At 44.0% G+C, this 140,768-nt stretch overlaps 6 protein-coding genes and 1 long non-coding RNA gene across 11 annotated transcripts; 5 read left to right on the forward strand and 2 right to left on the reverse strand.

Moving 5' to 3' along the window:
• The first annotated feature begins 2,259 nt into the window (after nt 1–2,259).
• Nucleotides 2,260–44,259, forward strand: LOC112952154 (rab GTPase-activating protein 1-like). Of its 3 annotated transcripts, XM_026044964.1 has the most exons (9): nt 2,260–2,722; nt 8,042–8,170; nt 31,370–31,462; nt 38,195–38,305; nt 40,233–40,337; nt 41,412–41,495; nt 41,985–42,056; nt 42,873–43,070; nt 43,392–44,259. In XM_026044964.1, exons 1-9 carry the CDS (start codon nt 2,555–2,557, stop codon nt 43,545–43,547), a joined length of 1,116 nt encoding a protein of 371 aa, XP_025900749.1. In that variant the 5' UTR covers nt 2,260–2,554; the 3' UTR covers nt 43,548–44,259. The 3 variants fall into 3 exon arrangements, with proteins under 3 accessions (XP_025900749.1, XP_025900750.1, XP_025900751.1); XM_026044965.1 differs by lacking the exons at nt 2,260–2,722; nt 8,042–8,170 and adding an exon at nt 25,297–25,407; XM_026044966.1 differs by lacking the exons at nt 2,260–2,722; nt 8,042–8,170; nt 31,370–31,462 and adding an exon at nt 35,080–35,257.
• A 6,562-nt stretch (nt 44,260–50,821) lies between these two features.
• On the forward strand, nt 50,822–57,925 carry CACYBP (calcyclin binding protein). Its single transcript, XM_026044974.1, has 6 exons — nt 50,822–50,894; nt 51,860–52,055; nt 52,815–52,911; nt 53,459–53,558; nt 54,726–54,820; nt 56,634–57,925. Exons 1-6 carry the CDS (start codon nt 50,874–50,876, stop codon nt 56,791–56,793), a joined length of 669 nt encoding a protein of 222 aa, XP_025900759.1. The 5' UTR covers nt 50,822–50,873; the 3' UTR covers nt 56,794–57,925.
• A 176-nt stretch (nt 57,926–58,101) lies between these two features.
• MRPS14 (mitochondrial ribosomal protein S14) lies at nt 58,102–60,772 on the reverse strand. Its single transcript, XM_026044975.1, has 3 exons — nt 60,725–60,772; nt 60,232–60,390; nt 58,102–58,608 (listed from the first exon to the last, which is right to left on the reverse strand). Exons 1-3 carry the CDS (start codon nt 60,767–60,769, stop codon nt 58,426–58,428), a joined length of 387 nt encoding a protein of 128 aa, XP_025900760.1. The 5' UTR covers nt 60,770–60,772; the 3' UTR covers nt 58,102–58,425.
• LOC112952164 lies at nt 59,129–59,519 on the forward strand. Its single transcript, XR_003250340.1, has 2 exons — nt 59,129–59,186; nt 59,348–59,519. It is a non-coding gene; the product is annotated as an uncharacterized LOC112952164 (long non-coding RNA).
• A 124-nt stretch (nt 60,773–60,896) lies between the features above and the next one.
• On the forward strand, nt 60,897–82,621 carry TNN (tenascin N). 3 transcript variants are annotated; one of them, XM_026044970.1, is made up of 19 exons: nt 60,897–61,024; nt 62,603–62,796; nt 66,439–66,498; nt 67,931–68,385; nt 69,281–69,658; nt 70,304–70,567; nt 71,466–71,651; nt 72,617–72,706; nt 73,522–73,785; nt 74,527–74,790; nt 74,964–75,227; nt 75,839–76,102; nt 77,161–77,291; nt 77,797–77,929; nt 78,739–78,890; nt 80,044–80,140; nt 80,822–80,986; nt 81,555–81,718; nt 82,261–82,621. In XM_026044970.1, exons 4-19 carry the CDS (start codon nt 67,974–67,976, stop codon nt 82,405–82,407), a joined length of 3,375 nt encoding a protein of 1,124 aa, XP_025900755.1. In that variant the 5' UTR covers nt 60,897–61,024; nt 62,603–62,796; nt 66,439–66,498; nt 67,931–67,973; the 3' UTR covers nt 82,408–82,621. The 3 variants fall into 3 exon arrangements, with proteins under 3 accessions (XP_025900755.1, XP_025900758.1, XP_025900756.1); XM_026044971.1 differs by lacking the exon at nt 60,897–61,024 and adding an exon at nt 62,243–62,286; XM_026044973.1 differs by lacking the exon at nt 66,439–66,498.
• A 1,690-nt stretch (nt 82,622–84,311) lies between these two features.
• Nucleotides 84,312–85,982, reverse strand: LOC112952151 (inositol 1,4,5-trisphosphate receptor-interacting protein-like 1). The gene has a single exon (XM_026044960.1). It carries the CDS (start codon nt 85,980–85,982, stop codon nt 84,312–84,314), a length of 1,671 nt encoding a protein of 556 aa, XP_025900745.1.
• Nucleotides 85,983–87,731: 1,749 nt separating this feature from the next.
• NUF2 (NUF2, NDC80 kinetochore complex component) lies at nt 87,732–100,083 on the forward strand. The gene is made up of 13 exons (XM_026044963.1): nt 87,732–87,854; nt 88,242–88,316; nt 88,588–88,664; nt 89,317–89,378; nt 90,191–90,288; nt 90,935–91,008; nt 92,343–92,439; nt 93,391–93,453; nt 94,177–94,314; nt 95,228–95,368; nt 96,147–96,322; nt 98,861–98,996; nt 99,201–100,083. The coding sequence occupies exons 1-13, from the start codon at nt 87,732–87,734 to the stop codon at nt 99,348–99,350; spliced, it is 1,410 nt and encodes a 469-aa protein (XP_025900748.1). The 3' UTR covers nt 99,351–100,083.
• Nucleotides 100,084–140,768: the final 40,685 nt, after the last annotated feature.

Below are 140,768 nucleotides of genomic sequence, written 5' to 3' on the forward strand. Positions count from 1 at the left end.
ACTTTATTAAATAATCAGTTCATTTCATTTTTTTGTAAGACTAGTCCTTATTCCAAAGTGAAAGAAACTGCATTTCTGTAAGTACAAGTTAGCTATTAGCATATTAAGAGTTAATTTGTATAAGAAAAAGTCTTTTTAGATGGGCAGAATTTTTGCCTGTCTTCTGTTGTTCTTGCTTTTACCTATGAGCTGTGGTTGTATTGAAACCACCAGCGACTCTGTTCATCTCTATGCTTCCGGTTAGTCCTAGGACTTTCTTGCTTCACAAAATGCATAATATAAGGCTCTTATTTCTTTCTCTTCAATGTTTTGAGGAATATTTTTGTTTGCGTTTTGACAAGAGCTTGTAATGTTTTCAAGATCGTGAGATCTGTGAGCTTAGTGAGATCTGTGCTATATGTAAGCACTATAAAAATCCAGGAAAAAAAAAAATGACTCTCTGCAGTGCAGTTATAATGTAGCTTATCTGAAACCATGTGTCRGGGCACCCATGGCACTGCGGAGTTCCAGAAGTGCAGGAGTGTTGCCATAGTCATCTTCACTATACCTTAATCCAAAATGAGGAGTGGTTGCTGTGGCCGATATTCCTCAGCTCAACCTAGACAGAAATACTCTCCCTTCCACCTCTTCACAGCTCTGCTCTAGAGACCTGTGCTTATGGAAGAATTTTCCTGTGGAAAATACTTTTTCACAGACTGAGATTCCTGCAYGAGCTTTTGGAAGACCGCTTGTATCAAATAGCTTGTTCACAGTGCACAAAACGTATGGGTGCTTTAGTTGTCTGAAATCCCACGTCACAGTATAGATCGTCAGGGCTGCTTGGTGGTGTTGGTGGTCTCTGATTTGGGCCTTCTGCTTTAATCATTTTTCTCACCTGCTTCCTGGGTCCCTGGGAGCTGAGGTGACCTGTGAGGATGGGGCTCTTTCGGCTAATAATTTCCATTTAAAATTCTGTTCCCATCCAGTAGCATTTATTCATATTTACAAAGTGTCCAGTATGAATAATGTATCAGACCATTTATATTTAATATTTCAGCTTAATGACCCAGTTCTGTTGTTTTTCACTTTACATCTGTATCATTCTAATTGTATATGGTTTTCTCTGGTATCAGATGCAGATTTTTTATTGTTAAATCTTGGTTTGCTGAAGTGTTTGCAATTAATGTGATCTGTAGAGATGCCCATAATATTTCAGTTCATTGCTTTTCTGTAGGGTGAGTATCTATATGGTGGCTTTGTATATGGAGGCTTTCTATGGTGGGTATCTTTGGAAGGTCACTGATTTGGAGGAAATGCTATTGTCATTTCCCACATATTGCCCTGTTGTAGAGCCCATTCTGTAATTAGGCAGCTTGAAAGCAGAGCAGCATTTAAAAATAAAATAATATTTAAAAAAAAAAAAAATAACACTTTCTACAGCCCAGACTGATGAAATGAAGCAAAATCCACCGTGTTATCTTTAAGCAGATGGCAGGAGCACCCTGGTCTGTTCCCCACGCAGGAGGTCAGAGGTGGCATCACAGCCTTTCCCTTACACAGGTGCAGCTAATTTCTCGAGTCCGTCTGGAGGCCGGTGCTGGAATGGTGCCCCTCCTGCTGAGCAGCTCCGGTTTAGAGACACCTCCTGAGAGCAAGYGCGGTGCTGGGAACGATGCTGATTCAAATCGTTTAACGTGACCCCGCACAAGCAGTGCAAACACGGGCCCTGTYGTGTTTTTGGCAGCGGGGCTGGGGCTTTTGTGTCTGCGGCAGCCCCTGGCTCTGCCCCTGTGCGCGGGCACCAGYGCCCATGGTGTGGGAGAGCGAGGGGCGCCTGCTCTCCCTGTGCGCCCCGGGCCCGGCGCCTTTCATGGAATGGAAGCCGTTGGAGCGCTTGGCAGGCCTGCTCCTTCCCTCGCATCCAGCGCTGGCAGCTGCACTTCATCTCCATCCGCGCGCTGGGCAGCGCGAGCGAGGGCTGTCACCGCCGAATGGATGGCAGGTAGAGGGGAGGGGGCGCGCGCCCGGCCAGCCGCTCACCATTGGCTTCGCATTACGGCATTCTCCCCCGAGAGGGCTCTGCGCCCAGCCCCCTCCGCCAGCCCTCATTGCCGATGCGCGGCGCGAGGCAGGCGGCCGCCACGCTCGTCACGCAGCCCGCCTGGCAATGAGCTCATCCTTTGCTGCGCGCGGCTCCCTGGCTGCCTCGCTGCCGCCGGCCGGCACGCGCGCCGCCGCCACGCCGGCCCTGGGCACTCGCCGCCGCTCTTCTCCCCACGCACCTTGCCTGTGCTCCCCTTCTGCCATTTTCCTGCTTTTTAGATACATTTGAGATCCATGTTTTCTTCGGTTTGCTTTTTCCATCYGCCTCGGACTCTGGCGGAGCCAGCGCAGTGGATCATTTTTTTCCTTGATTCTTAGCAAAGATGCTTTTCTGTTTCTGAGACGCTCCTTAGCTGCTGCAGCCGCCYCTGAGCCTGCTCGGGACCCGCAGCTGGCTCCGCTCCCGGTGCCCCTTTGAAATCCTGCTGAAAAGCCTGTTCTCCTCACTCTGGATACTTACCACTTGCTGCTCATGGAGGAAGGGGTGCCTTGCAAAACCCCTGCTGCCAAGCTTGCACCACCTGTCAAAAAGTCCCAGGACATGCATGACGAGAGGAGCAAGCTGGTGAACGAGTATGCATGCCGGGTGCTGGAACTTCTGGGCATGGGCCATCGCCTGTTCGTGCCTCGGCTGCTCGCGGTGAGATCACCTTTTCTTGAGATTAATTCATCTGCCACTGCCCCTCCCAAACCCACTTCCTCCCCCAGATCCTTTCCATTGCGTGGAGACAGCCCCTGGTTTTCCCTTGCCTTCACCTGACCCTTTTCCTAAGCACTGCTGCTGCCTTGCTGCTGGGAGGGCTGGGTGCTATGGTGGATTGTGGCTGCTCCTTATCCAGCTTGGAGGGGCTCAGCAAGGGCTGCAGTCTAAAAAACTGTTTTTCTAAGGCTGGGAGGGCTTTTGTTCTCGGCTCGGGAGCGGCAGCAAGTCAGCAGCATGCCCTGGCTGCTGCTGGAAAGTGCACCAGCATCACATCCGATTCTGTAGCTGCAGCATCATGGGCTTTAAACATTAGTAAAAAATCTGATTCTGCTGATGTATTTTTGGTTTTTAATGGTTTTGTGCTTGTCTTTAGAAAGCTAGATGATGCCATGTGAAAGAAGCTTGAATTATGAGTATAAAGACTACCTGAGAAAAAATTGCTGAAGGCGTTTTTAGCCCTCATAGCACATGAGGTGTGTGCCTGTGAAACGGCCGGGGCCAGGGCGGCGTGTCATGGCGCGGAGAAGCCCGGCCTGCGTCCTCACTCGCACTGCTGGGCACAGCAGAGCCGAACCCGCAGACGCAGTGCCCGGGCCGCGTGGGGCCCTGCTCCCAGCCTTGCTCCGGCYGCAGGCGCCTGTGGGCTGTGGCAGGCTGGYGACAGAGCCCATCCCTGAGGTCCTGCTGTTCCCTAGTGGGATGCTGCCCTTCCCCMGGGTATGGGTGGCTCTGCACGGTGYGCAGGGCAAACCGGGAGGCAGCTGTACCAGCAGGTCCTGGCTCTCTGAGACAGCAGGAGGAAACGGGCACAGCCCAACCTAACCACTGGCAAAGCGAAGATGAGTTGGATGCTTGCAGGTATTGGTCCCTACTGTAGGGGCTGGTAACGTATGAACAAACATGCTGGTTGTACAGGCGTTATCCAGGCTTCCCTCCAAGCACCCGCTGGCTCCTGCGTCCAGGCGGTGCCCGGAGCACYGGCACGAGGATCACCGCAGCATGCGAGGGGCCCTGGGGCGGCAGGACAAACCGCTGAGGGCTTCACGCGGCATAATCGGGCTTTGTAGCCAGCTCTCCACATGGAGGAYAGCAGGAAATTTGGTGCACTTCATCCTGCAGTCATCCTTGCTTTACTGAATGGCAGAATTGTGTTTATTAAAAAAAAAATAAATAAATGAAAGACACAAAGGAATAGAGCTAATGCTTGGGTTGATACTGAAGAGGATTTGTGGAATCGGTGTGGTTTCCCATGGGATTTTATTACCTTAATATATCCCTTTCGACACACATCCCTTTCATAGATAAGGAGTGACTGTGTTCCTAATGATTTTTAAAACATGAGAAATCTCTGAGGAGCAGGAATTTGTACGTTAATCAGAACTAAAGATACCACAGAAACAAAAACAGATCTTTTTGTAAGATGAAGTCTAGATTTTTTAGTCAACACATGAGCTTATTCCCCCACCTCTGCTATTGTAAATAGATGCCTGGGGCGAGCAGAACATCAACCACCAGCATGTTGGGTGGGRAAAAAAATAATAATAAATAATCTCYAACACTGGCAGCTTTAGGAGAGTGGAAATGGCCTTCTGGCTGCCCCCAGCTGCGTGTGATGATGGGCAAGTGAGACAGCAGTGATTTGGTGTGGATTTCCCTGCTGACGCAGTGGTGGTGGAGGCAGGCAGTGRATTTTGTGTTTGTTCTTCAGTATTTTGTGGAGCAGAATTAAGAGGCCTTGGTAAGGAGAGGTATGTGGCTGCTGTGGGGACTGGTGCGCGCCACGAGCGTGCGGTCCTCCTGGATGCCAAGTCATTGCATGGGCACCTGAGGCTGCGTCCTTCACCAACTTTGGCCTGCAAAGCAGTGTTCTGTTTTTTCTGTGACTTTCTTGTAACAAAGCAGTGTCTTAGGGTGAACAGATTTTGTCCAGAAAGATGGTTTTTTTGCCAGGGTTGCCTTTGCATTAGGGAAAAGGGTATAAGCTTTGCCAATAAAGTGTGTGTGTGTGTGTRTGTGTGTGTATATATATATAGTAGTATGCACATGTGTTTGTCAGAAGCATGTGTCTGTGTACCTGTAGCTGCATTGCTGTAGCAAACAAGCTTTGCAGCGTTGTTTGTAAGCGAATCGGCCCTCACGCTCGCCAGATGCACCATGGCTCCTCCTCTTCCTCTCGCCATCATGCACCAGGGGTCACATCTGGGCCTCATCTGTAAGGGCAGCAGTGTGAGAAATGGTGCAACAGGCAGTGCTGCAGCTTGTGCTCCCAGTGCCAAGGGAGGTACCAGCTTAGAGAAAATAGCTTCCACATCTTGATTGCTTTCCACAGCATATCTTCCTGCGTGCTCTAAAAGAACTTAAATCCATCTCTGTTGACGTTGCAGGGTAAATATGCTCTGAAAAATTGGTGTGAGGATGCTTGTAAGCATTGCAAATTTACCAGTAGCAATTTGAATGCAAAGGTGGAGTTTAGCCAGATCGTTCTCTGCTGTTTATTTTATCCTGTTCCTGACACCTGTTCGTTGAAGTGTAAAACAGTAAATTTTGATTTAGTAGCAATTTATTGTTACTGATGTTCTAGAGAAATTCTCTATATACATTCTATATAAAGAGCATCCTATAGAAATTACTGTAGTTTCCTTCTTAGAAAGGAGGAAGTAAGTGAAGAAAGTAGTGTGATTAATCCCAAATTTCTTCAGATTTATTAGTTCCCAGGTGGGAATAAGAGATTTAGCTGATATAGGCAGTAACAGAGACTGTAGAATTATTAATTGAAGACAGTAGAATTAAAGAAAAAAGCAGTCTTGGTCCTTTGTATTAATCACATTTCCTAAATACTGTAGGGGAAATTAGTTGTAATACTGTTAACATTATTCGCTTTAAAAATTCAAAATTCACTTAGTTTAATTCTCTGAAAAAAATTATCTTTTAAAGCTCATATTATCTTTTCCTAATTTATCAAGCATTTTTCATTTCCCGGAATGTTACCTTTAGGTCTGAAAGCTTCTATAGTATCTATTGAGAAGTGTTTTTCCTAGTTTTACCCAGTCCATATGATACTTTGTATCCCATAGATCATTTTTTTTATAAATGTGTAATACTTAAGTTGCATGGGAAGGAGTTCCTAGGGAACGTATTTAGCCAAACCTTAGAAGGTGAGCTGAGATTTTAGAAATTGTTAACTAATAATTTGCCTGCTGTGTTTATCTGGTTATTTGTTGCCTTTGATATTTCTAATGCGTAGAGCTTTGTTAGCATAATCAGTGCAGCAAAGTGTAGAATATGCAAGAATGTGCAGCCCAGCAAGTGTTGCTCTTAACGTTAATTTGATTCTCTGTGGTTTTAATTGTGAATCTCTGTTCTGATCAATGTTTGTAATTAAACAAAAATGCGGAGTAGAGTAGAAAGAGCCAAATACGGTGGGCTCTGCCCCTTGTTTTGTTAAGCTGTCCAAGGTGATGGTTTGTATTTTTACACAAGTGAAGTCAGTGATAGAAATTTATTATTTTACTCTCACTGTTTTTTCCACTAAGTAAAGGGTTTTCTGGGTTGGGCCCTGGAATTTTCAGGGAATGAGTCCTTGAATTGCTAATTCAATAGTGTTGAAGGAATATTTTCCCTTGGATTCATTTAAAAGTATCAATATATCAGTGATTCAGGTAGGTACCTAAGAACGTTAAATGTAGCTGTGTTTTGCATATAAATGCTGCCATTTTCATGCAAAATCTAAATCTCTCAATGCGTTATATTAATTTAGTTTAAATGCAGCACTTAAGTATTTCTGGTCTGAACCTTGAGGAAGAATACTTACTTAAATCAGGATACTAGCTCCTAATAAAATGGTAAAAAGTGTTTGTTTTGTGCTGGGAGCAGCTGTCCAGAAGTCTTGATGGCAAAATAGCCTCCCACGCCATGGAGAGCCCAGCTGGGCCACCCCAGCTACGCGCAGTGAGCGAGAGCAGCGGGGTGCATTTGGGCAGCATGTGGTGCCCTCCCCTCACCACCTAAGGTCATAAGGCATAGAGTGTTGTGAGGAGCAGGGCTAGAAAGGACATGGTTAGGGGTTCCACTTGCAATGCAGGAAGCTTCGTCTGCATTTGAGAAAGCATTTCATTGATGTTGGGTTGGTAGGGTACTAGAATAGGCTTCCCAGTGAGGTTGTCATGTCTCCTCCTTTGGAGACTTTTGAAGTTTGCCTCTGTGGACGGAGGTGAACCCAGTCAGGGATCCATCCCATTCCCCATGGGAAGGAGTCCACGTGCACCTGCATGGAGCCAGGCCAGAGGCCACCCTGCGCTTTGCTCGCGGGGAGGGGGAGTCGGTGTGGTGCAAACAGCAGTGGGGACTGGTGCTCCTCCTGCAGCGAGTGCTGGGGCAGCTGGGCTGCTCCCCGCCTGTACCTTGTGAGGCTAGTGCACCAGTCCTGGGCTGTAACTGGAGGCATCTCATTCACTGAGTCTGACTCGGATTGGATCTCACGTTTTGAGATGATGTCCTAAATGAACTATTTAAAGCCCTGGTATTGTAGAGCTGCAGTCTGTTGGTGTAGCCTTCAGTAAGTCCAGAGATGGATGTATTTGTCTGTGKCCTGTCGATCCCTTTATTTTGTCAGTAGCAGAACAGAATTAATGTTGAAACTGTAACATTTTCTGGCCTGTTAGCATTAGGCTAGTTACCACGGTGAGAGATAAAACATTTTAAAGGATACAGGAATATATGTGAAAGGTTTTTTTTTCTGGCATAATGCTCATTGAGAAACTGTGTCACAGACTTCTGCACATTGACTTSCTGATGCCTCCTATGAGTCAGAGGCATTTTGCTTCTCATGTCTGCAGCCATGGGTATCTATATTTATGTTGTCTTTTTAGGACTACATGAGGAAAATCAGCTCTGAAAAAYAAACTTTCTATAAAATATGTTTGTTGTCTTTTTTCGTGTTTGGTTGTTCTGCGTTTTTCTCCTCCCTGAATTGCATCAYGACAGGCTTTGCCCGATTCCCTCTCTAACCTGGTAGGTGGAGGAGATTAAAGTATGTTGGCAGGTTACAGTCTACCGGTCACAGGGCTCTGCCTGGGATTCCTTGAACATGTTCTGACTTCTGATTCATTTTATGAGATATATGTTAGGGAGCTATTTCCATAGAGGGTGTTTTTGAGCTAATGTGTTTTGGAACATATTCAATAAATGACAAAACCAGTAAAAGAGCACGACTGCGTGTTCTTGGTGTTCACAGCTGCTCTCTGTGTTTGATTGCAGACCTCAAAAGAAGACCTTTTGCAAGCTGATTTTGAAGGAGCTTTGAAATTCTTCAGGGTGCAGTTGCCCAAGAGGTACAGAGCTGAGGAGAACGCTCGACGACTGATGGAGCAAGCTTGCAACATTAAGGTAGGAGCAGTCTCCCTTTCCTCTCCTTCACCCCCGACYTTATTCATGGAAAGCAAGGAGTGGTGCTGAGAATGGCAGTAGGATGCCGACAAGCATGGTCCCGGAGTCATCRTCGTTTAATTACTTTATGCATATATGTGTATTTGTATGCGTACACAGATTTTTGTATTTAAAGGAAATGTAGCACTGAGCTTTCCCCTTTGTCTTTGGCTCAAGCTACTAATTAAAATAGAAAACTGATGCATAATTAGAAATTATCATCAGTGCCCCCAAAGGCATTAGCTATTTTGTAGTCATAACATTACAACAGTGAACCAGATATCATGTCATCATACAATGATATGTCAGATAATATTTGTTTTATTTTGAGGCTATTTATTTGCAGACTACTGTTTTATCTATAGATAACTGCAAAGTTAGTTTCTTTTGTGCATGAAGTTTGCCAAGACCAAACATCTTTTTATATTGCACCCTCTCCAAGACCTTGCTATCAAACGAAAGGCTTCTTTGAAGGTCTTGGACACAACTATTGGGCCTTTAATCAGTGATGGCGAGTTACAGGATCCTGACTATAAGCTTTTGGGACTGGGAATGTTTTACTGAAAATAATCACAGAAATAATAAAACTGTCATTCGGAAGGTCTGGGATTTTTATGGACTTCTCTGTTGGAATATGTATAGTGATGGATGGGCTTAATATTTGGTCCTCAGACAAGAAAAAAAAAGGGTTTATTATTTCCTAGAGCTTGAGCTCTGGTGGGCAATGTGTGCTTGGTGCAGGCCAAAGATGGGCTGAGAAATACAATTAAATATGTTTCTCTATCTCTAACATCGTATTTATTTCTATCTYTCTCTCAATATTTATGTATATATATATGTATTAAGCAATATTTTTGTATTGCTTAATAGTTGTTAAAGCAAAAGCTTTTTCCATACTTGTTAAAAAACTGACCTTTTGAGAGACGGGGCTTTTCAGTATTCTTGTTTATTCTAGACAAAGCAAGGAGGTTCTGTGCAAAGGTTTTTGTTTTTCTTTTAATTGGRCTTGAGATTTGAACTCTGCTGCTGAAGGATGGGAGTATTTGGAAGTGAAGGACTACAATTGCATTTGATGTGTTTAGGACTTTCAGCTCAGTTCTTGCAAATGAGTAATTTAGAGATCAACAAGTACAGTCAAAATATCTTTATGCTGTGTGTACTCAGCGTGTATTTTTCTGATGCAAGGTTAAAACAAAAGTCCTCATGGCATTTTTGAAAGGGATTTATGTGTTTTCCTGAGCCTAACTGTTGTATTTTCTTCTCCAACAATGTGATGTGTGCCCCATGATGGTATTTTTTATTAACCTTTTAAATTGTGTCTGTTGTGTGTTTATATGCAGCGTGTTGTTTGGAAAGGGTTTTAAATTCCGTTTGAGGCAGTTGTTAGAGTGCTTACGTGGTTTCAGCACGTGGGACCGAGCAAAAGCAAGAGGTAAGCCTGCTTTGCCATGGATGGGAAGGCAGCCGAACCGTCACCCGGAGAGGTTGGGCAGTCTCTGTCCTTGGAGAGACTTGGGTCCCGAGTGGACACAGTTCTGGGCAGCCTCGTCTAGCTGACCCTGCTTGAGCAGGGGGCTTGGACTAGATGATCTCCATAGGTGCCTTCCAACCTCAGCTATTTTATGATTGTATAATTAGATATTATAATAATGGTGTTTACAAACAGGAGCTAATAATTACAAGASATATGTTTGAATAGGAAAATAGTCTTGATAATTGTCATTAGATAAGGTCCTAGGGAATGCAGAGGTCAGATGTAGTCGTCGTCCGTCTTGTTGACAGGGCAAAACTTGTTATGTTTGGAAAACAGAAGCCCTGTATGTGTTTTACTGCAGTGAGAGTGAGGTGCTGTGCTGTTCCTTGCTTCTGTATTGATATTTGTAACCTAAACATGAGGCATTAGAAAAAAGCAACCCATCTGCAGAGTAGATGTAGCTGTAAAAGACTGAATTTAGGAAGTTATCTGCCAAGATTCATAGGGTAGACAGAGCCCAATATCATACAAATTTTTCCTTGCCATCTATGAGATAGAGTAGAAAGATATTCTCTGAGCAGGAGGTCAAGATGTTAATTTAAGGGTTAATAAAAAGCTAATAAAGCATGAACATTTAAAGTTAACGAATAGATGAATAGAAGATTTTTACTACTTTTGTTTCMAGTTATTTTTCCAGTCTGTAGTTGTTAAATGGCCAACTCTTTCCTATTACAGTGGCCTATACAAAGGGAAGGGGATGTTCGTCTTAGTGCAGCAGTGTAAGGTGAAAATCTGTTTGAGGAGAATTTTCCAGCTGATGGGAGCAGGYTGTGTATTATGCCAGTAGAATAAAGGATTGCCTTGATTTCCAGCAGCCTAGAATGATTGTCAGTACTTTTTGTACTTATGCTTTTTATTTTRTTTTGTTTGTTTATTTTCACATTCTGCTTGTGATGAAACATTACAAGGGCTTTTCTGTGTCTTTGGAAGCTCTGCTTAAGGAATGAATGAAGAAGGAAAGAGCCTCTTCTAGGTCAATGAAAGTTAAACTTAATGTACTGCTTTATTGAAACAGCTAACATGTTCTATATACTTGTTAAACCTGCCTCAGCTATTTCTCAATGCAGTATCTCATGTAAAGATCTGTACATGTCCTCAGAAAGGGGTAATGCTTTTGATTGTAATTTTAGAAATTTATCAGCTTTATTCTTTCAATTCAGTTTAGGCTGCAGGTTCTCCCCTTGCCTGCCTGGAAAAGTCACTCTGGAGAGGCTATGTAGCTGATAAATCAACCACCAACAAAAACATTGGGATAACAGGCCAGCAGCTGCCATCTTGCCTTCTTTTACATGAATCTTTTGCACCGAATCCTTTTTTACTTATCAGTGAGTGGCAGGTAAAGACTTGCTATGTTGAGGCTCTTGTAAGAATCATCGAATGACCTTGAAAAAACTTGGTGGCTTTGTCAGTCCAAAGCCACCATGGCAAGTCCTATCCCTGCTGCGTGTACCGGCAAGGTTATCGGGCTGTGCGGAGCACAACCACACCCGACRGCCACACTGTGCTTTATGGCAAGGGCTTTTCCAGCTGAGGGAACAGGAGCCATGCTAGAGTTTTTCTCACTCAGGAAGTGTTCTTAATGTACATTTAAAATTGGAACTATTTAATGATATTGCTCTATAAATGCTCTAGAATCATTATGGTTGGAAAAGACCTCCAAGATCATTGAGCCAGCCATAGGGAAGGGATACCTGGCAAGGTCAGCCCAGGAGCCGCAGGATTCCTCCTCCCGACTCCTGGCTGCTCTGGTGGACATGCCCGGAAGGCTCCGCCGGGCGGGAAGCAGYGCCGCGCAGGTCGCCAGCCTGGGGAGCTGGCTTTACCACATGCACTCGTGGGCATGAGAGTGGCACGTTCTCCAGGGGCAGGGATTGAATCGAACACAAATTTTGAAGCTAACATTGTCCTGTGGTTGGGGAATTATTCTAGCCGCTCCTCTGCAGGCATGGCTTAGCAAGAAATTATATCTTGATTTGTGTGAGTTTCAGTGGAATGGAATAAAAATAACTTGCTTGTTCTCTCCTTTTCTCTTTAGCACATTTTCCCTCTTTGTCTTTGCGTATGTATATATGTGTATTTATCTGGATGTTTGGGAGCTTTTACTRTTGTGAGAGTAAAATGCAGCAGCAGAAAAAAGAAAGGAGATAAACGTGGAAAGACTTTGAGATTGTAAAAGCTTTTTATTGCTCTGGTTCTGCCAGTGATGTATCTAATTAACCTTCTAATGGACAGGAGGAAGGGGGAAAAAAAAGGCATATTTATCAGCTGCTGAATAAAAGGACCAAAGGAAGTTGAGGAGAATGGTATTTAGATCCACAAACCCTGTTGAGCCACTATGGGACTTACTGTGAAAAGCTGATGATGAAACCCCCTGCCCCGGCTATTGCTGGTGAGCAGAGTCTGGTGACACGAGAAGATGGGTTGTGGTTTTTAATGCCTGCTCTGAGTTCAACTGCAGCCTCTGCCTTTCTGTTTGACTTTGTGGAATTACCCAGTGCACTGAACTGGCAGACGAGAATGAGACTGGGCTGCCTGGAGCACAGCCTGACCTTTCACATGATTGTCATCTCGGTGATGAGCTTTTGCTACCAGCTACTGATTCCAATACTGYAGCTCTGGCTTCCTAATGTACACACCTGCAGCCTGCATTAGGCAGTGAGGTTTCATTTGCTTGGTGTTTAAGCATTAAGAAAACTGCCTTTTTAAAAAAATTTTGCTTTGAGTTATCACTATAAATCAGATATATAATTAATTTTATAAACAGAGAAAGGATAAACTTAAAAATACAATATATTTGCTAAAAAGCAGATTTAAATTAACCAAAATTGTTATGATTTTAGGTTGAATCATTAAGTGTTTCTTTCTAGGAATATCTCTAAACTTTAATTTTCACTTAAACTAAATAGCATCTTATCTTCCCTGCTCTTGGTGAAGGATGTTCTGGACGCAGTGCAGAGGACAACAGAGTCMGTTCAAAATAAGATGCTTTCCTTCATTAAGACACTTTTGTGATGCAGAACAGAGTGTAGAGAAAAATAAATGTATCCCAAGATCAATACTTATGGATATAATGCAAAACAAATAAAACCTCSGGCTTTCACATTGTGGCAGAAGACATGTAAGTAAAGTATAGATGTAGAAAGACTGAGAAARATCTCTGTGCCCTGTATTTGTTGACCAGAAAGAAGTGCTCAGTATATTTTGATGTCTTCAGCAGTAACAGAAGTATTCAGTCTCAAATAGAGAATTTTTTTGGAAATGAAAATTCAGATATACTTCTCTTTGTCTCCCTCAAGCAGTCAGATGTGAGGAAGCTGATGGAAGCCGAGCAGTAAGCAGCAAAGCAGTGGTTCACAGGGAAGCTGCTTTCAGATGCTGTAGACCCTGGTGCCAAGAAGCTGAGCCCCTTGCTAGCCTCAGTCTTGGTCTTACCTGAGCGCAAATTTGGAACTGTAGGACACTGAAGAATATTTTATATCTACCTCTTTTTTAAAACATCAGTTCCTGTGGTCAAGAAACTCTATATTCTCCCTTCTGAGCATGCAGGAAGAAGCTCCTTTGTCTCCTATTGGTTCAGTGCCAACAAAAGGAGTTTCTTTTATTTCTATTCCGAGAAATCTCAACAGATTTGCATGTGGAAGAGATTATATTTGGCCCAAAATTTCAAGCTGCCTGGTGTCATAACCACTCTGTGTCATCACTTATGGTTAATGGATTTCTGTAGGTGTTACAAGACTTCCAGGTGTTGTAACTGTGATCTTGACTTGTTGCACAAAGCGCGGGGAGAGCTGAGGCGGYGGCGATTGCTCGTGGCAGCTCCAGGAGAAAACGACAGGGGCACTTTGACCCTTGGAGTAGTGCAGAGAGCAGTTGGGTCCTGACCTYGCTTTGCACAGGTGAAATGAAGCAGTAGTTTGTGGAGCACTGTAGTATGCTAACAGCATGCCTGCACGGAGAGCTACCTCTTTTTGTTGTTTTTTTTGACTAATGGACCAAGGTAGCACACGGAGGACAGTGTCTTTCTGCATTTTTTTCTGGTGTTTGTTTTCTCAAGCACCTGCAACTGAATCTCTCTCCTTTGAAAAACAAGTGAGCAAACAAAACTAAGTTTAGAACAACAGTGCTAGGCGTTTTTTAATGCCGAGGTCTGCAGGGACCTTAGATTTCAGAGCTTAAGTCCCCATTAATAATTTTCCATTGCAAACCCCATGTATTATTTTTGCCATTATTGATGCTCTTCCAAGTTGAATTGAGCAAGTAGCCATTTGCCTGTTACCTAAGCTATTGAAGTAGAAGTTTGCCAGAGTACTTTATAATGCTGCTATTCATATTTTTAAAATCTCCTCCTTTCTTCAGAAATCATTGCAGAGAGAGCAGGCTTTGGAGGATCTAGCTGAAAAGCTGCACCAAAATGCTGTAGAATGTTTATTTGCTCTGGAGGTGCTCCCGTGTAACAGGGCAGTGCTGTGAGGTGTCCCTTGGTGTCTGGTAGCTCAAGCCTGAGGCCCCTCTGTGCCATGCAGGCAAGGAGGTCCCTGCAGCCCCTGATGCCACATGAGCTCCCCAGGGTGCACCAAGCTTCATGTTCGGCACCACTTCAACAGTGCAGGGTGCTTGAGGAGTTGTGGGAGACGGGTGGGCTTTTGAGAGCAGTGGTTTTGTGGGGTTTTTTTTTTCATGAAAGCTTTCAGTCATTGCTGAGATATGGACAGTGCTTCGAAAAGGGGATCCTTTAAAGACAGTTTATGTTTGGAGGAAGCCAGAGGCTCACCATGAAGACCTCAGGCAGACAACAGCACGTTCCATGCACACACTGGTCGCATGGCACATTCCCTGCTCCCAGCAGCTCCTGCTGCCCAACAGCCCTCATGTCTGCAGCACAAGTTGTAAGGGTAGGAGGAAGTGGAAAGCAAAGCATTCCTGTGGGTTGTGTATTGGGACAGCTTGAGCATATATCAGTGTTTCTCTGTTCTGTTGTTGAAGCAGCAGATGAAACCTGAGTCCTCATTATGTTATCATATCTATGTATTAGTTTTCTGACTTCCTTTTGTGAGTTAATGCAATTTCCTGGACAATAGTTCTTAAATAAAATCTGATTATACAAGCCAAGTTGTTCAAAAGCCATGCAAAAAAAGAAAACATAAAATCCCATCTTGGAACGAAAGTTCAGGAAAATCCCTATAGAATCCAGGAGGAAAGGAGTTGATCTGTGGAATAAGCGTACTCTGAAATTGGGATGTGAAGGCACAAGTTGAGTGTGCGCGCACAGCTCGGGCTCCGAGCCTGGCTGTCACACCGAGTCACCCGCTCCTGTGACAATGGACCTGCGAGTGCTTTAGCTCTGACAGCCCCCCAGTGCAGCTGTGTCCAACTAACCTGCAGGGAGGTCTCCAGCATTTCCCGAAATAGGAAGCCTAGAAATGTGGTCACGACCATAAGCACAACGGGGCTTACATAGTTTAGAGGCTTAGAGGTTAAGGCCTTGAGTGCTGAAAAAGGTAAAACTAGAGCTGAAGTTCTTAGCAGAGTCAAGTGACTGAACAGTTCTCTTTTAATCTCAGAAATCCCATAGTTCAGGGCACAAGATCAAGGACCTTATTGTACATCCTTATGGGGAATGAGCTGTCGTGAGCCACCTGGGCATGGGACATCCTGTCTTTATGCAGCTGGGAATATTGATTACATTTCAGTTAGGTGAAATACAACTCTGTGCAGTAGTGAACTCCCTCCAACTGTACTTAGTTTTTTCCTTTCTGAAGTGCAGTGGGCAGCAGGATGTATCTGCCTCTCAGAAGCAGGAAGACTTAATGCAAGAAAGCAGCACCTTTTACGTGTCTCAGAACAGGCAGTTGATGTGTTCCTACAAAGCCAGTGACTGTCTAGGCCAGGAGAGTCCCAAATGAGCCAGCACCATCTTTTCCAGCTGCTGTGACAAACCCAAGTGCCTCAGGACTCGACTGAGGAATTCCTAGCAGCAGCCAGGGGAAAATGAGCCTGGGAAGGTGCCAATGGAAAAGAGATGGTGCCTGGACTTGGTAGTACTCAAAAATCGCCCTCCTCTTGCACTTCTACTTCAGGAAAACCATTGGCTCTGAAGCCAAAGGCTTCATGATGGTCACAACTGGATTAGGAGCAAGTTAGGAGTGAGGGTGGGTGCTGTGGCAGCACCACACATCCGTCTTGTGCTCTGCCTGCTCCTGCAAATCACTCTCCATTAGGCAGCTTCTCCTGAGGAAGCAGACAAGGCCCTAATGGCCTCAGCAGGCAGGAAACAAGCAGTGTATTTATAGATTCAGTGCTGGGCTGAAAGCTCAAATAGAGGTTGCTTAGGAATCCTGACTGTGCAGGGAAGAGGGAAGTCTCCCTCTTCATTTTCCTAACAGTTTTCCCAACTGAGACAGCCACAGAATTTCAGTAGCAGTCAGGCTGTATGGACCTTTGTTGCAAGCAGTGCTTATAGAATGTCTGTTTAAGCAGGTGAGCTATTTACCTATATGCCTTGCAGCTTTTCAGCCTTTGATCCATTGTTTGTTGGATAAGATTATGCATCATCACCAGAATTTGGCAGGTGGAGGGACTGGAAAATGTTGAAAGTCACTGATACGAAGGATTCCTAAGGTCTTCAGGGAATGATGAAGGCAAATGTAGGACAGCCACGTGTCATATGGTCGTATATGTCTTGGTTTCATATTCTTTTCCTTTTTTTTGTTGCTTTTATGACAAGGATGAGTTGTAGCAATCAGCAAGGGGACAGCACACACTCTGGGAGGTCTCAGAAATACCAGTAACGATGGCTCTAAGCTTTTTGATGTGCCTTACACTATGTTAATGGATGTAAAACAGCATTTTGATTCTAAAGGCAAATTTGCTGATATTTGAAGAGGAGACTTTGCTGCCACAAAAAAGAACACACATGGTAGACTATGATATAAGTGGGTATTATTTTTGTGACCTTGTCTAAGTAGTGAGTAGTTAAAGTATAATTCAATGTGGAAGTCTGGAAGCTTCTGGCAATTGTCAGAAAAATGACATTTCAAATCATTTGATGTGTTTTTAGTGTATCTGCTTYTCCAGACCCTCATGGATTAGTGATGCTCTTCTTCCCCTTGCACTTCTCTTATACTCCCAGCACACAGTTAGAACCCAAGACTTGACTTTGTCTGTACATTCACACATAAAATCACTTCTCCCCACAACTTTCCACTGCCTCGAGTCTTTTTTGGCTCCATGTCCTTAGTCATGGAGCTCGCTCAGTCCTTAACTCACTTTCTGCCACGAGTGATACCCCTTCTGTCCATCCTGCCAAGGAAGGAAAACCCATCTGTGCTTTTACTTCAGTAACTTCCCATTTCTGGCCTCTGCAGATGGTAAGAAGGTTCCAGACAGTATCAAAGTGTGAATGGAGTCCAACTATATTATATGGATTCATAGCTCTGCATGTACTACTGGGCCAGCCTCAACAGGCAATGCAGGCAGCATTCCTGCAAGCTATGCCACCTCCCTAGAAATGGGGCTAGGCCCTGGAAAATGAGCAAAATTGGGTCAAAATTAAAACTGGGGAAGTATATCTGCAAAGATTCATTTTTGAATGTGGAAAAAACAATCTCTTCTTGAATCTTTGCTTCTTGAGACCTAATAAAAGAGTGTCACTCAGTTTGCTCAAGTCACGGGAGCCAGTACTTGGCTCTCCAGGTGTCCTGGGGATGAATGTGTCCCAGCAACGCAGTCAGGGGGAGTTCAGCATCTCCCCTTCAGAGAAGGGGAAGCTGGAGCAGGTGGTGGGCGCTGCAAGCTCGGTCCCATCTAGCACAGCAGCAGCATGAATAGGCACGGGCTCAGGTATAGTCACTGATGTGCTTCTCCAGCACCCGGCTCACGTTGTTCCCCATTAACTACGGTAGCCTCTGGCTCATCTTGTATATGAGCAATCTCTGAGGACAATCTTTTGTCTCTATGTCCATTACTTTCCATGGAGACAAGCCGGATGCTTTTGATAAATTCTCTTAATTGCCTCATTAAGGAAATGGAGGGCATCTGTCCTTATTGTCTGCCGYGCCAGCAAGCCTCACTTGCCTTTCTTCTAGCCACAGAGAGACTGAAACACAAAACGGCACGAAAGGTGCCTTTGAGTGTGTCGCCCCCAGCACCCAGAAATGATCATTAGGAGGACCAGAGACAGCCTGTGTGCAGATTCTTCACGATCTGGCATTTGCTGCCTGAGAAGCTGCTAATGGTTCGTGCCCTCCTGCCCGCTGGCAGGAATAGGGTGCTCTGGGGCATTGGGTAGAGACAACACAGGTGAAGTTTTTCGGAGTTTCTCTACTCATATAACTAAAGACCAAATTTGGCTTATGTGTCCAAGAGGGCAAAGAGTAGGTCTTACTCTTCCTTAAAGCACTGCATAAATATAAATAAGGGAGACCTAGAACAAGTTATCCCTGCGCCTTTTGAGGAGGGGAAAGGACCTCTGCCCTCGTGCATTTCCTGGAGAGCATGGACAAGCCACGTGCATTGCCCTCCTGTCCAGACTGCCTCCTGCAGCATTTCCAGCGATTCTCGTGGTGCCCAGATCCATGTTGGTATCCCACCAAGGGAGAACAGTTCACATGTTGGACAGGGGAAAACCATTAACTGTTACAGTCTTGCCCCAAATTCAGTTACCCAGAAAAATCTTTAACACAGGGCTGGAGTGGTGAGGAAATAGATTACAGATCTTATAGCTGCAAATGTGCTGTATAGTCATCTGTCCCTAATGTAGCAGGGGTGCTCTGGTGCGGTTGGGTTTGAGCCATTTGAGATTGTTAATAAGTAATTAACCCATGAAATGACTGTAAAGGACATCATCTTAATCAAGATTGAATTATTAGCGGCTAGGAGTGCTCCAGAAAGTATCCAGACACATGCAAAGCCAAGCCCTTTTGCCTCATCCACACCCTTTAAAGATGCCCTCCTTACCTGCTTACCAGGTTAGTGCTTTTCTCCTCTCTGCCCTACAGGGCACCTCCCAACCATGCATTCGACTTATTTATTTATTTATTTTCCTGAAGAGCTGCTAATTTCCTGCTGCTTCAGCCTGGCAGCCCGGAGCCTGTTGCTAAGCRACATCCCAAATAACGCGCAGGCCTGGACCAGCTGCTTTTCTGCAGCCAGCCTCTCTCTAGTGTGATTTTTTTTCTATTTTTTTTTTATCTAACTAAACAGATTTTTCCCATAACTTGGAAGCCAAGCTGTAAGCCTTTGAGCACGGTGGCTCTGTGTGGACATCTGCTCGGCTTTTCCTCTAGCAGCGTTCCCGGTTGCCGTTTTGCGTTTGTCCYGCGGGTTGGTGGGGCAGCATCAGGGAGGCTGCAGCAAGGGCTCGCAGAGGCTGCCGCAGCCGTCCGCGTGTGRCAACGGCTGTGAACCCACTTGGTCCCAGCAGCTCGTGGGGAAGAGGGGAGAGCAGAGGCAAGATGGCCTCAAGCTCCTTTTATGCTTGCTTTGTTTCTGGCCGCTTTGGCCTCAGCTGTGTCCACACTTCAAGCCCTGCGCCTTGTGAGAGCGGCAAAGACACCAGGAGGGCTCTCAGCCCTCCGGCCGCGCTGGGAGCTGCCTTGGGCAGGAGCAGTTTTACAGGATCTGCGGCATTTTTTCTAGGGTAGGGCTGGGCAAGGGGCCGGGGAACAGATTTGGCTTTAGTTGTATCAACTGGAGGAGCAGGTTACTGATATTGTTGTATAGGCCCATGTCCAGGAAATYTGTGGCGTGGAGATGACCTTTTCTTTGGCTGCCCATGGACAGACAAGGGTAGGAAGGGTAGCCAGGCTGTTAATGCACCACTTTCTGTAGTCCTGCTCCCCAGGTTTATTAAAACAACAGAATTAATTTAAAACAAAAGATACAAAACTGTCTTCTCCTTTTTCTCTTGATCCTGCCATCTCTGCAGTCCATTCCTCCCTCCCCCTTTTTTGATCATTTATGATATAGATCTATCACTTGGATGTCAATATTTCATGTACACCCAGAAGCAGGTTGAATTCAGAACCTTAACTGATCTTTTGCACGCTGTGCTTGCTTTTATTTTTTTCTTTTTCTTTTTCTTTTTTTCCTCCCTTATTTTGGATGATTGAGACTTCATGAGCCAAGATGCACTTGCATCGTTTGTGGTGCTACATGTATTCTGGTGCTGTTTTTCACATAGCCCTTGGCAATGTCCTAGGTGCTCTGCTGAGTATTTCGGGTGTTCTCCAAGCTAAGTTGTGAAGGAAACAAAGGAGCTGTAGAGTGATCCAGAATGCCCAGAACCACCTTGTACTGCCCTGAGAAATTGTTCTAGGAGCTTTCAGCAGAGCTTAATGTCTTGAATCCAAGACAGAAACAGATTGTGTATATGGGAAGAGGTCAGATGGTTTGGGGAGCTGAAGATRGTTATTAATACCTTGAATTGCACCCAGACATGGGCAGGTGGCTGCCCCTGATGGGGATGACACAGGAGAGCACAGATCATAGGTGCTTAATAGAAAAATAAAGACAATAAAGTGATATTAAAAATACAGTACTGTCCCCAAAATGACCTGAGTGTTTTGCAATGTACAAATAAGAGATGATACCCTAAAGCACTGCGATCCCTAGTAAGGACCCTGGCTCATTAGTCCACAGCAGACTGCTTCTCTAGCTGCTTTTATGCTCTGTTGTTGGAGGATAAGGAGACTCGGACATCTGTGGCCTTTATTTCCTGGTCCTCAGGTATGGTGAGAAAGCCTATCCTGTTTGTATTTCCCCATGCAAACCAGGACAGCAGCAGTGTCAGCGATGCCTGTAGCTCACAACGGGGCCACACACCACGAGGAAGGGGCCGTCCCAAGAACTTGCAGTGCGAGTCGCTCACAGCTGAGGGGTCCCCTGCGAATGCAGCAGGAAAAGACCTCTGTAACCTTCCCAAACATTATATCTGCCCTTTGGATTTGTACTCCATTGGGGATCCGTAGACAGACAGCAGCAGAGCTTTTCCCTTTCCTCTTAATTATTAATTAGCTTATTAGTTTATTTTCTTTCATTTTCAGGTGGTATCATGTTTACCCCATCATTTTAAATGGTGCCTTTTGGGAGGCTGAGCCTGTGGCTTTGCTGTTCACCAGCAAGGTTAAAAGGAGAGAAGTCAAAAGCAAGTTCTGTTCTTGGGCAGATGGAAATATCTGCAGTCCCTGATGCCTGGGTGAAGAAAATGCCTCATCATCACATAGAGAGCGGTTCCAGTCACTTCTGTAAGGACTTGCCGGCCCTCCCTCTGCGTACCGACCATATGAGCTCTGAAAATAAGCTTATTAGGAATTGAGACAAGTTAATCTTTAAATCATATGTAAATACAGCAGCTTTTCTCGTTGTGGTATTCTGGAGCATTAAATGTAGATGCAAATTTTCCCTGTAGGAGACTAGATCAGTGCAGTTAAGCACTGAAGCGTTTTCTCTCCCAAATGATCTTCTGTGAGCAGAGATTCCCTTTCACTGTGCCCTGTGGGGATGAATAGGGGCTTAGTGGGGAGGATTACGTGAACCTCTGCTTAGGGGGGCTGCTGCAGTCGAGCACCTTGCACAGCCCTGGGCTCCTTTCCTCATCTGAGTCTGACCTGGGCAAATTCCTCCTGCTCTACTTCTCCAAGGGACTCTAAGACTTAATGACCTCCATCCACAGCAAATGTGTCCCTTTTCAGTTACCTTCTCTATTGGATCCCTTCGTCTTTGGTGGGAATACAGACTCGGAGTTGGCTATGTTCTCTAATTTTAACCGCAGCCTTGCAGGACAATGTTGTATCAATAGTTGATACCTCAGTGTGTATTTCATGTGCTAGTGTCATTTCAGAGTCTTCTTGCATTCCTGGGCTAGGCTTCTTCTCACGAGCCCCTGTCTTGCTTTGGTACTTCCCAGTGCAGGTGCTTGAACCTGTCAGTCTGGTTTGGAGCAGTTTAGCAGCAGGGGCCGTTTCCTGCTCGCCTGCATCATTTCAGCCTTACCTACTCTGATGTCATCTTGCAGGTAACCATCCTGCTAATGTGTTTTCCATGTTTTGGGATGTGCTATAATTGCATATGGAGAAGTCTTATCTTTTCCATCAGGCTGCTGTGTGGAGCCCAGCTGGGGCACGTGGGGCCATGGCTTTGCTGAGGGGCTGCCCATGGGTCCCTAGGCTGCRCTCCCAGCCCTGCCCCATCCCCACACAGGGCACTCAAAGAGCCGGCTCATGTCTGGCAGCATTATGGTAATAATGATACCTACAGCTCAGCCTCTCAGTGCCCCTCTGAGGTAGGTAGGAACTGCTAATCCCTCTCTAGGGAGTGACAAGTTAAGTTATAGAGAGAGCCAGGAGCCCAGTGTGGGTTCAGTTTGAAGAGCTGGCAGTCCTGGACCCCAGTCTGAGACCCCTTGCGTGACAAAGGCCACTTTCCCATGTTCTACTTGATGTTCATTAGGATCTTCTTAATTGAGCATCATGTTGTCTAAATGAGAAGCCAGCAGGGCACAGCTGAAGGTGGTGATAGTTACATGGTTATTGTATGGCTATTGTTTCTGTTAACCCAGTGCTTCTCTGATAGAGCTTTTTGTCAATAAAGTCTCCTTGTTTTAGCTTGTCAGATGTGTGAGTATTCAGATACTCAGATCTCTGACTCAAGCCACACCAAAGTCAGTCCCTGTAAATAATTTTGAATGTAAAGCAGCACTACCACCATAATTTTCTTGAAAAGCATATTTGCCCCCTTTTTTTTCCTTTTAAATATCCGTTGAAGTGATTAAGGGCTACAATTTTAAAATAAATCTAAGGACTGTGCTGTGTAGGATGGGCTGTTTGCAATGCTTAGTTCTCAGTGGTGTTTGCATGGTGGAAATGCCATGTGAGTGCTCAGCTCTGGCACTAGCAGCCCCAAGGAATGTGGTTGCAGGCCCTTAGTCCAGCACACGGACTGGACTAACGCTCCTTCCTTCAGCTCCTCCACGGGCCTGTGTGTATCGACTGCTTGTCAGGCTCGCTAAATTCCCTGAAATCCTCAGTCTTGCTGAAAGAGGCGTATATGGAGAAGCGGCCTCGGCTGAGCGCGTGCAAGAAATAATTGAGGATGCGCTCTTAAAACTATGGGGAGGGATCTTCCAAAGGCTGGGGAGCTTTTGGCTGGCCTGGTGTTGCCCCCTTTTTGTGATACAGGTGAGACCTGTAAATAGTTTTGCTTTCCCCCTCTCCCCCTCACATAGGCTTTAAARGTGCTGTAAGCTAAATATTTGGTATATCTCTTGTCCTCAGGTTGTGAGCAGTCATTTTGGGGTAAGCAGAGGATGTAACTTTGATTTCCTGTTCACCGTATGTGATGGCAAGTGTTTTAGGGGAATAGCCTGTTGGTTCAGCACCAGGAGGCCCTTGCTGGGGGTTAGGCTGTTCATGCAGGCAGCGTGTTCAGGCAGCTCAGCTCAGCRCTGCCCTTCATCCCTCTGCTTCCCCTGCTGAGAGCCTCCTAGTGCTGTGTCTGGGTGGATGGGCATCCTTTGGTGGGCTTAATTCAATATGAAAGACATCCTTTTTTTAAGTAGAGATAGACATTCTGGTCAGTATGCAGACCAGCAGTTACGCTGCTTGCAGTTGCTGGTTAGAACATGTCAAAATTACAGCGTATCCCATAGGTAAAAAACATAGAGCAGAACGAGTCAGCTGACAACAGCTGAAGTGCAGCCTGGTGGTGGTAAATCACTGGAGTCCATCTGCTTAAAGGGAAGAAGAGCAAGTCCAGCTTCCTGCCTGTGCTCTCTGACACGAGCTGCCCCGTTGGCAGCGTGGAGGGAGGCGTCACAGGCGCCGCGGCCCTGCTGCTGCCCAGGTCAGGATGGGCTGCTCCCAGCGTTAGGCTCTTAACTTTTGCTTGAGGCATCTGCTCCCCACCGAAAGGAAGCCAGGAAACAGCAAAGGATGCGGTCCTTAAAACGCTCCTAAATATCTAAGCGTATCTGAGCACATCAAGTACAAGCTGGTGTGAGCAGGAGATGCTGCTGCAGCTTGGTCAAAACCATCCCAGCCGCCTGGCTGTGCAACAGCTTTGCACGTCAGCGCCTTGGGAGAGCAACAGGAGTGTATAATAAAAACAGTGCCCCACAGGTGCATTTTGAGCACAAAATGCCTTTCTTCCTCCTGCAAGGGTTAAGCATGATCAGAAGCTGCTTTGTTCTCAAGGCTTGTACCTCCAGTGCTGCATTTTTGTTTGCCATAAGCCTATTAGCAGGCTCTCTGTTTCCTAGCAATCCCATGTAACCCCCCCACCCTAGTTATGTGAAAGAGATGCTGCTTTTTAATCCTGAACACTACAGCAGTTGCTCAAGTTTCCCATTGAAATGCAAATAGCACCTGGTGCAGTTTAGATAGCGTCTCTCTCTGATAAGGTGCCTCAGCTGAGCAGGGGAGAGAGGGAAGCAAGGTTGCTCCTATCGTGGAAAACAAGAGTGGGAGCAGACGCTGCGGACACAGCGAGCCGGGTGTTTCCACAAGGTCTGTGGCACCTGGCACACGCTCTTAATGGGGACAAACACGCAGCTCGAGTGACTTACACCCCATGTGCAGGTAGGATTTTCACCAGGGAATGCACCTCTTCCACGGAGTGAAGATGTAGTGCATGAGTCTGAAGAGAAGCACAGACTTGCTCAGGTGTTTCTGCGTGCCAAAGTACAGTTTTGTACTGTACAAATCTGGAGCTGTGAGGCTTTTTGGACCTTTCCCCTTGTGCTGACTTTCCTTGGTGCCGGAGAGCGGTCCGGATCGGTGGCTCGGCACGCCAGAAAGCACTTGGGAGGGCTGCTGCACTCTTTGAACTCCTCGACAAGAGATTCCCTGTTGCTTTGTGATTGAAAGCAGAACCAGCCTGGATCTGTATCGAAGACCCTTGGCCCTGGGAAGGATCAGTTGGATGAACTGCTTTTTCCAGCTTGTGGAGGCACACGCTGTTCGCAGAGCCGTCCGCAAGATTCCTGCCTGTATCACAGGGGAGACTGCAGGATCTGGAGGGCAGGTCGTGACTTTATACCATCATCTTCCTAGTGAAATCTAAAGGCTTCCGACAGGTACAAAATGCAATTCATAGGAACATAAAAGAAAGCACGTAAAAATGCGGAAACCTGTGGAAAATTCCAGGAATGCCTGAACAAAATCACCCTTATGTACTTCCCTGCGCGCTTGGAGCGTGAGCCAACAGCAATAACTCACCGGGAAGGATGACTCTGCTCACAGGAGTATCAGCTTTCCAATAGGGACCGGACATAAAGAAGAGCTGATCGGCCAGAAAGCTCGAGGCGAGTGGCAGTACCTGCGGCAGGAACCTGCTGCCAGCCGCCTGTTTGCCCAGTAACAAGTGGCTTCACGTGGCACCGAGCCCTCCACCTGGCGGCTGCCGCGGGGCCCGGCACGGTGGCGGGCGGGTGGGCGGGCGCTGCCTSCCCAGGCCCGGGAATGCCCGCGGGGGCCGAGCTGCTGCGCGACGCTCCCCCGCGGTGCTCCCTCCTTCTCGGTGTCTCGAGGCGGCCGCGCGGCGCCCGCCCGCCGGCACCATGATGGAGGAGATCTCCATCACGGTCGCCTACGACGCACACGTCTTCAGCCAGCTCTGCGAGGAGGACCTCCTGGCCAACCTGGTGGCCCTCAGCAAGCCCAAGGTGGCGGTAGGTGGCCCTGCGGCTCCTTGGCCAGTGGCGCGAAGGTTTTGCCCTTGCGGGAGTTCAGGCCTTCTGCGAGCGACGTAGCTGCTCATCTCTCATTTTGTTATTTTTTTCAGAAATTAACCGTCTATTCTAGCAGGGCTAAAATTATTGAAGTAACCTTTCTGAGCTACAGATGTTAGAGGAGAATGGCTTGCTCAGTAGGAAAATAACAAATGTTTTGTATTTCAATTATTTCAATGTTATTTCAGATATTGAAACAGGGAAATGACTAAATTTCTAGCAGCAGAAATGTTACCAAGTGATGTAAAAGGTTTCTGTAGCTTAAYATGTCAAGTGAAGATGTGGGCTGGATGCTCAGGATACTCTTATGGTCCGTGAAATCTGGGCTGCACATCTGCCCATTACATGGGAACAGTGATTTAAGCTTTTGATACCGTATGATATTTTGAAATGGATATAAGCATCTGTAAAACATTTTTTAGTTATATCACCACTTCCTCTTTTCATATTTCCAGCTATAAATTACATGGATAGCATAGAGAGGGCAATTCTAGCTCTTCTGTGGAGCCAGCTAAGTTGAAGYCACTGGTTTCTGCCCTAATGTAGGTACCAAAATTCTTCTTTGGCCTCAGATTCTGTAAATGACCCCAAGCACAGGTGCCACCTCACCTTGAATTAGTTGAAGGAAGTCTTTGAAAATTAAAATGAATGAGTACATGTTAAACATAACTTGGAGGCAGATTCTGGCCAATATTTGGTACAAATACAGACTGAGTTAATTATTTAAGAATGCAGCTAAGCRTTGATGTTTCCACACTTGGTTTGTATGTGTAGCCTGCATTAGGTAACCCTTAGGTCTAGCTGAGGTAGTTCACTTAGCTGTGACAATGCCAGTTTGCTCAGAAAAGGAAAGGAACGGAACTCGCTTTGCTGCTTTGTGTTGTAAAACCTCTCCACGCACACTGGCTGTTTGTTTGCCTCTGCCCTTCCCTGCTCAGGAAATCCCAGGTGTGTGAACTTGTAGCCCTGCAAATCCCAAAGGCCTCCATCCCGAAAGCAGAGTTTTACCTTTGTTATGATGCCCTGTTCTTTTTTTCTTTTTTCCCCGCTGTGATTTCATTTAAGCTAGATTTAAAAAGGTATTTTAGCAGAGTTAGCTAAAGAATTACGGTGTAGGAAACCCATGTACTTCAATATGCTCAACTGACCTGGTTAGAGCCTGGGCTCAGCAGCAGCAGCACCTTGCTGTCCTGGCTGGCGTTGAAAACGCGAAGAGCGAGCGCGTTGACAAATAATGTCTGTGCAAAGCAGCACCTCACTGCCGGCACGCGGGGCTACCTGGGCACACCAGCTCTAGAAGGGAAAAACGCCACTGTTACTGCTTTGGATAAGATATGAATGATTAACTTGAGTGGAATGGTGTGCTTTTATCAACGCTGTGGTGCTTTATTTTGAATCAAGGAGTATATCGGTGTCCTTCAGTACACTATGTTACCAATGAATAGGCTAAGAAATGCCTTTTTTTTAGACAGGATTTATGCAGAAAAGACGTAACTGCTTTTAAGTCAGTTTTGAAGTGTTTTAAATAAGCAATTAACAGGCTGAAGGTGACGCAGTTGGCCAGAACAGTGATGGCTCAGACCATGTGTGGGAGCTGCCCCGGCCCTGTAGGMCTGGGGGCTCAGAAAGCCCCTCTTGGACCTCTGTTGTGGGGTTTAATAGTGGACTTTGACTAGCTGYGGGCATCCATCTGTTTAGCTGCAAAGTTAAGGTTTTGTTTATTCTAAGAGACATTCCTTGCATGTTTTCTGGAGCGCAGAGAAAGATTTCAAGTTGTTTTGTGACCGGTGTAGCGATAACTTGCAGCAGGCTCCCGCGCTTGGACGCCAGGCTGGCTTTGGCGGAGCYCAGCGAGGCTTGCGATGGGTGAGGAACCGCAGACCCTCTAACCAGGCAGGACRCATGGTGGCCTCTCGTACAGTTTCCATGTAAGTAAGTTGCAGGGAGTTAATATGGGCAGCAAAAGAGGCGCAGGCCGCGGGCCTCCCTCTCGCTGATGCCTAAGGGAGGATTCCCAGAAAGACGGCAAGAGGCAGGAGCCGTCTTAATGCAGAGGTGCAGCCGGGGCGGCTCCGGAGGCTGTGAACTGAATCAGTSCTGAGTTCTTTGCTGTTTCCAATTCAAGTCAATCCTAGTAGTTTTGGTGAAAAAGGTAAAATTTTTGGCAGAAAAATCTTGCAGTGTTTTTGCAGCATTTCTTTGATCCATGTAAATACTGCAGCATTAAACAGGAATGTTTCCTCAGTAAGATACCTTGAACGATGGCGACTAGTTTCTTAGTGCACTTATGAACAACTAACTCTATTAAACAATTTTGGGCAACTGCTGCTACTAATAAGCAYAAGATGCCAAAAAGATAGATGATCTGCGATGACATTTTGTTAAATATGCTCCAAAGCAACACTGTATGTTTACAGTCCTCTAACATATATTTTTATTCTAAAAATTAGTCATATTGCAGCGTGACCATGACACATGGTTGTTTTGCTGTGTAGTCAGTATAAAGGAAATTTCTAGATATGTTTCTCTGTTGGTTTTTCTCTTATGTGATCACTTTTATGTATGCAAAATAACTTTAATTTGCTACTTTTGGGACCAGGTAGGTTTTACATCTATTGTGCAGAGGGGTGACCAGCTTCCTAGTTCTGCACCTGGATGCAAAGGCTGAGGGTGCAACTGCACAAGCCAAGGATCAGGCCAGTGATGGGCACCTGGGGGCACCTGGCACTTAGCAAGACGTGTCCAGGGACCAAGCCGAGGCCCAGGTGGGTCTGTTGTCTGTGGAAAGATCAAGCAGGTAGCAGAGATCACCTGTGATGGGGGAAAATGCAAATGTTAGGACCATCTGCAGAACAGGAGGAGGCTCTGGGGAAGCTACAGGCCAGTGAGCCAAGCCTCGGTACGTGGGGATGCTGTGGAAGATCACAGGTGTTTCGGGTCTACCTGGCAGCTGCCTAGAAGTCCCTCTTATGAGCTGGTAGAGGGGCTAATACAGTTTGACATCTGCAGCTGCACTCTGGACACTGGAGGAGGATGCACTGTGTCCAGGAGGAGCTTGCATGGACAGGAGAGGCCCGTGGAGAGCAGAATCTTATGAAGGAAGGCTGAGGGAGCCGGGCTGGCTTAGCCTGAGGAAGAGAAGTCTAACAAGGGATCTAATCACGGTCTTCTGGTGTCTAAAARCAGGTTTAAAGTCCCTGCTATTGCTAGAAAAGCCTAATTAGGGATGGGAGCTGATGAAGCTCCTGGCAAGGCTGTGCAGCATGCACGAATTCAGGCTTGCCAGGTGCATGCCACGAGGCGAAGCTCCTTCTGCACCACAGTAACGAGTAACTGCCTGTAACCCGACCTTTGTTCCTTCCTGCTTTAACTTRCATCATTCATTTCTCATTAACTATGGGAATGAATAGGCTGTGTGGCAGTCCTTGAGCTGTTTATTTTCCCCTAGCATCGCCTTCCTTTCTGCCCTCCTAAAATTTCAGTGTATAGCAGAATGTTGCTGTTGTGCATATTTAATGTCAGCGTGAAGTGAAGCCGTAGCCTTCAGCATGTGGGTGGAATCAAGTCGGGGCGGTTGGCAGTGGGAGGGTCCCTGGGGCCGTTCCCTCTTGCATCGGAAGGTGGGAGCTGCTGCTCAGCCTCCCCTGCCCTGGCCCAGGTGTGCGAGCCTGCGGCTGTGCTGGTTTCTGCTGGCTGCTCCGTGCTGCAGCCTGCAGCGTGTCTGACCATGTCCGTGACTAGCCCGCGTTGGGCAGCCCGGTTACACTGCGTAGAGATAAGCGGGGTGCTTAGGCCTGCCCACCCCCAGTACTCAGCATTTGGGGCTCGATCTCCCTCTCTAGATCCTCTAGCCAGGATCCCTTTGATTCAACTTCATCCTGGCAGCATTTTTTTTGAAAATCCAAACCTGTTTTGAGTGAAGTGCCTCTTCTGGTAAAGTGCCTGGCTCCACTCTGAATGTAACAGGAGGTGGGCACTGTATCACTTTCCATGGTAATTATTAATCTTTTGCTATTCAAAATATGTTTCTGACATCTCATTTAGATTCAGTCCAGGTTCAGCTCCTAGTCTTAGGTTTTGCACTTTTGTTTTGGGCTCTTACACCTCTTCCTGGGAGGTGTTTACACAGGGCATGACTGTTCTCTGTGGGCATCTGCTCCGCATGTTTTTTCCAGTAGGATTGGGAGCTGTTGTTTCCCAACCTGGATGCTGCTCCAGTACTGGCCTTGCCGGTGAGCCAGGGTTGCCTTCCCTGGGTGCACGAGTAGCTGCCACATGCTTCTATGCTTGAACATGGTGAAATGAAAGGAGGCAGGAGGATGCGGTAGGGAGCTGAACAGATGAGTGATGTTTATAAACAGTACGAGCCTCTGAAACATGATAACCGGCACTTGCAGCCAACAGCCCCTACTGCTGAAGAGGGATGGGATCAATAGCACAGAAGCTTCTACAGCAAATTTCTGAGCACAGTTGTCTGGGGCCAGTGCAGGAACACTGAAGCATAGCTAAGAATATGCACTTACTAGGGCTTAGAGAGAGGACACCTGTTGAATTTGCAAGCTGTTTAAAGGAGTTAAATAGGGAATATGGAAACAAGTATTTGATTTTAGTTTACCAGTGATATCCAGAGGAAAGTGCTGTAATAAATATTCCCCCTCCTTTGAATACTGTGGCGGAAAAGACCGTCACAGTGAAGCTCAGCACATGCCCAGGTTCCAGAGCAGATCCACCCGAGGGTTGTTACGGCATTAGGGGATTAGTATGAAACATTTTTCTAATAGAAATTTCCCTCCGGATGCCATCCTTAAGATAGAATTTCACTGTATTTAAGCACCATTTTCCTATTAAGGTTGTTGCATAAGCAGATATTACTGTGCTTAAGTTGGGATATCTTACAACAGTTCYTGAGGCCTTTCAAAGAGAGGGCCCAGGCATCATCCTGCTTGCAGGCATAAATTAAAATCTAAGGCTGCAAAAGAGCTTATAAATAAAAGCACTTGGTGGGAAGAAGTATCAAGYGTTAAGAAATGATCAGAAGCCCTCAGTGTGTGGAAAGGGGAATTTGTGAAGAATCACAGGAGCAGCTCAGTGCGCTCGGAGTAATTTTGTGTGTTTTTGAGGCAGGTGATTAAGTGCCAAAGAAGAACTGCAGGAGTTAAATTCTGCCTCCTCTGGGTGCAGAACAATACAGGATGCCAGAGAAACAAGGTTGCTCTGGGGCAGCTTGAAACACTAACATGGAGAAAAGGAGGCCAGAGAGCCGCGCCGGCGGCTGCAGCCCTGCGCCCGGCCCGCGCCGGCCTTTGGGGCCGGCCAGGGCAGCAGCCTCTGCTTCCTGCTGGGGCTTCGTACCCGGCCTCACTGCCTTGGCGGGAGCTGCGGGTACTTGTGCCTTGTCTCTCTGCTGTCTTGTTTGATTTGAGCAGAAACAGTCACTACTCTAATTCTCCCCCAGTGAATTGCCCAGTGCTTTTGAGAGCTCCCTCCCTTCCTCTGATTTCACCCCAAGTAGCTTTTCTTGCCATCCCTGCTAAACAACTTTGCATCAGTGAACAACACATATCAAAGAGTGCTTTCCTCCTCGCTTTCTCATTCCTTTTGGTTATGTTTTTTTCCTTCTTGTTTCTCCTATTGAAATGCCTCCACCTCAGCGCTGTTTTCCCTCAAACATCTGAGAAATTAGCAGCCGTGGGCGCGGGAGGATTTCCGTCGCTGTGAGCGGCGCTGGCGAGGCTCTGACAGGGCTGTCAGCGGCAGCAGAGGAGGGGGCACCGGGGAGCCGCTGGGCACAGCAGGGGATCCTGCACTTCCTTCGCTTCCTGTTTGCAAGCGGAGCTTTCAGACATTTTTTTCCGGTGTTTTTCTAATCTTTAAATGCATGTTCTCTGAATGTGTCCCACAGGTGCCAACCAAAAAGCTGAAGAAATATGAGCGAGAGTACCAAACAATGCGCGAGAGCCAGCTGCAGCAGGAGGATCCCATGGACAGATACAAGGTATGGGAGCTGGTGCTCGGGCACCTCTTCCCTTGACGGAGGTGGGGGGGCTGCGCTCGCCTCCCGCTGCGCGCTGAGAGCTCGCAGGGAAGGACAGTGGTAGGTGAAGCAGTCCGGTGCTTAAGTGCTCGCTTTGACCGCTGGTGCTTGTCCAGGAATATTTCAGTCACAATTTATAACTCTCGAGACATCTTCAGATAGCCACATATAATATTTTTCTTCTTTCAGTTTATATGTTTGTAGGTAACTCTCCTGCCGTTGCACTTTCGCGGGCGATCTTCATGAGACGCAGAGACAAAGGGTGATTCTCAGCTACTGACACAAAAAGGAGAAAATACACATTGTGCTAGCAAAGCTGTGTGCAGTAACGTCCACAGAGACTTTTGGAAGATGAACTCTTCCTTGACTGACATAAGATCCTTTTTATTCATCTCTGTTTATAGCAAACATAGTAATTTTTTGTTGATAGAGTGCCTAGTACACAGGACCCAGAGCTCTTCTGGGATCTGAAGATGCTACTGCAATAGAAATAATAGTAATAGTTATCCTGCCTTAAAGGAGCAGGAAAATAAAGCTTCAGTTATTCATATGATAGCTTGATAGCTCACCAAAAATGAAGAGTTCTCTATGACTCAGCATTGCTTATCTTTCTTATGTATTTGCTTATTGTCACTGCTGCATTTTGTTGCTGTAGATGTTTCTATAATAGAAGCTCTGTCTGTAGGGAGACATAGTGGTCTACAGTACTGAGGATTCATTTCCTGCTTACTCTTTTTTAAGAAAATGGGTGAAGCTGCCAGAGTTGAAGCACTTTACTGCCTAGCATAGCTGGGAACTGACATTGATACCTGCTAGTTTTCATTGTGCCTTATATATGTTAAGCCCATTGCCTTTGGTACAGAGTCTGTCTGGATTATGGAGTGGTAGCTAAGATAGCGAAGATACAGATGCAACACATTTACACTGTACGTAAACTCATGGAAAGTGCACCACATACAGAAGACCACAGTGTGAAAACATGCGGTGAAAGACTATGCCATAATTCATAAACATGCTGAGATAGAAGTAATGTTACGGAGAAAGTAAAACTGACTTTTTAAAGTATTTACCAGAGAAAAATAGGTTTTGACTGTAGCTGTAGTTCTTTTTATGTCAAATAGCATAGTTTTTTTAATGTGAGAACTGGGACTGCGTTTGTTGTTGGGAAGCTGTTTGTCAATATACCTATTCAGGGGAAAACAAGAAAATCAAAACTAGAATTTGAAGCTGATTGACTTTGAAGTRTTCTTTCGGTGGCTTGCTTATGCTGCCACAGAATTTAAATAATACTTRCAAAACTCAGAAGGCATCTTTTATGTGGAAGCACATTAAATGGCTAATCCTGGACAATGAACAATGAGGGAACGTTAACCCTAGACTGCAAGACAGGAGATAGAAGTGACTGTGGCCACTGTCAACGTGACCCCTGTCACAGTCCAGATCCCAGTGCAGGCTTTGAACTTGCACTTTTGGAACGTGCTGTGTGGTTTTTATTAAGCTGGACTGAGTCTGAGCCCTCTTACTGATGCTGTGATTAGAGTGAGTCCCCGTAAYTGGCTGATGGACACTGAGTTGCAAGCTTGGGTGGGTTCTGCAGCTGGGTAGGTGTCACGGGAAAAATGCTCCTAAGTGCCCTCTGGTCCTCGTCTTGCGCATTTGATTCTGCTAAAGCGTCAGACTGAGGTTGGTGGGAGTCTTCATTTAGAGACTCTTCTTCCCAGGGACAGCAGGTAGTGTGGGATCCTCACGGGCAGAAAGCAAGAGCTGGCTCCACTGGTGCCATCAGTGCCAGCGCTGCTGCCCAGGGTTTCGAGGGGCATTTTGTGTTGGCCGCATCCGTGGCAGACCCTGCCCAGCGGGGCCTGGCTTGGAAAACAGCAGAATGCTTCTTGGATGCAGAAGAGGAGCAGAGATCCGTCCAAGAAAATCCTCTTACAGGTCAAGGAAGCCAAGGGTTTTTGGTTTGTTACTAGTTTTTAGCTGTAGTTGTTACACTTTTTCTGGTGTTTGCAGTGTTCCAGGTTTTGCGGCCCGTGCAGGGGTGCCTGTGGAGCGAGCTGCAGTTCAGCAGTGGTCACAKCAGCCCTGGCTCACGTGCAGAGATGAGGATCTCCTTGGCTGTCTCGCACGCGCTTTCCCTGCTGCTGCACCCCAGCTGCACCCAGAGCCCCTGAGTCCCAGGCACGGGCCCGTTGCGCAGGGTRCGGCCCGCCGTCCCTCAGCACCGCTCCTCGACAGGCTGCGTCCRCGCGCTGCCTGAGCTGCGTGTGATGCACGAGCTCCTGCCCAGCTCTATCGTAGCCTGTGGGTTGCGAGAGATTTCAGTTGCCAAAGACAGCAGTATTAGAGAGTGCCATAAATCATTTCTGGGTTATTTCCTTCGGAATTTACAAAGATTTGGGAGGACTGGATAGTTTATGGATACCTTCTACAGTGGAATGTTTTTATCATCTAYTGTTTATAGCAAAGTGTCATCCAACATTTTTGTCAGCTTTTTAAAAGATATAAAAGTAAACACCTTCTAGGTTACTCTTTGGCAGCACATTTAATGACTTTTGGTTCAAATAAATTAGAYTGCCTAGAAAAAAGATCTGCATGTGCAACAAAAACAGCAGAATAGTTCAGGTGAATATTTTTAAATATCTTGTGGATGGGTTTTCTTTTGTATCTTGGAATATCTCTAATGTAAAAGGCTGGGATTGATGAAAAAATGTGGGAGTTTGAGTTGGGAGTTCTTTATTTAAAATAAAAAGGATATAACAATATAAAGACAGGGCGGATACCTGTAAACAGCCCCTGTCTGTGCACTGAGTTCTGTTCCGACTGTAGAAGCACCGTCACCTCTGCAAACCTTGTTGTGCAAAGGAGAAGTTGTCAACCTGAATAAATGTGTTATTTGGACATAATACCCTTTGTGTGTTTGAAGTACAACAAAGATTAATACATCGGTAGTTTTTACTTTGAGCCATGGTACTAATAACCCTAACAAGAGAAAACATTAGATAAGTTGGTGTGGCTTTTCTGATTGTTTTTTGTTTCCTAAAATTGTCCTAGCATACTTTTTAAAGTTTTTTTTTTTTTTTGAGTTAGAGTCAACAAGCAAAACACCAGCCCTCCTCCAGGAGCCTGTGCATTGCTTTCCTTGAGGCTTTTCCTGGACAGTTTACTTTTTAGATAGTTCCTTTCTTTTCCCCTTCTTTTCACCTTCAGAATTGCCTTTGTGAGTCCATTTGCAAGGGCTCTTTCCAGTTGGCTTACAAAGACAGCAAAGTTGCTCACATCCAGGAATGTAAGTTTTAATCGGTCTTTCCGTTTCCCCACTGGGGACTTGTTCCCCTGCAAAGCCCTGGGTGCGGTGCGGGGTTTTGGTCCTCCGAAAATGCCACACTAGCATTGCTTAACAGGGCTGGGGACGTTGTTCCGCCCAGCTTTAGCAGCACCACAGAAGGAGGATCATCCCTCGTCACTAATCTCATCCTGGAGCAGACAGCAGCGCATGGGGCTTAGCCCTTTCAGGCTTCCTGAGCTCAGGCTCGCCTACTGGTTTCCTATTTGCCTTCTTTTGGTCAAGTGTGTGATGGGAGCTGGAGCACATCTTCTTTAAAAATCCAAACCAAAGCTTCTCCTCGAAGAATCAGTGACATTTTCTTATTTTTTGGCTGTTTTTGTTGGTATTAAAATTTTATTTTATATCCTGTTTTCACTGTCTTTACACCAATGGTTGAAAGCAGTATTTGGTCTGTGACTTTACTGGAGGTAAGTTTGTTTGTGTTTGTATGTGACAGCGGTGTTTGTCCCTCTTGGAAATGCAGCATCCTCCTTTTAAAAGTGAGCCTGAACTCACCCRCTGCCCTCAGTGGCAGAAGGGAGGAGACTTTCTGGGAAAGAGGAATCTCATATTTATTGACTGATTTAAAAAAAAAGAATGATACCAAAGAGAAGGAAATGCTGAAGTCAGTAAATTTAGTGTTATAGAGAGAAAGGGCAGGAAGCTGTTTGTTTACACCGAGGACAACCAGCAGGTCTGACTAGTTGGCTCATGCCAGGTTACAAAATACTCTCTGATGTGAGTCTGCCTAACAAGCTAACTAACAAGCTCCATCTACTGAGCTTTATTTTTTTTCCCCGTGATATTCTTTAAAAGCCCTGTAAATATTTCAGAGCCGTCAGAAATAGTTTGCACCATACAAGTAGTACTGCTTGGTGTCTTTGTCTTGTGCAATGCTAGGTTTTACTTGGATTGAAGCAGATTAAGAATTTCCTCCCAAGGAAGGAGGCAGTTTCCCACTGCTAGAGCTGGGGGGAGGAGCTGGAAAAGACAAACTATGTCTAATCACTCATGCTGCCTTCTTTGGAGGAAGARTAAAGGTGTCCCAATAAGAGATTTTTCAGCTAGAAGTTGAAATAACAGAGAACAAAATTAACATCACTGATAGCGACTGACTGGATGTCTGAGGTAAGAGATACTTAACTTACTAAAACTGTGCCGTGTGCGTTCCAGTTTAAGAGGAGGATAGCTCATTTCCAGCCACTGAGCTTGCTTATCCACTTGTCTGTGAATGCAAAGCAGGAACTTGAACTTCACGTTGTGCAGCTCGCTTTGCAGACACTGAAGCTTTTGGCAAAAGCATAGCAAAAATGTTAAAGCAGATGTCTTTGGGCGGGGAGTATTCTGCAAAGTCTAAAACTTTGCTGACTTCTTTTTCTGAGCATTCCTATAAAGAGGTGTTGATGCTGCAGCAGCTGCCAGGATCATCTGTTTAATGTTATCTCCATCTCCAAACTAGTCTGAGTCTCTTTGTGAACTTGTCTCTTTCTGAAACAGCTTACAAGCAGAACTGCGTCTATAAAATCAGTTTCTTAGATTATCTGAAAAAAAAAAGGAAAAGATACATCAGGGCTTTTTTTAACAATAAAAACTGCAATTTAATTTTATGCTTTTAAAGCATAATTTTAACAATTCCTTGTTAAAGAGTAAAGTGCAATTAAAATTGAAAGTTATATACCTGTCAGCATTGGTTATTTTAACTGTGTTAAATTCTAAGTATTTTACTTAAGGTTTCTGTAATAATAGTCATATAAAATACAATCTCTTAAAGAGGAAACAAACTTGCTTTCCTGTACACAGTACTCAGTTCCTGTACTCAGTTGCACAAAAGGGGCACGTTAAGAGGAAAGCCCTTGAAAAGGGGTTCTATTTCTGGCCACAGAGKAAGCTAAGGGCACAAAAAAGATTTTTTACATTTTCTTAGAGTAGGAGTTGTCTCTGTTCAAGATTCTCAGGCAAAATCTTCTTCCAACAGAAATGAAAACAAGGCTGYTTCACTGTGTTGTATTTTGAAAAGAAAAAATACTTGAGCATAACTCAAGACCAGCAGGAAGGAAAATGAATAATGTGTTTATGTAATAAAAGCAATTTCTGAAGGATGGTATTAACTGAATGACTTTTGGAAAATATTTTGCTGTCCTAAATGCCGTTATACATATTTCTCTTTACTATTTTTCCTTGGAGAAGGTAACTTGCCTTTTAAGTGAATATGKTTTTTTTTTTTTTTTGAAGTCTCAGCATGTAGATTATTGCTCCTCCATCTGTGAATTTTTCATGAACTTGCTTTTTTTTTTCCTGGAGTTTCCAGAGCACACTGACAGCCTCAGCCATCTGCTCTGTATGGGAGATATGGGGGCAGTGTGTTAGCAAAGGCCAACGGATTCTCTGTCCTCTTCAAACTCATTTGAGGAGAGCCCTTCTATCTGGTCCCTTTGGCTGCTTCCTTCTGTAGCCAAGTATTGGATGTGAACTGGAAGTCCAGTGATCCCGGGACGTTCTTTAAACAGGATTCTACTTCTCAGCCCCAGCCGAACAGTTAGTCCAACTGATTTAGTAAGAAACCCGGCTTACTATTCTTCATTCTTCTCTAGTACAACTTACCTTCCCTAGCTAGTGTTCTAGGTAGTCATTTATAGCAGTGTAAAGTGGTGGTGAGTGCAGTACAAGGGAGGACCAGGGCCATCGCTCTCCAAGTTCTGCATTTGGTGGCGTTGGGCTTTGCCTGCAGAGCATGGTTCTGCATTGCTGCCTGATGCTCGGCAAGCAAGAGCCGCTCTCCAGCCGAGAGTTGTGCTCAGCAGGTGTCCTTTAAAGTGAGCTCTGTTTCGCATGGGCAAATTATGGAGAAAGTGCAGAAGTGGAGATCTCTGAGCTGAAGAGAAGTTCCCATCTAAGTGCTGTTCTTCACTGGACGATGGACAGTTGCCACTACAGCATTTACAAAATGGACTGTTTCTATGGTTACCTGCAGTCAAAATTTTGCAAAATGCAGCAGGACAGACTTTTGATGAGAAATACCATTATCTCTTTAAGGAGTCCTTTTCACTGATACTGGGTGGGATTTTATTTGCCTAATTTCTTCCCATGATGACCAAGGAGAAGAGGTTTAGAGGAGAGGACAAACTTTACATTTGACAGAGAAGCCCTATGGTCAGTGTGGCGCTTGCACGTCTCAAACAAAGTCATTGGGATGTAAAAGGAATTGCTGCATTTGCACTGCTGGCTTAATTCACTATTGTCTCCCAGGGCAGCAGTCCTGTCTTAACGTGCACTCTTGCCTTCTCAGTGTACAATATACTCGCTCACCTTTCTTTTTTATTGACAAGGATTAACTTCTGTTTCTGGTTGTTCCTTTCTTCCTGCAGAGGGAGAACCGCAGGCTCCAGGAAGCGAGTATGAGGCTGGAGCAGGAGAACGATGACCTTGCACATGAACTTGTAACAAGCAAAATCGCCTTACGAAATGACTTGGACCAGGTGAGTCCATCAGCAGCAGCCATGAGTCCAAGCAGAACAGCAAAAAAAAATTCAGAGATAATGAAGTAGCTTGGCATCAAAAATGGAAAGGGTTCCTGTTACCTATGAATCCAGCAGTGCGGAGGACACTGGCTTTCAGAGCCATTTATCCCAGATTTGGCTTTCACGTTCCACCCTCCTCTTTGCTTTAGTATTTTATGTAATACTGATAAATTCCTTAGCAGCTGTTATGAATGTACTGAATATAGCAGTGGTATATCCCTGGATCCTTGTTGATTAGCGCCTTGCTCAGTAAAGGCAATAATACTCTTCTAATATAAAATTTAGTCCTGCATAAGCCTCTCAGCTTAATTTTTCCAGAGTTTCAGGCTTTTATTATTTAACTTGGAAGTTGTTAACATGTCACTGACTGCAGTAGTTGCAATTTATATTTYTTTTTAGTGAAATTCTCAAGAATTGGACTCTGCTGTTTGGGATCCATGCGATTCTAAGAATCTGAGCCATCTTGGGTGAGCAAGAGCAGTCAGAGATGCCTAGGGGAGGTGGCTCTTTTCTTGTAAAGGACAAAAATGACTTGTTGAAGTGCTTCTGCATACAGGAATATTTGCACACAGAACAAGCTTATTGTTTGCTCCTCCCTGAGTTGCTTTCTGGAGCATCAGGACTTTGCTGTCGAGCAAGTACCCTCGCAGGCCTCATGGGCAACAGTGGGTGACACCCATCCTACTGCCTTCCACTGCAGATGCCAGGAGAACCTGGAAAGACCAGATTAAAAGAATAAATTATTTTAATTGTTACTTCAAAATATTATAATGTCTATATTACATTTTTAAACAGGTATTTTACCATAAATATAAGTTCATAAATCCCATCCTACTTTTGTCCTAAGATGCCTCTTCCTTTCTTCCACTCATCTCTATTCCTTTCTTCCATATGGCCATTTGTAGACTAAGCAGTGCAGGTCTCCTCAGTCCATCACTTTGGCCATGGCCTTAGTGGAGCTGCTTTTGCTATCACCAGTAACAGCCTCATTAATATTTAGTGCTTTGTCAGATAGATAAGTTAATATCTCCACAATGGCAGAAATGAAGTGTAATTCAGAGACAGATCCTATACTGTTGTTCATTGTTCTACAGCGCAATTTGCCCTTCTGCATTTTCAGCAAATTGCACAGCCATTGCCTCGTTTAGCTCACGGTTATTGGACAGATGAGTGGTGCGACACAGTGTTTATCTCCCGGTTAGGAGCTGAGGTAGTCAGCAGAATATTATCAGACACTGACTATTTCTGTCCTAATGATCAGTGAGGATAGCTGTATAAAACTAAAGCATTCACCAATACATTTCACCATATCCTCAGCTCTTCACAGAAAAGAGAAAGTTAATATTCTACAGTACACACAGGGTATCTCTTTTCTCCTGAAAATACTTAYTTTTCATTATTAACCAAACTTTTTTACTTGAGAATCCTGTTTGTCACTTTTATACTTGTCTAAGCACTGACATTTTGTAAGGCATCTGCTTTTCCCCATTTACAGGTATGAAAAATGGAATGAGTTAACTAACATTACACAAGAGCTAAATCAGGCTGCCATCATTTGGATTAATATTGTTCTGAACAAAAATAATCTATGTAGCATTATATTAGGTCTGCTTAAAGACACATGATCTATGAATCTTGTTTTCCTGTAACCTGGTTGTGGACAGTATTTGGCAGAAGGGTCCTTTTGCATAGTTGTTGAACTGCAATGAAATAGCTTAGAAAATACTATTTGAAATGGGAATTTCCATTAAAAATAGGTCAGGTGAGCCATTTCAGGGTGAGGTGCTTCTAGAACCTCAATCTGTAACATATTTGAGACAAGCACATGAATATATTTCTATTAGAACAGATAACACTTAGATCACACTGGCTTATTTAATTCTAGGCTGAAGACAAAGCAGATGTTCTGAACAAGGAACTTCTCCTGACCAAACAGAGACTAGTAGAGACTGAGGAAGAGAAACGGAAGCAGGAAGAAGAAACTGCTCAGGTAAGACATAGTCTGACTTCTTCCATTTAGCTAAACACTAGCAAAAGCATATCTAGGTGTTGTGGAAAGAATTCTGTCTCCAGACTGCAGTGGCAGTTAAAAAAAAAAAAAAAAAAAAATTCACATCACCAGGATAAATGTTTCTATGAAAAATATGTTTCCTGGTGTCTGTCTTTACTTAACCTCTGACTGTCCACTGTATCAGAGGTCATTCTGAATTCAGCTGCTGTTGCATGAAAATAAAGCTATTAATGTTCTTACCATAAGCTAGAACGAACAGCAGAATAGAGCTGAAGTTTTGGGGGGATTTCTGCTACTAGAGCTGGCCTCATTTTTCCTCATCTGCCAAATATGCAAACTTAAAAGATAAGATTGAGTATCTATAGGCTAAAGCATTTAATATATGACTGCAACAAAGAGTAATTTGGTGTGCCTCTAAAATGGAGGCTGCCACATTCTGTGTTTGATCTACCCTCTAATGGTCTTTACCTATGGAAAGGGCTCTCAAAGCTTCATAGTTCTGAATGATAAGGAAAGGAGTTAGCTGTATTTTAATGCAGTGACAGAGACAARACCAGAACTTTCTCTCTCCTGTTGGGGAGATGAAAGTGTGATAGGGCTGGAGTGATTTTTTTTCTTTTTTTCCCCCACCCTGTTCAGTCTCAGAACAAACAAACAGACAGTCCATCCCACCAGGCCTCTCCAAACCTGCTGTACAGTGTGCAGAGAGGAGAAAAAAAAAAAAAAAAAAAAAATTCTGTCGTGGTCTTGTTTTGCATAGTTTGGACCATAATACACCATTTAATGCAAAGAAAGAGAAAATTACCATACAGGAGAACACTCTGGGAAGCAGGGATACACTATGTCCCAATACAGACTGGAGAGATTTGGGGGCTATTAACTGAATATATCTAATTTATATGTTGAGTAAATGAGATTTTTGTCTGAAGAACTATAATTAAAAATAACTGTAATAAAAAGCTTTAGTACTGCTATAAACAGAGCAAAGCTTTGAGAACAATTGGATTTGTAATCTTTCAGCATACAGTGTAACTTCTCTCCTTGAATTTGTAGTTGAAGGAGGTGTTCAGAAAGCAGCTAGAGAAAGCGGAATCTGAGATTAAGAAGACCACAGCCATTATTGCCGAGTATAAACAGGTAATGTTCCACAGAAACTCTCTTTTACTTGTAAACCTTTTCAACATGAGCTGAATTTTTATGTTTGTGTAGACCTCATGCTCTAAAATGCATTACATGGCAGACTTCTGGAGAGCAAGCATTTTAATCTATTGTAATTCTTTTGTAATCTGTGATAATTCTTTATGTGATCTTCCTACTAGTCTGCTATCTTAGGGAACTAAGAATAACCTATCCTTTAGATATTCTTAATACTGTAGGGTATATGCTTCTTTCTTTTGTGGCACAATGCAGTTTAAATTATATAAACCAATTTGTCTATAAAATGTTCCCATCTCCATATTAAGGTTCAATATTGAATACTGTCTTTTTCAGCCTTATTACCTGCAGTGGATATGTTAGGTGAAATACATATCTGAATGAGGCAGAGAATATGGTATACCTCTAACAAACATCACTGTTCATAAGTACTTGCTATATTTTAGTAAACTTTATCTACCTGTCCTGCAGATTTGTTCTCAGCTGAGTACCAGGCTGGAAAAACAGCAGGCAGCCAGTAAAGATGAGCTGGAAGTTGTGAAGGTGAGAATGATGTTTCTGTATATGATGTGTTTCTAACTCAAGTATTCCTAAATGCAGAACAAAATGTGAACTGAATTTAATGGCAAACAGTGGTAGCATCTGTTAAGCTGCCCCAGTTAGCCCCACACTCATTTTTCATAAGATGTAAATAATTAAAGGCTTTATTTCCTTTCACAATTATTTTCCTTCTGCTGTATCTTCTATGTTTCATCACAAAAGTGAGTACAATTAGTGATGTTCCTATAATTTGCTGAAATAGTTCAATAGCTTGTTTTCATTTATATGAGGTGAGGGCAGGCCAGCCCTGCTACATCTTCAGACGCTGTTGGCATAGAGGGCTCATCTGTAAGATGCTTAAATTCAACTGCTAGCAAGAGAGCACAGCCAAAACAGGACGCTGTCTTCTGGGAAATGTGGAAAAGCTACCTGCATTGCTTTAAAATCTCAAAAACTGAATTAACTTAAGCATTTGTCAAGTGTTTCTTTGCAAGACAAAAAGTCCCTAGAGTAGAACTTATTCTTCTGCAGTGAGCTGCCACTAATACTGCAAAATATTACAGTGTCTTGATTACAAAAACTTTGTGCAATTCTAGTCTAGAAGCGAAGTCTCTGTGCAGAAACAGAACGTACTTGTAGTTTTTATGGATTCTTTTATTGTTCAGTAAAAGTTCATGTAAGTTCAGGAACTTCTCAAATACTTTAATGAAGCCTTCAGTATATATTACCACTATACCATTCCATCATTTTCAGACTATATTTTTTTCCAGAAAACTCCTATCTAATTTGAATTAAAAACAAACTTTCTGGCTCTTTCAGGGTAAGGTGATGGCCTGCAAACACTGCAGTGAGATTTTCAGTAAGGAGGGAGCACTGAAGGTGTCTGCAGCAAACAAGGATAATAAAGGAATCGAAACAGATGATGAGAAGGATGCACTCACCAAACAGCTGAGAGAGATGGAGCTGGAACTTGCACAGACCAAACTGCAGCTTGTGGAAGCCAAGTGCAAAATTCAGGTACATGGAATCTGACTACAGTGTGGTGGTCTCTTCACTGCACTGGGAATTTTGTAATTCTGAATCAGAAAAATTGTTTCTAAAAGGAGCATGTACCTTTATCAATGTATATCAGTAAACTTCTAGAATCTTAATTTCCTCTGTCCTTAAAAACAAATTAAGAAAACTTTCATTTGTAGAAATGAATGTAGGTTTCAGTTTGTCCTTCTCCAGCACCCTGGGAGGTTGGACGGAAAGTGCTTGATTGCAGTGATAGAGTCTGAAGATACTCTTTTGTTAATTGTTATTTTTTGATCGATTCTGACTATTCTGCTTTCTTAGGAGCTGGAGCACCAGAGAGGAGCCCTTATGAATGAAATCCAAGCTGCCAAAAACTCTTGGTTTAGCAAAACCCTGAACTCTATCAAAACCGCCACAGGCACACAGCCACCGCAGCAGCCTCAGCCACCTCTGCCGCCCAAAGAGAGCAGTACATAGTTCCAGCCAGAGCCCCGGTACCAGAGCACAAAGAACAACATAACTCATGCAAACCCTGGAGGGTTCTTCCAGTGGGCTCTCCTCTTGGGGAAAGGACAAAAGGCAGGAGCGCAGGCTTGAAGTGAAATTCTTCGGTGTTTTTCATTCATTCTGATGTGACCCTTTACAAGGGAGGAAAAAAAAAAAAAGAAAATCCTGTTTTATGTTGAATTCCTGTTTCCCAACTGCCTTGTTGAAAGCCACGTTCTGATACCTTCATACTTTTACAATTTATTTTATATGACTAGATGTTAAAAATTAATAAATAATTCAAAACTAGGTCTTTAATACATGACTAATTATTCAAAATTATTTTTACCTTGCCTAAAAGGTTTTTTCTTCTAGGAGAGGAAGAAACAGAACAGAGAATGTAAAGTACTGAAGCATAATCTCTTCACAGAAAGCACAGTGTAATAAGTACTAGTGTGTGTGCGGGTGTCAAGAATAACTCATGCCCTAGGACCATCTCAGAACTGTATTGCTGTGACTGTGTCCTGCAGAGAAGCACTTTTTGTAAAGCTTAGGCCATAGCAAAGGTAGTCTTGTGCTCTCTTGGCACAATTGTTTGAGCTTCCCTAATAATTTCAAAGTTTTGATTTTTTTTCTTCAGAAATACAAGTAGTGCAATTCTTCGTAGCACTGCTGTTTCAATGTTATTTACAGCTRAACTGGAATTTAACATAAAATTTTATCTAGTTAACTTTTTAAATTTTATTTTATACAAATTTCAAAATAAAATTCCTTCCACTGGGAGAAAGGGAAAACTATTAAAAAYTGATTTGATTTTTTTGGCAATAAGCAAAGTGCAGACCTTGCATACATTTGATTTTGTGTGTATGTGTGAATACTGTGCAATAAAAGGTAGGTTTTATGAATAAAATTAACAACCAAATTTCCCTGCATCTATATTCAGGCTTTCAATTTGACACAGAAATGAGGTTTTTTTTTTTCCTGCAGTGGTGAATAAAACATGACAGAAACAAGATCTGTTTTCTTTAAGTGTTTGATTAGGAAATGCTACATTGATGTGTTACTTATTTTTATAAATATAAAAATTTTCAAGTGGAATAGCTTAATTTTTCCCATGGGAGATTCTCYGATTCCCGAATATGTGTAGTTGTTTTGTATCTTTAAAGCAAGAAAATTCGAAGGCATTTGTTTTGACTTAGTGTTTACAAAAATACTTATTTCATGGCAAATTAAACTATTGCTTGRACTGATGGGAATATTTTTTTAATTATACCCAACAAGTCTAGAAGAAGGTCTTGCAGATAAATATCATTGATGAACAAAAGTTGGTGCACTAATTTTTCCATTTACAAAATTGTTCCAGGAACAGGACATTAGTCCTGTTTTGATTTTTTTTTTTTTTTTAAATTCTAAGGAATGCTTATCTTGTCATTTTTGTACAATAAAATTTAATGATACTCATCTTGTGCTTTATTGTCAAGCATAATTGTAAATTATTTTAAACAGGGTAGTACAAATTTAATGTTTACATTGTGCCAAATGGATCATCCTGAAAGGCAGTCAGCTGTTTGAAGTAGAGATCAAAATATAACTACTATTGTAACAACTATCCTGCAACTTGACAATGCAGACTCTATCTTGTAAAAGCAAGGAATTAAAATTTTTAGTCTTTATAGTTTATAAACTTAATTTGAAGAACAGTGATTATGTGGAAAAGGCAGAAGGATTTAGTTTTGCAAGTAGAACAAAGATTTTTTTTCTTTCCCAAGTCAATTTCTTGCTAATAATATTTGTGTAAATGTTTCCCTTTTGTGGAATGTCTAACCTTTGCATTATTATTTCACTTATCAGGACCATTTCACACCTGAAATAAACTATGTAATAAAGTGGAAGTGATGTTTAAGAATTTCTGGTCAACCTTTGATTGTTATATTTGAGAGCACTGTGTTGATGAGTGACACTGATGGTTTGGCAAGTGTCCAGATTTCTCATTTAAGTTGTACTCACAAGTGGATTTATGACCTTGATTGGAAAAATGCAGTAATAATCATTGATTAATACTTTGATTCACTGAGCAGCTGAGCTAAGGTAACAACTCACTGCTGCTGAAAGATCTTACTTCCACTAGCTGTTGTGCAGCCCTGCTCATCCCTTGTTCTGGTCCATACTGGAGATATTTTTTTTTAATGTGGATTTTTTTTAAATTTGTCTAACAAGCATTTTTTGCCAAATAACTTTTAGAGTAAGCTCACCAGGTCTCATGGAGTTGTAGTTTTGACATGACATCTTCTTTCTCAGTAGTGCAACTCCGTCTTTAGAAATTTCTGTGACAAAAACGTTTGCCACCTGCCARCTATAATGAGTGCAAACACGGGTAGGAGTGGAAGCTTTTCTTGTGCCTCACATCTGCAAAATAAGCTTCAGAAGGAAATGGCTGAATTAGCTCTCTTGGCAGTAACAAAGGCAGTAAATTTTCATCTTTCATCTGGAGTTGCCAGGTAGTGCTTGTATCAGAGGCATTTGTAAAATGAATATTTATATTTGGAAACTGAGTCATCAGAAAATTACTAAAAGAATAAGCAGGATAACTTTATGTCATTTCTAAAGTGATTTTTCTAGTTGAATAGGAATAGTCCGATTGGAATCGTTCAGAAGCTCAGAAGGTAGCAAGACCAGAGCGTTAAAACAGGCAACTTACAGGTTCTACCTAAAATTCTTCCTGTTGACGGTACATACTATTATGACACTAAACTGCTTCTTCTGAGATAAATATTTGGGTTTTAATTAGCCCTTTCAGCTGTGGATGACAGCTCTAAGCACCTTCAGGAAATACATAGATCCCAGAGTGACTGATAGGTTGGGGAGAGCTGGCTCRGTGTTTATTCAGATTTTTCAGTAGAAAACTTCATTAAATCAAAGTCAAACTGAAACAGCTATGTTCATGTGGCACTGGGATAACTAACAAAGCTCTCAAGTATGAATGATTTTCTAAAATTTGAGTCAGTRTCCAACTACGTGTTAACATCAAATTTGTGTGAAAAGTAGTCATATATAAACTAATATATAATTTATGTATTAGTTTATATTAATATAATTCTTAACTAAATATTTTACTTTTTTTGAGAATGCATACTTTTGAAATAAGACCTTTACTTTGATTATGTACAAACTTCCAAATAATTTTTTTAGTACAGCTTTTAACTTGATTGGATTCTAATCTGTTCCTGAGATGCACAGTAGGGAAAGAATCTTTTTTCCCCACTTTAAGAAGTTGTTTTAACTTCGACTGTAACACTTTACAGGATAAATAAAGCAAGGCTGATTTAGTTCCATAATAGATCTATGAACTATTTTTATATCACTTTATGATTCAAACATGGTACTCTAAAGTAATATTGCTTACTTAACAAATTATAGATTGATTCAGCCAGAGTTAAAATTGATTAAAAAAAAAATCACTGCCTGGCTTTAATGCAAGGAACGTACATTCCCTGAGGATCATACACATGACTGTTTAGTGAAACCAGTATCTGGAATGGGGGTCAGCCATGTAATCAGTACTGCCAGTTGACAAACATATCCTTGCCCTGCCCATGAATTAGTTGATTCTCCAATTTGATATAGATAAATTACATATTAAATGAGCAGGTGGTTTTGYTTTGTTTTCTTCCTCCTGTTAGAAGTCAGAAAGGATTTTCTGGTTGGCCCTTGAAATTTTCTTATAAGGTTTTGTGTTCAAAACAAAGTAAAACCAAATGTTTACAAAGGGAGAGAAAAAAAAAATAAAGATAACATCTTTCTTTAGAAAGACAAAGTCAAGCACAGCAAAAATTCAGATGCCTTGACAACATGTAAGGTGTCCCATTGGCTTCAGGATGTCACTCAATAACTAAATGAGGTAGTTATGTTGGGAGTCAATAATTATATAGGTAAGAAAGTCATGTTTTTCTACAGTTCATCCCAGGAAACTAGTATGACCAAGTTTCCTTCCTTATAATAAGTAGTTGCATTGAAATACATAAAACTACTCATACATGTGGGAGAACTATACCTCTGATTATAAAGCTGTTAGACTCAGGGATATTTGGCACACTTCTGCATAATCTACTAAGTCTAAAAATCTTTGGCATTGAAAACAAACTCATGTCTTATTTTTTTTTTTTCTGAACTGCTAGAGAAAAAAAAAAAATAGCACAAGTCATTTTCAGAATGGGAAGGTCAGGGCAGAGGTTTGTATGTGAAGACTCAGTGACTGTTCTCCTGGTTGACCAGCCACCATCCTTTAGAGCTACCCTGCTAAATGGGCTGTTGTTCAAGCAGCTGGCTTTCCAACATGTGTAACACTGTGTATATCTGGGGTTGTTGAGTGTACACAGAACCAGACATCACTCGGTTCTGGCAAACACCGAGGCTGGCTTCAAATAAATTCTTTTACTGACGATTATGCTAATATCCTACTGGGAGCTGTCCCATTACCTCCTGCTAAATAACACTGAAGGGAGACACAATGAAGCACTGATTTTTGGACCTTTAACTTAGAACAGATAAACATCATAGCACCCTTCAAAATCGGGCTAATTCACAGATGGCATTTAGAGAGAAATTCAAAGAATTTGGACCTGGATCACTAATTCTCAGCATTGACCAAGAGCATATCTTTCCTTACTCAGAAGTCTAAATAACTTATTTCAGAATCCTGACTTAAGACATGCAGAATTTTACTCCAGGAATATAGGACTCTCCATTTCTTCTACATTTCCACTGCTTTGCTACTGAATGTATTTCATGCTATTTTTACCTTAAACATTAAAGGTAGAAAGTTGTAACTTTATTTTCTCTTATTTTCTTATTCAGTGGGACTTGCTTTTATTTAACCTGTAAAGGAATATATATGTATCTTTGGAAAACTATATCTTATATATAAAATAATATATAGGAAACTGAATAACAAGGAGATAAATACGTCAAAAGGATTTGGTATCGTAAATTTCATTTGTAATTTGATACCATGAGAATCCTGGGCCGTACTAATTTCCTTTCAGTTTCTCTTATTTTTGTATTTTATATAATACATGGATGCTACTACCAATGCAAACAAGAGCAGATGTTCTCAGATTTTCCTCCTGATGCCAATTCATTCCTTCTAACAATTCCCAGGGCTGCCTCTTCAGGAGCTGTAGCAGGAGTTCTCTTGGAACATGTTGTTCCCACGTAAAGAAGACTCCTTATAGTTTGTTCAAACAGCAAAAAGATGGTGAGTGAAAGCAGAAATGAATCTTAGCTGATACAGATCCAACCCTTACAGTAATTCAAGGTTGATTCGCTCCCCAAAACTGAAGTAAAGAGCAGCTTCAAACCTGTGATATGCCGGGACATTTTCCAGGTTTGAAGTTATTCAGGAAAAGATTGTTTCTGGGCATGTTCCTAGTTCATAAAGATGTGCTTTGCATAATGGATTAGGAAAAAACAAGGAGCATTGTGGCATGAGCCCTTTAACTGGGAACAAGCCAGTACTGTCACTTCTTGTGCAAAAAAATCCATGCATTATATAAAGTATAATATGGACATATAAGTGTAATGCTTGTTATTAAAAGTGCAATTTAATGTACATGGTCACAACAAATGTTTACTTTTTTAAATGTTACAGACTCGTTTGGATCAGTACCTTGTTATCATTGTGTGAATGATGCCTTGTAAAATAAATAGAAATGCAAACAGGATGGGAATAAGATGGTTCTTTTCATAAGCCACTTGGTTAAAAACAGTTTAAATGTGTCTTTTTTAACAAATAACCACTGTATCAGGTCTTCAGACATAGTTTACTCAAACTGGCGATTTTCAGACAACACTACTGTACTAAAACACAGTGATTTAGCAGCCGAGKCAGCCAAAATGCCTGAGAACTACACAGCTAATTTCATACCTGTTCCATGAGACAGATGTTATATTGCAGAGCTAATAAGTCATGTGGGTCCTCTTTTCCTAATGTTAGTTTGAGAATTACAATATAGGGACCATGTGGATCAATATGCTCTTCCTGAAGGCTTTTGATATAAAAGATGGTGGAAATAAGAGCTGTTGCTCTTGTATTTCTTTCTTGATTTGTCAGTGGAAGTACACAAGAGAAACATACAAGCAATCATGATGTGTCTAAAACAGAAGGATCAGGGAGCAGAGGGTACCAGCAAAAAACAGAAAACTTAATTTATAAGAGAAGCATTGCCAGTCATTAAAGCTAACTTTCTTATGAATTTACTTCTAAAAAAAATTAGGAGTATTTAAATGTGTTATAAAACCATTTTTCCATGTTAACAATAGATCTAGTTGTAATATATATATGTGTGGTTGTAATATATATATGTGTGTGTATATATACACACACATTTTTTTTTCTATTTATATGAACAGCCACTGCTGCTGCATAACTGGAAAAGCACACAGAACTTGAGAGAAAGTTATCAGGGCCTAAGCATAGAAAAGTTGAACATGACTATTTGTAACTAATTAGTTCACCAGACAAGCCACAGCTGTGGAATCACTTCCAAATCACTGTCTAATGACTGTTTGTCATCAGTTCTGGTCAGTACCTACACACAGTGAGGGCAGGCTGCAACAGGTAAGCCGAGAAGGCCACATCCTTTCAAAGCCCTTCTGGATGTTCTGTTCTGTCCCTAGAGCCAATGATCACTGAACAACAATGTGCTGCATGGTGTTTTGTCATTCAGAGAGACTAGACCAGGCGCTTTCAGTTGAGCTGATACATTCCCCTTACTGTTCTAGCTCTATTCTCCCCTTTCTGCCTCAGCGACTGCTGATTCTCGACTGTGAGAGAGGGTGCCCTTGGCAACTTGTTAAAATGTGCACACGGAAAACTGAGCTTTGTCAGGCTTACTTTTCTTTCCAACCTGGGAAATGCAGCATCCCGATGTTAGCGCAGCTCCACCCGCAGAGCTGTGTCCAGCCGCGCAGCCCACGCGCGCCCAGCTCGCAGGGCACGCGAAGCGCCGCCAGCTCGGCCGCCCGAGTCCTCTGCCTACAGGTTGCTCAGCGCCATCCCGCGGCAGGATCAACCGACCAGCGGCAGCCAAGCCGAGCCGAGCCCTCGCCTCCATCAGAGCAGCACACCCCGCAGCGGCCACTCGCGACCGYTAACGGCCGCCTAACGGTCGCCCCTGCCCCGCCCCGCGTGACGCACGCTCCCACAGCCACGCCCGCCGGCCCCTGCGCGGCGCCGGAAGAGGAAGGCGCGTGCGCGTGCGGGGGCGGCTGGCGTGCGCGGCGAGAGGCGGAGAAGGTTCGAGAGGCGCCGCCGGGGCCATGGCCGCCGTGCGCGAGGAGGTGAGCGGCCCGCGGCGGCGGCACGAGCTCGGAAATGGGGCGCTGTGGCCAGGCTGGGACTGGGGAGCTTGCCTTGGGGCCGGCATTMGGCCGGGGAGGCTCGGGGTTGGGTTTAGGGTTAAGGTTGGGGTTAAGGGACGCCGTAGGGATGAGGCTAGAGAGGGCATGCCAAAGGAATGAAGCGCCGTGTCCGGACTGGTGCAGGAACAGCCTTTGCCATGGAGTCAGCAGCAGGCTTAGCGGCCTCAGCCTACGGACCCAGCCGAGATTTGGTTTGTAAACCACCCCACTGGCCCGGTTCTGCAGTAAAGCTCTTAACAGGGAGCGTGGCCTCTTGTCATCCTCTTATTGCCTCTTCGCATTTATTGCTGGAGTAATTTGGAGTCTTTTGTTTTATGTCTGTTAGGCCGTAAATCAAGGAGCCTTAATTTGAGGGTGAGAGTAGTTTAATGCTATATGAGGAGATGTTGCTTTTGGCTTAGGCAGCTGGTATATGTAAAGGCTGCAAGTGATAAATAGCGTGTAGTTGGGGGTCGCTAGTAATAAGTAGTGTGTAACTGAGAGCGTAGGAGACCATTATCTGCATCTGACTTTTTTTTTTTCTGAGTCTTCAGTCTGAATTTTTGCAGAGTTCTATTGGTCCCTTTTTTGTGATTGTGCAGTATGTTATTTAACATAACAGAAAACCTTTTTGACAATGCGCTCCAAATGTTAAACTTTTACCTGCTTCATTTTTTAACTGATCAAAGTTTAAAGATTGAAATTGAGGAGTTCAAACCTTAGTGACCATGGAGTACGGGACAGATGGATGGCCTCATGCTAAAGAGGGTGTAGAGGAAAGTGTAACTTGACTTCTTGAATCTGAATCCCCAACTGGCAGAAGTGAAGGAGCCTTGTGGTGTGAACCCTGAGTAAAATGAGCTGCATCTATTTCTCTACGACCTAATTTCTTATTCTTAAATCAGTTGCAGAAAGATCTAGAAGAGGTTAAAGAATTGCTGATGAAAGCCACCAGAAAGCGACTTCACGATGTCCTCACGACTGAAAAACACAAGCTAGAGTTAGAAATCAAGAACCAGCCTCCAACAAAGCTGAAAGCAGATGCAGGAGAAGAAGAAAAATCATCGCTTGGAGGATATACAGTGAAAATAAACAACTATGGTAAGATTGCTCCTCTGTATAATTATTAGAACACCATTTTCTGCTTTGAACAGAATTCAGGGTGGTATTAGTTTGAGTCTTAGTAGCCATTTACTGTTATAGAGAAGAATTCTCAAATGCTTATACCACCACAGACCCCGCTGGTCCACAGCCCCGCTGTTACTGCTATTACRTGCTTATGGACCCAATTCACTGTGCCTTAATTCTGTTTGTGTAATAGTCTGTCTTTAACAGAGAGACATGTTGGTTAGTGATCCCCAGTGCCCATACTAGTATTTTTTTCCATTGCATTCTTACATTCTTAGCAAGAATGTAAGACWGAGTTTTGGCTTCTCTGCTCACCATGTAGGTAAAAGGCGAAGGAATTGCTCAAGGGACTTGTGATGTGGAGAGCTAAGAAAAAATGGGTCAAGGGAAGTGCAGAAAAAAAGTGGCATTTACTTCTAGCTCCCCTAGTTGAGATGGAGCTGCTGTCCTCTTCCTGAGCTGCTATATGTCTTTTTGTTTCCTGGGCCTTCCAGGAATTAGAACAGAGTTACATGCTAGGACCTCCTTTTATTATCAAATTATTCAAGAAAAAGAGAAGATCTTTTTAAGGAAAAAGTAATGAATTAATGTTATTCCTCCAAAGATGGCTTCAGTTTATGGTCATAATCATTGCTAGGGAATGTTTTTAGTTTGTGTGTTTTTTTTTTTTTTTTAATGGAATGGATCAAGTTTTTGAAGAAAGCTAACACTCAGGCTCTGTCTCACTTGCAGGTTGGGATCAGTCAGATAAGTTTATTAAAATTTACATCTCTTTAAATGGAGTCCAGAAGCTCCCAGCTGAGAACGTGCAGGTGAATTTCACAGAGAGGTGAGTTTGTGTTTCTTCACTAAGCCAGGAGGGACACTGGGTGTGTATTACRACACTGGAGTGTGTTGTATTCAATTTTGTTCTGTGCTTTTTCTTTTTTAAAAAGCTTTAACTTTAGTAAAATTACTTATAATTATTTACTTAAAAATATTAGCTTTTAAGAGTTTTAGTGCATACTTAGGAATAGCTCTTATTAGTGGGTGTCAGAATATTTTTATATGCCTTACCACACTTGATGCATACGTAATGGCGATAGAACTGAAATTTCATTAAGTGAATCCTCATCCTTTCCAAGGTTATAAGAGCTCTGTAAAGYACATGTTAGAAAAAGCACTGAAGATCTTGATTTATTGTGAAACCTGGATGAGTCCTTTTAAGTGCACAGTATTATATCTTAATGAAAATTTGAAAGTCTGTTGGCTTTCTTTCCCAAGAAATATGCCTGCTTAATGGTTTGCAGACACTGTATTTGATGACAGGGCAGAACAGTCTTTCACTGCTTGGAACTTTTGTTTGTGCTGTTCCTCCCTTCACTTTCTTGTTCCAGGTCATTTGATCTGCTAGTGAAGAATTTGAATGGGAAGAACTACACCATGACCTTCAACAACCTTCTGAAACCCATCTCGATAGAAGGCAGCTTGAGAAAGGTGCGTTTCAACACCTCCAGAGAAATCTTTGCAGCTACAGGAACTACGGACTTGACTGCAGTTGTCAATTTGGGATAGTGTAAATAGGTGTAATGCCATACCTTGTCCATGGTCCAAAACCTGCTTTGTCGTTGCTACGGTGTGTGCTCCGTAATTAAATACCAGGAACACTTTTACTGCTGGTGGTTGCAACTTGAGATAATGTGTTACTCTGCTGCTTCTAGCACGCTTCTGTGTCTAGGGATAGATATTTCAGATATCTTGTGCAGTTGTAAATATTTGCCAATCTACTTTGTGGCATCGAATGTACAGAAACAACGGTTCTATTCCAGAACTATTTTGCTCTGCCTGGAAGTAGAACAGTGTAAATAAAACAAGGTAATAAGGGCAATGCCGTGGTAGTTTTCAGCAGAATATAAAAGCAAGCAGTAGAYGTGCACTTACTGACTTATGCTAAAGCTGCAGCAGAATCTTGGCTGCTGTGGCATATAGGAAAGTTTGGGTCAGGGTGGCAGGGTTGCAGTCAGTTCAACAGGCTTTGCAATGCGCTTGCAAAATACAGGCAAAGGTTAAGTAGTGTTCCAGAACTAGTTTCTTATCCCAGGAGAAATATCCTGGGAGCAGTCTGTATCTGAACTTAGGGAGTACCCTTGCTGACCTTCTAGACTCTTCTGAAGTGTAGAAGCGAATGTGACACTTTGCATGGCAATTTAAACTGCATACCTATCTTACATGCCCAGATTGCTGCAGGTGTATGAAGTTGCTCTCTTTTGAATGCACTTTTTATTGGACCTTAAAATGATCATTTTACAGTTCTTTTGAAAGGTAAAAATACCCACTGTTTAGAAACAGTCATAGCTGTTTTTAGCATCTTAGAAGTAACTGAAGGGTCAGTGTATTTCCTGCAGTGCTGGATGTTCTGCTGTTTTAACATATACTGGTATTGGACRTAATTGTGCCACCATAGTGAGGTTAGTACTTGGTACCCTGTTGCTGTACCTATTAACTTCTACCTAAGCTGAACCTATTAACTTCTACATAAGCTGACATCAATGTGTCAAGGAGTTGAGAGTAGAAGGAGATTTATATAACTAGCTAATCTCATTCATTGTGGTTATAGCATCCTCCTTTGGAGTATTCTATGTTCATATCGTGTTTTCCATACAGATAAAGACAGACACAGTCCTTGTGATGTGTAAGAAGAAGCGTGAGGAAAAATGGGACTGTCTCACTCAAGTGGAAAAAGAAAGCAAAGAGAAAGAGTAAGTGCCTTTCCCCCACTTAGCCTTCCATTTCTTGTTTTACTGAAATAGTATTAGAACGATGAAGATAGCAGGTATAGGCTGTATTGATTATGCAATTTAACTGTAAGAATTGTTCATTTTGGAGCCTTTAGGCTATTTGAGAATTGTTAGGCTGGGATTTTTTTTGGTACTGATGTCACTGGCAATACAAGAAATACACTCCAAGCTACTAAGTTCGCCACTCCTCTACTGTTTYGTTGCTAATGAAACCTGCCTTGTGGGAAGTAAGGCAGATACTTTTATCACTCTGTGCAGCATCCTATTTAACCAGTTAAGGAATTGATTGTATCTCGGCAGCTACATTCCTTACAGGTACTTCTCTAACAGGCTTTACTGTTCTTAGACTAAGTGTATGCATATGTACTTTCCATAAAAATATATACATTTTTCCCAGAATTATGCTGGTTGAAATAATTACTGTTTTCTCGCATCTGCATGTAAAGGACTTGCAGAGCAGTCCCAGCATCCTTTTGGCAAAAATTAGCTTTTGGTTATTTTGAATCATTATATAAAATATCAAACCAATTTAGATTGGTGTGCTTAAGGAGTTAGATAACAATCATGCAAGCAGTGCAGAGACCAGATATGAAAGAATGGAAAATGTCATGAGCGGTTTTTACTGGTCCTTGCTGTGAGGAGTGTGCATCCAGAAGCGCATGTGTGCATCCAAGAAGCATTCACCTTCCCGTGATTCTGTCCTGCAGATCTCTGAAGCAACCTACAACGAATATTTAGCRTGTGCTTATAGTATGATTTGCTAAAACTGATCAATTCTAATAACCAGAGCTGAATCCAGAGCAAAACTACCTTCYTCTCTCAAACTGCATTTTTGGGTATCAGGAAGTGACTTGGCTACAAGTGCATGTTGCCAGAGGGATGGAATTTCTGGGTGAAGCCACTTATCTTATGTAAAGAAGAGCCTACAATGGCTAGCCTGTTCATAATGAGTATTGCCTCCTTATCCAGAATGTTGTATGTGTGGCATTGCAGAAAATGTCTTCCAAAAGCTGCATGCTCAGCTCTTGGAGACTGTCTGTTAGCCCTGTGCATGGAGAACTTGCTCCCTCTGCTGACCTATTTAAATCYGCACACTGCTTTTCTAGTAGAACCAAGGAGAACTTAGAAAATGTTCTAAAGAGGTAATTTTGAGAAAGATGACAATATTCAGTCATCTGTTAATGTGGGACATGTTTTACCAGATGCTTACAATGTGTGTAGCAAGTGGGTATCAATGTGTGGATGACGGTATTTGTTAGTTGCTTCATACGTTGAGAAAATTATTTTGAAGAATAGTTCAAGATCAGTGATTTGACCTCTGGAGATGATCAAAATAACATGAAGCAGAAAATGCTTTTTTAGATTACAAGTATTCTGATATGGTCACTTCAGGTGGCTCGGAGTGTAGTCATTTTTCTGTTCCCGTTAAACTTTCATGTAACTGCAGAGACAGATGTTGGCAGTTTCTAGATTTGTTATATTCAGCATCTGCTTCCCCAAATTAATTTTTGGCAGTGTTGCAAAATGCTTCCCATCATCCTTGCTGCAAATGTATTACTTTTCATAAACTTACTTCAATACTAAATGTGCACCTTAGGCACTCCCCCTACTTAGGATCAAAATGAGCTGTTACTAAAGACTTCCACAGACTCAAGACTTTGTCAAAGCAAAATTTTTACTGTTACCAGATAGTTCTAACAAATTCTAGTGTTTGTATTTTTGTGCAGAGAGTTGTGAGATATACCGGGCCTTTTCATGTGCATCTGTCTTGCAGGAAAGCTGCCTATGACACCTCAGACCCCAGTGAAGGGCTTATGAGCCTTTTGAAAAAGATGTATGCAGAAGGGGATGATGAAATGAAGCGCACCATCAACAAGGCTTGGGTTGAAAGCAGAGAAAAACAGTCCAAAGGAGACCTACCAATGGATCTTTGAAAGTACTCGGAGGGCCGCCTTAATACTGATCTTCCATGTGAGACTTCCTGTGCTGCAAAAATCATTGTTTACACAACCTTCTTCCAAGCAAAGACAGTCATTTTCCATTTCAGGTTGGAGAAAATATTTAAATAAAATAGCTTACAAAGCATTCCCTTCAGTCACATGGTTCACCATTTCCTAAAGAGGGGCACATAGGTATATCCTTACCCCTCCTTCCAAAAAAAAAAGAAAAAGACTTTTTTGAAACTGAGAATGTAAAAGAAAAGGAACACTGAACTAAGATAGGTTGAGGTCACTTTGCTGTATCATGACAGCTGTACCCATGTAGGGATGAAGTCTCTACACAAGTGTTCGTCTTATTCCATGTGGGATAGCATGTTAAACTGTAAGGTATGTAACAAGGGAGAAGTGCTGAATAAAGCAGAACTGCCATGTCAGAACACTGCACTCAATAGCTGAGCAGAAACGTTATGGTCTTTATGCTRTGGTATTAAACCTTATTACTCTCCAACATGAAGTACTGGATGTTTAACCCCTTATGGCTTTTGAAAGTGAAAACTCTTTAGTCCCTATGCTAATTGTAACCTCCTTGTGATATCTTTGAGGTAGAGGCAGTGACCGGAGAGCACAGAGCTGCTGATGCCAGGAAAAAGTTCTCCCTGAATCTAGCAGTATATAARGAAAAGAGAAACAACCTCCATTATCTCCTGTCTAATTTTGATGGGGTTTAAGGTAATAGAAATGAAGTATGTTGAAGTAACTTATATACAAGAATTGGACTAACTTGGGGGGAGGTTAGCAACTGTCAAATTGCTGCCTCTGCATCTCCATTTGAGAATTTACTTGGGCTGTTTATTGCCTCTGAACCCAACTCATGGGGACAGAGTAGCTGTTTCCCCTCAAGTAYGTTGCACTGAGGAAGAATACAGGGCAAAGGTACAGTCAGGCAGCAGGTTTTCGTTTCCGTCCTCCCTGCTTCCTCTCACTTCCCTTGATGGTGTAGTTACTGAATTGAGCAAGCCATTACTTTTCTATGGTGGCCTAACTAGGACTTGTTTCATTACCTTATTTCTACATGGACCAAGGTACGTGCTACAAGCAGGAGAGGAATATTAGCACACCCAGAAGTTCTTTATGCACTTGTTAATAAGTTTGCATTGCAAAAGTCTCTAGATTTGAGGCTGTATCTTACTTGCAATTCATTCTCATCCTTCTTTGCCCACTTGTGCAACTTCATTTAGGCTTTTATCCAAATCACCACGGTGAACTTGCTGTGTTGTGCCAAACAAACTGCTTGAATGAGCCTTGTGCTGTATGTCTTTATTTTTAATGTTGTCCTTACTACAATCCTCAGCATAGTTCTGCAACAATCAGGTAGTAATTGTCTTAAAATAAACCTGTCTCTAACACAGAGTGGCTTAATGCAGTTATGCTTTTTTCCTCCCCCTCAGTCAGCCTCTACCAGTCAATCCAGCAAATGAAYTTTATAAATGAGAACAGCTTCTCTTCCTCCCCACATTAGCTTGATTCTTATACTGAACTCCTAGACAGGAGGGCCTTGCTTTCATTATTTGAACACAAACTGGGCCCCTTGGTRTCCTCTGGCTGAAGATGGGCCTGTGCAGTGATCTACCACATAGCTCTCTGTACACCGGACATCTGAGCGTGGTCAGCAAAGTGACGGAAAACGATTCTGCTGAGTCTCCAACGCCGCTTCACCCCTCGGGGCCGGGATGTCAGGACACAGCGATTGCGGATCCTCACAGGGCAGCTGTCCCGGGGCAAGGCAGCAATTTCTTTATCGGCCACTTCCTAAAAACAAGATCATAGCACAGGATTGGAAGTATGCTGCCCAGCATTTTGAGAGGTGGTGGTGGKGGKGGSGGGTRCGTGGAATATTTCCAGACCTCAAAACTTAGCTGTAGGACAGGAATGACCACGAGTTCCTTTTTAATAGAGTGCACTTCTCTCTAAGGAATGTGTTCATGTCTTCTTCACTTGATTCTTTTTGGACGTGCTAATAGTAGGTGCAAAATAATCTGCTTGGACACTGAAAAGTTGACCTTATGCACTGAACATTAACTGTTGATTCAAATCTGTTTGTCCATGTTGCAGGTTGGGCTGATTCTTTAAGATGAGCTGAACTATTAACTGACTTCCCCAGTAACGTATACTTCGATGCCAACAAAAGTGTTTATATAGCTCACTTCGGAAGGAGCTGTGAGGGGAGCAACAAAAAAATCAAGAAAAAGGGTTTTAGCATTCTTAAGAAGACTTAAGAATGATCTCTCTATGTAGATGTTTTCAGGAAACATCACTTAGCAGCAATAGGAATTTCAGCTCAACAAGACCAAAGGAAATGCAGACAAAAGGGAGACACTCGAGTTTAGGTAAGAATCATGAATGACTGTAGTCTTAATAGGCTCTACTCTTAAGTAATCGAAGGACTTGAAGGATCCTAGGTTCAGTCGTATTAGGAAGTTGTGGAAAGATAACTGGAGGTAAAAGAAAGATCTGATGCTGGGTTACACAAACTTTCATTATGCTGCAGGAGAACTGCTGAACATCAGGCTTCCAATCAACTTTAAAGCAAAGTGCTGAAAAGCCACAATACATCCAAAACGGATTCTCACTTTTAAAGAATACCAGCTCAAGACAGTCACAACACAGCTTTCAACTTGAACAAAGTGAGTAGAACCACTTATCTTGGAGCCATATTTTGATTGGTTTTGTACTGCTATATATCCTACTTCTGTATATATACTCTGTATGTGTGTGTGTGTGTATATACACACACAATCTATCTGGTCTATCATACCTGCAGTTTTGTGGGGGGGGAGGGAGGGGTTGACCTACAGAATTGCTCAGATTTTGTAAGGAAAGTTTTCAGAAATGTGTACCAGCGGCAATTCCTTTTTCTTTCTGTAAGGACATCTGACAAATTGTTTACCATGAGTTTTGTAAAATCAGGACRGAAAAGCAGATTCAGCAGAAAAGCCTTTCCCAGATTGTTTACCGATGAAGGCATCTCTCGACAACTGAATACCAGTTCTAATGCCTTCAGAAATATTAAAGTGTATTCCTGATACTTGCAACTGCTCCTAATACTAAGAAAGGCCAAGAATGGGGCAGTGAATGTGCATACATTTCATTTCAGGCATTTACACGCTTGCAACTCATGCAAGAAGTGAAATTAAGTATCTGACACCAAGTAACTCGTTTTGGCAGAATCTGGTTTCCAGGTTTTTAAGTGATTAGAAGGAGAAATACTTACTTTGTCTAGGAAGCTATAAAAGTGACCATAAATATATATTCTAAAGGAGACTTTTTTTTTTTTTTTTTTAATGTCTAAGTGTTTTTATCCAGCCCAGGGCACGTGAGGGCAGTGCCAGGCATGGCTCCCGCTGCCTGCAGGCCCGGGGCAGCTCCTCCTACCTGCAGCTCTTTGGGCAGGATGGTGTTTTTCCGGATGGCGTTGATGCGCAGCCGCTCGTCCGCGTACTCGTACGCCAGCTTCCTCCTCTTGACGTCCCGCAGCATCCTCCAGTCCACATAGTAGCCCCGCACTTGCCTCGTGCAAGATGCAGGTAGAACCTAATTAAAAAAAAAAAAGTTTAAATATGAAGCAGTTACATGTACTGTTTGACCAGCTCAAATATGAATTGTTCCTATAAACTTGTTCCACAAAAGCCAAGAAAAAAAATTATCTTGCAGGAGTTACAACTACTGCTGACGTTATCTTGGCATTAGTAACGCTCCCCTCCTACCCACCTCTTCTGAAGGGCTTCGGCGCTCCTGCCCTCATGTGCAGCCCAGAAGCCGCTTCCCCCCGCCGCAGCCTCCCTCAAAGCCCGTCTCGCTCCGCCGGGCCGGGCCGGGGGCGGCGGGGAAGGAGCGGGGCTCTCTGCCCGCGCGGCCGCCCGCCTACCTGCCGAGCGGCCCGCAGCGCCCAGCCCAGCGCCGCCGCCGCCATCTTGTCACTGCGCGGCGCCAACGGCCGGCGGCGAGGGGAGGGCGGGGCGCGGGGCGGGGCGGCCATTTTGGGACGGGGGCGGGCTCGCGTGGTTTTTTTCCCTTTATTCTTCAGTTTTTTCTTTCTTCTTTATTTATTTATTTATTGTAGGCTCCATATGCAGTAGTAGTRGTACTGCTTCCAGTAGTGGTAGCATGCAAAGCGTGGATCTCTGTTTTTTTGAAAAATATTTCCAGAAGGTGTGAAGGTGCCCTGGTACTCACTTTAGACTTATCTTTCCRCCTCATGTGGCGTGTTTTTCTGCTGTCTTGCTCTTACCTAAAGCAACTTGTGTGGTGGGAATGGTGAAGTAAAACCATGAGCTTTTGAARTTCCATTTTTTCACATGCATGTCAGTGTCCATTAGCAGCGGTGCATAGCTGTAGCAGAGAACAGCTCCTGTGCTGGGAGATAAGAACCTCTTGAGTAGGATATGGGAATAGCTCTTTCCAGAAATGAGGCACCYGGCTGTGTCCTGCCATGAGTGCAAGGATCAGTGTCCCTTGCTTGCGCCCTGCTGTCCCCTGTCCTGTTGGGCCCTCCCTGGGGGCACTGGGGGTTCTCAAGGGCTTCCTTTTATGGTAAAACTTCATTTCTGGTGCTTTTATGGGTGGAAAAGAAAGAAAAGCCCAAACCACCCTGAAGGGCTGTGTCCCAGTGSTAGTGTGAGTCAGTAATAACCTCCTTCATTAGAGAAGCAGGCCCCTTCTGCAGAAACCGCAGGATCAGTTTKGGAGCAGACCACATGGATCAGAGGTTGGAAGAGGAAAGTCCGTAAAAATGACAGGGCAATGAGTTCCGTCAGGAAAATATGATGAGGGGGGCCTGAAGGATAAACTGCATTACAGGCTCATTTTTCACAAAACCACATGTGGCCCACGTGCTGATCATCACGGTGTGTTAGCAGAAACCTCTGGCCAAATATCAGGAAAAACGTCTTKACCGTGAGGGTGACAGAGCAATAGCTGATCTCCCATGGAAGCTGAGGAATCTCCTTCCCCAGAGATACTCAAAAGCCATCTGGACACAGTCCTGGACCTTTGGAAAGGGGGTCTCTCACAGTTTGTATTGATGTGTGCCAGACATTTTCTTTGATTCACAGTTCCTTTCATGAGGTAGTTGAAACAAACAAATAAATAAATAAATAAAGTTAACAGACAAATTTTGTTTTCCATACCACCCCCAGCAGCAGGTTGCACAGTTACATGCTACACAGTTGGTACAGATAATAGTGATCAGTGAAAAGAGGCCAATTTTAGAGTTGGTAATTAGTTAATTCTCCCCAGCTTGTTCAGTTTCTGGCTTTCTTGCTAATCAAGGTGGTAACTGCCTTCAGGGGTTTTGCTCAGTGGGCATTTGTCATTATGAACTGGGCCATGACTAACATACTCACAGGTGTATTGATTTTAAGTTCCTCAGGGGAGGGGTATTTTTTTTTTCCTTCTTTCTTTGCTTTGATTGTTTCAGTGTAGTGATAGGTAAATGTGTTGTCAGTATTGTGTTTTTAAATGCAAAAATGATGGTGCTTTTAGAAGGCTTTTTACTTTTGCTTGCTCTTTTGACTACTGGAGTTTCAGATAATTAATACTTTGAAAGGGTTTGTCTCCATATGTGGGTCTCAGCAAAAAATGCTGATCTCTTTGCTGCTGCATTTACAGAGTTGTAAAGACTTTCTGGCTTTTGACCAGAAATTGAGAATAAAATGAATAGGAAACGTTTTTTCCTATTGGTCTGTGAGGCTAATACGCAGTGGGATATTTCTACCGATTTTTTTTTTTCTTTTTCTTTTCCCAGGGAGGGAAACACCCAGAGGTCTCTATTGATTCCTTCCATCTGGTCTGGGGGACTTAAATTCCTAGCAGGGATTGGTGGTGTTTGCAGTAGGACTGGGAAGAGGAGAAGACTTGGTGACCCTTCAGGGTGCTCTAGGTACYTTTGCAAGGAGCAGCTGAAGGGCCCTCAACCAGACAGCTTAAAGTTATTGAGAGGTGAGAAAAGTCTTTTGAGATACTTCTTATTCCAAATGAAAAGATCATCCAGCTTTGTATGTATCCAGTAAAGCTTGGAAAGCCTTATACAAACATAAATAATTGTTATGGAAATGTATTTTTACTCAAAATATGCGGTGTGGTGTGTGGTATTTTATGTCACTCCAATTTGAAGGAATCTCAAGATGTTGTCTCTGAAGAATCAAATACTGAGGATGAAGTCACATACATAGTTAAGGAAGCAGGATTTTTGCTTTTGGGTTTAATGGAGCTAGCGTTAAACCTACAAATTTCTTATTTCAGAATGCTTGGTCCTGATAATGYGTATTTTATTATATGTATATTTAGTGCCTTTGGCTATTTTAAAAGCTTTTTCTGCTACCAGGAGACTATGCTGGAACTTGATAACACTTAGAATTGCAACAAAAGCTTGTGATAACTATTCAGTGTTTTCTCACCTGATAACTCTTTCTGTGTTTGCATGTATCTTCTCACACACTCGGTGATGGAAGTCAGTAGAAGTTCTATACTAAATAACATGGAATATATTGTTAATTTCATAATAAAACTAATGATTTTACAAGTACTGATACTGATTTGATTAAGAGATACTACAGAACTTGTGAGCAGKTTTTCTGTATTTAGGCAACAGCAAAGGCTAGTTCTAGCAAAGGCTGGCTTAATAGAACTGAAAACCAGTGGTTTAACAGTAGTAAGCAGGTAATTTACTACAAAATGTGTATGTATGGTAACTAACAAATGTGGAAATCCTAGCCAACATGTCTACTTTTTCAAATGAACGTGTTGGATTTAGGAAGCAAGCTCTCGTTCACTTACGAGTAGTCACTGCACCTTGCTTACCAGACTGTGTAGAAGAGCTAGCATGAAAGAAAAGGTAAAATAAATATAGGGATGAGTCTAGAAGCATAGCATTTATCTGACTTCTTTTTTTAATTAATTCAAATCAACTCAGACTTCTTCAGTGTTAGGTAAGGTTCAGTCAGTCTAGTAAAAAAAAAAAAATTTAAAAAGGCACCTTCAAAAGAAGTAGTATAGCTAAATTAATGGTTAACAATTGCTTTACATGGGAAGCAGAATGCTGGCTAGCATTGCAATTGCAGTAAATGACTTCTTTGAAAGCCCATGGATGTATTTTGTATGCCACCAATATCAGAGTTAGTTTTATATAGACATACTGTAGGAAAAAAAGGAAATCCAATGTGCAGCTTTCTAAAGCAAGTGACATTAGTAATAATAGTGTTAATTTCACTATGGAGATTAAGGACAAATAATCCAATCAGTTAAATACAGCTTATGGAAAGTCTGTAACATCTGTAGCTAGTCTCAACTGAATGCCTCTCTGATTAAAAATACGTGAGTAGGAGGAATAGGCAGGAGGGTTGGCCAGACTCCTCGGCAGCTGAACAGGCATGCTGTCATTTTGTGTGCATCCATTGACCTTTGGTTTGTTGTTTTTTGCAGAGTGATGAAAATAGTTCCTAGGAATGAGTTTTGGTCTTTAGTTTTACTGACTCCTGTCATCTTTCATTGCTAAAAGGAGTGCTGTAGAGGTGGAAAATGTAAGGAGCCCAATTGATTCCCTGCTAACTCTGGGATGAGCTGCTTCATCAGTGTCTGTGCTGCTACATCTACTTCAGCAGCCAAGAATATGGTTTTCCATGAGCATTTTCACATGCATTTGTTCCTCTGCAAGCTGCTACTGTGCACTTGCCTGTTCTCACACTGCAGATCTCCATGCTTAAACATTATGTCATTGTACAGCCAACATCTTTGTGTTGGATGTGAGGGTAGAGCATATGATGAATATTTATCACCAGTCATGTTTGTGTCTCCTGAACCTAAGTGCTCCCTTCCTAGGGTTGGTCAGAAGGTCTCCTAGTACTGTTCTCAAAAGTTAACTAAGTCAATAATAGTTGTTTGGATTTCAGCACCAATTCTGTGAACTTACTAAGGACCTTTTGGCATGTTTTGCAATGTCTGTTATTGGTCTTGTCTTCCTCAAGAAACCTTCTTTGACTTTATGATGGTGTGATCAAAAATACCTTGCCCCAGGCTGGCGCAACAGCCTATCTCTTTGCCTGAGAAAGCTCAGGTCTCAGCCCATGGCTCCTTTCACTGCACTTCCCTTTCTTCTGGCTAATTACATTCAACTTTAATTTGTGTTGCCTGTCATGTTGCTCTGTGTAAGTCCTGTTGCCTGGATATGTACCTACTGTGTGCTGTTAACTCCCAAAGTGTACTGATCCCATTGTATTCGTTTAATTTCTCCATACTGGTCACCCTCTGCGGATAAGTAGCCGCTTTTAGCATAGTGATACTTCGCGTCCCCATTTCTGTGTTAATTTTTGATCTTCTAATTCTCCCCGCAACCCTAGAGCTTAGACCTGYGTTTCCTTCCTTTACGACCCTCTCTCATCACCTTTATGACCCCCCCCCCCCCCTTCTGTATGATCTTGGGGGTGTTCCTGCCAGTGTCCACATCTGGACCTTTATCAGCTCTTGCCTTGTCCGATGCAGCTCCCTGTCACACGTCTCCAAGCTGACTATGTGCTCACGCAGAAAACCACACTGTGAAGGTCTGGGACCCGAATCCTCAAGCACTGACATTTCTGTAAAAAGACTAACATAATTAGATCATTAGAGATCTAGGTTATTTGATCATCAAAATTAGATCACTGAAGTCTTCTCATGAAAGTCCTATAGGTTATCTATGATTTGGAGTTTTAAGCATGCCTTTCTCCATTACTCTTTTTGGTAGACTGTTCTATAATCTACTCTTCTTTTTTTTTTTCCTACGTTCTTCTTTTCCTTAATTTCCTGTTATTAGCAGTTATATGTATGACATGATACTCTCCACAAAGGATTAGTTAAACCCTCTCTTTTTGAACAGCAGGGAAAAATCTCTTTATTACACGATGATGAGCCAGAAACTCTGTGCTCCCCTCTCATTATGCTTGACAGAAGTGCTTATGTTCAGGGTATTTTTCTCCAGGCCCAGGAAAATCTGAGATCAAATTGTGGTAGCCAAGAAGCCCTAATTTGTAATGACATCATGTTATAACCCAGACTGGCATGCAGTGCARAGACAAGGGTGTTTATGTGTGTTCATGTGTTTGTGGCTAGGGGAATCACTTAGGAGACTTATCCTGGGGATTTGGAAATAAACCCCACAAATCAAGGACTTTGGGATTTTTTTCTGCTGTGGTTTATGGTGAGACTGTACATCTTGGGCATTAAATTTGTTCAGAGCTTTGAAGCAATCTCGTATGATTTCATTTGCTTCAGAAGTCTACACAGCAGAAAAAGAAAGGAATGGCTGATTTCTGTGGCCCTTTGAGGTGAGGTGGTCTGGAAAACAAAATAGCAGCTGGTTGGGGATGGAAAACTCCTTCTCTGGTGGTGAATGGAGGCCTGCAGAACTGCAGGGGAATGATGTGGCCCAACAGCATACAGAAAGAAACAAGGGAGGGAGGGGGAAAGAACTTCGGTAGGTAAGTGCTAAAAGGAAAATGCTGCTTGGGAATGAACAGCAGAGTTAATCACCGTATGCTATTTAATTCATATATCATAAAGGATTATAGACAGAATCCAAAATTTATACCCTGTTTTGTTTGATAACAGCGATGATTTTGCCTGAAGAGAAGTGAGCTGGCACCAGAACTTGAGCTGCCTGCAGCCTAGGTATGCATGGGCATATTGTGTATATATCTGTAGGTTTTTAGGAACTCCAGCTTCGTGTGCTTCAGCGTGAAGGAGACCTTCCTGCAGCTGTGTTGCCAGCAATGTGGCATGGATCTAGTGGTAGGGATTTTTCCAGAGTTGTCGAAGTAACTCAGGAGATGGTACTTATAGGGCTATTTCTCAGAAACAAATTATTACTGTCATAACCTGTGGTCATATGACTTTCAGAAACATTTGATAACTGTTGAAATAACAGAGGAGCTGAAAACTTGGCCTTTGCGATAATCTTTTTAGGACTGGAGCCCTTTGTTACCTCAGAGAGCACTATCTGGGCCAGCACTATTATCTGGGTTCGGATGGGCTGTTGCTATGGATACGCATCAGCCAAGTAGTTTCTAGTTATCAAGTTACCTAATTTAGCACTTAAGTAATTTTTTTCCTCCTTGTGCAATGAATAACATGACTGCTTGGTAAGTCACATATGGTGACATTTTGTATTTACATCCTGTGATAGAGAATTTTAAGTATCTAACCAAGTATGTATCACCTCCTGTTGAGATTGACATCTACAATTAATGCCAAGATTCAGTTTGTAACACTGAATAAGCCAACCAGTAAATTTAGTTTCCAACTTCATGTTTTATTCTTCCACTTGTGTTTATTCAGATATCCAAGAGGTGTTCTTTTCCCAAGAACAGAGGAGCTTCTTTTTTTCCAAAAATCGGTTCAATTTCTTCTAGGTACTTCAAGTCTTTAAACTAATAGCTTTGGACTTGAATTTAAACTTAAAAATGAATGTAGTTACATCAAAAAACATTTTTTTCCTCCTAGCCTTCAATTTTGAGGATCAGATTGAAATTGTGTTTTTCCTCTCTATGCCTGCAAAGAGGAAAGGAGGAGTAATTAGGAAATAAAAGTACAGAAAACATACAGGTTACTCATTTTATTACTCCACATGTGAACAATGATATTTGCTTTAGTAGTTTCTAAATGAACCTTGGCAATGTTGAAATAAATTAGATATTGAGTTAGAGCAAAATAGACTTGAAATACTTTAAGATACTGCACTGTTCAGGCAAGCAAAATGCCAGTGCCAGAAGGATGATCAATAATTAGGATCACAGCTAGGAATCTAGTGAAATGCCTATTGTAACAACAGGGGAACAGGAGGTGCCGCATGGTAGTATTCACAGTAGACCGTGATGCTGAGTCTCACTGGAAAGTTGCAAGTCTGAATCTCTCCAATGAAATGGACCTGGAAGCTCTCTAATCTAACTCATTCAGTATGACTCTTTTCAGTTGCTGACCAACCTGTTACTGAATTGGGGCAAGACAGAGCATGTGTATTATTTTTAAACCAAAATAAAAAGCATTGTGATGATACTTCTCCCCTCTGCCTTTATTTTGCTTTTCTTTTTCTTCTTGAAACCAGCTGTGTTGTTTGAGGGATCAACATTTCTCTGAAGACTTGCGAGATGGATTTCCAGAGCTCGTGTGCCTTCTCTCTGGCGATGTTAYTATGCTGTTCTCTTCTGACATCTGCCATTCAACAGTCTACAKCTCACAACTGCACCAGCAATGGCCAAAAAATATCCTTCAGCCACTCGTACAAGATTGATGTGCCTGCATCCTCCCAGATCAAGGTAGAGGCAGATCCATTGCCGCATGAAGACAGCAGTGGGGTGCAGCTGGATCCTGGGGAGGATGAGGAAAATGAAGAGCAGAGCATCATCTTTAGGCACAATATCCGCTTGCACACACCCAAAGGAAACTGTGAAGCTTTGGACCRCATTAAGGGCCTGCTGGAGAGGATGGAAAAGTTGGAAAAAGGAGTGGCTGAGCTGAAGGAACTCTGCAGCCCTCAAACATGCTGTGGTGGAAGGCAAGGTATGTAGTAATTGCACTATCTGTTTTTATATCCCATACATAACCCGAGTTCTTCAGGARCTTAGAATCTGGAATCCATGTCCTCAAGTAGTGCAGCAGCTGTATATGGAATTGATGAAGGAGAGATCTCCCCGGGCATAGCCCTAAAGTGGAGGGGAAAAGTTTCTGCATTTCACACCTCAGTGGAGGAACTTCTTGGGGAGGGGGACAGTGGAGGGTGGAGGAGGCACTTAATGTCTCTTTCCATCTCAATTCTGCCTCTGCAATCTAGTAGAGCAGAGAATGTTGAGAATGTCATTTTACTTCCTGCTAGATAACTAAGAGAGCAGAGCTTCTGAAGGTGTTTTGTAGCAGCCACTGTCTCTACCTGTGGTCAAAGGTTTATACAATATGCTTTCTAAGAAAAGATTTGACAGATTGATATTGTCTGAGAATGGAGACAGAGGGAGAAATGCAAAGTTGTCAGATACATGGAAAATACAACCATATAGAGGACAAGAATAATCTGTTCTCTAGCTCTATGATGAGAAGTGGTGAGCTTAAATTACAGCCAGGAAGATTCAAGCTAGAGGCTATGAAAAGCTAATTTGTCTGCTGTGGGTATGTATGCTGCATTCCTGGCCCCTATGGAAAAAAATGTTTGGAAAGGAAAGGGTGGAGCTGGGCCTTTTTTGGATTCAGAGGTAGATGGATAAGTTCTCCTTGACCCTGAGGTCTCCTTCCAACCATATTTTCCAGGTAGCTATGCTCTCCATTTAATGAGCTTGAACAGATATATTTATATCTATCCACTGCTCTGTTCCTAATCTTTTTTTTTTTTTTTTTTTTCCCTTGTCTGCCCCTCTTGCGTGTGTGTCACACGTGCTGCTGTGCACCCTGGTACTGCTCTGGCCAGGTGTCTCGCACTGCAGCAACCATGGGACGTTTCTTTATGAGACCTGCAGCTGTAAATGTGCTGAGGGCTGGGAAGGCAGCGACTGCTCTCGCCCCACCTGTCCCAACCAGTGCAGTGGCCACGGGCGCTGYGATGGTGGAAGGTGTGTCTGTGATGAACCTTTCTTTGGTGAGGACTGCAGCCAGCAGCTCTGCCCTGAAAACTGCAGCGGCAGCGGATTCTGCGACACGTCCACAGGAGTCTGCCAGTGCTATGAAGAGTTCACTGGAGACGACTGCAGTGAGAAACGATGTCCTGGGGACTGCAGCGGCAATGGGTTCTGTGACACAGGAGAGTGCTACTGCCACGATGGCTTCTTTGGTCTTGACTGTTCCCAGGGTGAGACACCTGTGTATTATTTCTCTCTCCTTGCTTTTATCTTAAGCTTTCTTCTTTATCTTCCTGAGAAATGTTTGGCTCGTTCTGTAGGTAAGTCAAATCAGAGGTCGCTACGTGTGGCTGGTGGCTTCAAGGCCCCAACCTGTATTAGCRATCTGTTGTTTGCTCTCAGTTGGTGTCTTGATGAAATTCAGCTGGTGGGCACATTGACCTGGTAGTTGGAGCTTGATCAGTTCATAGTGTGGTTACTTCTAATTAAAATCAGATGAGCTTGTTCATAAATGTCCTCTGTGGTCCTGCAGGAACTTTCAAGGGACATTCTTTCCTGCTTGGTCCAGGATCCGGCCAAACCATCACCCGTTCAGTTTGCCCAGAACTGATGAGGCGTGTATCTTGTGGCCAAAAAGTTTAAGCAGTGTTGGCATTTGAGATCTATGACACAGTTTATTTTTCCATCAGTACAAAAGCTATTTTCCTCCCCTGCTATGAAGAAGCTGTGTTCCAGAATTTTGGGGACCAATTATTTTCTGAAGTAACTCAAGTAGTGTTAAAAAAAAAAGCCGAAATTGTCTTTTCATTTCTTTCTTTTCCTTCCTGGAATCATTTAGAAGGSTCACTCTCATTGCTACTGTGTTTCTCTCCTAGTACATGCTCCTCAGAACTTGCAGTTGCTGAACTCCACTGAGGTCTCTTTGGCGGTCAGCTGGGATCAAATGATTTATGTGGATAGTTACCTCRTTAGCTATTATCCCGTGGAGTATGAGGCCTGGGTGAAACAAGTACAAGTGCCCAAGGAGCAGCTGAGCTATGAGATTGGGGGTCTGCGTCCTGGCACCGTCTACAATGTCACACTTCGTCACGTGAAGAAGGGGATTGCCAGTGAGCCTGAGTTCATAGAAGCAAGTACAGGTAGGAGTAGATAGTCTTCTCTTTCAGAGTCTGGATATGTCAGTTGTTAAGGTTAGATTCAAGCAAGTGGAACAAACTGTTTTGCCTTGTGGGTTTGCAACATCTGCCTGAGCTGTCTGCATTTTCTTTCCCTGCTCTCAGTCAGGGTTTCTGAAGTTTTTTTCTTTGAAGACTCTGTTTCTGGATAAGTATAGCTAAGGCTGAACATATTGCAAATTTCCCATTGCTTCCTTTGCGTTGATGACCAAATCCTGTTCATGTTATTTGACACCCCTAAATTACGAGGAGTTCTAGAGTTGCCCACAGTGAGAAGCAGAAATGAAAGGATGCAAGATAAAACCAGAACATTTTTGAGAATAGTGCAGTGTTCAAGTGTGTGTGAAAGGGCCTTTCAAGTAGGCAGGATGTCATTCGAGGTATTAGTTTGTCAACCAAACCTGCAGCAGCTGGTTTCCTTGCAGTCTCTTGTCAAGATTGAAGGAGTTTGACACTGCTGAGGATGAGATAGGCTGGCTGCACAGTGCAGTGTGTAAAGACTGCAAATTTGAAGCAGGCTGTCTAGAACTGAAATGCTATTTTGTTAGCAGCTGATAGCATGCTCTCTGCCTGCACTTGGAAAAAGCAGTGAAGAGTTAGGTTATTTTGACATTTTTCTCTTATTTCTGGCACAACAGGTGGGAGTTGAAAGCCAGAAAACTCTGAGTTGGAGTGTTACCATGGATAAAACTAAGCATTTTAAAACAATGATTGGGGTTTGCTTGCTTAACCCTTCAGTTTGAGGCAAATGTCTCAGGTCTTAAAGCAGCAAGTGTGGAAGGAGGTGGTGGTGGTRGGAGACAAACTTCCTAAGTTTGTTGCTTGCATTGCTTTCTGTAGCCCTCTGTTCTGTCCTCCCCAGTCCTGTCCACACTCAGTGACATATGGGTCACAGAGGAGATGGAGAGCTCCCTGGAAGTGGAGTGGGAGAACCCTCCTGCAGATGTGGATTATTACAAGCTGAAATTCAGGTCCCTGCTGGAGATGGATGAGAAGCAGGTCACAGTGCCCAAAAGCAATGATCCCAAGAGCAGACATGTTATCACTGGTGAGTACGTGCATGTATCCTAACCTGGGCAGAGGCAGGGACAAGTGGCAGGAACAATGTTTTTTTTAGACTGTAGACCTGAGAAGACTCTTCCYGTGCATGTGAATAGCCAGTTCTCCTTCACCTTATGTTTGCTGTAGGCCAGGGTGAGCTCCAGTGTGATTTCCTCCACCCCATAATGGTATGTCTTTTAAACCATGAATTTTCTGTATATACATAAAGCTAGGATGCGTAATCCATTACACAAATGAAGAAGTGACTGACTTTTTTTCCTTACATGATATGTTGCTATGCTTTCCAGTTATTGATCATTTCACAGTCCTGTGCAGGAGTCCTGCAGCTCCTAGCAGATGTTGTACACCTAAAGCATCGCCTGATTTATTCTGTTGTCTAGGCTACTGTTACTTCAAGCAGAAGAACTGTACAGGTAGTTTCTCTTCAAAGCATTCGCTTTCAATGCAATATAGGGTCTCTGCAAAGTGTTGGATTGCTGGTGAGGGCAGGACCTGGCTGAGGGTCCTTCTCTTTCGGTTGAATTCATGGGAGTGTCGAGAGACTTTTGATTGACAAAAACACATTGTTTTTTGGAGTATCGTTACTACTGAACTGTATCTTGAACATGAGATGAACATAGATGATGTGTAGGCTCAAGGCACATTCATTCARCTCTAATTCCACCTGTAAGGAATGAAGCATTTTCTTCTATTTCAGTGCTTTTAATACTAATGATACAGAAATCCCCATATATTATATTCAGTGAATGCCCTAATGGCAAACTTGAATCGAAGTCCTACCAAGATGTTCCTAAGGGAAGTTCAGATTAAAATCCCACATTTCAAGTTTGTTTTCTACTACTATAAAGCTAGAACTGTGTAGAATAAACAAAATGCTATAGTATTTCCCTTTATAAGAAAGAAATACTGGCTTTTCTAATTGCTAGTAGAKTTTCCTTTTGCTTTTTGTAGGCCTGAAACCTGGCACTGAGTACAAGATCACTATTATACCTGTGAAAGACGATACAGAAGGGAAACCATCCTCAGTGAGTGGCAGGACTGGTATGTGTGTAGCTTCTGTTATGACACTGTCATAGGACCACTGGTCTTGCTACAGACCTCAGAGAGYGCTCTGTCAACCTTGCTATGTGAAAGGTACACAGTTGGCTTTCTAATGTGTGCTGCAACCAGCCCTGCAGCGTGTTTAAGTATAGTAGTAGTGGAGCATAAATGACACTGAACCTTTTATCTTGGTTTTAACCCTACAGTAACTTGGCTGTTGGTTCACTGTTGGTGACTCTTGGTTCATTGATGTTTCAATTTCTCCAAAAATATGGCAGGATATTCTTCAGCTATTGTATTGCAGAGGGGACTTGGAAAAAAAAATGAGCTCTCATTCTTCCTATGACATTCTCAAAGCTCTGAAAATCAACTGCTTGTGCAAAGGTGGGGTTGGAGCATCTAAAAATGAAAGATCCCAATTAGGCCTAGCCTTCCTGAGGTATTCAAATTATTCTATTACGAGAGAATTGATTAAAACCAACAAAGCCTACAACCTCCACCACGTCAATTCAAGGTTGCTTTTTTTCCTGTGTAGGTTTTGATTATTTGCAGAACCCTCAGCCCCTGTTTGTAGTCTGTTATTTGCAAACACAGAGGCTGAAAAACTACTTGAAGATAAAATCCACAATGAGTAATCCATCTCAGAGACAGAGAGAGGATGGGGCCTGCACTGGGTGCTGTGATGAGGGCAGACACAAAAGTGTTTTCTCAAGTCACTAGCCTTTGGAGGTGGGGCCAGTAGTTTGCAAGATCTTCCTGCAGAAAGTTCAACTGGAGTTTCCTAATCCTGCATTTGGAAATGTTTGTTCTCTTAGGAATTGATAGCCCAACCAATCTGGTGACTGTCCGAGTGACAGAGGATACAGCCACTCTCTCCTGGGATAAAGTCCAGGCTCCCATAGACAGGTACATGGTGAGATACATCTCAGTTGACGGGGACATRAAGGAAATAGAGGTGGGGAGTGAGAACAACAACTACACCTTACTGAGCCTGAAACCAGGCATGGAATATGTCATCCACATCTGGGCGCAGAAAGGATCCCAGCAGAGCGGGAAGGCGAGCACCAGAGCTGTGACGGGTAAGTTGTACCAACAGCAGCAAGGAGGAGTGCAGCCTAGATTTTAAGTTCCTTTGCTAGTTGCGCTTGTTTCAGTGAAACTTTCGCCACTTTAAGTGGGTTTTAGAGGCAAAGTACATGTCGTTCTTACTAACGAGACTGAACAGGTCTGCAGCCTAGGAATGAAACCTCTTAATTTTCAGTTGGGCTACAGACAGGCCTTACTTTTAGATGCCACTTATTATCAGCACAGATAACAGTGACCCACARCTAAGTCCTCATGGTTGGAACATGGCATTAAATATGCCAGAAACACCTTCCAGGCTCTTCTTTGGAGGACTGTTATCTATGTGCAATTTAATTACTTCTGCAGCAGGAATCACTTTAGTCTTTTGAACGCTCAATGCAGGGTATTGACCGACACATTTAAGTATGCAGGTAGGACGAGAAAGGACAGGAGCTGCCTTTGGGAAGTTCTAGAACTGACTGAAATTCCCATCTTCAGCGGTCCGGTAAGAATCACTGTAATGCTTAATGTGAAGTTCAGTCAGTCATTTTATTTCAACTGAGCATGTTTTCTCACTTCATATATATGACTGAAAGAGAAGTTCCTAGACCAGCATGTTCCAAAACTTGTGTCTCTTTCCACGCATAAAGCATACTACCTCTGTATATAAAACTCTTATTGTTTATCTGTTTAGGCCATTGTGATTGCCAGAGCTCTGTAGTAAAATATCTCGTAATTATAACTTTCCTTTACAGAAATCGACGGCCCTACTAAGCTGTTAACTGATCGAGTGACAGAGGATACAATTACTATTTCCTGGAACAAAGTCCGGGCTCCAATTGACAGATACAGAGTGAGCTACTCCTCAGCTGATGGGGATACAGAGGAGGCAGAGGTGGAGAAAGACAGGAATATCACTACCTTGGCAGGACTCAAGCCAGGCATGGAATATATCATTTACATCTGGGCAGAAAAAGGACAGCAGCAGAGCAAGAAAGCCAGAACCRAGGCTATGACAGGTGAGAGGGCAGCAGGTTGAATTGAGAGTACAAGTTAAAGCACAGCTTTGCCATGACATTGAATGAGTCTATTATTGAATAAGTTTTGCAGCAGAGGGAGGTTCAAACTCATGGTATCACAGTRCAGCCTTGCTGTGACAACTTGTGTTACTTGCTTTTAACTGTCACTGCAGAAATTGACAGCCCTGCTCACCTGATCACTGACCAAGTGACAGAAGACACAGCCACCATCTCCTGGGCCAGGGTCCAGGCTGTCATAGATAAGTATGTGCTGAACTACACATCTACTGATGGTGACACAGAGGAGATAGAAGTGGGGAAGGACAAGACTGCTACCAACCTGACAGGACTGAAGCCTGGCACCGAGTATGTCATCTACCTCTGGGCAGAGAAGGGAGCCCAGCAAAGCAAGAGGACCAGCACTGAGGCAGTGACAGGTATTCTAGGGGAATCTTTGTGATTCTGTGATTCTACTTGATGTTGTGAGAGGAAATAGGAAGAGGAAAAAGTCTTATGGGGCCTTTAAGGGGAAGGAGTAAAGCGCAAACTCACTGGGACAATTTGTGTTCTTTAATCAGAACTGTTGACTGGCAGCCCAGCTCAGCTGGTGCTGGGGCTGAGTGCTAACCAGCCTCAATTTGGCCACCTCAGCTCTGGCAGTAAAAGTGTGTTTACTAATGGGTAAAGAATGGTAGATCTTGCAAGCTGTGGCCCCATTATTATCTCCACCTCACATAATATCCAAGAATACAGACCTGTTTGGATCCACAAAGTGTTATCTAAGAAAACTTGCCTAAGCATCAGTCGTTTGGATGGCACGATCAAATTGTGGTTTCCAGGTAAAGATAAAACTTCCTTTTGATGTACTGGTTTGAACAAGAGAAAACAAGCAAGCTTTTGGGCATGYGAACCGCTTTTAGGTCTCTGGACCACAGAATCACCAAAGCTTGTCTCTCTCTTCCATAGTTATTCAATGGTGTAATAAAATGTACTACCTCTGCCTATAAAACTTCTATCTTCTCTTAGTTACTCCCACTTCATTCTCTAGAAATGGATAGTCCAAAGAATCTGGTGACTGACCGAGTGACAGAGGATACAGCCACCGTCTCCTGGGACAGCATCCGAGCTCCCATAGACAGGTATATGGTGAGCTACACATCTGCTGACGGGGACAGCAAGGAAATAGAAGTGGGGAAAGACGAGAGCACCACAACGCTGCCAGGACTGAAGCCAGGCATGAAGTACATCATCCACGTCTGGGCAGAGCGGGGAAGCAGGGAGAGCAGGAGGGCGAGCACTGACATGCTGACAGGTACCTGTGCACAGGAGGGAAGAGGAGCAGGGCGGGGGGATTATATCCCTTTGTTGTTTTAGATTTCATATGAAGTCAAACTGCTGGGAGGCACACTGTAATTAGCATTAGCTGGGATATCAGAGCAGTGATTTGAGCTGAATATTTCAGTCATAGTTTGTAATAAATTCAGAGCTGGAGCATTCTTCCTAGGTCAGTGCTGTCTACCAACTACTTTCTCTCTGAAAGCTGGAAGGCTACAGCAGGTGAGGCAAGCCTTTTCCTTAGAATGTGTTCCTTAAGATGTTCCCAAAGTGCTAGAATACAGTAAGCATAGGATACAATCAGGAGGAGGTTGCTTCAAAGTGAACTTCATGTTTTATCCTGAGGCAAGCACTGGAGCCCTCTTGTGGGCACACCACAGGATGCATGCTTGTGGACAATGGATGGGAAGTGCTCTTGCTTCAAAAATGATTCTGTGTCTCTTCTCATGTTCAGCTTGGACAGCCTGCACAGGAAGTATCTGACTAAGATTTGCTGTTAGTGTAGGAGGTGATGACCCAGACAGAGCATAGACCAAACTRTAAAGCTGGGCTCTTTGCATCACTGCATTTATTACAGAAAGCTGAAGCAGGAAAGCAATAACATGTTTCCAAAGCCTGAGCTCTTTGCCGACACCAGAGATTCAGTGGCATGGGGACTCTGGGAGCCAAGGCAGTGCACGCTAGGGCCAGGTGCCAGGATTGGGWCCCAAAGCTGACCTATCTGTGAAGGCTCCTCAAGATGAGCCTGATGGAGGCCTCTGAAGCAGAAGTGTCAGAAAGCCCCATGCCCTGGGCCTGCCCATGCAACTGAGCAAACTGCAGGGCACACAGAGCATCCCAGAACAGATCTACAACAGTCCTGCTCATTCTGCCCCTTATTAGCTTTGAAAGTCACTGAATACCTATTAACAGGATCCAGCACTGAAAGCCCATCCCTACCCCTGCTCTGGGGCTGCTTTGCTGCCKTTCACTTACACAACAAGATTTCAAGACTTGTGTGGGGTTTTCTGTTTGTTTTTTCTCTCTCTTCAATAGATATTGATCCTCCCAAGAACCTCCATGTATCGGATGTGACCCATTCTGCTGGTGTAGTTACTTGGACTCCTCCAGAAGCAGAGATCGACGGTTACACTTTGACCTACCAGGGCCCAGGTGGTAGCAACAAGGTATAAGGGGTTCCTTAGCCCTGCAAATTCCAATGAAATCATTCCTGTGGCCATGGGCGCTCTGACAGTTGGATCCTGTGGGTTCATGGACCACAGGATAACAATTATGAGGAAGAATCTATGACATCCGTGGCTAGAGGAGGCAAAGACTAAGAAAGGAAAGGTGCTACTGTCATGAGAGGCTTTGAGGCAGAGGAATGCCTATTCCAGCAGATCTTCAGGGTATCAAGAACAGATTTGCTTCTCGCTTTTCTGATGTATTACAACATGGAAAAGTAGCACTCACCTGGGAAACAGAATACACTATCCTAACTGTTTCCTGAGACCCTGCTCCAAATCTTCCTTCTGAGGAGAGGGACTCCTTGAGGATATACAGGCAATGCCTGCTTGTCTGAACTCTTCAAGACAATTCCACGAATGCTTATAGTGTATGGAGGCACTGTGGGCCAGAAAAGCTAAATGCTGCTCAGAAGTGGGCTGATCTTTGCTCTGTTTTGTTTGGCAGGATGTGCAGCTGGGACCCAGCGACCACAGGTTTGTGTTGGAAGGACTGGAGCAAGGAGCAAGGTATAGAGTGTCTGTGCTGGCCTATAAGGGAGATTGCCAGAGCAGAGARGCAGGCAGTACCTTCTCAACAGGTAGGTTGGGGCTTTTCAGTCATTGCCCTTTTCAGACAGAGGAGACTGACAGGGTTCCTGTTTTACAGGCCCCTAGGGAAACTATGTGATCAAAAGCCAGTTACCTAGTGAGTTAGTGACACATCTTCTGACTGGGTAACCATTCTTGGCCATGCCATCTGGAGGCTTGGAAGCACAGAGTGTGAGTGCAGACTGTCGATACTGGTCAGTGCTGTTGGCAAACCTTGTAAGCAAATGCAGGACTACCTCCTGGTGAGCTGCTGTTGGGCAGGAGAGAAGATGATGCTCTGTAGGTCATTTTGCACTATCCTAGTAACTGTAGGGTACAACTGTATAAACAAGGGTGTGGGCATTTGGGAGATGCACAGATTATTTTCAGAGATCACAGTGTACACCAGAATGGAAACAAATCAAATGACATCTTATGCTGTCTTGATGTGAGCACCTCTCTTAGTGGGCTGTTTCACTGGTCACGGACAAGTTGTGGGATGTAGACAGAATAAACTGTTTACTGACACTCCCACCTTCACAAACAAAGGCTTCTCTTCCTGCTTTCCCTGTGCTGCAGGACTGCACTTCATGCAGTCTCTGGTGACCCCATCTRTAAGCCAGAACTGAAGCAGCAAGGAAAGTCACAGGCTGCCATCTCGTGATGTGCCTGCACAGTGCTGACCAYGCAGTGGGGCTGCTGCTCTTCCTTTATTTCTTTTCTGTACCACTATTCTTAGACTCATAAAGGTGTGAAATGCCTCCTACTGCTTTATGGTCTGCTTTGCTGACTACAAGTTTTGCCCTCTCTATTGCTGCAGTTGGCTTCCTCTACCCATACCCAGCAGACTGCAGCCAGACCCAGCAGAACGGGAATTCCTCCAGCGGCCTCTACACCATTTACCTCAATGGAGATAGCACCAGACCAATGCACGTGTACTGTGACATGACCACTGACGGAGGCGGATGGATAGTGAGTGATTCGAAGCTTTGTTTGCTCCACTGTGTTTTAGCTCTTGCCCTGACGGAGTAACATTTTAGGTAGAAACGAGATGGAGGCTGATAAATCCCTTCAGGCTGCAAGTACTCCCACCAGCAAGTGACTGCAAGTAGCCAGCTGGGTGAAAGGCCTGACTGCAGGATGCTTTGTCTTGCATATGACTTTGGATATATTATTGATGATTCAGGGCAGTGGGTTATAGCACTTTAGTGTATCATCTCTTGCCAGTTGGGCCATGGGATTTGTCTGTGAGGTGCACACAGCYCCAACGCAAAACAAAACAGTGCAGCTTAGTTTAACTGTCTCTTGTAATGGRCTAACTCAGCTGCATTATCTTGTCTTGATTACAGGATAAGGTTGTAAGTATGAATAGTTCTTGCAGTTCAGCTGATGCCTGGTAATACTTTAAATGTGAATAAGCCTTTGGACCCCAACCACACAGTAGTTGCTGAATGGTTCAAGAGAATCTAAAGGTGGAAACAGAAGGAAGGAAATTCAAGGTTATTTGAAGGGACTGATAATCTTGAATTCTGTYCCTCATGAGTTACTGGCCATTTAGCACAGGCTGTGAGGTAAGGACTTTTACATGAGGATGAAGGAATGAATCTCAGACCRTCTGAGAGCCATATCCCTAAGTGATAGAATCAAAATCCTTATATTTGCTTTTTCACTTTGTGTTCTGTGACAAGTATTTTYCCTTACTGAAATGAATTACCATGTCACTGCCCAACTTCTGCTCATTTTGTGGAATTCAGAAACTGAAGTAGGTCTGTGTATTTTGTCCCTAATCCTTGTCCGGATGTTTAGATTCTGCTTAAATTTTGTGCCCTCCAAATCTGTCTGTGGAAAGTAAACTTTAAAGGTTGTGCAGGTAAGTATTCATGCCCAACTACTTGTGCAGGGAAATGAAAATGAATTTCTGCAAGTCCCCTACTCTGCTGCAGTTTACCATTACCTGGAGATGCCTGTTCCTGAGCACCTTGCCTTTGACCTGSATTTGAATAGGGATGAGGGGATAAGTAGAACTGCAGGCTGGTGGTCAAAGATGGAAATGGCCCATTTCTCATGCCCATCCCACTTGCCTCTCCACAGTCCTCTCAGCTGGTGATCAATCCTTGCTTTGCAGGTGTTCCAGAGGCGGAGCTCTGGCAGGCTGGATTTCTACAGACGCTGGAGGGATTATGTGGAAGGCTTTGGAGATCCAGCTGGTGAATTTTGGCTGGGTAAGGCATCAAGCTGTGACCAGTGAAGGGTGAAGAGGTGAAGAGTAGCTTTGATAAAGCATCTGAGTGCTGAAATCCCCTCTTCCCCGAGTCTGCTGTTTGGAACTGTCAGCATTTATGCTCTTTGCTAGAAATGCCAATGAAGTATTYGGGATTTCCAGAAGCCCACTGGTGTCTTGACACTGACATCTGGGCCGTGGAGCAGCCCCAGGGCAAGCTAGAATTTTCCAACCCCTGAAAAGGTTTATTTCAGGCATGTGTTCCTGTGAGAGGTGAAATAATTTGTGTTCATGAAAATCCAGGACATTAGATAGAAAGTGACAGAGTACATTAAGTTTATTCTATTAGCTCATTCCAGATCACAGAATCCAGCTTTAAATGGGTCCAAGTCTTTGGAGAAAGTAAATGGGCCTGGAAAGTCATATTCTGCTACAGTCTGTCCAGGCTCTTTCTGCCCTGCCTAGTTTAGGCTCTTTGGTCTTTTTGATACTGCTCTTTCTTGCCAGGAAATGGGATGGGACAGTAGACTTGACAAAATGTTGTGACATCATGAAGCAGGAGAATGAAGGAAAATAGCTCATATAACCAAAATGGGAGCATGGTGTAATCCTAGGACTGCAATGGTGAACAGGCTTTTTCCTTTTAAGAATTATTTCTTTTTCTTTTTTTTTTTTCTTGTAGGTCTGGACAAGCTGCACAATCTCACAAGCAGCCCCATCCATTATGAGCTCCGTGTGGATTTGCGCACGTCCAATGAATCTGCCTATGCTGTCTATGACTTCTTCCAGGTTGCCTCAAGCAGAGATAGATACAAGCTGTCAGTGGGGAATTACAGAGGCAATGCTGGTGAGAAACGCTCGGCGCTTCCGGTGTTGATGCGTCGGCCAGGGAAGCAAATGCTGGGACCTGCATGTTTGTTTTGCCAGAAGCATGCAGGCTCATTAGGTCAGGTTAGATGGATGCAGTTCTCTGAGGCAGCACTTGCCCACAAGCCCCAGTCTCCTGCTGGGTAGAGGAGAAAGTTGTCCTTTCACAGCAAAGAGAGGCAGTGACTGCTGGGCTTCCACAGCTGAGAAAAGAGAAGAAACTCGTGAGTTTGCTCAGCAAAAGTAGCCATCTTGGTACTGGCTTCTGCCCCTGGTAAATCCTTAATAGTTTCTCTGCATCCATGGTCTTCCACTTAACTGCTTCATCTCTACTGCCATACATGTAGGTCTTCAGCCTCAGGGAATTCAGGGCTTGGACATGCATTCTTACAGCAGCCTTTCAGAAATTGCTCCCTATACTCTTCCTGTGCTGCTGCTTTTTTTTTCTCTGACAGGCCTACTGTGTTTAGCTTGAAGGGAGTATAAACTCTCAGGCTAAGGAACTGTGGTCTCTGACTTCTGCTCATGCCTTGAATCTCTTCATTTAGGGGATGCAATGACCTATCACCATGGCTGGAAGTTCACAACATGGGACAGAGACAACGATGTGGCCCTCAGCAACTGTGCTCTGACACACCGTGGTGCTTGGTGGTACAAGAACTGCCACTTGGCCAACCTCAATGGGAAATATGGGGAGAACAAGCACAGCGAAGTGAGTGGCAAGGCTCTGTAGTTGGTAGCTGTTCTCCCTTGGTCTTGGGACTATACATGGGAGTGAGGTTGCGGCAGGAGGGTTTGCCCAGGATATTTCACTTCATTGAATTGGAAATGATCCATAAGGAAATCCCTTGGTATTATACTCTGTGGTCTTTGTGATGGGTAGAGATAACCTGAGATAGAGCTGCCCTGATTTCCCTGAGGAACAGAAAAGAGCACTCATTATGAGGCATGCCAGGACACGGGCTCACTGCCTCACATAGCATTCACCTTGGTGTCAGTGCGTGCCATGCTTTGCTTCTCATCATACAGGCGTGTTTTGTGCTTGAGAGAGCTCTGCTTCTGTTGAGTCTCTAACTGGGTGGAGACTTAACTTGTAGTAGAACTGTCTGGAAGACTAACTATAGTTACAGTGAACCTGGTAAGCAATAGCATCTCTGTTTACTGGGAAGATTAAAAAATATTAGAGGGAGAGGTAGACTCCTGTCCCCTGATCTGGGTGCTTTAATAAATGAAAGTTCCTTGTTCTGTTCACAGGGAGTTAACTGGGAGCCGTGGAAGGGCCATGAGTTCTCCATCCCTTTTACTGAGATGAAGATCCGTCCTCAGTCATTGAGCAATGAACCAATCCTGGGGAGGAGGAAGAGGTCCTTAGCAGGAAAGGGGAAGAAGATCCAGGCTTAAGCTGACCTTCACACAAGACAATGATCAAAGAGGATGATGAGCTATTTCTTAACGAAGTCAAGGGTTGGAGGGGTTTTTCTCCAATGTGTTTGAGGCAATCACTGACCAACTTCCACCCTGTGATCTCTAGTTTCGCAGCCCAGCCTGCTCCCGGTCTGTGGTGCTCCAGAAACTGGGAGGGGGCTGATCGGGAACTTTCTGCTTGTACTTCTGTCAGGGAATGAGTGGGTGAGGGGGGGCGAGTTATGCAAAGCACCTCACTCTTAATAAAWCATGTTACTATTTATTTCTTAATAGGGACAGTGTTTTATTTCATGACAGTACGATGGTAAGGACACTTCATTGCATAAAGTTTATACAAAATTACTGGGAAGATGCTGCYGTTGAGTCATGAGGTTCAGATAGGGACCCCTTGCTTTCTAAACCCCTCCTAAGAGAAGCCTGGGTGYAGCTGAATCTAACCTTAGTTCCAGACTTGGTCAAGGGTTATGTCTAAGGAATTATGCGCACAGTCAGTCCTGGTTACAATTAAGTAAAATTTGCCAAGTGAAGCACCCTCATTTCACTTATTAGGGCTGTGCCCTGGGTAAGGAATCTCTCGGGCATCTCGAGCAGTAACCTGGAAAGGCAGCTCTGCTCAAGGAAGGATTCTTGCTGCCTTGCAGGGAGAGCACAAAGGACTTCGGGSCTGCTCTCTTGCTGTTGCCAACTCGGTTTACTGGTTAAATAATAAAAATACCCTTTAAAAGCAGACCTACTTGTGTATTACTGAATTTTCTCCCTTTCACCTACATCCCAGAAACTTCTCCAATTAGCCATACACCATCAGAAGAAGAATGCAGGGCTTGATGTTACTCATCAGGGCTTTTTCTGTTAATGAGCTTCATTCTGTATCCAAGGCTGAGTGAAGGAGTTAAATACATTGAGGGGAGATTAAACACAAGGTTTGAACAGCCACGGTGAGGCTGCCTGGGGCAGGACTGTRCAGGGCTGTGACTGAAAACAGCCTGGCCTGGCACGCAAGGCACTGTGGCAGTCAGGACTCCGGCTGTGCAGAGCCCCCATCCATACAGGAGCTCGGGGGCTGGGATGCCCTGAGAGTGGCTCTCCTTTTGGACTCTGTTTCTGGCTTGACTTGGATCCTGCATCCCAGCAGCCGATGTTGGCTGACAACAATGTGGGGATCTCAGGAGCCTGCTGGAAATGCCTTTACTGGAAATGGATCCTTCACCTTGGAATAAATCTAAGGCATCAGTTTTTTTTTTCTTTTTTGGAAAACCTCCGTTCCCCYTCTTGTGCCTTCTAGCTGACCGAACTTGTTCTGGGCGCCACGATGCCATCTCGGGATGGCTACGACCCCCCCTCTGGATGGGCTGCCCCGAGCCCCCTCACGTCCCCTCCTGCCGCCCACAAGATGGCGCCGTCCCCTGGCGGAGGAGGGCGCGACGTTGCCATGGCACCGCGTCCATGACAGCCTCCTATTGGCTGGCATGAGAAAGGGGAGGGCTTTTCGAGATTGATGTCTCGATCCGCCAATTGGAATCCACTGTGTGTAAAACCGTGACAGAGCTGAAAGAGGGACGTGAAAGAGGAGCGGGAGCAGCAGAGAGCGGCACAGAGCCCGTTCTGCTTTAATTCTTTTTAATTCTTTATTTAATGCAAGTTAATTCCTTAAGAAAAGGGTTAAATTACAGAGCGTGCAGGAGCGCTGGTAAAGACGACGGCATCACTRGCAGGGGGCTGATGGAGGCAGGGTCGGAATCAGGCAGGGTGCAGGATTTGACTCAATGTTTCCTAAGTGGTCCCATTTAGGGACTCATTGTTCCCTAAATCCAGGGGCCCGCTGCCGCTGCCTCGGCAGCCCCTGCGCCTCGGCAGCCCTTGCGCAGGTGACTGCGTTGGCGTCAGCGCGAGAGGCTCTGCAGGCGATGGCGCAGCTGGGCGAGCTYGCGCAGCGCCTGCGCCTGCGGCTCCCGCGCCAGGCGCTGCAAGAGGTTGAGCGGGCGGGCTGCCTGGAAGGCCGCGGGCAGCGCGASCTCCCCGGGCACCCGCGCGTTGCCCACGAGGAAGTGGTGAAGCTGCCTCTCCTCGAGGCAGCGGTGCAGGTAGTGCAGGATATCCCTCAGGCGCTCGGCAAGGTGCTGCGGGCACCACTCCGACGGGGGCAGCAGTGTCAGGAGGTGCATGGTGGCCGTTTTCAGGTGGGCAGGGGAAAGCACCGAGTCCCCCAGGAGGTAGGTGAGGAGCTGCAGACACGTCAGGTGGCAGCTGCCCTGGGGGGCCTGCCTGGCCACCCATCTGAAGAAGAGCAGCTCGTGCAGGGCGCAGCTCTCCAGCCACGTTGTGCTGCTCAGGTCTCCCTCTGCTTCCTGGCTGCCCACAAAGACCCCCAGCTCATCTTGCTGCACCTCCAGCACCATCTCCACGCGCACGGTCCTCCCAGAGTCGTAGGTGAGCTGGAGCTGACAGGAACGGGAGGAAGGCAGCACCGCCAGCTGGCAGTTTTGCTGCTCAGCAATCACGTCCCAGGCATTCTGCACAAAGAGTTGCAACCAGCGGGCCGTTTTCTCCACATCCAGGTAGGAGTCGGTGCACAGGATGTGCAGGAGCCCGGGGCGCTGGTGCCGGCGCACCTGCTCGGAGGAGCGGTGCCGGAAGCACAGCACGTCCCCCAGCAGCTGCTCCCGCCAGCACATGCACTGCAGCTTCACGCGGATGCGGCCGGGCCTSGCGGGCAGCTCCGTGCCGGGGCCGGGCCGCAGGCGGAAGCAGTGCCCGGGTGGCGGCTTCAGGCGCACGAGCACCCTGTAGGCGGTGGCCTCGCCGCCGTGGCCCCAGCCCTCGAAGGCGCTGCCCACGCCGAYGCAGGGCTCCAGCCGCGGCAGGAAGGTGGCCAGGGAGATCATGTGGCAGGCGTGGAGGAGGTTGTCCACCAGCTCCCGCACGGCCTGGCACGTGAGGGCCGYGTCCCGCGCTGGGCCCCGCAGCTGCTGCTCGCAGAAGCTCTCTAGAGCCCTCCTGTGCAGCGAGTCCAGCTGCTGCTCAGGAGAGAGCGAGGGCGCAGTGCCCGCCACCTCCTCCTCCTCGGTGCCACTGCCCTTGYCCGAGCCGTTCTCCTGCCTTGGGGACATCCAGAAGAGCCCCAAGAGCAGCACAAGGCCTCCAGCAAAGGCCCCAAGCTGCCACAAGTCCCAGGTGGCAAAGACCACGTCCCTCTTGAACAGCGCGCTCGGTGCGTCCTGCATCATCGTCGCCAGCTCCTGCAGAGTCAGGAGATGACTCATCTGCTCCTCATGCTGCTGCATCTGCTGCTCCACGTCCACCTGCTCACTGATACTGAGCAGCTGCAGGACCGTGCCCACATCCATGTCCTCACTGATACTTGGCAGCTGCAGGACCATGCCCATGTCCACATAGTCACTGATATCTGGTAGCTGCAGTACCATGCCAACATCCATGTGGTCACTGATATTCAGTGGCTGCAGGACAGTGCCCACATCCACATGGTCACTGATATTCAGCAGCTGCAGGATAGTGCCCAGCATGGCCAGGACAAGCGCAAGAGCTGCAGCCATGGCCTAGAGGAGATGGGAGAAGTGGGTGAGCTACACTGGCTGGCAGGGAACTTATGGATGGGTGTCAGGAGCTGCAGGAAGAAAGGGGCAGGACAGAAGGGGGGACCAGGGAGCTGGGATGCAGCCAGGATGGGGTTGGTGAGCACTGTCTGAGTGGGGCTGGGCAGCCACATGGGAAGTTCTTGGGCTCTGGTGCCCACAGGCTCCAAGGGGACGCCAGCGCTGTGGGGCCCATCCTGACAAGCCTGCCCTGAGACCGGCACCCCAGCCAGGCTTTGCCATAGGGACAGGGCTGCAGAAAGGACAAGTGTCCRCAGCAGGACAGTGCTCCTGCAGGGGAATGGTGGCTGCAGAGCTGCGAGTGCCCACCACATCCCCAACACCGCGTCCACAGGCAGCTCTGCCCCCAGCCCTGCGGGCGCCAACACCCCTGAGCCCGAGCACTGCTCTATGYGGCTCGGCTGCAGCAGTGGAAAAGGAGATGGAGTTGGTGCCCAGCTCTMCTCTTGCACCGCCTTGCCCCACTGCTGCACTCACCCTGCAGAAGCTGCAGCATCCGGGGCTGGCCCAGGCCGTGCTGCTGGGGAGCCACAGAGCTGCAGGGCCAAAGCCCGAGGGTGCYCCGCTACTGTCCCCTCCCTTTGTGACTTGTCCTCTGTGCGATCATTGGGACGCAGCACCCTGCGTGGGCCAGCGTGGTGCTCAGCATGGTACAGGACTGTAGTTTCTGCACGTGCCAAATGTGTGTGTCTCAGTGCACTATGAGCCTATCTGGCAGGAACTGTATCTCCTCCTAGCACATACCCTTTGGAGAGTGATGTGCAAGCAAGGTGAACATGTTGGTCTGGAGATTGTCCTGRTTGTCAGCTGGCCTCGATGACATGGTGTGCCACAAATGCACCTTGCCCACATGGAACTGAGGACTCCTGCATGTGGGTAGTTGGTGGATTAGCTCCAGAAGAGCAGAATCTGTTGGAAGGGGATGATCCAGGGAGATGAATAAAGCCGCCTGTGGTGGGAACAGGCAGCTCTTCTTTGAGGGACCTCACGAAGGAATCCATGTACCTGGGGGATGTGACCATGTTTCCATCTCAAAAGTGAAGTGCCAAGGAGCTGGTTGGGTAATTGTAAAACTGTGTGGCACCCACCTCTTGGGCAGCAYTAGCAAGATGATGAATAAAGAGGCATTTATGTAGGGCTGGGGTAGCTCTGAGGAACTAGATGAGAGCTCCAGACCTTGCATCACTTCTGTTTCTACTTTCTATCTGAGCGTACTTTAACCTCAGTGTGAAAGTCCTGGACAGTGCTGTGTCCTGGGGAAAAGGAAGAGCCTTGCTGGGAGCAGTGCTCGGGCTGCGGGACCAGCTGCCCTGCGCTCACAGAAGTGGCTGCCAGGGCTCTTTGGTGAGGAGCTCCCGAAAGGACCCTCCGAGTGAGGCCGGGTGCTGGGGTGCGCCTGGCCGCGGGCCCCGGGACAGCAGGGGCATGACGAGGATTCGGATTCGGATTCGGATTCGCTCCAGGGCCAGGGCCGCCCCCGCCGCCTCACAGCGGCCAACGGTCCGCGAGGGGCGGGGCCCGGGGAAGCCCCTCCCCCAGGCAGCCGTTGCGGGGCAGATCGGGGCGTGGCGCTGCCCGAGTGGCCGTTGGGCCTGCAGAGGAAGTGATGTCAGGGGCGGGGGGCGGCGCCCGCTAAATTCAAGCGGGCGGCGCGGGCGCGGCCGTTGGCGCGGGCGCTCGGAGGCCGCCATGGAGATGCTCACGTTCCCCCGCTACAGCCCCGCCGAGATCATCACCTACCTCCGCTGCCACGTGCTGACCGGCTCCGAGGCGCGCAACCTCACCAAGGGCGACCTCTTCCCCAACCCCAAGGTGCGTGTGGGCGGCTTTCTGAGCTGAGTTCTTTTTCCAATAGTTATTAAAAACTATTACACTTATTCTGCACTAGAATTGCTGTGTCTGTGCTTCTGCTAGTTTTCTGGTAGTTTTCGGTGTTGCTTGCTGTGTAAGCTACTGTGTGTCGAGGAAAAGAATGAAATATATGACACGGATGTGATGATTAGGTCCACATCTGCCTCAGGTGATTGCTGCATTTCATAAGACACAACAATAATATATCAGGAGATTACTCAGTGTTGGGAAGCAAGAGTTTTCTGTTTTCTTGACTCGATGGGTTAAAGACTGGGCTGTTTTTATGGTGTTGTTTGGGAGCCCTGAGTAATGTAGGTGAGCTGTTGATGTGTGTTATTTACCTTGCAGCCTGAAGTCTTGCACATGCTTTTCATGAGAATCCTGCAGAAGGTATATGGGGTCCGCCTGGAGCATTTCTACATGGTATGTGTTAATGGTAGCTATAATGAAATATGTGAGGCAAATAATAGATTAAGTTTTTCTCTTTTTTTTCTGCCTTATCTTGGTCTCTTCTTTTGGCCCTGGAGAAAGCTCCCAAGATAGATCCCCACTAGCTTGTATTTCCCAGGGATGTGGAGACCATTATCTGTGTATTTAACCTGTCTGAAGGATCTTATTTTGTGGGAACAAACTCGTGTATTTTCCTATATTTATGCTGTGCCTGTGTATTCACTCTGCTCTCCTTACTGTTTAGATGCCAGTCAACGTTGAAATAATGTACCCACAAATATTTGAAGGCTTTCTACCTGTTTGTAACTTGTATATTCACATGTAAGTACAAGACTTTATCTGATATTTTGTATTCCTTCTAAAGTTCCAGTTTAGGGATGGTGAGGCTTTTATTTATGTTTGAGTAGTTTCACTGCTCTCTAGTTTTGAGCAAAGTAAAATTTGCAGATGAGCAAGAAGCAAGGCTGTAACTGAGTAAAATTCTTGACAGTTGTCTTTGATCTAAATAAGTGCTTTTACTGTGATAATTGGAAGGCTGGATTAGTGACTTAAGTYAGAGTGTGTGTGGGGGGGTGTGTGTGGTGTGGGGGGGGGAAGGGAGGAAATTGGAGCACTTGGCTCTATTCTGGATGTCCAAGGCTTCATCATACCAAGAAAGGAATCTTAAGCACCTTTTATATAAACATATTTGAATTACAGCCACTGCTTTGTGCTATGAGCATTAGACTTTAAACCTTTTTTCTTTAGATTTAAGGAGAGAGTGGACTCAGCTAAACAGAGGGTTTTGTTAAAGCTGAACTAACTTGAAAGTTTGTTCAGTAAAAGTCTATTTTGTTTGTCCCTGTGGAGTACTGTAAGACTACAGTGTTTTTGACATGAATTTGTACATGCAGTCTGATTGTTGAGTGCATTTCCAGTGAACATCTATAGTGCAAGGACAGTGCAGATAAGTCTTTACTTTGTTTCCTTACAGGGAGCGCTTTCTTCCAGTGTGCTGTATTCATGACTTTCAAATTGCTGATGTTATAAACCCAAGTAAGCAAGTGCTTGTGCTCTTCCATATCCTGTTGGGGTATGTGTGCTGAGGGTTGGGAGGGGGGCAAGGGGGTGTCACAGTCTGCTTTCTTTCTGACTTGGCTTAGTCAGATGAATGTCTGGTGTTCAGAACTAATCATGGCTACCAGCTACTACTTTGATCTTTGGTCTTTAGACAAGCTGGTTCAAATGAACAATTCTTCAACTTCCTCCTTATGTAAGCTAATTCAGTTAAATAATTTATGTGGTGTGTTTTGAGTGTTACAAGTCTATGCTACTGCTAGTTTGGAGACCAAACTGTGACACTCTTAAAATGGTGTAAAAATAAATGGCTTTTTTTGTGCAAATACCTCTATAGGAAATAGTTCTCAAATTTGCTCTTCTGCCTTTCCAGTTCCTAGTTGTAGTGATTTTGATGTGATAAGAAACTTAGGAAAAACTATTTGAAGAACTCTCACTTCTTGGTCTGTCTTATCTAAGACATTTGAGACCTCTAGTAATCTTCCTCAGAGTTTGATTGGACATCTCTCTTTTGATTTATTTAAAATAACACCTGTATTTTAAGTCTTTCCTCTACATGCGCTTTTCTATTTGTTGAAATGCACAGAATCATTAAAGCACTGTAAGTTCATACCTTAGTGCTTGTTTTTATGTAGTTAGTAATAGGCAAAACTTTCCAAAATTGGTGTCAGAGGAAGATGAGCCCTGTTTTTGTAGGTTTCCTTCTCTTTGAATTAATTACCCAACTTGTTCTAAGCAATTGTGATGCATGTGGAGAATAAAATAGTGATGACTTGTAATTCCAATTTCAGAAGCAAAGAGGACAACTCGCTTCTTCAGTGGCATTCTCAACTTCATACACTTCAGAGAATCGCGACGTGGAATCTACCTGGAATTACAATCGAACTATGTAAGATGARGTGCCATATTACACCTGATACTTGTTTAAATATAATTAATATTAACCTTAGTCTATAAATAGAGGTGTCTTTCTGTTGTAAGTTTTAAAAACATGTTGGAGTCTCCATGGTAGGCATGTAATATGTAAAGGTGCCAGTTTAATATAGGTAAATCTTTACAAGTTATGAACAAACACAGCTACTGTAAAAGCTTTAAGGAAGACTTTCTGAAATAGCCTTAAGGAAAGAAGCATATTAGTTTAGAAATTTCTTTTAATTCCAGACTATTTCATCTCTGTCAGAAAAATGTGTGTCTCTCTAAAGAGTATTTGGGCTTGGTGATTGGTAATGGTAAAGATTTCTATATGGTACAATAGCCAAACTACTTAAATAGTTTAATCTGATTATTTTTCCAATTATTTATTTGATAATTGAACCTTGGAAGTAGAGATTTGAATGCATTGAATCATTTTTGAGAAATAACATTGGTCATTGGACCGAATCTAAAACTGCCAGCAGTTACCTTTTGAATATCTCAGTGGTATAGAGATATGGCATATTTCAAGTGGAGTACATGGTTTGCAGAGCTCTGAGAGAACTCAAAGTATAAACCATATTCTCCCAAGATAAAAACATCTCTGTGCAATTAACTTGCAGAAATCAGCTATGGAGAAACTACAACAACTAGAGACAGCAAATCAAGAGGCAGCAGCAAAGCTGGAGAAGCTGAAGTGAGTATGAGCACTAACTGCCTTGGCTAGCAGTCCTGCAGATATGTTGGAGGTGAATAGTTGAGCAGTGTGGTTTATCAGAACTGACTGATAACCACAGGCTCCTCCAAACTTGATCTTGGTATTGGCCAGCCCTCAGTGCTCAGACATTTCCCCCATCGYCTGTTGCAGATAAAGTAAAAGTTCCTCTTGGACTAGAAGAAAAGTACTTGCTTTCAGTAATATGTGTCAGTTTGTGTGTGTGACTTGTTTGCTGTGAAGGGCAGGCTCTGTGCAAAGGCAGTAAGTTAAGACAGTACTTAAATTTGGTTAATGACCATGAAACATAGTGCTTTGGTCAAAATTTTCTTCAAATTGCCTAGCTTCTCTTCCTTGCCTCATGACCTGTTCTCACCATATACACCCACAAGCTTTTTAATTTGATTCTGAAAATGGAGTAATATTTTTTTTGTACTTAAGGCTATTCTTCCAAGTCTGTTTAAAAGTTTTTAGTTTGATGAGACTCAACTTTTCCTATGATACTTGACTGGCTTTTTTGTTCAGCCTTCTTGGGAAATGAGCCAGGAAGTAAAAAGCTATTCCTGTTTATTGAGTAGACTTTTCTGGTGCTAGGTTAGAGGAGCTGTTGTCTAGAAAATAAAAAATACGACTTGGTGAGTGCATGGTTGTTTTGAGGGTGTTGTCTTTTGTGTCTTGGAGAATGTGGTTGAGCTTCCTTGGTTCTTTCAGTATTTATGGTATGCCTCCATTTAGAGGGATGAATTTGTCTGTTATTGGGCATGTTTTCCACCTCTCAGTTTTAGGTTATTTAGTGCTGCTATCCATGTCTTTGTGCTAACAAGTTTTGTTTTGCTCATAGATAATTGGTTGAAGAGATGGTTACTTTTCTAGGTTACTTCCAAAACCAAAAATGAGCTTCTATTAGCTTTTTTTGGCCTGTCTTTAGCTAGCCTGTCTTTGTTAGACAGGAGACCTTCCAGCTAGCTATAGGGTCTACCCTAATAGAAGATTTATAAGGCATATTCCATTAGGCAAAACTTGTAAATCCAAGTTGGTAAAAGTGTTTTTCTTTGGTACTTGGCTTTATTTGATGTTATTTAAATTTGTAATTCTCACTCTTATTTTCTTACTACCTCTGTTTACAATAGTTCCTTAAACTATGCATAAAATATTCTAAACCAAACAATATAACTTACTAATTGGAGACCATCTTTCTTTGATAGTCTTAGCTTCTGAGAATTTTTTTTAGTCTTGAGAATAAAACAGTCTATCAACCTCACTAAAAATGTATTGGACAGTTCAATATTAAATTTTATTTATTTATTTTTGCCTAGCACTGTTCCAGTAGAACAGCAGGCAGAATTCAGGCAGCTGTCTGATGACATTCAGGAGTTGCAGCAACTGCTAAACAATGACTATCGTCGGAAAGCGGTATGTTCTCCTTACCTGTTCCTGTGAAACACTGCCATAGCTCCTTACTCTTGCTGTTTTGTCTCCTTTCCCTAATTCTGCGAAAATAAGGAAGGCTCTTGATTTAAAAAAAAACTCATTAGAACACTATATCCTTCTAATTCCTTACAACCAACTCTTTATTTGTAAAGAATGTGAAATGTACTTGGAATCAGACTTTTCGCTTTATATTTGATAAGATACCTGTTTTGAAAATGTGTGTTTCGAAGTTAAACTTGTTTTGTTTTGTAAATGAATTTGAAGGATTAAAGTGGAACTGAGGATGAGCTATGTTGGGAAATCAACTGAGGCTCAAGAAGGGTTACTTGAGGGAAAACCCTTGAAAAAGAGCAAAGGGAGTGTTGATGGGGAAAAGTGATACTTTAAGCTATCTTAAGCTATGTCTTTGCTGTTACTGTTTCACCCACTTTTTACTGGGGACTTTATGTATTTTTAATGTAGGTCTTGTCCAAGTAAAAACAATGCCTCTGGCAGAGGTTTGTGCACAGGGCAGTGCAAAGAAGGGAGCACGTGGTACCCAGGCTTTTGGGGAACTTTGGGCACTGTTCCTGTTTTCTGCTCTATCTGCCCACCCCGCTGGAGAGAGCTTTAATAAACTGGCACCATCTCTTATCTCTTTTCAAAATTGCCAACTGCTGCCTGCATTCCTAATGCTCCCAATGGCTTTTCAATAATGCTTTACCTCTCTATTTCAGCTTTATATTGACTGCTGTTTTGTCTGCTAGTTGTGAAACTCCAAAGAAATCCGCAGTGAGCTTTAATTAGCAATGAGATGTGCTACATTACACTAAGCTAGTCTCGAGTAATGTAGTGCTTCCCCTGAAAGAGTGTTAACCCATGCTAGAGCAATTGTCTCTTCTGTAGACAGAAATCTAGTAGAAAAAGAGTAAGAGGTGGTTTTATTTTTTTTAGACAGGTTTACAAGAAGTGATCTCACAGAAGAAGTCAGATATTGCAGAGAGGACCCGAAAACTGGTAAGTGTATCTTCATATAGACTGTACCTTAAATTCCAAAGCAGCTAATTTATCATCTTTCTATCTTTAAGATTATTTTTATAGCTGGGTAATGTAATAGTTCAAGAGATGTTTTTTAGCTTTTTTTTTTAAACTGCTTCAGCTTCACTTTTCACCTGGAAACTTTATTGACTAAATTTAAATGCGTGTCTCTGCAGCTTAAAGCTCTGAGTTTATTCAGGAGGCTGATCTGTAAATGGACAATAAATCTGAAATGCCAGGAAGCTTCAGACTTCTTTTACATACTTAGAGGGGCTAATGGAGGTATACACTGACCTGATGGTGAGAAGTTGGGAGCTTGGGAGACTGCACAGGAAGTGTGCTGCTCTTCTACTGGATAATGCCGTGGGCTTTGAAACCCTGCAGTGATTTTCTGAGTTGCCCTAAGAGTGATCCTGAAGGAGAGCTGCCAGTCATATGTATTAGCTGGCAGGCTTTTAGAAGGATGTTCTTGCAACTTAGTACTGCACCATTGTAAGCCTGTTTAGGCAGGAAAAATATAGGCTGTTAATGGTTTTACTTTGTAATATTGACAGTATTTAGAGTAATTTTTGTTTCTAAAGCAAATTTTCTATTGAAAGAATAGATTACAGCATACAGAATATTGTCTAGTCATAAGACTGACAAACTAGGTCTCATAGCTCTGCTTAGATTACTAATAGCAAAAGCCCTTGTTTTCACTAGAATGAACTCAAAGTGATAATGGCTTCTTTGAAAGAAGAACAAGAGCAGCTGAAATCAAAAATCGTAGAGAGTCCAGAGGAAGTGAAAAACTACAAAGAGATAATGAAAGAAACTGTTAAGAAACTCAAGAAATCTAAGGTGAGTTTTCTTCCTGCATAAGGCGGCGTTGCATCAGAGAATGGCTTATTCTTTTGGCGTAATATATTGACTTATTTCTAGACAAAAGTCAGCAGTTGGTTAGACTGGAGTTAAATTCTTCATCATAGCTTCAGAGAGAATTGAAGATTATTTTCATAGGATTATCGGTTTGCTATCTTGGGTGTATGAAGGGGAGGTGTTTGTTTTATTTTTTTCTTCCGGAAAAGCAATCTTGCAATCACTTGTGCCTTTTCTGTAACGAATAATGGTTTATTTTCAAAACTGGAGGTAGAATTCTAAACCTTCCTAGCTGCATGCTCTCAAGAGACGACATTATTTTGGCAGCTCACAAATATTCTGGACTCTAGAACAGATGCTTCATGAGATCTGTGCACTCGCTCACTAGTTCTGCAATTTATGACTGTCTCTACTAGTGTGCTGAATATCTTCTTGAATTCCTTCTAGTTGTGCCTTTTTCACAGCGATGTCCAATATTTAAATGTTTTTCATCATTGCTCATACATCAGTAAAACTTGCTGAACTTTCTCTCCCTAGGTAATCTTGTTCCAAGAGATGGAACTTCTATTGCTGTCATTCCAGACATCTGTTTTTGTGTCATCACTGTTTTATCAGTATGGAATTTCTCCACTGTGTAGCTTTTTTCTTTTCATATTTTCTTATAACAACTCGAGTTCAGCATACAACACCCTCATTTTTTTTGCTTTTCCAGATTAAATGCTTTTGTCTATAAATTGAAAACCTATTAGGGCAAAAACTGTATTTAACTCCCATGTCCAATAGTAGAATGAGAGTGAGGTAATGGGCATAAAATTGTGCGTTAATATCCATACAAAATAACCTTCGACTTTGATGCTGTTCTTCGTTGAGCTTTGTTTTGTCTTTTTTTCTCTAGCAAGAGGTTATAGAGAATTATGAAGGTTATCGAGACCTTGTTGAGATTCTTCCATCGTGCCAATTGGAGGTGCAGTTGTACCAAAAGAAAATGGAAAGACAGGTAGCCAATATGGAGAGACTGGCCAGTGTAGTGGCAGAGGTTTGTATTACAGTAACTTTATCTACTTAAGGGGAGTTCAATATCAAAGCAAGACAGGAGATCATCAGTAAGCATCTGTATTCTGCAAGCTCCCATCTCACCTCCATTCCCAAAAGAATTCTGGTAACTTGAGAATCTCAGTTGAAGTATTAGAAGTAATGTGCAGCAAACCAACAGCTATAAAGCTAATGTACTCTTGACCATCTTAAATACTCAACGTCTCCTTGCCACAGAAACTTGACCTAAAATAGTTTGAACTGTATTAGGGTTGTCGGTAGGAAGTAATGGACAAGGAAAAAAATGTGAGGTTAAGTCTCTTCTACCTATAATGTAGAAACTAAGAGCACAAATAACCGCTTCAAGGACAGTCATGCTTTAAATGTGTCTAATCTTACTGATGTTACCAAGCCAGTCTTGCACTGATGAAGTGTTTGTCACAATACAGTATCTTGCTAATTACTGTTTAGTCTTGGGAAAATGTGATAATTAAGATTTGAAAAATGATATATGGTCTTTCTGGATATTTCTACAGCATGTGTGCAATTATTTTTGGCTAAGAACTATAGCAGAATGTAGTAGTTACTCTAAGTCATACTAATTGGTGTGGTCTTAACCACTCAGGCTAGTGATTGGATTTGGATTTTGTAGGAAGACTTTAGTTAGCAATCAGAACTCTTTAAAAGTAAGAAGCCAGCTAAAATTTTAATAAATTTCTAATAGGGTATATTGCGTTAAAGTTGTTCTCCACTTTTTTTAAAACACTTTTTACATACTGTAGGTCAGAAATCTAGAAGATCAGTTTGAAAGTGCTCAGATAGAGCTGAAAAAAGGCAAGACGGATGAAATGTCCTTAAAGCGACTGGTTACTGCAAAGCAGGAGAAGCTTTCTACAACTGAAATAAGGATAAAAAAGAAGCGTGAAGATGTTGAGCAATACAAGCACACTATATTTGAGTATGGATGCGTTGACATTTCTGCCTAATGCTACTTACATGGTTATGTGCTACCAAAGTTCGTGTCTGGTACAAATACATAGCTTAGCAATAAGAAGAAAGAGTGATGTGGGATAGCTTTGTATGAAGACCAAAAATGCTGTAGGCAGGGACTTGGGGTCTCAAATCAATAATTGCAATGTGACTTGACAGCAATTCTTCTATTGGATTACTAATTTAATTTATAATGCTTATTCTTGATTCTTTTATCTTCTTAAAGAGAATGTCACATTGGGATAATTTTCCAACTTATCAGACTTCAACAAAGCCCCATTTGCCTCTCATGAATTTTTCATAATTTCCCTTGCCACTTTTGCTCATTATCAAAGATGTTCAAGACCTATGGGGAAATGGGGTTTGTATCTCAGAGGAGTATTATCCTGACATGATGCTTCTAAAACAAAAGGAAAAGTGTCATTTGATCAAAGCCTTTCAGCCCATCTTCCTTCCTGCTTTAGCTAAAGGCAAGTCATGAGGCAATATTTACAGCACAGAAGTGACTGCAGTAGCCAATTGTAGTATTGTCAGTGTAAGGTCATGGTGTCACTGTGAGATTAGAAGTATTGAAATGTAATCGCTAAAGTTTATTAAAAACAGTTTTCATATACTGAAAAATATAAAGGAATTATGGAAAACTATTGACTGAGTAGGCAAAGCGGGATGGAGGAGAGCTTGCTTTCTGTATGGCTAAGGTGACTAAACCTTAGTTCTGCTGACAGGCTTTGGTTGTATGCAGATAACAGATGTCCTTTGTTCCTTGGAGTGTATTTACCAGCAAAGCTAACTTGGAAGGAAAAAATTGCTGCATAATTCAATTCTTGACACTATTATGGAAGTGGTTGCCTGCTTATCCATTGTTTGATATACTAGATTACTTTCCTGGAATGCTAGAATCAGGAATTTTGGTAAGAAGGAAGAGATGGGAGGTAACCCTGACTTGAAGTTTTCATCGACTAATAAGACCAACTTTTTGCCTCAAGGCAGAAAGGTATAAATAGGTTAAACCTGGAAAAAAGATATTCCAGTCTTTTTTTATCTAAAACTGCTGCTACGGTTCAATTTATAATGGAACTATAACTATTACACAAATGTATAATATAAATTATTCCATCTGTAATTATACAAATCCTCTTGATAAGTTGGTCTTGGTTTAGGAGATTAAGCTAGGAGCAAGACTTCTTGCTCCTAGCCTAGTCCCTTGCATGATTACATGGCAACTCAGTTGAAGCTGTCAGAATTTATCTGCAAGTTAGAGCGGTGTTATTGGCTCTGCTTTGCTGTGATTCTAAGATGCAAGCTCCATGTCACAGGAAATGTGGGGTCTGTCAGGTCAGAACTTTCAAATCCTCACTTTTCTTTGCTTTCTCTGTAATCAGTGGGAGAGAAACAAGCAGATTTCCCAGCTGGTTTAGGAGCGGGGAAATGAATTACTGACCATCATAGTGCCTAACTGCCATTATATTATAAACTTGGCCTAAGGATTTTTCTGTTCTGCCACACTATGTTTAGTATACTATTTAAATATTTAATGCGGTATTGGAGAGTGTGATCATCCTGGGGTTCTTTCCTCCTGCAAGGAGATCAAGTGTGTGCATATGTAGCAATTAGTGTGTTGTGGATTAGCGATGAGGTTGAGGGTGTCTTCTGACAAAGAATTGGAAGTTGTTGAGAGTTATGATAGTCCTTGGTAGCTGCAAGAGCTTATGTCATGCCTGAATGGGCATGGGGAAGATGTGTTTGCTGTCAGTGTGGGTTCTGTGCAGGAACAGTTCCTCTCTGCCAGAAGTGTGTAATTAATTATCTACTTTATGTAGGAAACTTCAGGTATTGGTATGCATCTCTGACCTGTGGCTCAATGCTTTCACAGGGCTTGAGAGTTAAAGATTGTGTGGATTGGGAAGACTGGGAATTTAAGATGCTTGACATAATCCTTATGTTTGAGATGTAGGGAAAGGATAGACTTGAAGTTGCATGTAACACTGGTGGTTGAGATTGGAGCTGTGACTTAAATCTGCTTTGATTGAGCCTGAGGTGGAAGTGTGACTTAAGCTATACCCAAATGGGAAGTGCACCCATACAACATCTGGTCTGGTGGGTTGTTGATCTTTGGGCATGGCTCTCCACTGAGGTACTAATCAGAGGCAGGATGGTTGTGCCCAGCAGGCTGCTGGTTTGAGCTCAGGTAGTTTTACTGGAGTCATCTGAGCTGCCTTGACTGACAACAACAGGACATCTTCATCATATACTTGTAATTCTTGTAATTTCCCTTAATTTTTTTGTTAGCTAAGCAAAACTACATTTTGGGGCCTGAGACAAGCTCTCTGACAGTGATGGGAGCAAATCTGTTTAGTTGTGCTTGTAAGGCAAGTAAATTTTGTATGGGATTGGCTGTAGAACTGTTCGTTTCATGTTTGTAAGATGCAAGCTGTACATGTGAAGTTATTTAATGTTGAATCAGTTGAATGGCTTAGCACTAACTTTTGTAACTCTTCTCCTTTAGGTATTGTAACAGAGTTCAGGAAAAGAGGGGGGCTGTATATGAAAAAGTGACTGCAATTCACAAGGAGATCCAACAGATAAGATTCAAAATTGAGCAGTTGAATGAGAATGCTGAAAAAGAAGAAATGGATGTCAAGGTGAGTTGTGTGTGTGAGGCCTTACAGACGCAGTAAGCTGTGTGGGTGGTAGGTTGTGGATAGTTGGAGGGAGGATGTTTTCTGCTTCTGGTTCCATGGAGGCAGTGGTGTTTGTGCCTACCAGCCCATAGAACTGGACTTTGCAAACCTAAGAGAAGTTTTTGTTTGATTATTTTCTTTTCTTCCTCTAACTTCCCTTTCTAGGAGATATATCTTAATTTGAAGGCTAGTTTGGAGAAGTGTCATGACTCTCTCATAAAGAAGGTAAACAGTTATGCAGCTGCAAGAGAAGATAAAATTGCTGAACTGAAGGAGGAGCTACTTAAAATTCAGATTCCTGGAAGTAATTCTTAAGCATATCTTCATATTACTGCATTTGGATTGTGCTCTTGCTTGTCTTCAAACTTGAGAGCTTATGCTTTGTGTAGGACGGATTACTTGAGGCAAAAGGAACTTTCTCAAAACCATGTCGTGTTTAGGCAGATCTGGTGTTGTCAGCTAGCTAATCTTAGAAGTCTTGGTTCAACCAGTTTGTATTGTTTAGGTTAATATCTGGTGTTAGACATAAGAATGCAAACCTCTCTTACACCATGTTCTTTCCACTTAGAAGGAATTCCGTTCATTTAAAAGGAATTTTGCTTTTGCAGAAATTGTTTTGTAAATGTTGATCTTGATGACCTGTGACTTTGGTCTGTGAGACCTGGCTTTGTTCTGACAAGATCCACTGTTCAAACTCAGTCTGTAATATATTTTGCTTCTATTTTTCAATTATGATAAAATTCTGATGAAGCAGTAGTGTCTTCCTTGTAAACACTAGCTTGCTTTCTTCGTAACATTTGTGACCCTGGAAACTCCCAAGAGTGTCACTTTAGTTAATATTGCAGTGTCTCTAGAAGCTTCAACTCATTGATTCTGCCCAAGGTAGTAGTGAGCACTTGTGTACAAATTTAAGGCAAGTCTCTGTTTGGGGCACTAGCTTGCAGTGCTCCTAAATACTTGCTAGACTGCTTTGGAAATGTTTTTGATTATTAGAGTTATTATGAAATGTTATTTTTAAAAATGGCTGATATAAGGATATGTAACTCTATTTCTCTATTATATTTTTCTCTCCCCTTTCTCAGCTGACTGTTTTTTACTTGGCGTAATATTCTAACTGAAAAATAAAACTTGGTTTTTACGTTTATAACAATGGCTATTAATAAAAGGTATTTTATAATGAAGGAGGAGTTGCTTTTCAAGATTGTGTAGATATTCTCTTTTCAGTTTTGGTTAAGTAGTCAATTTTTCTGGTAAATAAGAGTTAGAAACAGTAGGTGATCGTAGCTTTAAAAGCTCTTTTTATTGAGGCGTTGTACTGCCTTAGGTCTTTGTGTAAGATATGTGTGTCTCTGTTGTGTTTTTTGTTCTTCCTCTGCTTTACAGCACGTGATATGTACTCTGTGTTACATAGCAAATATTTAACTAGTACATTTTCTTGTGCAGCTTTCCCATTTCCATGAAGTAGTCTGAGTAGTAGGTAACTATTCTGTGTAATGCAACATAATGTGTGGTGTTGTGTAGTTCTTATTTTTTGTACTTTTTCCTCAAATGTGGCAAGGTGGTAATTTGTTCAAAGCTCATTTTGTGAGTGAAGACTTAGAAATTGCCTCTGCCACACACTTTGAGAGCAGGGTTTAGTTTCATTAACCTAGTATGCTTGAATGTCTTGAATTCATTTCTGGGACTGTGATATCAGGCTTTAGAAGAGCTCCATGCAGCAGTAACATGTGAAATTAATGGTGGCTCAGGTGCTGCTCTACAACTTGGCATAACATTGTTTAAGCTTGTAGTTCCACAGGATTATATATGGTAAAATGCTTCTTGTCTGCAGCTTGTAACCATTTGCAGTGCAGTGATTGTGCTGCAGGGCTTTCTGGTCTGGTTCAAATATTCGATTGCTAACCATATTCTGCAAACAATGGAGAAACTAGTCCTGTGGGAAGTGGCACTGTTTCATACTTTTAAAAAGCTGTGTGTTTTGGAATCTTGCAGGCACAAGTATATGCACATGTGCTGTCTCACCTTCTCCAGTGCATTTGGCGTTAACTCATTTCAGTTGCCTGTCTTACTGCAAATGTTTTGTTGCAGGTCTCAACTTGATCCTTTGCTCTTCAGTAAAATTCTTAGCTCTTTTGTTTTATTGGTGCTACTCAATTTGTTTTATTAATCTGTTTCTCTCCCCACCTCTTCCTTTTAGTACAATGTTTAGGTGTGAGGAGATGCCTTGTTCCTTTTTTAATCATAAGCAACTTTGAAGGAAAACCTTTTCAGGCTGTTAGACTAACAACTGTCAAATCTCTTATTCCCTGTCTTGTGTTTTTAATAGCAGATTTGTTCATAATACATAATACAACTGATTTTATTGGTCGTTAAAAAACTAGGGCAGAATCTGATTCTAATCTGACCATACTAACCTATGTAGAACTTCAGGTTTAACTTTTTGTCCCTTTTTATATGAGTGTCCTCTGCGTGGCTCTAAACCACTACCTGCATGCTAAGCTCCTATTTGGACCAGAGAGAGCACAGTCCTCTGCGTTCTGAGAGGTAAACTTAGGCTCTAGATGGTCATTGAAATGATGTCCAACAAATTTAACAGTTTCTCACTGTGCTCTGTCCGTACTTTCCCTGTTCCTCATGCTACTTCCTTCTTCATAAGGAAGATTCGATGCCACCCTAGACTGGCACTGAACAGTGYCCAGGCCTTGCCTTGTGGTCCTGATGCAGTGTGAACTGAGCTGACTCTCACTAGAGCTTTGCTCTAGGAAACCTGCATAGATCAGGGAGTAGCTTGGAGTTGCTGAGGCAGGCAGTACGAATGCAGCTTATCACTTGGACATGAGGTCACTTTCCAGGAGCAGGAATTCTAAGATGGATTGTCTGGTTGAGCTGTCACACAGGTGCAAGAAGGCTCCGTATCAGCACTAGGATGAAAATGCCTCTTGCAAGCTCAGGCATTTGAACACCCAGAGTGTGTGTATGGACAACACCCTTGAACTTCCTGCTGTTTGTGAGTACCCTTCTTATTTATTGACTTTACATACCACSTATGCTATTAAAAAGGAAGATAAGTATATTCTGCCCACTAAGATATGCCCTCTGTCTTGGAGGGAGTGTGTGGCTTTGCTCTGACTTTTTTAAAAATGGAAAACACCTTTATTTTTTTAAGTAGAAAATATATTAATGGGGTTAATTATTAATGGAGAAATGGTTGGACACCTTTMTTGTATGGCTCACTGGAGCTGTGTGCAAGAACAAGCTGCCTTAAAGAGGCTGTTTGTGATGCCTTCTGCTTCTTGAGCCTTGCTGCTCCTCTCCTTGTAAAGGAAGGAAGCCTCTTTCCTGTTATGTTTGTGAATAGGGCTGAGTTAGGGCAGAAAGTTCTGTGTTTTTTCAATGGCTGCTTTGTGCTTTGATTGCAGGATGCGATAGAAGATACAGTTGTGTTTGGCCACTTGATGGAGCTCTTGTCACGGGTAGTGGTGGTTTTTATTTTTGGAGACTTTTGGCCAAGGAAGCTATAGGAAACTTGCTGAATCTGCAGCCTCAGGATAACAATTTCACAGCTTCACACTCRTATATTGTAGAACTAGCCAAGACCTGATAAATTTATAAGCTGGTTTTATTTAATTATTTTTATATAAGTGGGAAGACTTAAAAAGACTTAGTCATTTTTATGTGAAGATTACCTGAGTAGCTGCATCTTTCGATGGCATGTCAAAAGCCACTGAATTGTTTTTGGTATCATCTTCTGGAGGATATGGAGTGTGGTCTGCGCATCCAGAAGAATGTATTTTCCCTTTTGGGAAAAATCTCCCTTCACCTTTCCATCAGACTTTTTGAGGAGATTCTTCCATGTTTTTCAAGCTTTTGTGTGTTTCAAACTTATAGACTTGGCATTGTAATGATGGCCAGAGGGGAGATGAGAAGACTCCTATAGATTAGCAAGCACTAGGGGGTGAGAAGATGCTGAGGTAGTTTGGTGGCACTGCCAGCCACTGTWCTGTTCAAGGTGGTTCTAAACTGCAGCTGAACCCAAGACTCTTAGGCCACTTTAGTGTACCTTAGCCTTGGAACCAAGACAACTAAAGCATTGTCCTGTCAATGATGATGGCTAAAATTTTTGTTGATGACTGGATTTTAGTACTTGGTTTCACAGCTGTATAATATCCAGGATACTTCTGTCTGCAAAATGTAGAGCTAATATTTCTATGAACTTGTTTGCAGAATACTAATTATGATAGGCCGATTATGGTGTGAATGTTCTCCATGTTAAAAGACCCAAGAAAATAAGCAGTAAGTATTAGTGCTGCTGCAATGTACTCCTGCTTTCCTCAGTGCAAAAGGTTTGGGCTCCCTCTCCTCTTTTTCTGCAGTCTGCTCAGTAACAGCAGGATGTCTTTAAAAGGGCAGAGTCTGATAACTCATAAAAACTGCACGTATGTTTTGGAGGTAATGTCGTGTGTACGTTTTCATTTGGTGTCACTGCCTGATTTGATAGGCRTGGTTTAGGATTTGTTCCTTTGTCAATGCCTTTAATCTTATATCATTTATTTCTGCAGTGTTGATGGACCAGAACCTGATTTGGCTCTTGCCTTGCTATCCATCGTGCAGCAAGAAATCTCTGACAGTCTTTGCCCTGAAGTGTTAATAGTCCAAAAATGAGATGAAGTGACAGGTAAACTGAAATGACCCTTGCGGGGGCATTGCCAATGTTATTGTATATATGCAGTTCTTTGCCAGAATGTAGTAGCGATGTTAATTTCTCATCAGACATCCTTAAGTTGTGCATGTAAAGACACTGATGAGGCCTGAGGTAAAACAGGAAAATCCTTGGGTTCTTATTTTTCTTCTTTTATTGTGGTTGCTCCAGTTAGTCTGCTGCAAACACAAAGACTACTTCTGAGGTTTTTAGTCTCATTTTTGTATTTAGTCTCATTTTCTATGCAGAAAGCTTGTGGGCAAAGCCACAGAAGTTTGGGAGCCACTACCTCTATACCTAAGGCAGAATAGCTCCTCATAGGTGTTAAATTGCAGTCACTAGGTGTGTATGTTGCTGGCTCAGGGAGAACAGAAGTTGTAGGGGTCACTTGTCTCTTCGTGAAGACCCAAAGGGGTTATTTTCTGTACCAGTAACCTTCCGTTCCCTGCCTCCTTCCCCGCAAGCAGAATGAAAATGGAGATTTAAGAGCTAAATTTCCTGGTGGGTAGCAGATCATACTATACCAATTGTAGAAGAAGAGTTCTTCTGGAGGTTCTGACAGGGAGGTTGCAAAAGGGTATGGTCTGAAAAATAGACTGACGAGGAGAAGTGGACGTTAAATTTCTTTGTGCAAGCTGCAGGTCCCACTGGAGGAGGCCAATGTTTTTAGTAAATAAAGTCCCTGCAAACAAAAGGAGGGAAAACCCAGTTTATGTTGAGGTTTCCATAGCAACACAATACTTTTCTTAGAAATTTCTAACTATGATATCTGATCTAGCTGCTATTTAACTCTTGGGTGCAAAGCCCTTCCCTTTCTCAGTTTGCCCATAGTCCTTTAGTGGCATCCTCCATAGTGGTGGGTCTACTATGAAGATGTGACTGGTCTCTTTGTGGGGAAAGAGGTGGGGAAAAAGCTTATGAGGTAGAGGCAGGGTGTATGTGTGTGTGATGGACTGCATTTAGCAGTGATATATCATAAGCTGTGCTCACCTTGAGCAGCTTTTGTTTCCTGCAATTCCTGGTGAGGAAGGACTGAGCTGGTGGTGAAGGTAGAGTAACTAGGCAGGTTTGTAATGAGAGGTGCTATAGCTTGGAGGGTTTATTGTGTGATTTGATGATGTTCTTGGAAGTGAGTATAGTTTAGTGTGTATCATGGTGTGGGATCTGTACAAAACTTTTTGAGGATATTTGAGGAGCTCATAAATATAGCTGGGCTTAAGCTTGCACCAGTCAGTCCTTTGTCTGGAGAACCTCAGATGGGGGGAAGGTCTTATGGAAGGAGATTAGAAGAGTTGTGTTTTTCTATCTGAAAAAAAATAACAACTGAGACTGAGAGAATGGGGAACATGACAAAGGTCCATGAAATCAGTAATGAGCTTAAAGGTGGAAAGGAGTTGCTGGGTTTTTTTTTTGTGGAGAAAAACCCTGAATGAATATTTAAAAAAAAATATATAAAAAAAGCCTTTTTTAGTACTGCAGAGGAAATGAATTCTGTTCCTTTCCTTCTGACTGTAGCATGTGATGAACCTCTGCTTCATCTCTCTTCTTGCTTCTCATGTAGCCTCTGGCAGGCACAGAAGAGTGAGCTTTGCTTTTGCTGGTTGAGAGCACCGTGTGCAGTGGGAGGCAGGATGGTGATGGTGCCCGGGTGGCTTGACTGTGTGCTGAAGGTGTCCAGGAGTGAGGACCAGAGCCTTGATGGAAGGGGGATGTCCTGCAACTGTTGGTCGCTGCTTTGAACTTCCTCACAATCCGTAAGATTTGGGCAGGATCCAAGCGGGATGTTAGTACAAGCCTTTGCTGCTCTGCTTGCAAACTCGGCTGTAAATCAATTGTAAGTTTTGAGAGTTCCCATCAGATAAAACTAACAGATTTTTGATGCTATTTTCCTCTTCTGTAGGAGGATTTGTTAGCTCCTTGTGAAGCTTTTTGGGGTTTTTCACCTATTTCTCTGTAAACTTGTAATTTTCTTCTCCATTTTTTTCAATCCAACCTAGAGAGTTGGCAATGTTTTYGATCTTATCCTATCTGTATTATGGCATTTATTTTTTACTGCAAGCCTYAAGTTTTAGGGCGCTGGGAAATGAGGTGTGACTTGTAAACTGTGTGTATACCACACATCAGGCTTTTAGGGACCTGTTGCTTGGCTGACCGTAAATGCAGAAGAGGGAATTCAGTCACCCGAGTGATCTCTCCAGCTTGGTGATTGTTTGTGGCTTAGTGAGAGAAGTAGTGCTTACAATGTATGATATAGAGCATGCCAGAGGCATGGCTATAGGGTCCCTGTGATTTGGTGCATTATGTGTTAGCCTTGTTGGAGGATGGCTAAGATTGGCTAATCTGTACATTTTCAGCAAAAGCAATATTCTGTTTTAGTAGGTGGAGGTTAGAGGGGTTTTATTTTTATTATTTTGTTGTGATTGTCATTCTGTTATTCTCATGAGGCTTATTGAGTCCTAAAGATCTATAGGCAGCAAACCTTAATTACTGGAAGATATAGAAGAAAACCAGTTCAGAGGCTTTGAAGAACAATCCAGGTATGTGCAAGTAAATAGTAAGCAGGACATTAAACTGGTACACCTTAACAAACCATTTATAAACAAACTGCTTTTCAACATTTGTTATGTCTTGTATTTCTCTCAGCAGCCACCTGTTTAACTTCTGACCTGTTTGTAAAAATCTGCACACCATCTACCAGAGGGATACACGCACTTGCAAACTTCTGTTCTGTGGGCATTAAGTAAATTATTTCTTTAAGATCATATGGCAGATCTATAATTAATTAAACCCTCCATGATATTAGTGCGAAATAATTTAGCCTTTCTAAAAAGGTAAATGTAATTTGCCGATCTGGTATTTGGAAGAATGCTTTCCCCAAAATCAATTCCTTTAGTTTCCAGAGAATAGAAATGAGAAGCAATCTCATTTTAATTATATCTCTTTATTGCTAACAAAGGAATGATTTATGCAATTAAATTAACTGGCTAGAAAATTATTCTCAGCTGGGCTGTCCTAATTCTTTGCTTTCTGAATTGCAGGCTCTTACACTTTTCTATGTAGATTAATTTTTCTGATATGCAAACAATGCTCCTTGTGTTCATTTTTAACACTTTTTATTCACAGCTCCCCTTTTCTTAGTGTCAACGACATGAGTAATATTTGTGCACTGCTGGGTTCTGATTCATTTTTTTATGTAGAAAGATGGGGAAAAAAATCTGTCTTTTGAATCTCATTATTGCCAATGCAGAGCAAGGTTTTGAAGTTTTCTTATCTATTGCTGAGAAACAGCAGCAGGAACATGGAGRAACTGCAAAGATGTCAAAGGATGAAAACTTTTGAAGGAAAATGTATCAGCATTGTGCAGACAAGTGAATTTGCGCTAGTGTTAAGAACTCATTTTTTATGTATTCCTCTTAAAACTCTGTCACCCTGCAGCTGGGTAAAAAAAAAAAAAAAACAAAAAGGCAAGCTGAAGAAAGTCAGGAAAAAAAACGGTCTTTTTTATACGAATTTTATAGCCAAGGTTTTTGGATGTTTTTCAGCCTGGAATTAGCTTGCAGTGGCTGACCGGAAAGTTGGCTAGTGATATTTGGGCTTGGGGAAAATTACCATGTAACAACACATTGTGACCATGTGCCAACACAGCCTGACATCTTCTGAATGGGCCATTGGTGTAATCTGCTGTTTTAAAACAGCAGTGAACATATTGCGGAGCACGTGTTARCTCTGTCTGAGCTGTCCTGCCCTGTATCAGTGAAGATGTGTCAGCTGGTCAGTGTTTGCTGCAATTGGCACTCTTGCACTGCTGTCAGATGGTTTTGAAATATAAAAGCAGTGTTTTGTCCACTTTGATGTGTGGTGCTTTGTATGTGGAAAGGTCTCCAAGACTGGGATGCAGAATAGATTCCCAATTGAAAAGCTTTTGAACAGCCACATAGGAAGGATAAAGCTATGATGAGTTCAAGGGGGCAAGGGAGGACCTGGAGCGCTTCCTTTGAGCGTGCATCCTCCACATGGGACTCMTCCTTCTGTACTGGATAACTGCACAGCGGCTGGGTGTTGGGGTAGCTGGTGCAGGCATTTTGGCTGAGAGTGGTGATGTTATCCTTGAGGATGTTCTTTGAGCGCAGCATGGATGGAATTTGCTTGGCATTTACTTGGAAAGTGCAGTCACAGTGACTGGGGAAAAAAAACCTCTCAAAGAACGGTTATTCTTGGCTGGTCCTGGAAGCTCTCTGCAATCTGTACAGTTTTATTCTAATAATTTGGCTAATGCAGGAACGGCTATCCTAGGGGAATGCCATTTTGCAAGCAGTCTGTAGGAGCAGGCTTTGAGTTCAAAATGATCTAGACAAATGGAAGGAATGCTTAGAAAACAGTAAGATAAAATTCAGAACAAACCTTACTCTTAGGAAGGAATATTTGATTTAAAAAAAGGAGCAACAGCAGCCCAGGCAACAAGTACTGAAGGAGAGGATCTTGGGTTCRTAGTGAATCACAGCTGAGTCAGTGTGATGCTCTGTTGAAAAGAAATAATTTTCTTGGAATTATTAATAGCAGTGTCATGTGCAAGTTATGGAGTGGGGGACTAAGCTGAATTATATGACAGTGAAGTCTGCGCTGGCAGAATATATCTAGTTCTGCATGCCACKTTTCCAACGCCCCCAAACTGAAAAGAGCAGGGAAATTGTAACCTATGGGGTAGGTCATGGCAAGCCTTGTGGAGGGAGTGAAGTGAGCTTCCTTTGCAGTAAGGGAGAATTCAACTGGTAACAGGAGAACCTTAACTTCCTATGGGTTTGATGCCCACCTACCAGCTAAACCTTGAATCTACAGCACGTGTCCTGATCCATCTTTATGGAGCCAGAAAGGGAGGGAAGACACAACCAGACCAGAGCCTTCAAACTTGCTATGTGATAGGTAATGTGGGATTTAAAACTGCCCTCTCTACAAGCACAGCCATGTGAATAGTAGCCCTGTGCTCCTGAGAATTGAACTGAAAGTATATATAATCCTTTTCCTCTATGCCATGCTGCTTATCCCTGTGGATCCTCACTGTGTTCTGTTCTGYACATAAGCAAGGGAATTGCTGACAGGACCTTAAGGGAATGTACCTGAGGGCTGTGGTCTTTAATGGGGAATTCTCATAGGTAGCAAACCCTAAAGGATTGCACTATACAGGAGCTCCCAAGGCAATTTAAAAGTTTTTAGAGATCATCTTCAAAAATAACTCTGCTGCAGTCTGGATTCTGGTCACCCCTTTCTGTTTCTTAACCAGAGAAGAAAGAATGAGTTCCCTCTAGATTCTCAAATGGAATTAAGCACCTCTCCACGGACCATTTCCCAAATGCATCAGAATTTAATTTCACACAGAGTGATACCCCGGTGAGAAGTTACCCGTGCTGCTAATACATAAAATCTCTCCAATCGAGTAAATCTCTATGTGGCTATCCTCCCAGTGGAAAGTTCCTTGTTCTTCTGCCTTGCTTGTTGATTCATCCTACCAAGATGGCTGATTTCAAATATTTTTCCTCTCTTGAAACTGGCTTATAAAGTTACTATAGATTTCTTTTCCTGTGTATGCTTTTCCTCCAGGCTTAATGTTGCTGAACTGAATAAACCAAAGGTAACCTGACATAAGAAAGATGTGAGCCAGGCAGGTATACAGGTAGGACTATGTTGTCTCAGCAATTGCTTGGAAAGCTAGATGGAATGTGAGGAGTTTGATCCTTTTTTTTATTCTTTGCTGTTCTGTTTCAACCAGCATTTTTTTTTTTAAAAAGGGGGTATCTTTTACTTGGACCTCCTAACATCAGCAGGACATTTCAGTAAAATAACTTTCATTTCACTGGAAAGAATGATACTTGCGTTTATGACAGATTCTAGATGTCTGAGTGCTGAAGATGAAATTGGAAACTAAAACAAGCTGGCTCATTACATCAAAAAAAAAAAAAAGCAAGAACCAGAAGGCTTTACTTTGGCCTTGTATCTTCTCTTGTGACTTTTCATTTCTTGTCTTTTCTATCTCGCAGTAAGTTAGTGACAGCTATGAGCTCTCTCTCTCTTAGGAGTGACAGAGGAAATGAAACAATGTCAAATAAAATATAGGTAATAGAGTAGCTGTATATAATTAGACCATATAAATTTTGCATATGACTTGTGTGTGTTGTTATATTTCACAGTGAATCTACATAGCAAGAAACTATTATACTGTGACCTTTTAAAATCTGTTGAAAGCTTACTAGGAAATCTGTTAAGTTCTTTCCCTACCTGAATTATTCTATAATTCCATGAAGATCTGGGTGATTATGATGTGTTAAAATTAACCATGTTTGTAAAGCTTTGTGCTGAAAGACAACTGAACAACTCAAGGAGGGTATTTGTTGAACTTCATGAGATTCYTCCCAGCTTGTTTCTCYAGCCTGTTGGACTCCTCTGAAAAGCAGCCCTTATCCTCTACCATCCAAGTGCTTTCCCTCAGGTTGATGTTTTCCCTGCTCCTTCTGAGGCTGCATGATCTTCCATCGTACACCTTTCCGCTAAAGGTTTAGAGCCATGCTCATCCCTTAGGGACACTGCTAGCCCTTTCATCCTAGAAAGCAACCGAATTGTCAGGCATGACCTGAGTATGGAGCAGATAATTCCATACTCTGTTCCCTGCTGCCACCTTGTCCTTCCTGTGCTATCAGGTCAGTATCTTGGGTAAAAAAATATTGCACAGGAATCCTCTGCTCAGGTCTGCCAGTTGGATGTGAACTGGGGCACCTTATTCTAGCTATTTGTCCAGTGCTGCTGTTTGCTTTCCATTCTCACAGTATCTAGCCCTAATCCTGAATCTTCTTATCTTTCTACAGAAATCCAGCGTCCAGATCTTTTAGCAAAAAACGGCCACTTTATTGATTCGAAATGTCTTTTGTACTAAAATACACAAACAATAATAATAATGGGAACAGCATGGGATTTTTTTATTATTTCTGTCCTCTGCAGACACCACTTCAATGGAAATCAAACTTTACTGGATTGTGTTACCTATTGAAAAATAGTTTCAATTAGAAATTCAATTACACTGTCTTGGGGGGATGGAACTGACAGTTTCTTTGAATTTTGCACATTATAGAAGGCTCCGAAGTGCCATAAATCTGCTAATTGATTTCTGTACCTGTAATGTTTGATTAGGTGTATTTTATTGTCTTCTTGGTTTTAATTAACCCCAGGCTTGTCAAAATGCTTCCACTGACAAAGAATATATGATGAACTGAGATAAACTCTATTAACAGAGGCTGGCTTTTGTCAGTAATTGCTATCATGCATAAGAGTTATTAGAAATTAGCACACAAAAAGAAACTGTACTTYTGGTAACAACTTTTATGGGCTGCTATAAATCTGTTGATTGCCCCCTATACATGGGAGATATTTGAAAGTGAATGACAAGGGGTCTGAAGGAAAAATCAATCATTTGCTAGATGTCTTATAAATATTAAGAGTGATAAAATGGGAAGAGTTATCAAGTCTAAGTGCTGAAAATTAAATGGATGCTAATGTACATAAACTTGTTCCCATTAGAGATTGCGAGGCCTGGGGAAGCTGTGGACATGAGGATCCCAGGAAACTCTCAATGTTCGTGAGGCAGAATATGCAGAGGCAACTGCAGACACCTCCGAAGGACTAATATGATGTTGAACTTTCTTTTCCTAGGCCTTTTGSTGGAGTCCCGTATGGGCTGTTACTGCCTGAAGGTTATCCACTGCCTTAGAGATGCAGATGCCCAGCAGAGTTGTACCACTAGTGTTTGAGGTCAGAGGCAAGCAGGACTTCAGAGGCTGAGGGTGCTTAGCTTTCGTCCTAGAAGCAGTTGTGGAGACTAATTGGGATATCTTTGAACTTAAGTATCTGGTTGAATGACAGTTTTCTTGCCTAATTTTATTTTGATTCTTTTCTGTATCTGAAAGTGTGGTTTTTTTAAAACTGTTTCACTTTCTTTCCTGCTTTCTTTTAAGAACTGTTGCAATGAATCAAGTGATGGTAACAATCCTKCTTGTGTAAGGGTATGTGGAGAAAGGATGAGGAGATTGGATCCTAATTCCCCTTGGCTACCTAGAGATGGGTGGGGGGATTCTCTAACAGTACAGAGAGATCTATGATCTGGATGATGTTTTCCATGTTTCTACAGCATCGTTAAAAGCATTCCAGACAGCCCATAGTTTGTGCTATGGGTCTCAGTAAAGACCAGCAARTGGAGGCAGAAAAAAATGCTAAGGATGCTCTATTTTGAGGAGCTGAGGCTGGTCTTGGCACTGGAGTGTTGGGAGCAGTTCTGCAGGATGGGCTGTTTTGCTGCAGGTGGTGTTGGAGCTCTGCTGTTGTATTGCAGCTCTCGTGCTGCAGTTAACTCCCCTAGTCTATTGGGGACAGGTGGTACTTTGAGTAGATGCAAACTGCATATGGTCTTGTGCAAGATACTGTGAGGCTGTGGGGTGATTTGTTTTTTTTGTGTGTATGTGCAGGGTTTTTTTTCTCTTTGTTTTTGTGCACCTTCATGAATATGACTAAAATTTTGCTCTCAGGATCTCTTTGTTACTGAAGTGCTTGCATGATAGTTGCTTCTCTGGACTCTGTAAATAAACACTTTTATCTGATAGTCTACTTAGGCCTTCATGAAGGCAATGCACCCTTGTTTTTGTTTGTCTTAACTACCTACTTCTGTTTAGGAGTTTTTGTGTGCAGATCTCCATGTGTGAGTGCTCATATTCATATTCCCTCTGGGGTAGATTGAAAACAATCCRTTTAGAAACGAGGTGTCCTCATCTCTCTTGGCATTTGGTTAAATATCAGCAAAGGAGGAGAAGGTAAATTCTAGGATTCTCTAACAACTTCTTGGGCTACGAAGCCCTTAACCCCATCTGATGGGATTTGAAGGAGATGGTGGTTAACCACATGAGAAAGATGTATCTTTATTTCCCATATACAGAATCTACCAAAATGCTTCTAAGATGTCCTTAAATTGGATCATAAGTGACATGTTTTTCAGTCTGCTGAGACCAGAGGTCRCTGTTTAACTGGAAATGGGGATCCTTCTCTCCTCAAGAGGCACCTTCTCTCTTGTGCCCCTCTCTTAACTTGCTCTGTGATACCGCAGGCTCCTTTTCCCCTAAAAAAATAGTGTGATGKGGTCTTCTCTCAGAGGCCAAATACTAGACTTAAACAAATGAGGAACTGAGTTACTCAGCTATAGGGCAGTGCAGTGGAATGGTCTCTCTGTACCTACCAACATATCCTGCCAATCCTCTGCAGTCTTAACCTGCATCTCTTCCATTTATTTCAGTCTTGGTTCCTGGCATAGCCTCATTCTTAGGCACCTGCTCTTTTTTAGCCTTGGTGGCCACTCATAAACAGAGAAACATACAGTGTTGAACAGCAGAGTAGCGTGGCTGTGTAGTCGTGATGGTCTAAGGAGAAGCAGAGCAGGGTCCTGTAGGGTGGTGTGATCTCTGTTCCCTCAGCAGGTCTGAAGGAATGGGATGGGACAGCACTTGACATGGCTTTTGGTAATGTGGCCCTGCTGAGAGCAAGATACTATAGGAGGGGAAAATGTACAGGAATAATTCTAATGCCTGCATTAAGGTAGGCTGTAGTGTATTTTTTAGCAGTGGAACAAGGGAGGCTGTGTGTCATGGCCATTCCTCACGATGCAGTGGAACTGACCTGACTGTGCATGAGCAGGAGACCTGGTGCAGCTCAGAAACTGCTTTGCCTTTGTGCTCTGCTGGTGGGTGTCTGCCGCTTGGACATCTTGGACATGAGGAGGGGAGTAAGCTGTCTGGGTGTGTGGTTCTATCCTACTGGGAAATTAATTTCTTCCTCTCCACCTTGTTTTTGTGATTGAAAAATGTCATTGCTTCCTAGCATGTGTTTGATCAGCAGAGTGCTACTCCACCGACAGTATCAAGCCAGTAGCTGACTTGGAGGGTGGCTTTGCTGCTGAGGAATGCATTCAGACAGGACCGTATTCTGCCAGAGTGGCTGCATGTGAGACATGCCTTGTGTGTGAACAAGTGCTGATTGTGTGGGACCCTGGCTCAAGCTTGGGCTGAGTAGCAGAAGCTCAGGGAAAGCTGGCTCTAAGCCCACCAAGCCCCTCCTGGCTCTGAGGGAGGTAGAGCTTCTGCACACAAGTGCACTTCAGTACAGAGATATCTYCCCCACCAAGCCTGGACTAGTGAACCCAGCTGGTCCAACCTGGCTTTGAGCATGTCTGCAGCAAGACCGGTTTTGGGTTAGCAGAGGTGGGTGAAAATGCTCAGCTCCTTGTTTGAATCCCACTAGTATCAGTTTGATGGTAACTTGTTGCACAGGTGATTTAGCATCTAATGCTAGCATTCCCTACTACTGGAAAACACTTTGACTTTTAACTTCATTGTGTCTCTCTAGGGAGCTGGGGGAGGGAAGCAAATGGGAACTTCCAGCAGAGGTGATGGACAGTTGATGGAGGATGCTGAAGCTATCCAACTGCACAGGCTGGTTCAGGTGGGGCGTCCATGGTAGCAACCCTCTCGGGAGGGCTGGAAATGTACACACAGCTCCASCGACTCAGTATTCGCAGCACACTGAGGTCCAGCAGGATATTCCCCCCTGGTTTATTATAGTCAATACTTATTATTAATTTATATGAAATAYACAAGGTCTGAATCTTTGGATGGTGTAAATCAATATATTTCACTCCTCAAATCTCTWGTCTATTCTCAGCAGAGCTGTAAGTCCTTAGTTAAAATTTTAGCCTTCTGACTAGGCCTGTCAAATTAGTATAGACACCAGTATCTTTCAGAAACAGGTTCTGCACTGGTCCTCCTAYTATAGATAGAGAATAAACAATCCAGCAGAAGGCACTCTTTGGCTGGAAAGATTAGTCTGGTGTGATTGTTTTGGCAAACAACACGCAGCTAACCAATACAGTCACACCAGTGTAGCTGTCATGTGGGCTGTTTCTCATATTTGGGTGGACTGGCATCGTGCCCCTCTTTTCCTGGGAACAGAACTCTGCTTTTGAAGCACTACAACTGTACAGAGCACCGTGGTGTCTGAGTAACRGGCAACATCCTGCAATGTCACTGCACAAAAGGTCTCAGTTAGGGAGGCGATTGATTTACAACTCAACTGCATGACAATAGGGATTAATATTCACTGATGAGTTAAACTGCAAGGCCTTGAATATTCTGCTTTTTCTCCCTCTAGTGTGGGTCAGATGTGTAGATGAGATCATATCCCTGTGTGTGGGTTGGGGATATCTGCAGATCAGTTGCATGTGATGCCTGTTTAGGCAGCTTCATGYGAGATTGCAGTGCATTTATATGGATAGCCCAGGTACTGTGCTGCTCTGCGGGTGTTCTGCAGGACCAGTAAATGATGGAAAAGGACTTTCCTGCTCAGAGATGGCTTTGTTTATGGGTAAGTGTACAAGACTAATTCTGCTCTTTTGCTCTCCCCCCACCTTTTATTTTCTTGATTGGCATCATTATAAAACCATTTTGAGAGAGAGGCTGTGGTTATTGCAGGAAGCAGGAAAAGGTTCCTTTCTTCCCTTACCCAGGCTGCCTCTCAGCTTGAAAACAGACTTAGCCTGTGAAACCTGCTGGTTGTGGCAGTCCCCTCCCTGCAGCAGGAGGCTGGATGGAGGGGACTTTACTGGTTAGTCAAAAGAGGCTGTTTAAAATGCATGTTTAACCCAAAGAACTGTGGTGTCAGTTAGCTGGATAAGCCAGATACGTGGATGGGTGTTGGCTAGTTGAGCAAGCAGTTCCTTTACACCTGCAAGAATGACTTGAATGTCATTCATTTGTAAGGATATTTCCATTGTGCTGGGCTAAGCTCATTTGACTTATGCCCTCTGTCGTATCTGTAGCAAGAGATGGGGACAATTCCCTATCAACTTGATGCCATTGGGAGGTAAGGAATCTTAAGGAACACGGTATCTTCCYTCCTACTTGATGCTAAACATGTCCTCTAGCAGAGGACACCAGTGCTCGCACTGGTTAATGCCCTGAGATGCTTCCAACACTTGTGAAGAAATAAAAAGATTTATGTAAGATGCTGGACTCCAAAGGGGGACACAGTGCTTCAGAGGTGGAGTTTGGCCTCCTGCTGAGTAACCATATGCTTCTGCACTAGTGTTGAGTCTCTGCTGAATRGCTGGCCAGAGAGGTGCTGCCTTCTGAATGGGTGTTGTGGCATGTGATAGACTGGATTTGGGAATTAAACCCTGGATGGCTTAATTGGAGGCAGTTGCATCCCAGTACTGGATTCATGCGAGATGGACTTTTCTTTTTTCTTTGAATGGCCCTTATGATGCGTTTAGAGAGCATTTAGCATTCTTTGTTGTCCTTCAACCACAGYTTACAAAGTGCAGTGATGGAGACTGTTCTGAGAAACAGGATCCAGAGGTCAATTAGTGGATGAGCAGGGATAAGAAAATGGAGGTTGAAAAAAAGTCAAAGATATTTACAGCCTGCATGGCCTTCGCTCTCCTTGTGCTTTATTTTTAATGGCTTGCTGCTCTTTGTTTAATGAATGTGTTGCTGAGTTATTGGAAGCGCAAGCTGCATCCAAAAGCAGGACACTTGGGTTTATTATATTCATATAACTCAAAACAGCCAAATGGATTTTTTTTAAGTCACCATCTTTAAATCTTGCTTTGGGTCAGGGGCAGTGACAAGTGTGAGACTGACAGCGCTGGGGATGGAGAAGCTGTGTTCAGGTAATGACCCCAGCTGCGAGCAGTGACAACACACCTTCCTCCCTGCCCCATATTTACTTTGCTTCTAACTACCTCCCACTATGGCTTGGGGCAGATCATATCCTTGACTGCTTGTTGTGGGCTTCTCTTGGCTGCTCTGTTTTTTTGGCTGCCGAAATGTCTTTGGAAAATCTAACCTCTCTTTTCCATCCAGCTTCCAGCATGGCAACATGCCAGCCCGGTCATCTACTCTCATGTGACCTGAGAAAGGAGGACAGCAGGCAGGTATCCATCTCAGCAGAGTGCAGACTTGTAGTTCTGTAAAGGGCGGTTGGAGCTGGACATCCCAGGATGACTCCTCACTGCAGGAGATGAATAGTCCTGTGTTCATGCCAAGCAGCTTCACTTCTATGCTGCCCTCATAGATCTCCTGTGAGGGCAGTGGAAGAGACCTTGCAGGGTCATTTGGCTTCTGAGTTTTTGTCTGGAGAAAGACTGCCTCTAGGTACTTCCTGGCATGAAAGGCTTTTGAGTACCTGGCTGGTGTCTTGCTGCTTTCAATGGTTTTTGGAGCAGGGAAACATGTTTCCTAAAGCATGTTACCATTTAAGTCTCCTCTTTGGATCTTGTTATGAATTTTTATACTTGGGGGASTTTTGGGTGGCCTCTGCAGCAAGAAGCATGGAAAACAGTTCAGAGTTGTCCTGCTAGCTAAGCAGTTCTGGCTGAGTTGCCACTGAGAGTTGGGATTGGTTGGGTTTAGGATGTGCCTCCTGATGGCAGACAGCATCACATCTGGATTAAGGACCAAATCCTTTCTGTGCAATGGCAGAGGAATGCATTTGGCTTCTTGACCCTCTTTAGGGCAGCCTACATAGCCCTGTAGTGAGCTGGCCCTTTCTTGGAGGTATTTGCTACTGCTGGCGCAGAGGTGGCAGCCAAGTGTGGGGCCCTTGGAGTTGCACTAGCTACTTGACCCTTGGAATTTGTCCCGCAGCTCCCCCACCTGCCTGGGAGTGTGATGCTGCTGATCCTCAAAGACATTCCTGCCTTGTCCTCACAGTATGAAAATGGAGCAGTGGACAAACCCGCGGGGTAGAAAGTAGAGAGAAATAAAGACCCCACCCTTAGCATGAAACAGCGTGGGGTTTTCATCTTGGTTGTGGTTAATGAGGGCATTTTGATCTACAATTGTTGACTGTAGAAAGAGGCTGCCTGATAAAGGGGGAAGGGACGTCCTGGGGGAGAGGGTCGCTGAATATGCATGGCCCCAGGTCTCTTTGTTTAGCTGATATCTGACTATATTTATTCTTCTAGATTACACATTCTGACTGCGGAACAAAGGGCTGGCAGGAGCTGCTCTCTTGTGCTTAATAATTTGAGTGAATTTACATTTCAATGCAGCCCTGCGCCACTTCCCACCCCCCATGGAAAGAGCAGAATTTCCCTGTTGTGGGGAGGGGGAAACTAAACTCCCACCCCAATGGCTGGGTTGGGAGATTTATTGATATTCCTCTCTGAATACATTCCTAGCGAATCCTGTATGTGTGTGCAAATGTGTGCCCACCCGCCGGATACAGAGATGTTTTCTTCCCTGCCACCCTACTCTTGTTCAGATAACACTGCTTGCCCCACCTCCCTGCTGAGGACTGTGATTCATCATCAAATAATTAACCATCAGCAGTACAGAAAGTACCTGGCTAGGCAGAAGTGTGAAAACACATCTACACCTAATGGGAACAGGATGGAAGATTTCCAGCTTGAGTGACATGCAGGAAACTGCAAAGTGACAAAGACAGAGTTTAGCCATTGCTAAAACTCCCCAAACATGCCCTGCTTTCTGTGCAAAGTCCTTTGCACTCTACTATGGACCTGAGGATGCAAAAATCATTCCCTGAGTCAGAGTGGGGTCCCAGAGGATCCAGAGATGGCAGTTTCTCACTGGCCTGTTTGACCTGGGCTTGTGTCCTGTCCTGTAGCAGTCTGGCAGTGAGGCTCATCTCTTGGCATGAATAAAATGAATTTTCATCTTGTGCTTTCCCTCTAGCTTATCTGCAAGTTTGGTTTTGTGTCTCTCAGGAGTATCTTGGGCTACATTTGCATGAATGTCCTATGTTAGCTGCAAGGCCACTCTTCCAGCATCATAGCCCTGGAGTTTAACATTAGGACAGCTGCAGTGCTGTTATCCCACACCATGTCCAAGTGATGATAACCTTGCTGGCACATGGACTTTGTGCACAGATAGTCCTGCCACTCTAGGTGGGGTACCAGCCTCCAGTCACTACTGTTTTCTATTAAATAATAATGAGAAGAGTTTAAAGCAACAAATCTTGCTTCATTCTGGGTACATGCATGCACGTGTGCTCACACAAGTGTGTACTGCCTGCTACAGAGGACATATCTGCTTGTTTTGGACCTCTTATAAGGTGGTTTGGAAGGGATGTAGACCCTGAGCATTGGATTCTTTTTGGAGTTGGGGGGAAGTCTGTATTTAGGAGTGGATCAGGTTGCTGTTCACGCATTTGTTCCTCTCCTCTCTCATCCCCTGTCGTCTAAGATAGTGCAACATGAGGCAGACCCTCAAGATTGAGGAAGCAGCACAAGTAGAAGGAACAACCTCAAGCATGGCTGAGTCTAGCACCTACTGTCTCAGCAAGGACTAAGTTCATCCACCCTAGGTGTGCTGCATCCATCTTGCTCTTTGGACAGCCAGGGTACAGGTATTTCTGTTTTGAGTCTTTCTTGCAATTTTTATTTCTCCTTGTGATGCTATGCTAAGACCTGAGTACAGTGTGGAAAATATGTGAGTTCTTGAGCTGACCTGCAAAATTTTCTCCATGTTTAAGGAAGCCTGTGTTTATCCAGCCCTGCATGTGTGCCCAATATCCTTACCACATTGGGTTCAGGTCTGCCTGCCTTCCAACTTGAACTGTAAAGCAGCTGGAAAAATGAGATTTGTTGACAAGTTTCACCTTTCCTATGTACRATGACATGTTTCAAACTTCGTATGGATGTGCTTCCCTATGCTGATTGGTGCAATGAGTCTGGATTCCTGGATCCATGGAAAGTGGTGCAGAGATCCCAACTTAACAGGATGCCCTGCTTGTAAAGTACAAGTTCTGTATGTGTAATGCTGCTGTTTCTGATGTTGCTATTTCTAGATATACATTTTTTGGTATTATAGAATGCAGGTTCTAATGCCCAAGAAAGGCAGGTAGGACCAGGATGTTGTGCTGGATCCCATATAAGCACAACAGTGGGTTTCCTCCTCCGTGGAGCTAAAGTCTAAAGGGTAAAAAATTTGGACAGACATGAGAAATTGTCCAGTACATCTGTGGCAATAGATAACTGTTTATTTTAATGGAGAAATGCATGCATTTATTTTTCATTGGTTTTGCTCTCTGCATGCATAAAGATGGAAACAGATATACATATGTATGTTATATATCACACATACATACACAGTCTGTAATATACGTGAACACAATACTGCATTGAATCACATTTTTTCATTTTTCCTAATTATCTAATTATATTGATTTTTGTGTTCTGTATATCTTGGTTTTATCTGAACTTTGCAGAAGGTGTCAGCAATACACATCTTGTCACATCCCATTTTCACACTAGCGCTGTTGCTGTATGAACCATTGCTAGAAATAAAACACGACTAGAATAGTCAACCATCTGTCTGGAAAGCACATGCAGTCCCAGATGGCACTTTCTCTCCCGCTTGCTGGTAGCAAAGTCTTCTGTCTAAGGAACACGGCAGAAACATGTACTAATTCAGAGGGGATATGTATAATGTGCAGCCTTCCCCCATGCTGGGATCAAGGACCTCCAGCAATGAGAGAGGGAGGGAAACTTTGAGCTCTGAATCTTAGTGGGGCAGGTGTTCCCTCCCTGCTGAGCATGGAGATCAGCACTGAGAGCACTAACTACGCTGCACCCATCTCTACTCCTCATCTCTGCATCTTTAAGGTTCCTCATCTGGTTTGTGCACACAGGGTCACCCTAAAGTGAAATGATTATCTCTCTCTGCATAGGGAGCAAATGGAAGAGACTTGGCAGAGTTGTGGCAAGTGAAGCTGAGGTGGTGATAAGGTCCATGAACTGTTCTGTTCACTCTGGCTTTGCAAGGCAGCGCTTAGAGAAGTGCTAGTTTTGTAGCTCTGCTAGGTGTTGGTGCTAGGTGTTGGGTCTGCAGACAGCTTGAACACCATGCCTTGTGGCTGAAGCTTTTGCACCAGCTCTCAAAGAAGAACAGAGCAGCAATTCTGTGAAGTAATGTTCTACTTTCTGGTCTTGTGACCATTTTGTCTTACAGAAATACCCCTTACAGTTTTTTGCAATATTCTTTGAGACYATCTCCATGTCCGGAAAAACCTTTTCACCATCTACTGGCTTTTTAACTCTATGGAACTTTTCCCCAGGTGTTACTTTTCAGCCAGGAGACTTGTGGATGTGATGTACCACAGAGGTTGGCCTGGCTCCTGTTCACTTGCAAAAAAAAGCTGTATGGGTGTTAACCTTCAGGAGACTGCAAAGTTTCATTTCAAAATCTGCCTTAAGTTGAGGTGTTTTCTGCCTGGAGCTGAACCAGTCATCTGCTGTTGGTGCTGAGAGGGAGCTGGTAAGGAGCTCTGTCACTGTGGTCAGACAGCAGCAGTTGTGTGTAGAGAGTGTGATGAACGATGCAGTCCTCTGAGGCTTTGCTGCCTTCCATGGGGCCCTTGCAGGAACTCCAAAGAGGCCCATCCACCTTACCCCACTTGTGTTGTCCTTCCCTGGAAGGAGAACTGGTGGAGCCCTCAGTTCCCAGCTATCCCCTTTGCATCCACAGAGTAGAAAGACAAACCGCTGTAAGCAAAGGTCCTGCAGAGACTGTGCAATGGGTCAGGCTGTTTTGGAGGCAGGAGAAAAACAACTGCTCCTTCCTTTCTCTCCGAAATGATTTCTGCCTTGGCCCAGCCTTTACAAAATGGAATTAGAAAGCTCTGCTGAGTATTGGGAGCTGGCGGGAGCCATCACCCAGCAAATTCATCATAACAGGAGCTCAGTATCTAATAAGCAGGTAATAAATGCGCTAAATGTCCACCTTTAACTCGCCTGTGTGCCTCCCCGCAGAGGCAGAAGGCAGAGCCCGGGCTGCAGCTGCTGACGAGGAGACGTCACTGGGCCTGAGAAGCAGATGATGTCAGGCCTGCTGGGGCGGCAGCCGTCTGGCATTTCTCTCCCGGCCACGAGCGCGGCAAGCGAGAGAATGAGCGCTCTGAAGCTCTAGGAGAAGAGTGGCTGAGGTGGGGAAGATGGGTTAGGGTATAATAGCCCCATCTCAAGTGCATTAGTCCTCGGGATGGAAGGCCCTGCATGATTAGTACTAGCTATGGGGCAGGTTATGAAAGGGAAAGCCCAAAGTTGTTGTTTTTCCAGTGTTTGGAACRTGAAAGCACTGGACCAAAAAGAACCCTAGAGAGGCTTGGGAAGCACAAGAACATGTTAAGTAGAGAAGCACAGGTGATGCTCCCCCTGCTCTGAGAAGACAACTGGAGGACAGTGTGTGCTACCAAGAGCACCTGGGCCTAGGTGAGGGGTCTGAGAAGAAGCATTTGTGTCCTGAGGAATCTCCCTGGCCTGTCTCAGTGCCTGGTTCTTCTTGCTGGTGGATGTGGATGAAGAGATCCTGGAGCTGCCCAGCACTGCCATGCTTTGTGTGGTCCTTATGGTCTTTATAGAAGGTCTTCATGAAGGACCCCACTAAGGAAAGCAGGGAAGCCCGTCCCTATTTGTCACGGAGCGTCAGGGCCTTGGAGGTGAATCAGATGCACTGCATTAATAGATGTAATCATCACGAGCCTTGGTCGTGCCGTGTGTAGCAATCTGTTTCCTGGCTGACAGGGTGCTCGTCGCCGGCAGCACGGAGAGGCAGGAGAAGAAGTATTGCCCGTCTGCGGCTCCGTGGGGCAGAACCTTGAAGGTGCCTGAAGCGAGTTTGATTTCATGCGTCGGGCAGGCGAAGGGCCTTGTTTTGCCTTTGTCCTTGCTGCCTCGTAGAGCTGTGCCACCGCTGGCCGGCTATTTCAGATCAGCTTGAGCTCGATAGAGAGAACTCACTAGCATCATATTAATTGACTCGAATGTTTAAAGCCCTTGTGCTATTGATTGTAGCAGTAACTTCAGCTGGAATTTGGGAAGCACTTATTTGAAGTCTAAAAAATAAGAAGAAAGCTGAACAGTGGATGATTGGATTGACTTCATTTCCAGCAGATTACACTGTAATAATTGCTTATGTCCAGTTTGCTTTCATTATTCACCAGTCTAATAAAAATACCAGGAATGATTTTAAATTTCAATCTGCTGGGTTGCAGGGCCTGCTTAGAGCAAGTACCAATGTGTGCTGGACAGGAACAATGTGAGAGACTTTGTCTTCATTACAGAGAGAAAACACCACCCTGCCCTGCTGTTTGTCCCATTTACATCCTTTCTTTTGCTTCCTTTCCTTTTAATTTTTTTCAAGAAAAAAAAAGTACCAATTACTGACTGAGGACATAAATTTTTTATTGACCTCCTGTAATTCTGTACATATCTGAGGAGCTTGAAAAGTAATGAAACGAGATAATCTTCAGAGAATAAATGAATGAGACAAGACTGCATGGACCAGAAGCCTAGTGAGATGTGAGCATCATGAAGGGCCTACTTTCATAGCAAGGAAGAGGTGCTTTGGAATTGAGGAAAGATGAGATGATACAGCTGGAGTTGTAGCTGGAGGCTCATCACACATGCTTGCTTTTGCTACCAGCCAGAGGGTAACTCGGTGTCTCAGTATCTGCTAAGACTATGGGGGCAGTGGTGAGATGCTCTGAGAGCCAAAGCAACCTTTGTGAAGAGCTGGTGTTTTTTCTCTGATGTACATCCTCTTGGCGAGGGCGTGAGGTATCCTGAGTGCACCAAGGCAGCTGATTCACAGGTTGTGGGCTTTTTCTGCCCCCGGGGTTATTAAACACCTTGACTTGCTCTGCAATGCTCTTCTCTGCATCCTCGATGTGGGAAGACCGCTGAGGAGCCCCTACAGAGTGGTCGGGAGAGCCAGGCTGACTATGAATGTCTCARTCACAGCAGGACCAGCCTCTCCTCTCGGCACAGCTGCAGCGGATAGGCAGCAAGACGAGGGATGACTTTCCTTCTGGGTCCTATGCGGAGGAATGGAAAACATAAGTGTGCACAGCAAGGAGGAAAGCAAGCAGGAAATGCAAGAATCTGCTCTTCCCTCAGACTCTCAAGTGGGAGGGAGAAGTGAGTGGGCCCAGGTGCTCTTGGTGGCAGGTCCCACGGGCTCATGGCTCCAGGTTTGCTGGGACCTTCTTTCCTCCACACTGTACTGGGGCTTACTATGACTTTGGTTGTTTTTAATATGCTGCTTTGAAATAGTGCAGCACAAACTGCTCTCAAACTCATTTATTATTTTCTATAAAGGCTCCCCCACTCTTTTTTTTTTGTTTGTTTTTTAAGACTCTGTCAAATTGCACTTTTTAAGATTCATGGTGGATCTCCTCTGCCTGCCTCTATTACCCAATTTAAATACACAACAGCAAGAGAGGTTGAATGCCACTGTGTTAACACAGTACCAGAGACCTCTGTGAGGTTGTTTGTTAAAAGCAAATTGTACCTGTTAAGGGGCTGGGAAGGGGAGCACAGCTGCTGTTAACTGCTTTACCAAATTGACTCTGACTCATTCGTTTCAAATGAAAATTGAAATGCTTTTGACTTCTTCTTTTTCTTCCTTTTTTTTTTTTTCATCCTTCCAGTGGCAAATTTGCTTTACTTAAYGCTAAGTGGGGATCATTTCTTGTGATTACTGAAAAATGCATCATAACTTTTGATTACGCTGCTATTAAGGATGCAGAATGGCAATTGCTGCTGCTCACAGAGAGGGAGAGAGAGGAAAGGCTGCTGGAAGGGCTGCTGTAACCCTTTGCTAGGCTGAGGGAGGCAGCAAAGGTGTCGCTGCTGCAAGTCTGGAGCCATGGGCTTCCAAGGCAGAATCTCAGGGGCAAATCTAGGCTGGAGGAAGGCGGGAATGACCACTGCAAAGGGACAAGGTGTCTTCTCAGACTGGTGCCTTGCTAAACTATGCCCGCGTCTCTGCAATTTGCTGCTTGCATGGGCTAGTGATCATTGCTTTAGGTGGAAGCACCTTGGGAACGTGAACTGTTGGTTGGAAAAGGGAGTGCTAACTATGCTGGAGAGGGAATCTGCCTCCYAGCAGGACGAAGGACCCAGGTCCTAGATGGTAGAGACCTTTCTGTGGGCTAGAAGTCTACGGCAGAAGTCCTGTTTATATAGCAAGTGAATGAGGAGAAAGGTGCTGGCAGCCTGGGAGGGAGATGCCTGGGCTCAAAGAGCAAGTTGCAGGCAGGAAAGGGATCATGCTGTCCTCAAGCACATTGCTCCCAGTGCTGGAGAAACCGAGGCAGGGAAAAGGAGGCATGTATGGGGATTGGTTTACATGGCTTTGTGTTTTTCAYGCAGGGATTTCCTGTGTTTGGGGACTCTGTTCCCTGCTGTGCCCTGGGGAACCTTTGAACTCCCGTATCCCTTAAAATCCAGAGCGTGAGTAACTGGAGCGAAAGGAGATGGAGTGTGGGGATATTCCAGCTGGACTCGTGAGCCACAGCAATGTCCTGAACTCAAGGTGGGTGCCAGTGAAGCTGATGAGAATACTGGAGGTAAGACYTACTTGGGTGAGGAAAACACCCAAGGTCAGTGCAGAGAGGTCTGGCTTAGGAAAGTGTGATGATGTTTTACCCGTGCTTCTGAGGACCGGTCACACATGGCACTTGTTTGACTTCTGTTTCACCAAGAGGTATTGTCACCAAGAGCTTGCCAGGGATGAGTAACCTACTTGGGTTTCTCCTTGCTGAGTTTCAGTTCAGTGCCATGCAGCAAGGCTGATGTTAGTGCAYATCTTAGATGCCTAGGGAATCTGATAGGGTGGGCTACAAGCAGGAGGACTGGTATAAAGAGGAGCACAGGATTTGAGCAGTTACCTGACTTGGAGCTAAGGAAAGCAGATAAAATAGTGATTTTTGCACACTCAGTTTGCTAATAACTTACAGAGGACCTAGTTTGTAGTGAAATGGGGAATGCTGGTGTGTGATGAGTTTAGACAGTCCTCTGTGACCCTTTTCCAAAGGGTCCTGCCTCACTATTTTTCCTGTCTCTCCTTTGGCTTTCTCAGGGCATTGCCTGCCTCTGCAGCAGCTTGAGCCCTTCTTGCCTGGGAACTACGTTTCCCAGAGTTCCTGTCCTTAAAGGACCAAAGAGCCGTAACAGGCTTTCWGAACTGCCTCGGCATAGACCTGGCAAGGACAAGAAATGTTAAAGGGCGACTGCACATAATTAACTATTATACACMGAAAAGCAACAACAGAGGGTAACATTAGCAGCCTGCTTAGAAGATGATGCAACCTTAAGGATAAGGAAAACCATTCTGTCCTGTTTCAGTTCTGCTTGTTGCACAAACAGCTGACTCCTTGCTTTGAAACAGCAGGGCTGCTAACAGCGGCGAGAGCAGCCCGTCAGTAAGCAAGGGCCCGGGAACTAGCCGTGCTGTGTCTGTGAGCGAGCACTGTGCCACGTCTGCACAGCCTTGAGAAGATGCTTCTGGCCCAGCTAAACTCACCTGTAGCTCTGTGAGAAAACAAAGGCAGTGACTTGCCGGTATGCCAAGCCTGGAAAGGCTAAAAAAATGTCAAGAACAGAAATATGAAGAATGGTGCGTAGTGAACAGCCTGCAGAGCTGAAAGGGGGAAAAGTAACAGCTACCAGCACCAACGAGACAACCAGTGCTCTTCATGGCAGAGCTCTTCCCGCTTTGTCTTTTTTTACCCACTTTGTGCTCGAAACAGAGCTAGACTGCAGATCACCTTGCTTGGTCTGTCCAGTGACATTTGGTTACAGGAAGAGGCCTGCCTAGAAAACATTGGCATCTGTGGTCTGTTGTCTAGAAAGCTCTCAAGGGGTTGCCCAGCTCAGCACTAAGCCCATCTCCAGTTGGAGGGGATCTACAACAGTCCTTCACATGGGCAAGGGTGGGCTTTTTGTGGCCAGAGGCCATGGGTTTGGCCATACACAGATGGTCACCCAATCTCAGCATTTCCCAAATCTATATGTAATATAGATTTATATATATTATATATTTATTTTTATACGTGTATACATACATATATATATATATATATAGCTGGCAGCTGAGATAAAAGGGATATAATGAAAATGTAAACGAAAAACTTTACACCAGGCCTGGCCTGACAGAGGGAAGATTGATATCCCGTGATGCTTTGTCTTGATGAGACAATGAAAAATAACCACCACGGCAGCTGTGTCAATATCAGACTTGGTAATGCACCACTAGCTGTGGGTTTTTATTTAATCCGCTTTGCTTTAAGATGATAACGGTTGTTACTTTTCAATGCCTGTCTGTCAGCACCCTGGCATTGCAATATTCCTCCGCAGCTTTGCGAGCGGGTTTCATTTATTTTAAAATACCATTTCACACACTGCTGACTTTTAACAGTGTTCCATGTGAGTTTGGGAGATTGAATAGTGACAGAAACAACACTTTTTATGAGAATACAGAATATTAAAAATGGGGCACAATATACAGATGGCAGTTTTCACTACAGCTTGTTTTTTTTCCCCCCAACCTGCTTCTGCTACTCAGCTTCCCACTGAATGCATTTGTAGTAACACCATAAATGTCACTTTCGCTGACTGCCTTGTGGCATTTTATTTAAATGGGAATTCGGCTCTGGCTGCTGCCACCGCCGCGACGAGCTCGGGTTTTGCAGGAGCGCCGCTGCACCCGGTTCTCCTGCACCCGCTGCCTCGTGGTCAGCGTGGGCCAGGGGTGCAAAAATGGCAGCCTCGACTGGAGTGTGGGTGTGAATGTGTGCGTCTCTGGAGGGAATGGGATGGCCAGTGAAAGCCACCCATGCATGGTTTCCACTTGGTGCAATATTCTCCTTCTGCTTTGCTTCGCCGAGACTCATCTTGGCAGTAAGACGTGGCTCATGGCACCTGGAGGCAAATGATATCTGGAGTTGGTAGCCATTGGTTTCAACTCCTGTGCCTCTTCTGGCTGCTTTCAGCCAAAGATCYGGCTGTTTGCTTTAGCCTTGCTGCTAGGGGGCTGAAGGAAGAGGGCTGTGTTTCCTCCAAGTTTCCTGGTGCAAACAACACCAAGGGCTTCCTGCATGGAGGACACAGTCACACAGCAAATCCGTCCATGGGGCCTGGCTGGTGCTCCCATAGTCTGTCCTGGAGGCCAAGGGTTGCTTGACTGACCAGAAATGTTTCTGTCCTGCCCCTTTTCGACTGAGCCTTCTGAGCCATGATTTGATCAATGCAGGTGGCCCTATTTAGTAACACTTGATTTAGTTAATGCAGGTGGTCCTGTTTAGTAACACCTGATTTGGTCAGTGCAGGTGGCCCTGCTTAGTAACACCTTAGCCAGTGTTGGGCAGCATCCTACACGCACATGGTTTGTCAGGGAGAGAAAGCTGGAGTAATTGTATCCTTGTAGGAGTTATTCATATTCCCACTACCCTATTGTCTACCCTTTMTTGTCTATCCTTTCCAAGTGCTGTTGAGGGATCACATACACCTTGTTACCTCTTCATGGTGGTTTCAGTTACATCTCTCTCACCGGGACAGTGTCTGACCATTGCACTCTCGGAGTGTCCATCTAGCAGTGCTCACTGAGCTACGTGCCTGCAGGGCTCGGAGGGGACCTTCTTGCTTCCTACAGCTGAGGTGAGTGAGGAGAAAAGCACTGAAATAACTTGGTTATGGTCAGAAAGAATAGACAAGAAACACAGCAAGGGAACTCAGACTTTCATTTCATGAGATTTTGCTTTCCTTTAGCTTGCTGATATTGGCAGGTTAATAYGGTGATGGGCTGAGGAGTATGTAAGGAGATGGTAAAAACTCTCTTTAGAACTTGTCCTTGATTTCTGACTGTTAGTACATTTTCCTCAYGTGTCTAGAGGGATGAATTCTAGGTGGTCCCCATCATCTTCTGATGCTTCAAGACACCAAAATACTTTGGAAGGCATCCAGCTGCCCACTTCCCTCTGTTCCTTGTATATGCTTGGAAAAGCCTAAGTGTGTACGCAGCTGGGCTGAACAAGTTTGCTGAGATTGTACAGGATGTGAGGAATTGGTACCTGGGGTCTCAGTTTGGCACCTCAGCAGAACAGAAATGCTGTCAGTGAAATTTGGGGATTAGTCCAATTGAACCTAATTAAAACCTTATGTTCCTAGTTATTTTTGTTTAAACAAAAATCACTGGTTCGCTCTGCAGAGGAGCTAGGTGGGCCCTTTTTCTCTTGATGACAAAATTTTGCTTTAAAAGGATCCTTTGAGACTGGAGAAGATGGAATGAAAGGTGAGGAGAGGGAGAGAAGGACAGAAAAATGTTTTATTTGAAAATGAAAATGTTTATTTAAAGTGAGAAATAAGATATTAAAAAAAATTGTTGTGCTTATTTGAAATTTTGAAGATTGCAGGGAAACATTTTCTTCTTCCTGCCTGTACACCCTGTAGAGGCCTTTCAAGTCACCAAATGCTTCATAAAGACCTTTCGGTGATTCGAAAAACAATTCCTGTAGAATTGTTATTTTTACCTCTGTAAAAATTCTTTTGTTTTAACCTGTGAGCCAGAGGTTCATTGCAGAGATCTGCAGGAATAWAATATGAAATATAATGACCTGAAGCAAAATTGTTCTTTCCCCCCAGTAATATTTTTGCCGTTACAGATTCTGTTATTGCAGSACTAAGTGCACCTACATATCTTGAACCTTTCTGGTAGGCTGGAAATTTGTCCTTTTCTTTTCCATTGGGACTAAGCTACTATTTCTGGCTTGTAGGCTGCAGTGGCATCAGACTTGCAAGTGGTTATATTTTAATGTACTAAAAGCTGTTTTCCAGAGCGGGCTGAATCTTCTCCCCTCTCGCCCCGAGGGAGCACGTGGCAGGGGTGGGAGGAGCAGGCTGAGCCATTACTGTGCACGGTGACTTTTTAAGGAAACTGAGAGCTGTTTGAAAATGCTCCGACATGTGCAACGTTCCAGGCAATCCTGGGAGATGGATGAGCAGGGAGAGTGCAGGTGAGGCAAGCAGAAGCACATGAGAAAATGTGGCTTTCCTGCCTCTGTCCTAACAGGAATAATTTTCACATGAATAGTACCTAACTCTTATTTAAYGCTTGAATCATCAATGTGTGTATTGTATTGGGGTTCTTTGGTCGAAGATGCTCTAGAAATGCAAAATTGCATGAAGAGAAAAAAATGGGGATGGTTTATGGCTTCTGTTCTAGGGCAAGGGCATGGAGCAAGTGACTTCTTTAGAGCCCTTACTGTGCCATCATCTATTTACTGTCTGTCATGAGTCTTTCTTGTTGTAAAAAGTTTATCATATATTTCAGCATGAAGGAGCTTAGTGCACACAAATCTGATCTATGATCTTGTTGACAGGAGCTAACTTAAGAAAGAGCAAAACTAAACTTTCCTGCTGGGGCCCAATTCAAATCCCTCAGCTACGCTTTTGAGCATGTTGGCACTGTATAAGGCAATAACAGTGCTCAATAACAGTTTGCATGATCCATCTGGTGAAAAAAAAATAAAGATTTCCATTCTGGGTGCCCARTGAGGCAAGGTGGGTAGCAGCCTTTCTTATAACAGTGCCAGCTCTGGATGATATGACCCWCCTCTGGTGTTTCCTACAAGTTTGCTCTCCTGTCCCTTGGAGGCAATGTTTCCATGGTGCAAATGGCTGTGCCAGTGTTAATCCAGCAGTTCCCAGCCTTGCCTAGCTTAGCTGTGCCAGGGGAGGTCGCTGAGCTCCAATATACCCTGTGCTGAGAATGGTCTGATCCTCGCAGCATCTCCTTGATAAGAGCAAGCAGAGTGGAAATATCAGTGGACTAATTAATCTGAGATAATGAAAGGAAGTTTCTTAATTTCCCTCTCCTGCTGCATATCTCATTTGTCCACTGTGGGCCAGGGCAGTGACACTTTATGTGAAACAAGTGGGGAAATAGGCTGGTTGAGAGGGTGTTGGTAAGGCTGGGTGAATTAGTGATGTGGGAGCAGCACGGTCACCTCCGTGTCTCTGCCGTGCTCCTTAGGAATGTGCACCTTCCTGGTGACTGGCAGCTTTGTGCAGTGTGGAAGCCTCCCTCCTAGATCCTGGGTGGCATCCTTGGAACCCTGGGAAAGCGGTGAGGAGCACTGGATTTTCTAGGACCATGTGGAGGTGATGCTAAGGCATCTCTTGCTGTTTGAGGTCTTTCCATTGGTGTCTTCAGCTGACCTATGATAATAAGCAGCCAGGGCTATAGTGGCTTCTCTGTGTCTTGCAGGTGACCAGGTTGTATATGCTGTTTGGTGCTRCTTGTCATGCGAGGACCACGTTTCAGCTCTGAGGAAGCATGTTCTCCTTGTAGGAGCTGTGGCAAACTGCAAGGGGATTTTGTTCCTTAGCCTTATATCTTCAACTAGAGAAGTTTTTAGTGCAGAATTATTGACATTTGGGCAGAAGGATCAGGATTTTTGAAAGAGGATCTTGGTGTGGTTTCTTGCCATGACTGCTGGATTTGTGGGTGTAGGAGAACCTGGACAAGTTTCATTAGGCATTTGTGGTGCCTGTTTGGATGGACCTGTGTGCCTCTCATACCATGCTGCCTGCCTGGGTGCTTCTGCCTGGTCACCCCATTTGCCCTGATGCTGGGAGAAGAGAGCCCCATATGCTGCTACCTTCCATAAATATGGCCCGAGACTCTTTAGAGGTCCCAAGTTGGCTAGCGACAGTTTCTGTCCGGGTGACAACAGCAGGGATGGCCAACAACCTTTGCGCCCACAAAGGCTGCTCTCTCTCCTGCTGGCCTGAACAGCACTGAGGGACCCCAGCTTTGTGGGAGGAGGGTGTCGAAGGCCTTGCCCTGCTATCTCCTTTCTCTCTCCCGGCAGAGTATCTGTTCAGATGCTATGAATGCCAATCCATTGCTGTTTCCAAGGATTTAGGTCTGTTTCTCCACTAGGTGGGAGGAAGGACCCATTTTAAAAATAAAAGCTTTGTGTTCTTAGCCTTATTTTAATGCTGTTGTCTCTGCAGCATCTGAGCTGACAGTAGCTCTATGTGTGCTTGTGGTTATTGTGGCCTGGGCAGGTGAGCATGGTGGCTTCTCTACTGCACCACCCAACCAAGCCTTTTTTTTTTTGTTTACAAGGGCAGAAATATCCCCTGCATGCAGCTGATCTGTTGTGTGCTAATTGTTATGGGACAGTTGACTGCTCTGCAAGTTCATTCATACGCAGTTTCTGAGAGGAGGTTTCATTTAAAGATCTTCTTCAGCCACCGTCAGAGTATGGGAGACCTCAGAGGGAAGCTGAGCAGGTCCTAACTGCTTTTGTGTTAACAAAACAAACTGCTTTATTACCCCTGGTCTACTCTGTGGCATAGATGGGAAGGCTTCTCAAGGCAGGTAAGCTCTGCTCCTGTTAAAGATAATAATGAAACTCTTGTCTGAGGTGATGCARAGTTAGGATCGCAGGCAACAGCCTTGGGTGCAATTGGCCTCCAGGGATTTGGGTGGTGAGGTAGCAACTGGGGATCGGTGCAGTGGTAGGTGGAAGAAAGTCCCCCTGCCCAGTCTGCCCTAATGAACTTTATGCTGCCTGTCACGAATAGCGTGTGAACAACAACAGCGGGGCAGAAAAGGGAAATCTGAGGCCCTGAGCAGGTCTGGGTCATGTGTATGGGAGTAAGAGTTTGTGTGTGCGGTGTTCATCCCCCTTGGGAGTTTATAGCACTCCTCTCATTGCAATATTATTATTATAAATAGTGATACAGAGACGCAGTAACTCTTTCCTGGCAGTTGCTCTTTCAGAGGCTGTTAAGGCTGCAGATGAACATGTCTTTGTCCACATTAGCACATAATCTTTCACATGGCAATATCTGTATGGCCTCACCCATGTGGAGTTTGAGTCAAAATCAGATTCACCTTCTGTTAAAACCACAGATTTGAAGAATTATATTGTATCAGAGGGGGGACATTTTTGGTAAGAGGAAGGAGACACGGATTCAAAATGTCAGCATTAAATCTTTGTTGCAAGATCTTAAGAAGGGTAATGTCTTGCTACATTTAAAAATCCACAAATATTTTATGTGAAAACAAGTGATCCACAATTTTGAATATGCTGGAATCATTCAGGTATAATCTCTTAAGTTTTCTGGCCTTGGTCCACCCTCCCTCTGGTATTTTAATATATATTCTAAGGCACTACCTGCATTATATTTCTATTCCTGTATTTGAAAATATTGGCTAGGACAGTTTTAGTTACCTTTGTATTATCTCTTGCTTGAGATCTGAGTATTAATATGATTTGGAGGATGAAATACAGGTTCACGTATTTTCCATGCTGCTTACTGTAGAGCTAGGAAATTACTAACTTGACACCTTCCGTTTGTCTCCATGTTTTCAGTTATGTGTGATGTTCCCTGCCAGACTGGGGTGAGTTATAGATGGGAACTGTTGGGATTTTAATCTTTGGTGCTGCCTGCTCTAAGCAGAGTTTTCAAAGGACTCCAATTCTGCTCTTCTGATGGGAGTTTTGCTGTCAAAGTGGGGTTGTGCCAGAGAAATACATCCCCCCGGCATTCCCCACCCCAGATATCCCGCTGGGAATCACAGCAGCGCTGCTGGATGGGAATGTCGGTGTGTTTGCAGCATCCACGTGCAAAATTGTGGGGGTGCAGAGCAGGAATGGCACAAGGAGAGCATTTATTTCTGATTGTGTATTTGTTGTTTACTGTAATTTCTATTAGTATGAAATTCAAAAAGAAAGCACCTCGCTGCKCTGTTTAATTTCTTGCATACTTCCAACTCTATTAAAAGATAATGTGCAAAACATTGTGGGAAAATACCCTAATATTTCCCAGTTATGCTGCATCTGTCTTTCCCTGTGGTGACCCTTTGACCAAATAATATCCTCTGCCACTTAGATATGCTCATTATAACCATTAGGTTAAGGACAGAGCACAAAATGTATAAAATATGTCTCAAGTTTCTAATCACAGTGGACAGCTCAGATTGGTATTCTCATTATAATTACCAGCAATTCAGTTTCTTGGATGACATAGTTAATTATTGTCTGTTGCTTCAGCAAAGCCTCTAGTTTTCTCTTCACTTTTTAGGAAAACCTAATTTCTTCTGCCTTTTAGTACATTTTTGTGTGGGGAAGTGAACTTTTGTGTGGGGAAGTGAACTTTTTTTGTGGGGAAATGTGAAGAAAGTTATATGATGCATAGTTTTCAGTGGAGAGTTTGATCTAAACTACTTTTCCAGTTTGATGAAAAAACATAGTGAAAAATCCTGGTCAGCAAGTGTGTCTAAACAAATTTTGCAGCCCTAATTGATTTCTAAGTCATGACCCTAAGTCCTAGTGTAAGAAGGGCCATTTCTTCTTGGTTGTCCAGAAGAAGGAAATACAAGTAAAATTCCATTTGAGCATTTATTTGCCTGTCGGTTTCAAAGGCTTCACAGTGAGCAAGTCTGGAAGCTCATAATTATATACTTTAATTGTTCTTCAGTACAGTTGTGATTTTCATCTGATCACTTCAGAATTTGTAGAAAATTCTCCTGAAGTGTTCAAAGACAAGGAAATTATGAGCGTTTAGCAACCCTGACCTTAACAGATGACCTTTATCTTTTTGGGAGTGCTGGGAAACTCTTATTTCTTGGAATTGGTCTGGAGCCTCGATGACTGARGTGGAGGCTGAGGCATTTGTGTGTATGGAGTAATTACAAGGCAAGCTGCTTGCTTGGGGGCACTAAAATCTGAAATRCAGGGTGACAGTAAGGTGGTGTGGTGTGTTGGCTGTCTAAGAAACACCCTGCAGGCAGAGAAACTGGCATTTGGAGGACCTGGACACGCTCTACTGTTCCTACTGAGCTGGGCAGCCGAAGGCAGGTATGGTCATGCTGTCTGCTCAGCGTGACCCTAGTTTAATCCCCAAATGCCACCCTTATAACTGCAAGTTGCCAGACTCCCATCGGGTGTCCTGTGGGGGAGGCACATTCCAGCTTTTGAGCCCCTTGGATTGTGAGGGCTGGCACTGGGGACCCCTGTTTGCCATGGGCTGCCCAGGGCAAGAAACACCAGGGCTGAACTTGAAGCCGCCGGAGCCGAGCAGAGGTTGTTTTCCTTTCGAGCCCGAYCGAGGCTGCCCGCGTCTATTCCAGTGTGTGGGCTCCAGCTTGGAGAAGCATATTCCTTGTGGGTTACTAATTACAGGGAGGAGGGAGGCCTGGTATTTCTCTCCTGGGACGTTGAAAGGTCATGCGGAAAACTGGGCTTAAATATATTTGTTTCCTTGGCARGGCAGTTGGCTGGCATGTGAGCGCTCCTGTGCTCCTTCAGCACGGGTGCTGCTCACTGATGGCAGGAGGCTCTTATTTACAGGTGACCACATCTCCAGGCTGCTTACGCCTGGGGGCTTGCACCTCGCTGCCTTCACGTGAATCTGTCCCTTGGAAGTCTGTTTTTGTGCTAACTTTTTGGAAGGCAGCAGGTTCAGCTTTGTGTTCTTGCAAATACAGAAGCAGCAGTGAAAACACCGCAAACGAGTCTTCAGAAATATTATTCCACAGCCTCTAAACAGATTTAGTTGGTTAAGAACCTAAGCCTTGCGGCCTGTGAAGTACTGAGTCCTTGCTGGGTGCAGAGGAGCCTCACGCTCCCTTGCGCTGCTGGAGAAGGTTCCTGTGCAGCTGGAGGCAGGTCTGAGCCTTGGGAGAGCAGCGAGGACTTGCTCCAGGTGGATGCTCCGGCTCCGACCGCTTCCTATGCGGTCTGTGCAGCCTCTCTGGGACCGTTGCATGTGTAAGCCTGGGGTGGAGAGGCTGGTTTGCAGTCGTTCTTAGCCCCACGGGGAGCTGTGAACACTTAGGCTAGCTGTGCTTATGGCACGTTATTCCTTAGCTCTGCACTTACACAGCACCACTAAGCACCTGCTAATGCCCTGGAGTATTTTTAACCATGTGTATCTTGATTAAATACAAACTGAGTCAAATATGCAAGGAAAAAGTGGCTTAGTTGCACAAAATCCGTGTGCATATAGCTAGGTGTGGGTGACCTCACGTGGGTTTTGTGAGCTCCCATGTAAGCTCCCAGTGGAAACATCACATTTGCTGCCTGTGATTGTCATTACTGGGATCTGCTAAGCAAAATGCTGCCTCTGTACTTCAATTTTCTTACTGCTTTACAGAGATTAAACCAAAGTAAGGGATGTGGATCCTGATCCCAAGCAAATCCGTGTGGTTTACTTGGGCCATATAGGCAAGAATAGAGCATTTTGCAAACACCTGGAGAGCAACTTAAGAGAAATACAGCTTTTGTGCCTGCCAAGTGCTCTGGGATTCCCTTTGGGAGCTGCCCCTGTAGCTCCTGCAAGTCTACATTTAGTGTGGAAATCCTGCTGCCTTCACTGTGTGGCCATTTGTACCCAAAAGACTGATGACCCCAATTTCCAAGGGAAAGGGGGTGATTCCCTGGAAATGCCCTGATTCGGGGTTCAGCTTGCCCCTGGGATATGCTAGTATGAGATGCATTGGTGAGGCTGGGCTGGGCTGCTCTTTCCTGGGAAAAGCACGTCTGAATTGCACGTGAGGGCCAAGGCAAGAGAAGAGCACAGCTCTAAGTAAATTGTCAGCAGCCTTTCTGTGTGTCCTCCCCTCGCTCCTGCTTTCTCCTCACCGACATATCAGTGATGTTTATTAAGAGATGACAAGTCTATCAGGCCTCATAAGCAGCCTTTCACAAGGAGGAGATCTTATATCCAGAGAGCATCATCAATCTTGTCTCTGCTCTGCTCTTCTGAGCAGCTGATAGCGAGCAAGGCTCCATCCTCTTCCCCCCTCCTTCCTACCCCTTCCCCTCTCCTCCTCTCCACCAGCCTGCTGCAGCACAGTGGGAGGCTGCGAAAGACGCCTTTGATTTGCATGAAATCTTGCTGGTAAAGAGAAGAAAGGAGCAGGGAGAAACCCGGCTCCTCTCGATAGGGAGCAGCGCTCTGGGGATGCGTCCCGCGCTGCCGGAGCAGGGGATGCACAGAGGGGTGTGCGCCCCGATCTGTGCCCYGACAGCGGAGTAGAAGGCAGGTTAACTCTGAGGCAGGTCAGCCCTGAGTGTTCAGAGGATAGACATACACCCTAGAAAACCTTCTGCCTGGCCGAGCCTGGTGCCTTCCCAGTGTCCAGCTGGGATGGAGCCTCGCCAGCTCCCAGGCCTGCTCTGCTGCATTTCTTCCCCGATGGAGCAATGCCCAGGGGAGGAGAGGTRCAGGAGTGAGGCTGTGGTCCTGTTGTGTCCTTGTGCGTATGCATCGCGACTCAGGGGAGGCCCTCTCTGCAACGCGGCAGTCTGAGAGCAACCGATATGGGCACGAGCTTTGTCCACGTGGAAAGGGTGCAAGCTAGAGCACATGGGTACTGGCCTTTAATTTGCAAGAGGAACTGCCAAACTCAAGAAATACCTGTCAAGAAAGCAAAAAATCTATTTCAGAGTGGGAATCAGCACATTAGCTTCTACTTTGCAAAATTCACCATACAAATATCTCTTTGGCATAGTGTCAGCATTTGATGTTTGAGGTGAATATTGAAAAGCCAACTTTTTTTTTTCCCTGAGCAAGTTGCGTCTGTAAGAATATGTTTTGTGTCCAGATCCAGTCCAGAAAAGGATTCAGGAAAAAGCAACCCAGGTCCTCTTCATAATCATCCTTCCATGGCTCTGCTCTGCTGCCAGTGTTTAAGCCTCTGGGGAGAAGACAAAGATTTGCTTTTGGGAGCTTGGTAGGTAGCTTAGCAGTTCTATGATTTTTATTCCTTGGTGTTTCCAAGAGTTTTGAGGTGGTGTTTATGGCAGTGAGAGAGGGAGCTGAATGATTTGTGGGYGAGCAGGTTTCATCCCCTGACAGCTCCATGTAAAGTGAGTCCTTTTTGCCTCCAGCTACACACGAATCCCCTGTTGTAGGAGATAAGCCGAAATCCCAAGGCAGCAGAGTTGTGTTTGACAAAGGTGATTTTGCAACGCTCGGTCTTGTGAGCATGCGGACAGAGACTTTGATACATCATGGTTAAAAAATCCTAGTAAAACTGGACTATCTGGTTTGCTTTTCTCTTTAAACTAGAAATTATAGACAGTGTCCCAGATCTAATCAGAATGCACCTCACCAAGTTTTGCATAGACAGGCAATTTCTGTTTGARGCTGTATCAGAAAAGCTGGCAATTTCAAAGAGCTCCCATTAAAACTTTACGATGAGAAAATGAACACAAACTTCATGGAATATTCAAAGCATAAAAACTAACCCTGTGTGAAATATTCTACCAATCCCTCAGAGGACACGTRCTTCCAGAGGAGGAGGCAGGAGGTTATGTTCCTTTTAAGACTTTCCCAGACCATGGCCTTGACTAGGATGTCACCACAGCCACTTGCTCAATGCATCCTCAGAGGGGGTACAATGGTTTTCTTGGCGGAGTTTCAGGGCTGACCTTGTTCCTTGGAACTCGTCGGTAAATCTCCTATCAGAGTGCGTGGTGCCAGCCAAAGGGTGCTGGGACATCTCTGTGGCTTGAGGTGGGACCTAAATGGTGGCACTGGGAGCCCAAATTGCCTTGCTGGTTTGGGCTGTGTTGCTCAACTCTGAGCGTGGTCAGACTGTGGACACAGATTTTGCTGGCCCGCCTRAAAACACCTCTCTGTCCTCCCTGGCAGGTTTCCAGGCTGTCCCTGGCAATGGCCATGACATTTTTGGGAAGGATATATGAAGAGGAAGCAAATTCTAAACTTTTTGCTCAAAGGTGCAATTTATAAATCGGTTTATTTTTAGAAAAGGCTGAGATACAGAACTGGGGACAGATGAGGAGGAGGCAGAAAATGGCTCTAGACTGAAACAGGCCTGTTAGAAAGCAAATGATTTGTTACATTAGTGGGATGCAAAGAGATGGGAGAAGGAGTTGGACCAAGAGCTTTTGACTCAGTCTGGTGTTACTGACAGCCCCAGCACTGGGTGTTTCAGTGGAAGGGGAAGAGAATTGTGCAGGAGGTTGCTGTAGGGAAGACTTACTCTCATTCTTCTGTCTCTCTTTCAAAGGTCATTCAAAGCCTGCGGGTATGTGTCCCTTCCAAAATCTTGTAGCATTATGATTCAGTGTCATTAAGCTTGCTGCCTATAATATGCCTTTTAATGTGCTTGCTTTTCCTTCTGCTCCCTTTCTTCAGGGCAGCAAACAGAACATGTCCCTGGCTTTCAGCGTTGGGTCAGACACATCTTTGCTCTGTGTCACTCAGTTCTGTATTCCCTGACTCCCAGGACAGGCCATGCCATCACTGCAGACTGTGATTTCCTTGCTGTGCTGGGGAAAACAACAACCAAATCTGCATGTCTTGTTTTCTTGAGGCCTGTATTTTCCTGAAGGAAGCTGTTAGCTAGTGGTGGCCCTTTCGGAGGCAAACGTGCTTGTTCCCAGCATTCTGGGGAGCACTGGGCTTCCCGAATCACTGAGCGAGGTGTTTGTGTGCTCAGGTTGCTCGCCCCATTGCATCTCAGCCCAGACTGCCAGCGCGAAGGACAATTAGGATAGAGGGAAGCTAAGCATTGAAGTTCTCCATCACTGCACCTCCAAGTTTTGGGGCTCAGGTGCCTTCATGTGTTTCATGTCAGTTTGTCCCCTGAAGCATGGGGTTCTGTACAGGATCTAGTCATCTGTTCACGTGACTGTTCCCCCTCCTTTGCTGTTGAAGCTGCTTGTGTCCCTGGGCCCAGCCCTTGCTAGAAGGGTGAGGTGCCTGGAACCGATCACYTTTCCCTCTCTAGGACTGTAGTTCGTGCCCCGCGGGCAGTTTCTCTGTCAATAGGGCACGGCTGGAAATATGAGTGGCAGCAGCTCYGCCTGGAATGAAAATAGGGCCGGAAGTACCTTCCGTCCCCCAGGATCAGCRGATCTGCAGAGGTCACTGTGAGGGGAGGCCGTTAGAGGAGCACACGTGAATGCCTCTGTTCAGGACTGATGTGTGGATAAAGAAAGGGCTTTTATCACTGGTGCTGCAAGTCCTTCAGTTGCAGCCAGCCAAGGTGCTACTTTGCGCTCGTGTCTCCCTTGCTGAGATGGGAGGCCTGATGTGCTTAAGGGTTGTCATTTGAAACATGTGGAAGACACCCTGTAATTTTCAGTCCAGTGCAAAACTGGGAAACAGAAAGGCAGCACAGCAGGATGCAGGGTGAGAGGGAAAGAAGTGCAATAAGGTTTTTGATCCTGTGGGCCGTACCCTGGACAAACAGGAAGGCTGGGCAGGCAGTGCAGGGCTGCTCAAGGCAACACAATACAGAGGCTGTCCTTCCAGTAACAGCCCCKCTAGCCGGGGGGAGATGCGACCTTGCACAGGCAAGGAGGAAAATTTCTCTAGCTAGAGCAACCTGAGGCTCACAAGGGTCATCTGCCTAGAGGAGGGCATGTGACACGCGTGTCCTGGGGTGGGAGGAACCTGCTGCTTCCCGTTTTGGACATCCCACCGTGGTAAGCGAGTCAGCCTCACAGCTGGCTTTTGCTCTGCCTCTGAAGGTCGAGGGCAGTGTTGGGGCTCCAGCTTCGAGCACTGGGGTGACTGGTTACACTGAGGGCTGTTGGGTCACGCAACCATCAGTGAGCTCATGGGGAACGCTTCTCTCTCTCCTGAAATGTTGTGCCTTGCATCTGACCGCAGAGAGGAGCAGCTGCAGCCTCCAGGAGAGCCCGTAATGAGGCCAGGATCTCCAGCACGGGGCCTGCTTCCTGTCAGCTCTTGGAGGAGACCGTGGGTAATTACCTCTCCTGTCTGCTCTTCTCTGCTGCCGGCTTCACTTCAGGTTCAAACGCTCGCTGACAGGGAGAAGGGTTTTTAGATACATAATTTAAAATTCTGATGGCATGCTGTCAGGTCAACATGCTGCAACATGGGAAGAGATTTTACATCATAAGGACTCTGGCATACACCTTCCTATTTGAAGGGCATGTGGTGGGTATGTTGCTGGCTTGCTCATGTTTTCCTGCAGTAGGATTTTAGCTCTGAATAGCTGCTTTTCTCCAGAGGTCTGATAGCTTGTGCTCTTCCCCCTGAAGACCTCTGTGTAGCAGGTCTCTACTAGGAGTGCCTTGTGGTATTGCTTGACCATTAAAAGTCTGGATTTTAGCCATATTCCTGCTCCATTTTG

The sequence above is a fragment of the Nothoprocta perdicaria genome, unplaced genomic scaffold, assembly GCF_003342845.1.
Source record: "Nothoprocta perdicaria isolate Ctin4 unplaced genomic scaffold, notPer1 scaffold_392, whole genome shotgun sequence".
In the NCBI taxonomy this organism is placed as follows: Eukaryota; Metazoa; Chordata; class Aves; order Tinamiformes; family Tinamidae; genus Nothoprocta; species Nothoprocta perdicaria.

Bases quoted from the DNA above. Each gene is read 5' to 3' on its own strand.
- LOC112952154 (XM_026044964.1), top strand. From the start codon at position 2,555: ATGGAGGAAGGGGTGCCTTGCAAAACCCCTGCTGCCAAGCTTGCACCA. The intron at 8,171-31,369 runs GTAGGAGCAGTC...TGTGTCCCACAG, and splicing joins AGCAAGCTTGCAACATTAAG to GTGCCAACCAAAAAGCTGAA. The intron at 38,306-40,232 runs GTGAGTCCATCA...ATTTAATTCTAG, and splicing joins TACGAAATGACTTGGACCAG to GCTGAAGACAAAGCAGATGT.
- CACYBP (XM_026044974.1), top strand. From the start codon at position 50,874: ATGGCCGCCGTGCGCGAGGAG. The intron at 53,559-54,725 runs GTGCGTTTCAAC...TTTTCCATACAG, and splicing joins TAGAAGGCAGCTTGAGAAAG to ATAAAGACAGACACAGTCCT. The intron at 54,821-56,633 runs GTAAGTGCCTTT...TCTGTCTTGCAG, and splicing joins AAAGAAAGCAAAGAGAAAGA to GAAAGCTGCCTATGACACCT.
- MRPS14 (XM_026044975.1), bottom strand. From the start codon at position 60,769: ATGGCGGCGGCGGCGCTGGGCTGGGCGCTGCGGGCCGCTCGGCAG. The intron at 60,391-60,724 runs GTAGGCGGGCGG...TTTTTTAATTAG, and splicing joins CGCTGCGGGCCGCTCGGCAG to GTTCTACCTGCATCTTGCAC. The intron at 58,609-60,231 runs GTAGGAGGAGCT...TCTTGTTTTTAG, and splicing joins TCCTGCCCAAAGAGCTGCAG to GAAGTGGCCGATAAAGAAAT.
- NUF2 (XM_026044963.1), top strand. From the start codon at position 87,732: ATGGAGATGCTCACGTTCCCCCGCTACAGCCCCGCCGAGATCATCACC. The intron at 89,379-90,190 runs GTAAGCAAGTGC...TTCCAATTTCAG, and splicing joins TGCTGATGTTATAAACCCAA to AAGCAAAGAGGACAACTCGC. The intron at 96,323-98,860 runs GTATGGATGCGT...CTTCTCCTTTAG, and splicing joins TACAAGCACACTATATTTGA to GTATTGTAACAGAGTTCAGG.